The following is a 144,179-nucleotide window of genomic DNA, read 5'->3' on the forward strand; positions in this document are numbered from 1 at the left end:
ATAAATATATAATTTTTATAATTATAGTAAAAAAATAGGTTCAATGTGACGATAGATGTGTTGTTTTTTCAATTCTGAATCGGATATACTAAGATCCATAATAAATAGTTGAATTCGTAAATCTGATTCTACACATGTAATCAATTTCTATATTTATGTTTAATTATCACATTAGTAGAAAATCATTTTTCATAGAAATACGTTGTTAAAAAAGCATCAATAGTTTTAATGAGATTTTTTTTTATTTTTGGTTAGTCTTGTATCAAACTCCATATTTTCCATCGTGATACAAGTATTACATTGGTATTTTGATTTTTTAAATAAAATATTTTCAATTTATGTTTATGGACTTTTAGGAATTAGCGGACTATAAGTTTGGGAAATGCTGGTTTAAATGTATGCCATACATGTTTATACCATATCAAGTTGAAGTTCACATATAGGTACTACAGACACTAAATATCACACAGATATTATATGTAAATTATGTAATAGTACTAATATATTATAATTAACTTAAACTGTTTATGACATTTAAAACAAATTAATATTGTCGATTAGGTAGAGTCATAAAGTCATCTGTTAATGTCACGATTTAAAAATATTTTACATGTCATCTATTTTAGGTCTCTACTCTCTAGTTGTGCGAGTATTATAGTATTAGTACCTAATACAAACTATAGATTTTCGGATCCTTCGAAAATCTGTTATTAAATAGAGACACACACACACACATACATATTTATATATTAAGTCATGATCGCATTGAAAATAAATAAACTTATATATTTCCGTTCAATATAGATAATCACGGCAATGGTTTGTATATATTGTATTCTTAAAAATATGAGTTATATATTATATACGAGTATAATATGTATAATACACTCAATCTGATCAAACATAATTTTATCAAACAACTATTCAATGAACATGTGAAATGCAATCGTCATAGTACCTTGACCATACAAAACAAATATGTTCTTTTGCACAAGTAAATAACATGTTTATTGTAAGACAGTTTCCCAAAATAATCTAATGCTTGATACAATATGTGTAAATAATACTCGTATAATACACGATAAAACTAATTATTAGATATAATAATCCAAATAATATATTTTATTTAAAAAGACATCGACCCAGTCTTATCATTGATTTTTTTATAATAGAATTATAATAACAAAATCAATGATCCTACTAACGCATAATTATTTTATCATTTTTCAATTTTACGCTGTTATTTTTAGTATTAGGTGATTTTATTTATGATCAAACTTAAAGTTTAGATTATAATATTTTTATGTATAAATAAGATTATTTTACGATGTTCAAATTTTTAAGCAAATTATGAGTGTTTTAAAGTTGTGAATTCTTTATTCATTTTAAAATACTTACAATTTGCTTCAAAATTAAAATATAAAAAAAAACATACGCAGAGCTCTAGATAAATATCTAACCTTTAAATTTCATAATAGGTAAATTCTCTCATTTATAAAAAATAAAAGAGTGAAACGAATTTTTTTAAATGTAAATTTTGCTATGTTATTGCGTTAGTAAAACGTAGAAACACATGCAGGTACGACATTCTCATTCTCTTAAGTAGGTTCCAACATTTGTATGCTGTCTTACCCTTGGAGCACAGTTGGAGAACCATTGTATTCAACAAAAATGTATACATACGTTTATGTATATTAACCTGATTTGGACAGTAAAAAAGCATACTTTACTGTCCACAGGATGGAAAAACTTTATTTTCCAACGCTTCAACCAGCACCGAAAATTTAACTTTCCGTATAGGTATATGATAACAGAATGTACATAAAGATGGAGTAGAAAAAATATAATAAAATCAATATATTTCTGCGTTGCTTAGAATGTAATAATGAAATTATGTAACAATTTGTTTTTGTACTTTCCTACTATACAGCATCGATATTTGTGTGAATTATAAATTATAATTACTATAATAGGTATTATGGTTATAAGCAAAAAGATAAAAAGTGAACATTCTTTAATGCTTCGAATGTAGGTCGTTGTTTTGATTAGGTGGGTGTGTTCTTAAAACTCGGAAGCGATTATTATCGTATAATCTTGTATGATTCGTATTCTATAATATTATCATGAGTCATGATTGATGTTTTTTTTTTTGTTTTAGAAAATAATATAATATGAGTTTTTTCACTTATTAAAAGTACTGGCCGATTATTTTATCAAACAACACTTATTATTTCAGAAACCATTAATGGTTTTAAAAATATTCTTTTTACATAATTTTTAGTTGAAGTAAAACTACTTTTTTATTATTTTTATCATTATAATTCCTAAAAAAATTTATTTTTTTGAATGACAATATACAATTTTAAGCAGATTATTTTTCGGAATATTTCGATATATAAAAGTCGGAACTTAAACAATTAGCTTATGAATTATATTTATAAGTTAAAACTAGGTGTTTAAAACTTATTTGAGCGAAATAATAGACTTAATGTATTTTGCGAGGTAACCCCGTATCGCTCTTTTCCGCTAACCAAAACTTAAAATACTTATGAATTATAATTCATAAACTACTCATTCGAGTTTTGATTTTTATACATTGAAATACTATGAAATATATTCTGCTTTAGATTATTTAATTAAAACTGTATGCTGCCGTTCAAATAATAAAAAAACTTAAAAATTATAATGATAAATAATATTAAAAATATCCTTTTATTTTGACTGGAAATCATGAAAAAAATATTTTTAAAATCTACTAACATTTTTGATAATAATTTTTTGAGTGTTGTTTGATAAAAGAATCACTGTTTATAAATATAAATAAAGCTAATAATATTCAGTTGAAACTTATATCTAGCTTATAAGGTCCCAGATTATTTTAGTTATGGGGGTTATAAAAAAATTGAATAAAAGTAAACAGTAGTAATTTGAATAGGTATTTTAATGTGCTCGTAAAATTATGTCTATTATAGTGCTCATATTGACCATACGGTGAATAAATATTTAACATTTAATATTTAAAACAGTAAATATCTTTTGAAATTTTAAAATCGTTTACGGTTTTTTAAACGAACAAGCCACTTGAAAATGTATATATTGAAGAACTCTTATATTTAACCAGCCAACTAAGTGTTTATGGAGATAACGGTGTATGTAGTTATATATTTAATATTATTTTTGTACTCGACGATGAGAGTTCATTAACAGAAATCTAAAATAGAATGAAAATATATAACTATAGCACTGTGTGTATGATAAATAATTTTTACATATTTCAATAAGATTTTATAATAATAGTTAGACTATAGACGTGAATAGGTGATAGAAAGGTGTTGGGAGGAGTTTTGTTCCTCTTTTAAATTAAGTCTTCATCTAGTTTAGATACGATACATACATTTTTCTTCTACAATTTAGAGTGCAAATCGAATAGTTTTTATTTTCTTCTTTATCTCTTCTATACATCGAATGGTACATAATACAAAATTAAATATACATTCGATAATATTTTTAATACATTTGTAGAAAATGAACGCTGTTTAAAAAAATATATACAATAATATCATATTTGTATAGGTACTACTAAAATACTTAAGAGCAATCATTTTTTATTCTTTCAATTTCGATGAATATATTGGTAGCATAGTTCCCTTATTATTTGTGAAAGTGAAAAGTTCAAATCTCACAAAAATATTGAGCTTTTTGCGGGCATAGGCGCCAAGTTTTCAAAATGTTATGTTTGCTTGAGATTCTAAGAGTATTAAACACTAAATAAAGACTTTTAGGCAAAATTAAAAAATAAAAATTTTTTTTTCATAAAAGGATTTCAAGAACTCAAATGTACTTTTCCTCACTTTTGTTGCCTTAATAAATTTATTAGCAACATTGTATTCTGTAGTCTGTTGGTATATTTTTTTATACCACTTGTGCTAATAATGAGTTATCAAAACCACTAAAATATAATTTAATGTATATTATAATATAAAGCATAATATTACATATTGTTTAATTAATTTTCACACTCAATGGAATGAGGAGCTTGAGTACTACAGTACCTTAAAATTAGGTTAGGTTCGTATTCGTGGGTATGGATTTGATGAAAAAATACAAATAAAAGTAAACGAGAAATAACGCCCGGAAAACGCCCGGAAAACGCGCACATAGGCAACGAACGTACCATGATTGCTTATGTGAAGAGAGATTGTAAATTAATTTTTCTAAGGTTTAAGATACATTTTATGTGAATCAAAATTTTTTGGATGATCTAATAATTTCAGATAGTATGCAGTTATTATCACTGTAATATTAAACAAAACTTACATTCACAGTGCAAACAAATAATAATACATACACATAGAAATTTTGCCAACTAATAAGTAATTGGTAGTTACATCAACATCTTATAAAAATTCAATACTTAAAATTATTGATGTTAATAATATTATAAAATGTGTAATAATTACATCACCTAAATAACGTATATGTTACATCTGTTAAGATTTTAACATTCTGGAAACCCATTGTCATTTATATACTTGTCCTACTTACACGAGTTGTTGTTTATAATTTATAAAAATTATTCAAAATATAACGTTTCTTAGCGGCATTATCTTTTGATCTGAAATTAATTCACAGTAAATATATATTCTTATAAATATTTAAAACCATTTAATTTTCAATTTTTTTTAAAAACTCATTAAAGAAGTTTACCTGAACTTGTCTCCGACTGGACTCCGAGTTCTTCACTGAAGATTTACTACGAGACCAATCTACACAAAACAATAAAGCATTATCTATTCAATTGAAAGTATATTTATAATATTTGAAAATATTATCCTTCATCACAAACTAGTGTCCTTAGAAAAATCAAAAAATTTAATACTGAAAAATGTTCTTACCATTCAGTCTGATATTATAATATATTAATATAAAATATTTAATGACTAGTGTTACGGCGTAACTATATGCAATTAATCGAACATATACGTTGATAATATAGTAATAGGTAATCCGTTTTTTTAAAGAAAGGATTGTTTCAATCTGATATAATTAATACCAAATAATAAACAATATTACTATTTTCTTATTCAGTTTTATTTAATAACATTAATGATTTTTAAGGAGTCAATGAATGTGATAGTTTATTATTCTTGAAAATATCTACAATTAATCGCAATATAAGTACCACTTTTATCGCCACGCAGTGTCATAGTCCATAGACGCATTTCGGAAAGCTATATTGGAGTACCTAAATTTATAAAAGCAACATAAATATGCAGAGGCTTATCCCTGAACCCCCTTTTCACTTGTAATAATTTTTACAGTAACAACATAATACACAAACACTTAGTCTGGTACTCATCAATAAAGACAAAATACTTAATAAATCAATTACAATACTCGTATACTGTTCAACATTTATCAATGCAAATTATTTTCATTTATAATACATATTGCTTGAAAATTATAAGTGGTATATGGTATGATCCATTAAACATAAGTCATAAGACACTCATTAGTTTAGAAATCACAGACGATTTAAAAAAAAATATATTTCTATTACATTAATTTCAATCAATAAAAACTATTTTTGGTAAAAAAAATTATACGAGTATTCTTGACTACTTTTATAAGTAGTGGTTATTTTTGTTAGTTTTTACTCTTTTGAATTATAGCATGCATTTTTTTATTTTATGTTTGACTTATTTGTAGTATTTCAATCTATAAAAAATACATTTCAAATAAGTTGTCTATCATTAGTTTAAACTTAAAGGTATTAAAAGTTTAGATAAATGGAGTAGAAGATATTTTCGAAGAATCTCATCTCTGTACTACTCCATTCCACTTATCAAAACTTTAAAACATACTTATAAGTTACAGCCATAAACTAGGTACTTGTCCAAAATTTTATTTTTATGCATCATTGTAATCTTAAAAATATTATTCTTCAGGCTAAGTAATTAAAAATGTATGTAATCATTAAAAAAAAAAAACTAAAAGTATTATAGCAATAAAAATAATAAAAAATAAATACATTTTTAGAAAAATGTTGTTCTTAACGATTTAAGAAAAATATTTTAGATAACATAGATAGATTTTAAAATAATAAACACTTTAAATAAATCATTTGATATAGTTATAAAAATTACAAACTTTAAAATTGTTGGAAGTATACCTAACTATTATAATGGGCTTATATAAAAGCAAATTGTTACTTTTATTCCACTTGTTTACTTTCCTGGATTGGGTATTTATCTACAATGATTATTTATATCTCAATACTTATAACTAGGACTCAGATCTCTGTGCATTTTCGTATTTCTTAAGAAACTGCATATTTAAAAACTTATTTGATATAAATTTGTATTATATTACATAATATTATAACTGGAATTTAAAATGTATGTTTCATATTTTCGCATATTTACTAAATTTAAGTTATTTTGCAAGTTTTAAAATCCTATAGATATTAACTCATATTTTGTTTAAAATAAAATTATCAATTATAAAATTTAAATAATTTAAAAATAAAAAGAGTTCATACGCACTTGTTTGGTCGTCTATATCTTAAATCATACTATATAAATTTAATAATTTGATTTTTTATTTTGTGGGTATATAATGAATGTATTTAATATTAATTTAAATACACGTATTATGTATATAAGTCAGTTTTAATTTTTTTTACAGAGATTTTTAATTTTTCCCCTACAATTTTATAATGGCTGTTGATTTTAGTTGATGCACCAATATAAATAGTTTTACTATGCCAACTTAATTTTTACCTACACCACAATGGTAATATTATTAGTGTTCTATACTTCTATTGGTTCTTTTAAATAATAAATTTAAGAGAGAAATAGGCAATGTAATGAAAATAAGATCATTAAGATAATAAGATTATTATAATATTAATTAATCAATTTAATTATAATAAGATTAGGTTCAGGTTTCTCAAAATATTTTTTAATTACTTTTTTTTTAAATTATGTTAGAGTAAATTGAGTATAGCTATCGACTGGAACCAAAATTTAATTAAAACAACACAATATAAATCCAAATAATATATATTAAAAAAATAAGTACGTATAATATCTTCATAAAACATAATCGTGATCAGGAATATATTAAATTATCTTTTGTTTTTTATTTACATCACTGTCCACAGGTATCCAAACAGTATCGTTAATCGTTACCAGTAAAAATGTTGTCTATAACTTAAAATTAGTAATTTCTACATTTCACGTTGCAATTACTTTCAAGATAGCGCAATATTGAATTAATATTAATTTAGTATTTATTATAAGCAAATTATGTCAAATATTATTGTGTACAATTCTTGAAGTATAACATAATTCGGACGCGGCCAATAAAAACAGATGAGCTCCATGCATATAGACTATATACTCATATTAGGCATTAGAGTGTGGAAACCTTAAAGGAGGTTATATATTGCTTTAATATTTATAATTACGTGTTTCGATATGACTGTGATTTGTGAATATTTTTGTTTCAGGCATATAGAAGGATGATTACTCCAACGGTTTCATAATAGAGTAATAAAGTGAAAAAGTTCTGTTCTATATACAGCGTGTTCGGTGTGTGAAATATTGTGAAACCTATGCGATATTAGTTTTGAATTAATTATGAATATCTGTTTTAATGAAAAACAAATGTTGTTTCAAAATAAAATAAATATGGATATAGTGTTGGTCTTTAGTAGATAAAAACATATCACAAACCGGGTCTGGTCTTTTTTAATAATTATCACAGAAGTTGGTCCGCGGCTGTGTGAAAAAACAAATTTCACGTATACATATTGATAAATACTATATTGTGTCACGCCTATTAAATATTTTGGTTGTTTTCAGCTATAAACAGTTGCGATGTAGAGTGTTATGGTTATGCTACGCAGTATTTAATTTGCATACACTAATGAGCGAGAGATAGAGATAAATACGAGATAAAAGAAAAATAAACCTCAAACAATATACACCGCTGCAGATACTGCAGGGACGTTTGGCACACGTTTCGCTTCGTTCGACTCAATTCAAACATAGTGGAATGTTGTACATTTTCTGTGTTAAATTCGAATGCAATAAATAAATCTAAAAACCTGTAATATTGTTGAAATTTTTTCGATGTTTTTCGCAATAGTAATCACTCATCAACCATCACTATAGGCAATAGCGTGGAGTGATTAGCTCATAAACCTTGATGGGGAATGGGATTGACTCTACTACAGTATTAGTCAAAAATGTAACCCACGTGGGCTTTGAATCTATAATTTCTTATATGGCTGCATATATATTTTCTACTGTTGTGGAGATATTTAATAGTGTAAATCGTCTATTTTATACAATAGCCTATATAAGTGCAAAATTAATAGGTATGCGCTTTTTTATATTGGTTTTGTGATAATAAATTAACTTTAAATAAATTGTACCCATTGTATCATAAGTTTCAGTTTTCAATATGACGTTTATTATGATAAATTCTCAAATAAAATATAGTGAATTTTTCTATTTCGAAAACAACAGTGATCGAGTTTAGTTGAAATTTAGTTTTGCTGCATGTATTTTTTCGTAACAAATTACGATGACGGTTGATAATTCATGATAACTATAGCTGTATACTGTATAACTATAAAAACCTTATTATCCAATTTTATTATCCAAGTTGTTTTATTTTTAATTGAAGCATATTTGAAATTATTCGAGTAAAATGTTTTGAATCATTTATCTATCAGATATATCATATATCACCTAGTGTTAGTGCTACATGGTCGTGTGCGTATGCATCCGGTTTTCGGTAAAATTAAAATTATAAACATTCAAGAATTAATTATTAAAATTTAATTTATACTAACTTGGTTTTAAAATGAGAACAGCTTAAAAAATGTATTATAGCGCAATACTGCACGTTGATTTGTTCGATGGTCAATTATTATAGATCTATTATTTGAAATTCACATATACGGTTTGCGATGCTTGGTTATTAGAAAGAGTCTTATATAAATTTTTATCGATACACTAACTTTTTATTATGTATTCCCGATACATTTCACAATTATTTGTTTGTATATTTATTGCTCATATCCTCGATTTACACTCACTATTTTGCTAGTTGATCGCAAAGGAAATTTGTAATTTAATTTCTTGTTTGATTTGTTATGTCTTAACCTTTTATTTTTATTAAACTTGAAATTTTAAAGTTCTTCGAAATTATTATAGATAAGCTCCATTCAGTCCATTCTTTATTGATTATTCCAACTATCAATTTAATGATCCAATGAGACATCTTATATTAAGTAACAATGTAAACTCTTGTTTTGTATTTTTATAAGTTGTTGTAATTTCATTTTTTTTTGTATTCTTTGAAGTTGGAAATAATAAGTTTATAAATAACTAGAAGCGCGTATTCAAGAAAGGGAAGGTTCACAGGGTCTAAATATCTTCGAAATTTTTAAAAATTAAAAATAAAAGGTTTTGCATATCAATTATGTAAAAAATTATATTAAAAATTATTTAGACTCCCCCCTTAAAAAAAACCCTAATTACGTGTCTGAATACCTTCGTATATTTAAACTATATATATAATGAGTGTTAATCGTATAAATATAATAAATAAATAAACTTATACAAAAAAAAACATACAAGTTCATCGTGTATAATAATTTTAAATCAGACTACAGTGAGTAATTGCAAACAGAGATAATATATCTTGGCGTTGGCGATATACAATATAGTAAGACAAATAACTTAAAATACTCGAAATAATTTCATAATACCTATTCAAAATATTGACATAAAATTGAAGTAAATTTCATATTTTTAATATTGTAGGAAATTGGTATATTCAGCGACAAATATATAGTTCGTGATAATTATAAAAGAATAGCATATTTGATGTTTTCTCTACTCATTTAGATTAACTTTTTAAACAATTTATGTTTTACATTAATCAATATAATCAAAGTAATATAAGTTAATATAGCTAATATTTTCTGTTGTTATATAAAATAAGTGATAAATAAACCTATTTATAAAAATAATGTTGCATTTAATATTTTATTAAAATCATTATGTTTTATGTATAATCAAGAATTAAAACTTCATATGATAATTTTGGATTTTGAATAACCTATTCAAATAAGATGTTAGTATATTTTCCTAAATTCACAAATTAAATGTTGTTGGAAATTAAAACATTGAATAAGCGTGATAAAGACAATTTGGAAAACTGAGACTTCAAATTGTATACGACAAAAATTTATCTAAAGTTTCATATTGGTTTAAGTAATTTTTGAATAGGATTTTTTATTTTTTACTAACATTTCTGATACATTTTACAAACTATTTTTATTATTCTCGAAAATTAAAAATGTTCAGCGTTTTATAGTTAATTATATTTAAGCAAATTTTATTGAAAATGACAACAGATATCAACCAAGTTTCTGGAATGATCCACCTTCGAACTATCCAAGGATATGCACCTAACTAAATATAGTATATAGTTGAGAGATTACATGACTAATGTTCTAAGTCATACGTAAAATTGAGAAATTAATTATTGAAAGTGCTTGAAATACGGTTTCTGATCTATGAAAGTGCCATGTGAAATTTTTCAAGCATTTCTTCTATTCGAAAAAAAAAACATTCGCAGAAAAAAAATTAATTGTGAAACATTCCTCACTACATTCGAAATCTAAATTGTATGATAACACAATTAAAAACTGGTTTTTGAACATTCAATTATTTATTATTATATACATTTTATTAACAATAAATAGTTATCTATAATATTATAAGAAGAACGTAAAAAATAAATTAAAAAGGTTTTTTTATTATTCAAATTTAAAAGTTTATAAATAAGGTGGACTACATCGAACTGTCTCAAATATGCGATTATCCAATACTAAAAGATCTACGACAGATGTAGAAATAAAATAGTATTTTCAATAAAAATTGAAGAATACAACTTTTTTAATATTTATATAATATACTGTATTTCACATTGATTATACAGTGAACAAATTGCTGAGAAAAGTCAGTTATAAGATTTACAAAGTTTTTTTTTTCGTGTACTAAATTCATTAGTATTTAGGGAATTTATATGTGAAAAATTAAGTATATGAAAACTTACTTGAGGAAGAAAATATTTTTATTGGCCATTTATTTATCAACCCTGAGTTAAATTACATATTATTTCAATATTATATTGTATATTATTTTTAGTTATCGTCTTTATGGGAAAAATAATGGTGTAAAATCAGTCGCTAAAATCTTACTTATAGCAAATTAATATTAAACATCTGAATTCAATATTTTAAATTCTTTAATAGAAATAAAGATATTATACACCTGTAATACAACACATCTCGAATATATATGCACTCGTGTACATATACGTTATATCACATAACATAAACATAGTATTCTTTTAAACATGAGAATTCCATTATAACTACGCTATCATATAAAATCTTTTTTTTGTACAAGCACAGTATGCAAAAGTAAATGTATAAGTATGAAATATTATTATGATCCTCATTTTATTTTTTTCATTAATAAAAAATATTTAATTTTAATTTTATTTATTATAATAATATATTAAATTAAAGCAATACTAAAATGTACTTTTAAATATGAATTTATATAATCTTACAACCATAAAATATGCAATAATATGTAAAACAAAAAAAGATATAATTTGATTCAGTCTATGAAATAGACTAAAATTTCAAAAGTTTCATGTTAGAAATTGGAAATTAAAAGTTAAAATTCGTACTTATCAATCATTATATTATATAGTATCCAACAGGTATACTAACTTATACTCGTATTAATAAAATTAATTAATTATAACTCATTAATACTCGTTACTAGTTACGTGTGTAAATAAAAAAATAAAATAATTATTACGAATTATTATAAATTTATAATACTAGAATATTTACGGATATGTTTAAAACGCCAAGTCCGAAAATATTAATCTAAATACGTATCATGCTTAAGGTTTATAAATAATTTCATAATATTTTGCGTGAAATTTATTACGTCAACAGCTAGTCGTAAAATCTATGAACTTTTGTATAACCTTTAATGTCTATGTGTTGATTTTTATCCAAGAACTAGAACACAATTTTCAAAATAGATATCATTATAGTTAACTATTACGAATAGCGTTAAATGTTTAATATTAGAACTAAAATTTAAACGTTATGTATTATTTAGTTAGCTTTAAATAGCCTAAACATTTATGTTTTAAATTCAGGGCTTGCAAACGTCATAATAACGTTATGATTATAATGTTATATTTGACAAAAAACGATTGAAATTTGTAAACATAATTATAACTGAAAATGATAAACATAAATAATTAAATAACACAAAATAAAACATAATGGTTAACAAAATATATGATATATCATTAAACAAAACATAATGAAAAACGTTATATATATATAGTATATCATAAAAAAAAAATAATTAATTTCCAATTATTTAATAGTTATATAAATTAAAAAATATACTAAAAATTTTAATTCTGAATAACGATAAACTCAACATTTGTATAACGTTTTAATTGTAAATAATTTATTACAAATATTTTTTTCAAATGCAAGCCCTGGTTTTAATGTAATTTATTATAATATACTCTCGTATAGTCATTATAGCCGTATTATTTGGGACGTTTTTAAATGGAATCGTTAATTTATTCAGAAGTTAAGTGAAATGTTTGAAATTAAATTAAATAATATTTCGAAGTCAAATTATGAAGTTAAATTCTGGGATTAAAAAAAAAATGTACATAAATTGCTTAATGTGAATTAATACCTATAGATATAGCGAAAATTTAAAACCCCAAATTATAATTAAATATCTGTCACTTGAAATATTTGAATGTTCTAAGTTCTTAAGGTCTTATGTTAGTCTTTAATTATGGAATAGTGTTGACAATAATGATAAAAACATACAATTATTATTTTTTGGTTTTCACAATAATGCATCACATGACTGCCACAATTTCAAATAAATTATCGCTATCTATGATATTTGAGTTTAAACTTAATATAACTCTATTGTTTTATTTTTGTTTTTATAACACAAATCATTAAAACATACATACTTTTTAAACAGTATGATCATAAAACTAATATAGATCATAGAATAAACAAAACATTTGAATTAATTTTGGTCTTGAAATATCTACTGAAATTTAATGACAACGTGTACAAGGATATAAAAACAAATTAAAGGTGGCCAAAAGACCAAAGGAATCACTCACCTTTCAACTTTTGCCTGTATACATTTCTATGGATGTAAGGGATTAATTGCGTGATCACTTATTTCTTAAAATTATTTTAAGTGCTTGTTTATATGCTTTTTTTAGTAAGTAGATACACAAATTATAAATAATACATTTTATTATTATTATTTCTATAAATTACTTTAAATTTTAAACATCTAATGAAACCTAAATAATCAAAATACTTAAAGAATTATTATTCTTTAATTTCAATGTTATCTTTTGCTTGTTAATATTTTCAATTTCAACTATAATTTATTTCATATATATATATATATATAGTTTTATATACTTTAATGTCTAGTATAACTATAGTACTATTACATTGGTTATATCTTAGTATTTTATTTATTGAAAAAATCATATAATGTTTAATGATTCACGATTGTTATGATAGAAATCTACAGTAGGTAATGTTACAAAGTTTGCAGGACCACAATTAGAAAATTTACAGGTGTATTCAAAATACAGATCGGATGCACGTCACTAATATTATATTCAATTTTTTGAGGAATATATATATTTTTTTCATAGGCTATTTTTTCGGAAGGGGGCTTAGGTTAGTAGTTGGTTTTGAATCCTGTATCTCTAGGGGACATAAGTCGAATTTTCTGAGTGACGTATTTATTGATATGATAACCAATACAAACATTCACTTCACTCACATAGTCGTTTGTTTATTGATATTCACTGTACTCACATGGTCATTTGTTTATTGATATCCCACTATTCTACAATTACATAACTCATCATTTATTATTTATGGTAAATAATATTATTAAATAGTTAAATATGAAACGGTGCACACGAATCAAAATCGGAGCTTATACATATCCTCAATGCCCTATATACTCGATATTATTATAGTCAGTTGATGTATAGGTTTCTTTTTTATGTTTTTACTTCGACGTCTTAATCTCTAAATCCGCTTTATTCTATTTATTTTGTGCGGATCACTTAAATATAATTAATTTTTTTGCTAAGAATTGACGTGTATAATACTTATATATTTAGAAAATGAATAATTAACAATCTATTATGTGTTTAATCAACACGGTTTTTAATTAAAATAATTAGTTTATTAAGTTATTATAGTCATGTAAAATATAATCATACTGTAAACCATATATCAATTACTTTTTTGAGAGAAAAATTTGTTAAATTGTAAAATAAAACATAATGCTTGTACACATACATTATAATATGTTAAACATTTAAAAAATCGAATTAATTAGTTATTAAAATAGTGGAAAAATAATGACGAGGATAGCGTTTAACGGCTTAACTGCTGCAGGTGGCTACACAAATGAGAGTCCCTCTTGACATTTGTTTCTTTTATTATTATTATTTATTCAATCGTACATTGTAAAATGCAAATAACACATCACGTATATGATGAGTATATTATCATACTGATTTTTTTAATATGCTACAGAAATCGTAAAATATAATACACACACAAATATATATATATATATTATCATGTTCAAATCAGCCACTAAATAACATGTATACATACCGTATTACCGTCTGCAATAACCTGCAAGTGTATGATGTGTCAATAACTTATTTTTTGTAAATTTATTTCTAGGTTGACAAGCTTTATATTATGTTATAATATATAGTCGTATATTTCTGAATGGCGTTCATAACATCTGCATAAATATTTCCTTCTGTTATACTTAGATACTTTCAATACTTTGCACAGATTATCGTAGAATTATAGTCCTTTTATTAAATAAATTACACGAAAAATCTAGTTTGAAGCACACCGATAAATAAATTGAATTTACACTTGTTAGATTGAGGTCACGTCAACTTTTAAGGTTTTTACCGACTAAAATATGGTAAATTTATAGATTATGAGCAAATAAGTATAATTACTAAAGGTGCTTACCGACATAATATGTAGGTATCGTATTATTGTACTATTGTAAACGCAAATTATAATTATTCACGTAGAATATACTCGTAATTCTATAGTATGATTGAATGATTGATTACTTTATATGTTACTTTTGTATACTATAGTATCTATGGATTAGAAAACGCGTGGACTACAATACTCCAAGGAAATATTCCATTAGTCCATTAGACATTAGTCATCATTGCCATTATTTATCTTTGAATATTAAAAACTGTTCATGCTATTCATTCGTTTTAATTCTAACGATTTATGTCATTTAAATATCATTAAAAATATTTCTAAACGCACCTAGGTATATATATACCCATGATTATGGTTAACTTGGTCGTTATTTCTTTGGTTAAAATCCCATTTAATTTATAACTTCAAATGTCAACGTTGTGATGTTCATTTCGAAAGTACCAAGATATCAGTTACCAAGTATTGTATATTTGTATAAAAGAAGTTATTTCCCCATTTGAAAAAACTATTGTAAATTAAAGATCCTATTTAGGTCATAGTTTTTGAACATAATATTTAGATTGGCTCTTAAAGCTATGATCTACTAAAGAAGATTTTTAATCAAATATTATACTTTAAACTTTGTATGTTCGGTCTTAATCATATTACAAAAAAAGTATGTATCTACTACCTATCTATTTATTTATAATTTTTGTGAATACAAAAAATAAAATCATAGATTATAATATGTGGAGACGCAATATTTTTATTTAAAAAAACATTTTGCTGTATAAAGTATTTAATAATATAGATAATACTTTACCCAATATGTTTAAAAAATTGTGTGATAAAATGTGTTTACATACACATTTAATAACTAGGTATCAGGTATACACAGTATATGTATATAGTACACAGAAATAACGGATTACTAAAAAATAACATATATTTTTATATAATTCAAAATGTAAATTTTGTTAAATATATCGTGATTCATGAAACTGATTTGAAATATTATAATATATTATACATTTTTGATTTTACATAGTCGTGTTCAATAATGTGACTATATGTACGTCCTTTCTACTTACTATATATAATAGCCAAAAGGTATATTAATTTTTTTGATATATTTATTATCTTAACTCTTCATATTATGTAAGATTACCTAAAACTAAGGATAAATCACGACATCTTCTTGGCCGTTTGAGAACCTATTAATTAATTAATTTCTACCTTTTTCTTAGCAGATTGCTGGTAAGGCATTTTGTAGAAAAGTTTCGAAGCCATATAACATTACACACACTTCCACTCGCGAACATCGTATTTTCATATTTGTTTTGTGCGTCCATTGTGTCCTTCCCACCGAAATTTCACTTTGTATAAAAATATAATACCTAAATTATTAGTACCTATTGTATTGATTTTCGAGTATATGCTTGGTAATTTATTGTATTTATGGTATATTATACGTACGGCCAAACACCCATGTATGCGATAAAACCATTCGAATAATAAAATTTAGTTACACATGACTGCAGTCATGACAATTTAAATTGGTATATTTAAATAAACTTTTGTGTTGTTATATTATCGATATTTATACCTTTATAAGTGATAACTATATAGGTATTTGTTGTATACAACTTTAATGTGATTATTAATACTTACGATATAATTATATACAAAATTTAAATTTTGTTAAGTTTCGTGTTAAATTACACTGAAAATATTTCAAGATTATTCTAAATCATGAAGAGTAAATTAAATGTGATTTATAAAATTACAATTTTAAATCTTTATATTTTTATTATATGCGTCCTGCATGCAGGGCTAGATTTAAGGAAGAGCTGAGTGGGCTGTAATTTAGGGACCTTCACCGTTTTGTAAATATTTAACAGTGAATCTAGAAAAATATATTTAATTTAAATTTACACATATTAAATATGTGAATAATATGGAGCTTTATTTTTCTGTTTAAAATTAAATTTTTTTCAAAAAAAAAAAATAATATTTTTGTATTTTATTTATTATTGTACTAACGTATGTAATATGTGTTTAAACTTTAAATAAATGAGCGATGTTCTAGTAATTGTAGAATTTAAAGGTTTTTGTGTAGTCCACGATCACCGTACACGGCTGATCATAAAAATATTATTGTATTTGTTTCTAAATATATATGGGTACGCAGGCTCGAAATTTTACGTTAAAAACAACTATTGGTACTACGTATATCAACCATTTTTATTATATGTTTTCGGACGTAGTATAATAGAAAGCGGATGTTTAAATTTACAAAATTAAAAGTACACAAGATCTTTGCAGTATACTGATCTCACTGATCTCAGTAGTCTTTATAGAAACTACATGAAACTTTTAGCTAATAATATTATCGTTTTCTTTAAATTAAAATTTTAAGAATTGTTTAATAATCAAAAAATGTATTATCCTATATTTATCTATTTGGGACCCCTCAATATATGCTATCAAAGGGTTATTACTTAGCTAAATCTACCCCTGTCTGTATGCACAATAATTATAAATAAATTTCATCTGTTACTAAATTAAGTCTGTACATTTTAGATATAATATTCGCAAATAATTGTATTTATATATATATATAATGATACAAATATACGTACTACACTGATAGTGGTATAATATGTTATCCATCTTAGTAGTATACAAATTCAATGTAAAGAAAGAGAACAATATTTAAATTTCTGCTATTTAGTATTTATTATATAATATTAAATTCAATTGATGCTTAGTGCTTGATATAATGTTAAAAACAAGTCATCTGGACGTTTGCACCACGTAATGAATCCTAGCCGATCCCGTCGGAGGCATGCTTAATGTCAATATTATTATAATAATTGTAGTAATTTCGTAACAACATTGCAACGCAAAAGAAAAAATCAGCCTAATTATGAATAAATTTAAAACATAATAAATTAAAACGTTTGATTATATTGAGATTATGACTTAAGCTAGAGCATATTGTACAATTCATTTTTAATACTTAGGTGTTTATCAACATTTTTCCAAATTTTACTGACAATTACTTTAATTGTCCAACATGAATTTTTGGTTAGTTATATACTTATATAAGTATACCTATAATTGAACAACTAATATGCTTATAAAAACATAAATTATATTTTGACAATTTTGAAAAATTGCATGTAACTTGAGAAGTAAGCTCAGTAAATTTTACCGTTGATAAAATTACGAGTAAGTGACCTTCATTATTTTAAATGTTTTCACAAGCATAAAAACTAATAAGCAATAACTATTAGTCTTTATAACTATACAAACAGACATAATGTGATTATGTGCTTAGTCTATTTATATATTTTTAAAAGGTTAACACCATTGCTGGTTTAGTTCATGATTGGACCCCTGGCTAAGGGGTTAAATAATTGCTTTTATATATTTTTAGTTTTTATAGTTTCAGTATGAATTACTTCTGAGAAATCGTCAATTAAATTTCAAAACTTAGATAGGTATAAAAGGTAAAACTTTTATGAATTTCTAAATAAAAAAAAGTTTGCAATAATTTTGCAATTTTGACGTATTTTGTGATATTTCTAATTTCAAATACATATAAAAAAAAAAAAATTGTGTCTTTATATTTTTAATATTTTTATTAAGACATAAAAAAAACTTAAGTTAAATCTTGTATTGAAAGTTCTGTCAACTTTTAACTGAGCGAATAATATTTTTATTGATATTTATAAAAAAAAAGTAAAAAAAATTGAAAATTTGGCATGCCTATAAATGACTCAAAATTAATTAAAATATTTTTCAAAAATATAATGAAAACGATAATATAAACATTTAGTGAAAATTTCAAATTTATAGTTATTTGGTTTTAAATTACTTCAATAAAAAACAAGTCCTTTGGAAAAAATAGTTAACGTATTACATGAGTGAATATTCAATGTCGTACAAATTTGAACATCAAATAATCATAAAAACTAATTTGGTTTTCCGATTGGATTTTTTTTTATAGAAATTAGAAAACTCTTTATGTATACAGATCTTTATAATATATTTTTATATATACAAAAAGATAATATTAAATTTCGAGTTATAAATTAATATAATATGATATAAATATACGTATATTATTTTAATAATTAAATACTAATAATATAATAAATGCAATATTTTCAGAAAAAATGTTATCAACCTACTGTAATACTAAAAGTAAAATAAATGACTTAAATAGCTATATCAATAAATGTACTAAGTGATATAGACTGATAAATGTTTTCCGCTCAAAACTGTTTTTCACATACAATAATATATCATTAAATTCAAATTTAACATACCCATAATAATAAATTACTTGAAACCTAATATACAGCATAACAGTACTTATTTGCTTAGATTTTTTAAAATATTTATATTGTAACATATTTCAGGAGAGGAGGTTTAAAATAGCGACTAATAATTTTATCGTGTGATATTTCATTTTCATCTGATGAAAAATTAGCGGCAGTGTAACGATAACTATCAAAATGCATAATTTTTATTGATTTAGTAAATATAAGCAACTTTTTTTTTTATTAAACTATTTTTCTAATAATAGTAAAATATTTTTGTTCATTACAATATTTATTTAAGATTTGGTACAATAAAATACTTAACTTCAGAAATGGTCTAGAATTGTTTATTCAAGATTTCAAGGATACGTGGTGTTAAGTAGCTTAGTGACTAAAATCTGAATTATGTTTAATTAATTACAAACATCGTTAACATTACGTTTTACATTTTAAATTTAAAACTAAGCACTATTTAGATTTACTTTTTAAATGTGATATCTGATAATATTTCAATGGTCCCTTTATCATCCAACATTGTGGGACACCGCCCACCGACATGACAAAAACATCAAATTGCTTCTTTTTTTTTAATTTTTATCATTCTGATAATTTTAATTACTACAAACACTACAATCTACTAGTTATGGTTATTAAGTACAATATTAGTATACTACATTATATTACTATTTTTAAGCTGATTTTACTAATAGTGTGATGTATAATATAGATGAAGTAAATAGTTTTAAACTTATATACATACTATTATTACTTTTGTTCAATATGAATGACCATATTTCTTTGGTCATATCACATTACACCTGAATGAATGAAATATTACGAAATAAGAAACTGTTTTAAAATGTTTACATAATACACCTACGTAAATGTTGTATAATAGCTATTTAAAAATGTGTAATAAGTTCTACAATAATTAAGCAAATAATTTACGGTACATTACGATTTACAGTACAGTATTATTTAGTATTTAGTTCGATATATCACGAATAGTTAATAGTTATTTTCGATAAATATGTCATATTATGTTAAAAACGATAATAGAAGGTAATTTAACTACCTATAGTCGTTAAAAAATATTGTATAACATATTATCATTATTAAAATTACAAAAAAATAGTTTAATTTAAAAAAAAATATATGGTATTATTATAAAAACACATGCAAATAAGTACAAGAATTCTGGTTAACCAAATACATAAATAGTTATTAAATTATTTCAACATCAATAATAAATAATATGCAAAATACAGTAAATATGGATATTTAAATAACACAAATTCGATAGGTGTAGTTAAGTGGTACATTATATTAGTAGTTTCATTATATTATGAAGTAGGTTGCACTTAGTTAATGTTTACTTCACTAAAAAAGATTTTGTAAAGCACTATACATTTCACTTATAGAAAGTTGGAACAAAGTACTATTAATTATCCAAAAAATGTGTTAAGATTTTAAACAAAGTTCTTACGAAAAATTTAAGAAATATTTTCGATAACTGTTATACTCGTACTTACTTAAAATAATATGTAAATGCAAAATACCAGTAATGGTCATAGTTCGTGATAAATATTTTAATGAGATGCGTGAAATTAGAAACAGTACAAAAAACATATTAATTAATGCCTATAATAATGATTAAAAAATGCAATTGTGTGTTTTTTGTTCTATAAATATTTGTTTTTAAAGAAGAAAAAAATATTATTAAATTAGTATCAGTAATCAGTATTATAATTTATAAACATCCATTGATGTGGTCTTCACTGTTTTTAGCTCCTCTCTGGTACCTATTGAAATTAAACCCAAAAACCTAAAAATCTGTAAATCACTAGTTTCAATATTTCAGGGAGGTAGACTAGATTTTAAAATATCGAGAACAGTTTCAATATTTAGTACAATGTAGTCATAGTGTTTCAAAAACTATTCAATTAGTTTTTTTAGCCTGATATACGAAAAAGATCAAATTTATATATATTAAAAGCGTTGGATCCTACAACCATCCTTCGATCAGCAAAATCTTTTATATATTTCATAATAGTTCCAGGTTTATTCGTATTTTTTAAAATAAAAAACTTTTGAATATTTTAAATAAACAAAATATAATAATTGGTAAAAATAATTTTAAAATTTTGAAATTTTCGTCTGCAGTGTGTCATCTAAATATTATTACTTCATTAAACATTTAAAATCTATACAGAATATTTGGATATTTATAGAGTTGTAGTTAAGGGACAGCGTAGCTGCAACAAAGTCGACAGTGCATTACCTGCACGACCGCACGGAAATATGTATACATATATTGATACAACAGAGACTAACATTTGTATTGCAAAAATCATTTATTTCACTAAAATACTGCAGCAGATTGCAGCAAGCATTATTGAACGGACAAAATTTTAAAGAAAAACGAAACAAAACTTTAAATTCATAATAACTAGAAAACTAAAAATTCTACATATTTTCAAATGACATGCAAGGAATTATCATAATTTCTAGTTAAATTAATTGATTTATTTACAAATATTATAATAATTATTATCAATAGAAACATCAACAAATTTTTCAAAACTAAAAAAAGGTTGTGAATTGTTCTGCTCAATGAATCACTTTGTACATACTTACAGTAAATCAAGAAAAGTAATCCCTATTAAAATTATTCACATTACGCAAAAAATCTTGCACACATCTACACGACGTGTTTGACATAACCGTTTCGGATTACAATACCATTATTATAATAATACAATCCCTGTAGACTGTAATAGAATAGTAGGTAGGTATCGGCCCTTATAATAATAATAATAATATATAAAGTGTATATGGCATATGTGTGCATGTGTACAGAGAACTGTAGTGGATTCGTATTTTGTTTTTTTCCAATTACCGTGTAGATGGGTGGGTCCCTTAGTAGATCATATTTAGTTTCGTGTAAACAACTAAAATCTACTAATTGCCTATAAAACTATGTGTCAGTTTAATAATTCCTCGTTAAAAATATTTTCTAGTATTGAACAAAAAGTATAACATTTTGCTGTGATGCTCCCGGTGCTAGTACGTTTAAATAATCAGAACAACAAAAATATTTAAAATATTTTTCACAAAAGTTATTCATACTACATGTATACCACACACAATTAATTTAATTCTAGAGAAGATTTGAGAACTGCATCTTGACACAAATAGATTAATTAACATGGTAATAAATTTAAGGTATTTAAAATATAAATATCTACATATTTAAAAAAAAAAAACTCTCATAATAGCACCATCGAGAATAAATAAATACAGAAAATAAATGCCGAATATAACTTACCTTCTGAACTTATTATTACAAAGTAAGAAACATGGTTAAATGCTGTACTTTTCTATGCAAATAATTTTGAAAAATTTAAAAATAAGATTAAAAGTTTAAAGAATGATTCTATTAGGTAGAAAAGTTAAAATAGCTTGTACAAAATAATGCAGTCAAATATGATTTAGCATTCATAAAATTACACTTATCCTAGTTATTCATTAATCTTATAAACTTGAAAGAATCGAATAGTGAAATTCTTAAAAGTATGACTATCTTTAAAAAAATTGAAGATATTTTAACAAATATTCCAGATTCAAATGAAAAAACTATAGATATAAAACTATTAAATCTTACTATGAAGTCATGTCAAATAAAGCAAAATATTTTGAGTAATAAAAGATTTAGTTTAAATGAACATAATTTAGAAATGTATTTAATTATCAATTTTCATTCAAAAAGTGATATTTATCTAATTTTTTTATTATTTATATATTATTTTTTACTGCAATTTATTATGTGATTTGTACGTATATTTTTTTGGTGCAATTATACAAGTTTGATATACAATTGTTATGTGTTTTCAATACAATTAAATCCGGTTTCTAGTTATAACTTATAACAATTGCATTATATTTTTTTATTTTTAAGTGATTTAAAGAAAAAAAACTCAAAGTATTAATTAATGCATTAAAATAATTTTGAAAAGCTCAATCCACAACCGTGCTAAATTTCCAGTTTCTAAACTTATTAACAAATAACGAACCAATAAACTATAATTTAATTTAAAAACCCTTATATTTGGAACCCATTTTTTAATATTGGCTAGTTAAGAATCTACATAAAATACTCATATTTTTATATTTTTAATTCTGGCTGATATGAATTTACTTTTAATGATTCACGTTATAGAATTATTTATTAGTATATACTAAAATATTTATATTTATGATGGTATATGTATATTATATTTACTGGTAAGTGGTAGTTAATAGACACAACGAAGATATAAGGTGTTAAAAATTTAAGTTTAAATATCTAAAATGATAAATAATCAACAAATTTTCTAAAAATTAAAAGATTTTACACCGCACCCGTGTTTTTTATGGTATTACAATAATTGGTATCTATATGAATTATAATATACAATATATTCAGTATATATGACATAAATAATGGTATAACTATTGGAAGGTTTAAGGGTTATAAATAATTTGTTATACTGTAAAAATTGTTTTTTTTTAAATTTATATCTAATAAAATAATTTTGTATAATATTAAGTTGACAAGTTTGAAATGCTGCAGTGAGTTATGACCACGGGACACGGAGGTATAGATATTATAGAAGTGTAGATACTAGATAGTATCACAAATATATATATATATAAATACAATTATATTATATATCTGTAAATATAATACTATATGGCATGAATTAAGATATATCTTAATTCATGAAATATACCATAGACCGTGGTTATAACTATGATAGCTAATCAACTAATAATTGATAACAAATTTAAAATTAATTCCTTTTTTTCTTGTAACGCACAAGTGATATTTTATTCCAGACGCACTCAGTTAATTAAAAAAATTGTCAAAGACTAGTTCGTTCTGAAAACTCCGAAAATTTAAATCACAAACCTAAAGTCACGCGGTTTTATAGCATACGTCGCCAAGACGGTATGACGTTATGTCGTTTATTAACTTAAAATATCCGTGGTGCACGAGTCTAAATTAAATAGTATACTAGTAGGATTTTTTGGGACAACCCATTCGTCTATATAATTGTTATTGCAGTCAACGAATAACGGTTCACATTTTCCTTCAGATTTATTTATATATATATTTAATTGTACAATATCTTAAATGGTATAACGGCTGCTACATATAAAATGATACAGAGATGGGCTTCACTACAGTTATAATTTAATCAAAATAATATAATATTATAAGATACAATTATAAACCTAATATTATAATAAGTGCGATGTTTTTGGTAAACATTACTTCAACCTATTACGCCAGTGTGACCCATAGAAAAAAATAAATTACTATTATAAGTAATTAAGTTATCTATGAATCTATGATGTATCCAGGATAACTCAGGATTTTTCAATGAAGGAGAGCTTAATTTATGAAAATTAAGTAGGTGTAGAATAACATAACAATTATTATAAATTATGAAAAGGCATAATTTTTTATTTAATGCAATAAATTATGTGTAGGTAAATGGTAATTACTTTTTTATAATATATAGATAGGTATGTGATAGATACTTTGAATTATATCATTAATTTGTATTTATTATAAAGGTACAATATAATTTTATAATTTTTTGTACAATTATTCAATTGCATCTTCTTAAGTACTCTTATGAAAAATAATTTAGTTTTGATTAATTTTATTTACATACACAAATAATAATAATTACATATACCTACCTAATTAATATGTATTTTTTGACAATAAATATATAATATATATATATATATATATATCCATTTAATATTAAGATAAGTATGTTGTAGTCTTTGATTTTATCCTGACAAGTTTATTTTTGCCTGGATTCAACAGTACTGGGCCGTCAATATTACGTGTAGTGAATGTAATATTATTAATAAAATGTTACCAATTTAAAAAAAAAAAAAATGCCTATATCGTTTGCTGGCTTAACCTCCCAAAACCTCCCCGATTACGTGACTGACTACATAAATTGTGACCATGGTATAAAATGAATTATATGGCACTCGGCCGCACATACTAGCCCGTCCGTGATTTGTGTGCCTTAAACCGTCTCAATATCTTCAGCGAATTCAACATGTTAGACCTCAACCGGAAACCTTTGGTTATATCATATACTTATTGTGTGACGTGTGTGCGTGTGTGTATTTATAAGTCGTACACAATTATTATTATTTATATTCCCTTCTCTTCGCCGCTCATCACACCATCACACGGTCACCATCGGTCTGCACTCAGCAGGTGGGGCGGATGTCTGTAGCAATGGTACGCACTGTCGCATCGCGTAATATAATAGTAATAATAATAAATAATAACATAATGGTCCCGATCGAATGTTGTATACTCGTCACGTCTTGGGCAGCAAACATTGGTTAGGCGGTAATTGGAAGAAAGAACGAAAAAATAAAAGCAAAAAGCAAGAAGAAACCTATGCCAGCAGCCAATTGCTTTACAAACTCGTTTCGCGTGGACAATGCGGACTGGACTGCACGCGGAATTACCAGTAGTCGTCGTCGTCGTCAACTGCGTGTGACCGTGCGGGTGAGTGGGTGACGACGAACTGTAACAACAATAACACAATAATACAACAAATACTTTTAATATTGCTTATAGCACACACCTGAAAAAATATAACTGCCTACGCGGGTTTATAATACTTTATAATAAAATGTGTTTACACATTTTTGGCGCGGCGTTGCTACGGTCTTAGGTAAAATTTTAAAAAAATCATGTCCCCCACCTTACCGATACGATTACAGTGATTAATACTGGGGACTATAGTTGTATCAAATTTATATTTAATGAACAGTGTACCAAAATATCGATTTTTCTTACATTAATGACCGTCAGTTCCTGATAGTTTTACCTCAAAGTATGGTCATTCAAGTGTCATACGTTATCATATTATATACCTACAAATATTAAACTATGGGCATTAAAATATTAATTGATAATTAAAATTTCGGATCATTTCAAACACAATTTTTGTAAACTCTTAACCTTACCGTGTTTTATACACGGTCACGAGACGAAAACAATGCGCCACCAGTCACCACCAGTACCTATATCGCCCCTAGTAAATAGGTGTACCTATACAACTCTCGAATATTTGAATAATCAGTTCTCACAATCCATCGTATTCTATTATTAATAATAATATTACAATTTACAACAACAGGCTGGTTGGCAGAGCGACAACGACGGCGTCATGACCAGCAGCTGTGTAGCCCCGATGCCGATTTTATTATTATTTCGGTTCGAGATCGAGAGAGTATAATAATAATAATAATAATAATATAATGTGTAGAGTCGTCCGTCGTACGTAGAAGGTAGTCGTCGTGCGGGAGAAGGTACAGTGGTGGTGGTGGCGGTGACGGTGGTGCGGTGGCGGCAGCGTCGGTGTTGCCGTGGAGGAGAGAGACATCGTCCTCGGCCGGCGACCAGACGGCAGACAGTGCAACAGCAGCAGTCGCGTACGTCGTACTGCAGCCGTCCAGTTACTCTGGTACCGTTCTTGTGCAATGTGTAGTCGCCACGCGTCGTCGTCGTAGTAGTCGTCGTCCGGTCGTCGCCATCCACCACCTCTTCGCCCACCGTCATCTCTCTCGTTTTTCTGGCCAACAGTGCGCCCGCGAAACGGACCACTTTAAACATCAAACCGTGAGTATACGATACGACCGATACGTGTAATATTAAATAATATAATGTTATGACATCTGCCGGCTAAACACACGCCAATTCCCTCACATTTCCTAGATTATTTTATGTTCTCTTCTCCGTTGTGTTCTGAATAAGGAAAACCGTAGCTACATCCGATGAATAAAATGCCAATAATATACGGCGTATATCAATTGGGTCTCAGATCATATGAATCATTTGCATTCTCGTTTTAACACACCTCCTAGAACTGTCTATAGAAAAGCATTATCTATAGTGACTTTTGCTCGAGTTTTTCTTAAATGTTTAGTATAATTTTTGTGAACTTTTGCAATCGTTCATCGTCTACAGGTTAAATACCTACTTATTCATTATTTTTAATTTGTTATCATAACACGTTGAACACAAATATCTTGCACGGTACATACCCATAATATTAATATTGAATATTTTTTTGCGAATTTGGTGCGCAACAAATAATCAACATGCACACTATCTTGAGTCAGGTCACACATTTACGATTTTTTTAAATCAATTTTGATTTCATGTGATTTTAAATAATGTGTAATTTTTGCTAAGCTTGCGAGTTTGTGACGGTTTGTATACGTAAAATGTTGTTCTTGCGTACTCGCATTAAATTATGCATACGAGAAAAAACAAGCGAAATATATTGTATAAATGTGAACTCGGATGAAAACAACTATAATAATATTATGTACTTTATAAAATTGAAAACTTTTATGGATAAAGGCTAATCTAGGAATAAAAAGAAGATTGTAAAATAGTACATATAATATTCTGTAGTAATTGCAAAAATTTATAAATTAAAATAAGTATAAAATATCGTATGTGGTAAGTTCTAGATATTAACTGTTCGAACTCGTAGACTTGCTACACGATTTCCGTATAAATGAACTATTATAATATTTAGTAGACGAAAGAAGTAGTATTTAGGTTAGGATGCTTCAGTATCAAAACTTAAAGACTTATCAATTATGTCAACTCCATTTTGTCCACAGGAGTTGGAAATATTGAAATCCAAATATCTGTGACATAATGTTATGATATATTATTATATACATACTCGTGTACCATACATCCATATCTCACGGATCACATGTGATTATTGTTAATATAATAATCGACGCGTTTTTTAAAGATATTAAATTATCTATACAGTATACGGTTTACTTACTATTCCATTATTATCAAAATGATCATGTGATCCGTGTTCTGAATTTTTTTGTTATTCACTAAATTTAATAATATTGTCTTAGTTATAAATTTATTATTAATAGCTGCATTTAATAACTATCTTATAACAACTCGGTGAAGTATCAAGTTAATTATTTTTATCTATTTTTATATGATTTTGAATTAACGCGAAAAATGATGACAGTATAAATGCGCTATTCCACTTTGGCCATATTCGCATAAATATTGTGTGTTATTTTATTTATAGAGCGAAGAAATTATAATGATGTACCATTTCGGTTATGCACCTAGGTGGTAGCCGGCAGCTGGTAATCGATTTGTGAATTATTACAAAATATTCAAAGATTCGCGTTATTATGGATTTGATTTTTAAAACAATATTTATGCGGTCATATAGATTTAATTTGAAATACCTGTCGCATGTAGAATATTTTTTCTTAATAAATATGATTTGATAAATTATTGTATTTTATAAGACAAGTATAATATTATATATAAAGTGTAAATGAGTTTAATTAATAACTGCTGTTAATTATACACAATTTACAGCATAACATTCAACATTTATTATGCAAAGAAGTACTTACAACTTAAAGTCAAACTATAAAATGTATGTCGTTAAGAGTAAACTACAGTTGTTGTCGTATTTAATATTTGAATGAACTTTCATGTTAATTTTTGTAATCTACTTGTTAATGGGCTGTAATTATTGTTACATTTTTTTTTATTTTAAAACAATTATTTTATTTATAAATCTACTTAAAATGTTTAGAATTATAAATAATAAATCGTTAAATGCTCGTCTTGATTATACCTGTCAGACTAAAGTGTATACATATTTAAAATATACTCGTGTATTATGTAATACACATTTGTTTGATTATAGGTAGGTACATTTTTATGCATAATTTATCATAACTGTTCGTTTTTCTAATCGAGCTCAAATCGATTAATAATTTCATTATAGAAACAATTAGTGTTTTGTAATAATTTTATTTCTGTTTCAAAGCCTTAAAGTTTTATAACCTTTAAGACAACATTCATTGCAATAATTTAAAAAAATATGACAATGTTATTATATATGATATTATAATGTATTAAGAATCAAATTTAATTTAAAGGTAGTTTGCATTTTAACTTTTAAATGTCTTGTTATATGTATAAATACGTGAATTCGTGCTCAGATTGCCAGGTATTCTTCTATAAGTCCTACCATTATACATAACTTACAATTAAGATATTCTGTAGATACCTATAACTAGTTATCTATATCATACGTATACTGAAAAGTTCATATTAATATGGACTTTATTATTTATATAGAAATAGAATGTAGAACTTTTCATATGAGAGTATAAATGTAAATAAAATATTTACTTTATGATTTATTAAGTTAGTATTTACCTATGTTTTGTTGTATTAGTTAGTGTTCAAACGCAATTTTGATTTATTTTTATGAAACATAAAACTTCTTGATATGTACGATTTTAGATGTTTATACCTATATATAGAATCAAAAAAGTTTATAAAATTCAATTATTTTTATTAGACTATATATTTATTATTTTACTTTTTAGAGTAAACAAAGTTTTTCAATATATTACGTCTATCAATTAAAAAAATTATGTTAATATACTTAAAAATGACGAAATTAATTTTTCAAATTAAACATCAACTGTTTTTCAACTTTGCAAAATAGATGATCTAGGTACAATGTCGAAAAAATTGATCGTTTAAACTTTAATGAATCGTTTTTGTGATTTATCAAACGTATATTTATTTTATTTTTATTTATTATATTTATTAAAAAAAGACGGGCTGTGCTCATTATTAATCTATACCAAAACTCATTTTTTAGTTATTGGTACCTACAAAACATAAGGACGAGTAATTTAAAAAAAAAACTACATTTTTAATTTAAATTAACTTTTATAAGTCAACATTATTTAAACCATTTAAAAATAAATAATTAATTTGCCCAGATTTATAAATATAATATTTTTTTCCAAATCTATATTTTCAATGTGCTTACTGCTCTACATTATAACAATCTCACTTTAATCGATTTAAAGTTTAATTTAAAATAATCAGTATTCTACTTAAATTTCTCCAATTTGTGATTGTTAAATAGCCAATTAAGTATATAAGCTCAATTTCTCCAATAGTTATGTGAAATATATCTGGTAACCCAAGGCCGTAGATGGAACAAATTTTTTAGTGGGGGGAGGGGGGTTAAATTCAATTATATTTTCAAAAAACAACTAACATTTATTTTAAACAAAACAAAAAATGTTAACAATATAATCGATAATCAAACATAGTCATCATATTATTTGGTACCCACATGGCCACATGGTAAATTATTATAATTAAGTTACTTACATAAATTAAATTTATTAACTATAAAATATTTCGGGTGGGGGGGGGTGAACCTGTACCCCACCTCATATACGGCCTTGTGGTTACCTAATAAAATATCCACAAGCTTTATATACTAATTATCCCAAAAATTGTAAAAACATCGGTTGTATCTTGAACAATAATTATGTTACTGAAAACATTCAATAAAGTAATTTTGGATTATTTATTATTACAACTCCATATTCTTTATAACTTGTCCTGTGATTTATTATTTTTAATTTAAATAAACATAATTTTATAATATTTTATTGACGTTCATTAACAAATATCACGGTTTCTGAAACAGGTCATTATACAATATAATATTCTTTTATATAAATTTGTGAAATTTTTGTTAAAAATGATTAAAATTAGTCAAAACATGAGATCGAACTTAGTAAATTAATTCATTTAATATCAATGTGGTTTCTTACAACGTGAATCATAGTAATACATACTTAACTAATATGCGAGTATTTTAGTATTTCTACAAACATTTATTTATTCGTTGATCATCCAGAGTTTAAGTATTACAATAATTTCAAATTATATTATTGCTCAATGCTCATGTTCTATTTATTTAGAACATTTAATTTACATGTATCATATTTTATAAATCATATCATTAGACATCAAATTTAATTTTACAAAAGACTCGTATAACCTCAAATAACCTCAATTTACGCACATAATATAAAATTCATAAACATTTTATAACGAAAAAGTATATAGTTAAGATTCATGACTGTAACAAAAATCATTTATTTTTTTATTTTACTTAACATTTGTTCCAAATTGTCCATATATGACATACAAATAGTAACTAGTCACATCAATAGTAACAAAAAAAGTTGAATAACTTGAAATACATTTGAGAATTATTATCTGATATAGTCACCTATATAATGATGTTCATAACCCACGAGACCTATAAAAAACTACGGGACATCACTTTCATTATACGTCTTATCTGACCACAACTCGTTTGTTGAATGAAGCCGTAATAAATTTATGATGATTCTAATGACCTAAACTATTGTAAAAAACCAAAAAAAATGGGTTAGTCGTATATCATTTAATATAATATATTAAATACTAATTTTTATTAATATGTTTCAATATCATTATTTTGATTAAAAATAGGTAAAGCTAAAAATAAATTTGTATAATTTTTAACCTGAAATATAAAAATATATTTAAATAGATAATACGACCAATTTGGTTATTAAATACTGTTTTAAATATATATTTAATTGCAAAAAAATAGAGGTAAAAATAGGTATAGTACAAAATTTAATCCATAAAAATTAAAAATACAAGCTAGTGACAGTTTCTATTGAATAAAAAAGACGTTGAAAATTTTCTAAAATGTAAAAACTTCATATTTCATAAATTTGCTTACAAAGTATTGATAATACTTGGTTATTGTTCTAAAATAGAATCTAAAAAAATAGATGCATTATTAATTTTAAAATTTGTATGTGTTTTTATATAAGTAATAGCTAGGTAGCTAGGTACCAGTTATAGGTTTAATGTATGGTACACAATATGCAAATATGATTCATATAATATAGGAATATAAACAAGTAATGCTAGTGCATATTAAAAATAAAAGTGTAGTACAAGCTTGTTTGAAGAGAACATCTATCATTAATAGAACTTAATGACGTAAAAAATTTGGATTTAATCAGCAATAGTATGTAATAGATCATTATGACAAATTAAAAAATAAAATAAAATGTCTAGAGGTCTAGACACTGTTACACATTCATTATAAAAACGCATTGAAATGAATATAATGAAAGGTATGTGGATACTAAACGAATACCCTTCCTTAAAACATGATAGAATTAATAAGCCCCGCAGTAAATGTAATTGTTGTAATTAAATTGGCTGATATCGATTAGAAATATTGGCTTTCAGTTTTTACCTTTATAATTTTATAGTTGGCTTATAAAAATAAAAAGTATTTATTATTAATAATTATAAATACTTTATATATATAATAATTAACTATAAACGAAAAATTCAAAAAATCTATATATTTAAAATACAACCATACAAAATAAATTACAATGATCCAAAGAAACTTTTATAAAATTATTTTAAACATTATTATTTACAACTGCAATATGTATTTTAAATTATTTTTAATAATTTACTTATCACAATCATCAAACTTTCATGTTCTTATTGTATTGTCATGAATTTACCTCGAAGTAAATATCTAAAAATTTAATAACCTCTGCACTTAATGGCTGTTAGATTTTCTTTTAATTTTCCGAGGTTATAAATTAAATGCATGGTTTTAATCTTAATATACGATTGTAAGGAAATACTATATTGCGCATATAATTAATAATAATATATTTATTAATAGTAATGTCAATAATTACTTTAACAATTAAAACCATAATGTATAAATTAGTAATTTTTTTACATTTCAACAAATCGAACAATCGAAAGTTGGTATCAACAAAGTAATCCGCATTTGTGTTACAGAGGTATAATATGTATAGATTTAAATTTTTAAATATTTTCCACGATTTTGTTTATTTATTTGAATATCATAAGTCTATAAAACGCCTTAAAATGTGTTGTATGTCCTCCTAAATAAATCGTATATAAAATTGTGTTAACGATACCTATTGCCTATTAATCCATATCGGTTTATGACCAATATATAGTTATCATATGTTACCGCAAAAAATATTCTTCATATCGACTTAATACCGAATTTTTTAGTAGTATTTGATAAAATTATATAAATTTTGGAATTTTTAAATATACTTGGATATCATATTTTCAATTTTTTGTACAATTTAAAAAGTGTCAATGGAAATAAACTTGAGTTTTCCAAATTAGAAGCCCCGTTTTATATTGCAAATTATTTAGTGGGCAATTATTCAGAAAATCTGAATCTCAATCAAAATTTAAACGAGTAATTTTTTGAATTATTTAAAAATAACTAATATCTGTCAACATTTATAATTAGTAAAAAGTGTCCAAGTATATTAAATACTTAATCCAACATTACATACATCTTTATTTTTGTAAAGCTGTTTTTAAGGATTATATAATTCAGAATAATATTTTTGTTCAAATTTTGATTTAGACACATCAACATTTAAAAAAAAAATTATATTTATTAAATTATTTACAGTGAAAAAAAGAAGTGCATACTTGAAAAATAGAAATCTGTATATCATCACAGAATATTCTTTAAGTAGTAGAAAATACTTCAAGAATTTAAAAATAATGATCATTATGTTTATTTAACAATTACATAAATCAGAATTTGAATAAAGTCATTATGAAAGAAAAATAAGGTGTAACACGGGGTGGCATGCTTGAAGAATCACGCTATAAATGTTATATATTACCTACCTAAATCATGTATTTGAAATTATAACATACTAAAAAGCCAATAAACCTATATATTATTGTAGACTGTGCAATAGATAACGTGTAGATAAAATAATATAATACCATGGTATCGTCACGATGTCAAGCGCAGATCGATCAAATAGGAAGCATAATATAGTAGTATAGAAAATAGCATTAGACAGAAGAGAATCCGTTTATTAGTTATTATATTACCTATTTAGATCTATTATATACGATTGACGGTGACGGTGGCATATACGCGCACGGGTCAAGTGAGAGGGACTTCTATTACAATTACTACCTATATGTATATTGTATATATATATTATTATACGTGTACGATGTAACTTCAGCTAACAGTGATCGAACATTCTTGGCGTAAGTACCATTGCTGTATTTAGCGTTGTCCGTCGATAATATATTTTAACAACGATTGTGGTACTTGTGATTTCTGTACCAACTATGAATATCAGTTTACACGCTCCTATGTAAGTTTAAAGTTCGGAGTTTCATGTTGAAAAAATATCGAAATATGATGCTTTAATATTGTGATCTAAAAGTAACTTACAAATATTCTCTTGAAAGTGAGAAATATAATTAATATTTTTCAAAATATGTAATTTTAAAAATCAGAATTGCGCTGTTAGTGATTAATAGGGGTTTTTTTATTTTAAAAAAGTCCCCTTTACTTATGATATTTTATTTATAATTTCATTTTTATTTCGGCCATCTTCCGTTATTTTATTTCATAATAATTAATTATTGATGCACTTGTTCTATGCTTGCGTTATCTATTTTTATAGTAAGCTGATTAGGATTTGTCTTTGCTGCATAGCGTAACCTTCGTCTTTTTTTATTTAATCGTATTCCTTATTTTCCCATAATATTTTATTTACATTAGATAAGATGTTTTGCAGGTCATCCTATGTTTTTGCACAAAAAAAAATGTTATCAAAAAATCTGAATACGTTAATTGTTTCTTCAATTATTCTAATTCCATGCTTTATTTTTATTTTTAATTCTTTCATACATCTTTGATATATAAAATTAAAAAGCATAAGTAATAAATTTAGCTCTCTCTCACTCTCTCCTTTAATGTTTGCTTTTTTTTCCTTTCAATTTATGGGTACATGTAAAGTTTATTTTTATCTATAAATTTTAGATACATCTTCTGTCATAATATTTAATTTCAATTATTTGTAGAATATTGAATAATTTACTCCACTTTTCTACAATAATAGTTATAATAATTTTTATTAATATTATTTTCTAACTTAAATATCGCTAATTTAATAACGATTAATGACGGTAAGTGTAAACTTTAAAAAATATATTTATAAACTATAAAGTAAATATTTATTTAAATAAAGATATGTTATAGTTGAGTTGTGCTAAAATTTAAAAGCTACTTATTGAAACTTAAAGCAATTCGTGTTTAATTTCTTATTTTAGTCTATTACTTATAATATCTAATCCAAATCGATTATCGTGTTATATCATTATATCGTCATATAGTTCATAATTCGTGTCACAATAAATATAAATAAAATATAAAATAATTAATTTTATTTTTTATTAAATATTAAATATTAATTCCAAGTATAGGTACTATAAGTACTTGTAAAACTATTCTTTATTTAATTTATTATTATCTTCCTATAAACCTTGAAGTATAACTTTATATTTTAAATCATTGGATACTATAAAATTCCCATATTTCTACTTTTCTCGCAATACATGTTTACATAAAATGTATAAATACGTGTTAAATCGATGTGCTTTTTTCGAGTCCCGAAAGTTTGAAGATTTATTCGAATATTCGTGCAACGTTTGTTCGTTTTTTGTCGTATGCAAACATCTGTAAATTATTTTCAAATATATTACCATAAAGAACGACTAATATCATGATGAAATTATTACTCTAAGCATTTACACATCCAGTAAGCTAGAATACATTTTACAGAATTATAATGATTACAATAAAAGTAGAATCTAGGTTTGGTGGGTACATACTATATACTTAAGGGCAATCGCTTTTCATCTTATATAGTTTACACTCTACAGCGATCGGACCTACAAATAAGCACATTAATACCCAATGATGTTGGTAATAAATAATAACTGATAAATAATTGTAAATCATGATTTATTATTTTAATGATACAATTATTTAGACTTTGTATAATAATAATTTTCTGCATAATTTTTTGTATTTTACTTACCGACTTAGCTGTTATTTAGTACTTTTAATGTGGCTTGACACAAAATTGTGCAGGATTTATAGTATCGTATATATTTATTTTAAACTAACACTGATGAGACATAATAATATTATTGTAATATAATACCCAAAATCGCATTTATTATACTATACTAGTATTTGGAAAAATGATTTAAATCGATGTATTGTTATGTGATTATATATTTCTATATTTTCATTTATACATACAAGTGTATTGTTTACTTCCGTAGTTCCGTATTCACGTTATATTACGTTTACCTATATTCATTTATATTCTGCAATTGTGCAAAAGTATAAAGAAAACTGTATACTTGTTGATTTTTTTTTTTACTACGATGCACGTAAAAAGAAAAAATGCAACACTACGCTAATGACGTATATATATATATATATATTATATATAGTTGACATTAAATTCTTTGAGCACGTCTCAGGTACTGTTGCACGTGTTTTTTGTATACTACCTATATCTATATAATATTCTATAAAGTCTCCGTCAATTCTGCTTATACGGTCTCTTAATGCCAACTGGACCGAGAAAAACGATATGATCACACTCAACGATATAATAATAATAATAAAAATAATAGGAATATTATTTTTCAGATATCTATCTATAAGTAGGAAGTAATAATAGGACATATATCTCCTAAACCAGAATCTTATCTTGCTGGTAAATTTTCAAATTTAGGAAAAAACAGTTTAATTTTAATACTACAATATTACGTATAATAAAACATAACTACTCATAATCTATTTGTATTTAATACTGTATACGGTTTTTCAGGTTATACTAAAAAAATTATATATTTGATAGTTTATGTAAAATTAAAATCAAAAATAGCCATACATATAATTTATTATTACATATTTCTAACAATTAGGTACTTATTTTTATATTTTAACCCCCTCTCCCAACCCTAAAATCTGGTTGGCTACTTTTGGTGATTTTTACCATTATGTCCTATATATCAAAGATTCTAAACCTATTTTACCTCTTTTCAAATTTGTAATGATTTCATGCAACGCACTTATGTGTGTTTTCTTATCATAGGTACTGTGTACAAAGGAAATTATTTTATTTTATACTCATATTCATTTGTATAACTCATTTTTTATGAATATTTTTTTACAAAAACAGAAAATATTTAATTATATTAAGCGATATTTTATTTGTGTATACAACTATTTGTAAAACATTATTTAAAATATATCACGTTTTTCAAGTTGAAAAACACCTAAATTACAGGATTTAATTGATAAAATAAGCTATTAATTAATATAATATAATAATTTTAGATTTTACGTAGATGGCTTTCGTTATAATACTTATCAGATAGTCGGGTAACACGCCCTCTTAAGTATATTTATTCAATGCATGTCTGGGCTTTTTTGGTGTTGTCATCACCACCATAGTCTTTCACCTCATTTTTCGTTGAGGGTATGTAATGACCGTGATGGGTATAAAACTATAAAGTATAAACTATATAATATGCATTATTATTACTCGTAGGTGTCAATATAGGACGACGATAAAATATTATTAACACGTATTAAAACACCCTAACCTAAACCGAATTGGTTTAGGAGATAATGAAATACGTATATATTATTATCATCTTTCGACCTTATGACGCCATTCATTCGGCTGACAAAAATGTGCTAAACATTATGAAACACTAGGGAGGAGGGTTTGGATACCGTACCATGAAGTTCTTATGTAGTAGGTAGTAATATAATACACACATGTACTGAGACAACAAACGTGCACGTGTTTGGAACTATAGCAAATAACTAAACGAATTATTACGCACCATCGATATACTTTATTAGGTACGAGAAAAATAATATTATTTTATATTATAATGTACTCTGCGTTTGTTAATACGTATAATATAATCCGATAAACGATAAAACTGTCTGAGAAAAAAATTATTTAAAATAATATTATTTTACTAAAGTCTGTCACAAATATGTCTTTTTTATTCTTATAACATATAGATAATTGTAAAAAAAATGTTCTGAACTTATATATATATATATATAAATTTCTATAACAAAACTAATTTTTTACATCAGTATTACGTATAACGCAAATTTTCGTTCATACCAAAAATGTTAATCTAGAACCATATTATATCCACTATCATACTATAAGAAAGGTTAATTTTTATACAAAGTCCTGGCACTAATAGTAATTAGCTCAGATAAACTTTAAAGTTTATGGAATATGCTCGACTTATAATTATTCAGCAATGTTCTTTTATTCCACTTATTCACACTTTTTCCTAATATCTTCGACCCGACGTTAGTCAACGTATGTGTATAATGTACTCGAATTTGTACACTTCAAAAAATGTTGCTATATTACCCATATAATATGATAAATTCAATCTAGTGAAAATCATCATTATAATATTTCGTACCGTTTAGTGTAAATAACTACACTATCCCGTGTAAAATATGTATACTTATAAATATCATATCAATAAACATAGGTTAAATAATATATCAATTATACTCGGGTAACTGTTAAGTCGTATTCAAAACGTGTTCATCTATAGCGTATAAAATAATATTACATTATATATTATAAAAATAATCGTCATACTATTTTAAACGTAAAAACTGTTCTTATTCTATCTAGGTTATAATATAATGTATGCCATTGTCTTGTGTACGAAAATTAAAATACGACGAAACCGTTAAGATGTATACAATACCTACGTATTGGTTACCTTGCCCACTAAGTTATATTATTATAGAGACGCCGTTATTATGAATATGCATGTATCGTTATTTCGTTAAATACCATTTGTTTTTTTACAATAATAACAATTTAACAGTTCAAGTTTAATGTTGTTGTATAAGTACCTGTTATTAAATATTAAATTATATTGTACACTAAATTATACTGTATGTTAATATTGTTAAAAATTGTATTCCACGTACAATCAACAAATTATTTTCAATTGATTATTCTGTGAGGATATGACAGGAGTTAATTTTTTGAGTTCTGATGTTCAAAAAATCTTCGGTAGTATGTGAAATCCTTGCAAACTCTTTTTAATTTTTGTAGACGAATGGAAGGGAAAAAGCCTACTAACGAAGACTTACAAAGTATAATAACTTGCGTAGGATTATGATTGCCGAAGTATAGCTCAGTGTATAAAACTTATCGACGAATCAAGTCCAATTTTTTTACACACTAAAATACAAACAAATAATTTATTTTGAATATTAATCTGATAAGATATTTATGCATTTTTCAAAATTATTTATTCTAGTCATCCAATTATATTTTTTTTTATAAATATCCAAGTATAAATGTATAATACAAAATAAAGAAATATTACGATAACACATTTCTTTTAAATACAAAATTGAATACTATTATAATTGTAAATATGAGTATGTTTTAAGTTTTTAAAAAGATTTTGATAATAAAATATTATTAAAATAATTTTTGGGATCAACAACTAATTAGTAGGATTTCTAGTCCCTAATTTTTTATGTGCTCTGAAACTTAATTAATAAAATAAAGTATGGTCATATAATCCAGTGGTCTTCAATCGGTGGGTCGCGACAAATCTTTTTTTTAAATAAAAATTAGATTTCTAAAATTATGTTATATAATTTCATTCAAGTATAAATACACAACGATTAAAATATTTCCAATAATAATCAAATTTTATATGTGTCATTTGTTATTTATATTTTAAAGTGGCTATTAAATAAATATGTATTTTTAGTACCTCTTTAATAAATTTATAGGTCCTAACCTAATTAAACTTCATTTACCTTTTTTAATCAATTATAATATCTATTTTTAATCTATTAAATAGTTTATAGTATATAAAAATATAATTTAAGTATTGAACATTTATTCATTTAGTATTGAATGTATATATTATTATTAGTTTATTTTTTTCCGTAAACTTAGGAACAAAATATCAAGTGAAATTTTGTTTTCAAAAATGTACGTGTACGCATACATCGTGCACTTTAAAATATGCTGAACGGTAGTATTGACTATAATACTAAAAATATAAATAGTTACTATGCTCGACGACTCGACGTAGTTGTTAATTTCCTGCATGTCAACTATTGTGCTATGTAATACGTATACATATATCCAGGATAAGGTCAAGAATACGAGTACTTAGTTTTTGCTTTTATGTTAATTTTGAAGTCTTACCTGTTATTAATAAATGCATATATTATAACAGATAGACATAAAATATTTTTCAATCGATTAAAATGTTTAAACGTAAAAAAACTGAAAAAAGTGTTTAACATAAATATCAACTAATTATAATTAAATATGAACCGTTATTAATATATCTAATAGAGTAATAGATATAATTTCTCGTTTTTAACCTTAATTAGAAAAATAAATAATACACGACAGTTGAAAAAACTTCAACAAATGATCTAAAATGAAAAACGATTTTTATTTATTTCTATGTAAACCTAGGTATAATGAATGGTATACATATTATGACAAACAAATACATTTGTATACAATTGTCAATAAAAACAATTGGTATGCATTTAAAATAAGGATAAGTTATAGATAGAGGCTTTAATCGGTTTGTGCAAATATAAGCATAGCATATTCACTACCTACTATCATACCAGATATTTGGTGGTATAAAATTATTGTTCTTGCATCACCATAAAATCTAACAACATTTTCTACTCATGAGAAATTAAATTTAGTCTATAGAACATTTTTATAACATGGATGTAATGTAATTTATTCACCGTTATGAAAATTTTAAGAACAGCCAAGTCCTTTACACCATCGCATATTATGTACCTAAAACATCTTTGAATCAGCAGGAATATTTGGTTATTCCTTTTATATTAATTGCGGAAGTTCTATTACTATGTACAAATCCATGATGATTGTATAATTTAAAAAAATGAAATACTTATGTTTTGTAATTAATAAATGTATATACTTGCACATATAATACAGGTACTATAATATTAATTATATTATTGATTTAAGCCACGTGTTTTTATCATATCGGTTGTTGGATCACGTAATTTTGTCTCGATTCTGTTTCATCTCGTACAACTTCAGCGCATACGTGAGAATGAAAATTATCTCGAATACATCCGATACAATATAATATTATAGGAAAACAATAATACAACCGTACGTATAATTTAATACATTATTATACATCATTAATACATCAATACTTACGAGACGTATTTACTCGTCACGGAAGGCAACATGGGTACGATTGCGAAGGCATCTTTTCACTTATAAGTCAGAAACCTATATATAATATTATTATGATATATTTTTACATTTGCCGTGTACACGCTCGAGTTTTTATATGAAATAATATAAAACTATATGAACATTGGTAAATATTTTCCTTTATAATACACGCACACACACACCCAACGCATTCCTTGAACCTCCTTATTCAGATCGAACGACATTTCCAATGTTGTATGCAATAGAGACAGATAAATGCCAATAAATAAAGAATATTTTTGTCTAAAACGACGATCAACGGAGCACTCGCTCGGTGTGACCTCGGTTCGACGAATTATCCAGTCGGATCGAACAGATGTTTGTTGACAATCGTTCGCGTAAACTGAACCACCATCACTCATCGCGTCGCGCTATGATAATTTAATAATTATTGTTACTTCAGAAAAAAAAAAAAAGTTGCGTTTTATTATAAAATAATAATGATATTTTGGACTTCGACGTTTGATGAACCACGCACGCTCGCGATCTTTCCGATCTATCGAGAGAAGTGCGACGCCACCATTGAGCTATTGCATGTCATTATTATATTGTATTAAAATATATTATTTATAACCTTCGCGCGATGTTAATCATATATTTTCCATGACGTACCTTCTTAGTACTTACGCATGACGTGTACACAGATGCATGTATGTATCTATAATTATTATTTATTATACGTTATTTTTGTGGTTTAAAATCGAACAAAATAACGTCCATGGCCGATGGGAAACGATTATGCGCAGCAATATTTTATTTACCAATATCCTCATAGCCCGTGTAACTATTACACTTGAATATTTTATTATTTCATTTATCAATATATCATAAAGTCTAACAGTAAAAATATAATATTTACTACAGAGTGATTATTTTGTATGGCAGGGGTGTGTCCAGAGTTATATTTCAAGGGGGCTGGTAAAAATAATGAATAATATATATGTAATATACCGCATATACGTCATCGTATCCAGATATCCAGATATTCTGAAATTGTTAATAGAAACAAAATAACAAAATGTTTAAAATAATTCAAGAAAATGAATTAATTAAAAAATATAAATACCTACTTATACAGGGTGATTTAACAAATTCAATAATCAATTTTTGAACATTTTGATTTTTACTATAGCTACCAAGTAATAATAAAGAAAAATTAATTATCTATTTAAAAATCTATTTACTCAATATTTTAATCTATAATCAAGTATAAAATCAGTTTTTATTTTTGGCACTTTAGAATTAGGTACCTATCTATTACAATTATATATACGATTTTGTTGTTCGCTAGTCAATGCTCTGCTCACATTTATAAAAGTATAGCGGGCCCCTGACGTTCTCAAAATTTTTTAATGGAGGTGGATAGAAAATTTAATTGAATAGTTTTTACTGCATGGTCGTTGCCCCTTATCACCACTACACTATTATCCAACAAAATAATAATAATATAGAATATCTACTAAATATTAAAAATAGTATTTTTACCATGCCTTGTATTAATAAAAATTATAATACATATATAAAAGCACATTTATTTTAACTCTTGGACAAGTAATGAATGAAAATCGTGCGATTTGTAAGCATACAATTTCAATATTACCTTTCATCGTTTTTTCAGGACTTAGAACAAGCTACCAATCAAAATATATCTATTACCTATTAAGAAATTGTGCCGAGTTGTTAGATTTATTTAACAATATTATTGTATGATATAATCCTTTTAGGTAAATAATGAATAAAAAAAATTTTTAATTTTAAAAAATAATTTGAGTTTTGTGACTTTAATTTTTGAGAAACAGCTTGAATAAATATATATGTATAATGTATATTTAGTATATATATTGTTGCTTCACTACTCAAAAAATGGTTGATATTAAATAGGTACAAACGATAAAAATAAAAATCTACCTACTATATTGACTTTTCTTTCAAAATAAGTATTCTAAATAATAATCTGTGGAATTTCATCAGTCACTAATATATGTAACCAAATTTTCTTGATTTTCAAGAAATATCATTAAAAATTTCTTCTGGATTAATAACCACTTCTCCGTGGATGATTGCCAACAATTTTAATCCGTATCTAGACTAATCTTAAAAATTACTAAAATCATCAAAAATAAAAAAAATCACATTAATAAATGGTCTTTTAGTATAGTCTGCTACTCTATACTTGTTAATATTTGCTTAATGATCGACATAGTTAGCAATTGTGACCTATTAAACAAGTATATTGTACACAACTTGTTATTTCGCGTGCTTGTGTATAATAAATAACCTTTATGGATTTTTGTGTAATTTTCTAGAACATGAAGAAACATATTATAGTGGACAACAGGCACTGATGTCTGACAGGATGAAGATTATTAGATTTAGATATTAAGAAAACGAATTATTGCATTATTATGAGTGTAGTGCCTACGAATATTTATAGCGTGTAGAAATCAACTCAACAGATCGGAACGACAATTGATATATACGAATATGTAATCTGCAAATAATGAAGGACGAGTAAAAGTGCATCCTTTGGAACAAAATAACGCATTTAGTTTTAATAAATGGAATATTTAATTACTAGGTACTTCTGAAATCATTAATAAAAGAAAAACGTTAAAAAAAAATAATACAATTGTATTTATAATGAGTGCCTACCTGCTACGCCCTATGTTTGGCTGTTGGACGTTTTAAATTATTATTATGTATTTATTTTTTTTTTTTTTATTTTTTTAATTTTTTAATATTTAACACGGTATTGAAAGCTGGTAAAAATTCAATAATAACATGATTTTTTTAAAATTATAAGTGTGAGTTATTTAACAATAAATACAAAAGTATTGAATAGTTCTTTGTTATTTAGTTGTAATTTACTTTTAGTTTACCTGGATATATTTACTAGCTAGGTATAATGCGTTATTATTTAATTGTTGTGTGTTTACTGGTTTTTTCACAAGCATCGCGGTATATTAAATATTATACCTACCAATATTATTCTACAAGCCACAACTATAATATGGGTATTTACACTGAAAAGTGAAAATATCGCCTATTTCATTATTTATTTACAGCCTGTATAGATGATACAAACTTTTCTTAGCTTAAACCACATATATTATGATTACTTTTCGATCTATGTATTGTGTCGTATTTCTGATAACTGCGGGCACCTACAGATAGATACAGAAGTCAGAAATCTTATTATTATATTATCCATGGGGTCTTTAATGCATTGAATAAATCTTGATTTGTATTATTTATAATGATATACCTTTAATCCAATGGTCTAGATAATGAACCGGACAACTACATGGTTATAATTATTGTATCGTTACTATAATGCTAAACCATTACATTTCTTATGCTTGATTAAAAAATTATTTAAATATTTAAAATCGTAAAAATTATAACAGAACTATATTTAAATAAAATTTGTATAAAAAGAAAAAAAAGTAAATTAAAAACGTTGGCTGTAGTAATTAGGTATCGAATTGAACCTGTATATTCACTATATAGTATATATTATACACTATATATTTATATAACTATACTGTTCATTATATTGAGTATGAAAGTGCATAAAAAATATTGTATAATGTTGATTTATTGTTTAATTATGATGCCGATCAAAATCTTCACCGGTAAAACGATGATGATCGACACTTCGAAAAAAAATGTAGGTGCCTACTCCACTGGCTGCACACCATATGAAAATTCTGCATATGTACCGACCTAAAATTGTATATGACGAAATATGGATGTATTACTATACTTATCATATTTCTAAGTTCTCATTACATCGTGTAATTATATAAGTACATACTATTATGTTTCTTATTTTCTTCCGAATATCTTGCCAAAACTAAAAATTATGTTCACATTTAATTGCATGCATAGTACCTACCTAAATTAATGAAATCATTTATATTTTTCAGGTATGATTTGGTCATTCTAACGTTATCTTATGCGTACAGAAAACACAACAATCCGAAGCCATGATCAATTCTACTATTATAACGTGTGCCAAGAAATCTACTTCTAATAGAGAAATCCATCATTATAATGTTGAAATAACGCATAAGCGGTAGCAAAAAATACAGTTTTAGGTACTTATAATAATATAATAATTAATCAGTATAAACAACTAGAGACTATACCATAATGATGTATTTAATTTACAAAATGAATCATAAAAATATATTATCAGACCTGCATTATCCAATTATACTTATATTAAAATTATAAGGTAGGTGTTTTTCATTTACATATATACCTACATTTATATTATTTCCAAAGTATACGAAGTTAATTGTGAAAAAAGTTTAAAATTCAATTTACAATATTATGTTAATTTTAAATATTATATTGTCTAATATATTTTTATAAACCTTCTATCAAAAATATTACATACAATTTTAGAAAATAATAATATTTTTAAATAATTATCGACATTTTTCAACATATAAAAATGTGCTTTAGGGACGAAAATAACCTCTTAGGTTTTATTATTATCACGTAAAATTGAGTTAATATGTAAAATGTAAATAGTTTACTAAATTTTGACCTTACAAAAACAATGTATTATTAATGTATGTGTGTTATGGTCAACTACGTTATTTAAATAAAAGCGTCATCGACTAAGAAAAGCTAATTACCTATACTAGAAAATGTTTTTAAAATTAAATATCAAACTGCAAATTACTTTTTTGACTATGATCAAAAACGCCACTCTCCTAAATTGATGATAGACAATACTAAAAAATATAATATTGTAACTTTTTAATTATTTTTACACGCATAGTGTAGTAACACTATAATAACTACATAACTAATAATAGTAATTACATTATTTTAGTTGAATAAAAATTTAATTTTATTATTTATTGTCAAACCAAAATAACCAATACCTATTATATAATCTATTTGTTTACTTTATATAAGTTTCGATTGCAGTAATGAATTTTTACTTTTCATTTAAGAAAATTCAGTATAAAAAATGATAAATTTAAAGTCATTGATTAAATTAATTGTATTATGTAACATAGACATAAAATATAGTACATCCGGAGGTACTGCTTAGAAAAATAATTATGTATTATATTGGCATATTGTTATGCTGTGCACTTCAACAAGTTCCATACTACAAAAGTTATTACAGTTTACGATTACTACCTACTTACACTTTATTATATTGAGTGAATACATTATACCCCTCAGCAGTAGAAATAAACGTAGTTTCAAATTTGAATCACAAAAATAATGCATTATGAGTTATGACTTAAGATAAAATCTAACAATGTATTACATTCGATTCTTTTTTATTTTTATAATATAAAATTCAAAAATAAATTGATATTTTATTTTTATTTAGTACAATTGATTTATTGGTCTTTAACATTATATAATAGTCGGATAATTAGTATTTTTCTTTCATTATTTCTCTGTGTTTTGAGAAATTAGTAATTACAACATTTCAGGCATCAATTTTTTTTTCTTATTGAAACCTACATTTGACAATATCTAATATATATTATTCATAATCAAACTTTATTTTAGTTACACTACTACAAGGGGATCTATTTAAGAATCTAGTGGTATATATTCAATATTTTAAAGTTTTAACTTTATTAAAATTATTTTTTCTATATAATTTGGCGTCATTCAAAATAACATTTTTTTAAAATAAAGTCTGTATTATTATCATTCATCAAGATTTTTACTTATTTGAACGATAACAAATGTTTTTAATATTATACCCTGAAGTAGAATATTTTTCAAAATATTTTGATCCATAAAAATTGAATTTTGTATGAGTATTCAATTCTTTATCACTTACAATTTGTTAACTTTCAATTAACGGATTAGAGTGGCGAAGGAGTACCATGCAAAATGTTGATTTACTACTCCGTTCATCTAAACTTCAAACACTTATAAATATTTAACTACTTGTTAACAATTCGATATTGATATATTAAAATATTTTATTTCGGAATATGTTATTAAAAAGATATTGTCATTAAAAAAAAAAGTAAAAACTTAAAAAAATTATAACGATAAAATTTAAAATATTTTTATTTTTTTTTTTTAAAACGTTTTTTAATGACATCAAATTATGTAAAAAAAATAATCTGTTTACTTACCGTAATATTATTATTAATTGTTAATTATGCTATCTAAAAATTTTAATATTCTAATTAAAATATTTTATCTTTCCTTGAAAATTATTTTAAGTAAATGGTTTTTTTAAATATCATTTTAAAAAAAAATCAAACTTCTTTAAAAAATATTTTTAAGCTAACATCATGTCAAATATACCTCGTACAAATCAATTAAATTTATTGAATATCACCATTCCTCCTTAAGCTGACTCGTCAAAGTCCATAATGAGTAATGACTATATATTTTATTATTTAACTTAATTTATCTATATATTATACGCCAGTCACATTAATACAGAAAACAATCAAAAATAATAAAAAGGTATAAAAATAAAATATAGATTTCATAATATTATCAAAAAATATCGTCCGTACTATTTTTGTGTTTTAATTACTAGGATTAGATCAATTTTTATTTGACATTATTAACAACAGTTTATTACTGATGTTACAGGAATGGCTGCATTTATCGGAATCGGCGTGCTGAGGCATATGTTATACCGTCTGATTTTTTGGGCGGCTATATTGTTATGCCTTACACAATTGTTGATAACGTTATTGAGATCAGACCGACCAATGGCAATGAAATCAAGCAACATCAATACCAGGATGATCCTACAGAATATGATTGATTTTCATATCGCACGGACCTCAACACCACCATACGAGAGTCTATTAACCGTTGAGCCGTGGGTGGATAAGCTATCGGTGCAATCAGAACAGCTGATTATGGACCAAGTACAAAAACGGTTGCCTAATCTACCGGTATCGTATTGGAACCAGAATAAAAACAAAGCAATGTACTACAAAAACGAGAGTTGCGCCAAGTTTCCGAGCATATACGAATTAGAATTTAACAACGTGTACTGGCAGTCGCTGCAGACGTCCAACGGGTCGTTTCACCTGTACAGTGCTTACTACGACGTACGGAAGCTGAGTAGGATCGGACCGGCGGTCCGGATACTGGGCATGATCAATCGTATCGAACCGACGGTCAAGACTCACTGTCAGTTTTGGTTCGACGACTACAGGCAGCCGGTTATCGTAAAAATCATGGAATACAAATACATTTGGTACAAAAAGTGGGGAAACTACAAACAGGGCATATTCCAGCCATACCTTATCGCATGCCAGATACCTAAATCCCACCACCACGCCGTACCCGCGTCAGTGTCACTGGTGGAGAACGTATGTGACAAGGCCACTAATAATTTACGTGTGGTGTACAACCGGCCAGCCACGAAAAAGGGCTTCGCGGTTTGCGTCAAAGGACTGGACTTTTTGTACGAAGACTTATCAGTGCGGCTGGTTGAGTGGATCGAGCTGTTGCACATCCTGGGTGCAGATAAGATATTCTTTTATCAGCTTCAAGTGCACCCGAACATTAGTAAGGTACTCGACCACTACGAGTCCATAGGCCGCGTGCACGTGACACCGTTGACACTGCCCGGCGGCCAGCCAAACGTTCCTGGATTCCAGCACTTGTACCTAACAAAAAAAGTAAATCACAAGCGGCAAAACGAACTGATTCCATATAACGATTGCCTATACCGAAACCTCTACTCGTACGACTATATAGCACTACTGGATATTGACGAGGTGATAATGCCGATACGGACTAGGACTTGGAAGGAGCTCATGGACACAGTGATGGTGAAGGCTCTGGCTGCAAGGAATGAAACCCGCGCTTCGTACAACGTCCGGAACGTTTATTTCCTGGACGATCTGATCCACACACACGGTTGGTTCAAGACCATGCCTAAGTACATGCACATGTTACAACACGTATACCGAAGCAAAAACTACACGAAACCAAATCAGTATGTGAAATGTTTTCACAACCCAGAAAGAGCGTTGACGCTGCATAACCATTTCCCGCTGGCGTGCCTAAGCCAGGGTTGCACCTCGTATGCCATGGATACAGCAGACGCACATCTGCAACATTACCGTGCTGACTGCGTTAAGACATTGAAGAAAACGTGTACGGAGTTTAGACAAAACAGCGTGATTGACACGACTATCTGGAGGTACAAAAAAGATCTCATATCCAGAGTGTCGAACACGTTGTCATCACTGGGTTTTTTCCCCGCCATATGACAAAAACCCAATAGAAAAAAAGGAAAAAAAATCTAACATTTCTATAAATAGATGATAATCATTAAACTATTTTTGTATAAAATAGATATGTGAAAAATCGTTCCTGCACGTGCGACGAAATTTCATAATATTGTATAGATTATTACGCGCGCGTTTTACCTGTAGATATCTTAAGTTATTATTATTATTGAAATAGAACGTACCGTTTATATATTTCCAAGTAGATAACAATCAAAATGTGAATATTCATTCATCGATGACCAAATTAATTTACATACGTTGTAAAAAGACTGGACTCTATCATGCGAGTAGTCTCGCGAAATTCCGAATTGTATACGACTTACGACTTTACGAGACTATATTTTTGAATTGTTTGAAGGAAAAAATCTATACTTTTATATTTTTATCTCGTTTTATTTTTCCATAGTGAACGTTGATTGTATCAGTCATTTTCGAATATTAGAATTTATAAGTTTCATACGCCAAAAGAGCGTCGACCAGAATTTGAGATTCCAAAATAACTTATGGTTACAAAACATTAATTTTTATAAGCAGGTACCTAACTTCGCACTTTTTTGAAATTTTATATTTCTTCAGATCATATAATATAGAGTACACCGTTTTCGAGATCCCTACTATTCATGTATCTTTAAAGTATTTTTATGTTTATACCAACTATTAGTAGGTAGGTAACTACTTTTTACAGTTTAGTACAATTATACACAAGACATTTTATTAATACTTGCCAAACATTTTATTATTAATTTTTTTTAAATGTATTTTTTTACTTTATTAAAATTAGTACTCAATTATATAAATATTTCTGTAATTATTTGATGTCTTATACATTATTTATTTATATTGTATTTTGTGAGCAGTATTGTATTAAATTATAATATAATTATATATTATGTATTGTACTGTTGTATCAACATATTTATTAATCGTATATATATTATAATATATAATTATTATGCCTTGTATCTACCTACATTTTATTGGAATATTATTAGGTTTACAACTATTACGAAAGTAAGAAATCCAACGAAACTTACGAAATAGATACAATCGATCCATTCGCACAAGTATTATACGAACACAAACTATACTAAGTATCTAAGTACGTAATTTTGTCACAATAATTTTGTTTATTGTATTTATTTTGAGCGAATTAAGAAGTCCGTTAAAAAATTATTAAGTTTACCTATAATATTATTCTTAAGTGTTAAGTCCAAAGGAAATAAAAATTATAGACTGATAAATATTACATAAAATTTACTAGGTATAACAAGGAACAAATTCACAAAAATATTACTTTTCAACAAGATATCTCTACGTGCCCCTAGCATAACTCACTCAAGACAATATATAACTTTTTATTTACTATGCCGTAATATTTCCTTGCATAGTTTTTGAAATTATGTTCACCTCCTATAAAATTTGATTAATAATTGGTAGGCACTTAGTAACATTTAATATAAACGTAATGTATAAAAATAAACGCAAACGAAAAGAAACAATATAATGTGTACCTCATTCACACTATTTTTGATAGAGTAGTAATCTACTTATACTTAAGTACATACTAATTTTACATGATACACTCATGCTACTATAATAATATAATACTTAACTATGTTGTCGTGCATATACCTACATTACACATATTAATATTATATATATAATTATAGAATATAGGTACTTTTTGTTTGTTTTTTTTTTTGATAAAAATGTATTCTATTAATTGATTTATTTGATAATTAATGATGTACATATATTTAATATAAATTTAATTGCCTTTATTATATTGTTTTTGTTGATTAAAATTACTTGTAAATGTTGAAAAAAAACATATATTTACAATTTTATTTTTCAGTAATAATTTTTGTTTAAAAAGTGTCAGTTTCAATAGAAAATCATTATAGTTTTATATAATTTTATAAAAGAATAATTACCAACCTATAATTAAAAGGCTAATGTTTATACAATTCCATGCATATTTTTTCTTTAATGGTTAAAGTTGAAGAATCATTTAATAATTTAACTTATAAGTTATAACCTTTAAAATACAAAGAAAAACATTTTATGTCACATATTTATTTATTTATTGATACATAAACACCATACGGATTGAACTATTTTCAAAATACTTTTAACTAATTAAAATTTGTAGGCGAAAACTAAGGCTATATAAATTCAAATATAAATAGTAAATAATTTAAATAATAGTAATATTCAATAACAGACATTTTTATAATAATAACAATTAATAACAATAAGAAAAAATAAATTAAGAAATGATACAGCTTTATCATTCTACTAAGGATAATTTTTAAATAATGTATAGGACAAATAAGAATCGAAAAAGAATAGTAATGATAAAAAGTTCCAAAGAGGCAAAAAAACAAGAAGGTATAATATTATACTTCATGAAAACTATACTAGAATTATTAATTTACATAAAGATTTGTGTTTACTATCAACCTTTCAATCAAAATTTATTCATCAAAGAATAATAAAATCGAAAACACAGAGAACAGAAGTATAGTCTTGTGATACGTGAAGGGCATTCAATTTTTTAAACAAATGTATAAAATATAATATAATATTAAATTATGTATGTTCATTTATTGGTTTATATTAAATGGATGTGTTAAATTTTAATTCGATAGTACACGAAAAAAATTTCGAGCGAAGGACCATAGTCATTTTCCTCCACTGTTCATTTTTTCTTCAATAAAGAATTTAAAAAAAAATAAATACACTTTTTAGTATTATTCTACTAATAAAAAAAATAAATAAATAATTATTACCTATGAATTATTGATAATTATTTTACTTTGGTAATTTCTAAAAAATTGTTTTGTTTAATAGTGTATCCGTGTCCAGAATGGAATTGGCAATCGTTAAAAAGCATACCTACGTATAGTGTGATCTTAGTTTTACTTTTCCTTTATAATTCAATACACAACAATGGTGTCGGCTAATTATTTGAAAGAAAATGAACATAATTTTAGTCCAAAAAAGTATCTGAAGAAAAATGGACTTGCCCAGGCGGAAACGGTATATTAGCCTCTACTACTAAGAATAATTTATAATTTATATAAGCTGGAAGGAGCGGTGGATGGTTATGACGGGGTACATTTATTATGTTCGGGACGCAATTCGTGTGTAGCCATCTGGTCACATTGAATCTTTTGACAATTTAACTAATTTTAATAATTCATTTTTGAATTAGGCACGATAATAAAACAAAATTGATTTTTCAAATACTAGTTTTTCACTCCTTTTTTTATTTTTTTTTTCGATTATTTTTATCAATAAAATAAACATAATTTCAACATTTAAACATAAATGCATAAATTATAAGAATCGATAAAATTATGAGTTGATACTATGTGATATGGTCGTATGGATATTAAAACATTTATACTAACTACAAACTTATTTGTTAACTAGGTATGCGAAATGTGCCATAAATCGATCAATAGTACCTACATCTACCTTATAAGTAGTAAAAATATAAATTAATCGGCTTATTATTATGATCATTTCATGGTTTAATATAATTGCGAATTTGTAATTGGCAGGAAACCATGGAATTTTAATATGTAGGTATAATGGTAACTTTTGAACATTGAAGAATGTGTATTAGGAGAAAATAATAATTCTTTTGAATAAGTAATGATTACAAATACTGATTAAATTATTAAAAGTGCAACACAGATGGAAAAGGATAACGTAAATTGCAATTTTTGTAGATACCAGATTGCGTAGACTATAAAATACTCTTTTATCTAGTTGTATGTAACGTAAATTATTAAAATTAATTTTTAGAAGTGAGCAAATTACAATCCGATGAACAGCCATTGAAGCCAAGCCATTGAGACGACACTAAAATAACATAATAATTACACGATTTATAAATATTTAAGTTTTATATTAACACTTTTAACATGTTTTCAATTTAACTGTTAAATTAATGAGAAAAAAATATGAGTTATAGCTTATCCTAAATTACATAAATGTTTTATGTTTGAATTTTGAACTATTAATTTAATATTTATTTTATTTATATAAATATTTCTTTTAGCCTGAAGCACATTTAATAAGTAAAGTATTTTTACCTCCGAGGCTTTACCAAAGTTCATTGTTTTTATAATTGTAATCAATACATAATTTTTTATTATAAATTATAAATTGTAAATGAACATTCAAATTTTATCGGAGTATTCACATTATTTTTTGTATAAAAATATCAATAATATGTAATATTATTGTAAATAATGAAAAGGGATCATGGTGGATTATATCGCCTTCACATTCCTCCCCGTTGAATTACCCGTGTGCTTTCATAATATCACTATCAATCGTCGTGTGCAAAACACATAAATATACATAAAAGAGTGTGTTATAAATCGCAAAGCTGCGTACACGCTTGCAACATTTGCGCGTAACGTAACGCCGTAATGTACGTTGTCGCGTAACAGCCATAGATGTGTGGACGTAAAGGCGTAACACCGTCGCGTAGCAAGAGTTGATATGCGACGAAGTTCCATCGCGTTCCAACGAGTTGTCGGAAAATTCGAATCGCCTCAAAAGACTGTTGCTTGGTGGGGTAACGAATAGTGCGTCTACGCGTAACGTTACGCGCTAATGATACAAGACAAGTGTGTACGTAGCTTAAATGTGTATATTATGCGTAGATGTTCGGTACCTGTTCAATAATATCGACCAGCGTCAAAGTCTCGGTGTAACTAATACTTATGATAACATCATGTGTGTATTATTATAAGTTAAATTGTTATTCTTAGTTTGATTAACGACCATCTTCCCGGAAATAGTTTGAATATATGAGCGTGTGTTACGTAAAGTGCATTATAGTCAATAGTGTTCACAACATTATAATGGACATTTTGATCAGAAATATTATCAAATAAATCAAATACCTATTATAATATTTCAATAAAATTGTATCCATTTACGAGATTGCGTGTCTTTCACTCATAAGTAAGGCTTCAAAATCTACCTATAATAACTACCAATCTTATTTTTAAATAATTGTCGAGCTATCATAGTCACTGACTAAATTTTAAAATAATTATGTTTTTCAATTTTTTTCACATCCTATATAAATACTTGAATAGATTTAAAAAATTTATATTTACGTTTAATAATACATAGACAGAAAATATTATACTTAAAAATCATTAAATCATACAAAATTGAAATTGAAGTTTAATGAATTATTTATAGTACAGAACGCGTAATGAAATAATAAATTTAAAACAATTACGTGCAGCATTAGGCATTATTGTATAATAATGTGAACTATATTCGCCACAAAATATATACCTTTAAATTGTTTTGAAATCTCCCATGAAACTATAAGAATAAAATAGTACCTTTGTGTTTTGAAAAATAATTTTATAATACCTAGATACATTGTTTTTATTTACATAATACATGAATAATACATATCCATAATAGACGGAATCAATTTATAATAATAAAATATGTATAAAAAAAAAGTGAAATAAAATCAATTTATATTTACAAATGAAAACGATACCATATCTGAAAGTTTAGTTCTAATATATTTCTGCAAGAAATGGCGTATCTATGAATATCTAGGGGACAATTAATATTATATTTTCTAATTAAAACAATCGATCAATCAAAAGAATCATTTAAGTATTATAATATGTATAAAAAAACCATTAATAATATATTTATAAGTTATGATTATAAAATAAAATAATTTATATACTACAAGTGCTAAATAGAAGGGGATTATATGCCCTAAATACCCTTGTATTCACTACGATATACAAAAAATATTTTAAAATTACCTTTATCGATTTTATACATAAATAATTATTTTAAGGTGTGTTTAAAAATATAGCTGAAATATTTTCTTCGTCATATAAAATAATTAAGTAGGTAGGTTTTGGTTATTCTAGACATGATTAAGCCTGATATCCACATATATACAGATTTCAAGTAAGATTATGAAATAGATTAATAATATTAATTAATATTTCAATAAAATGTATTATACACATTATGTATGAACAATGAATAATGTCTTAATATCTATTCTATTTGATAGATTAATAAATATGAGAAATGTCTGATTACAACATATATATTTAGGGTTTGAATAATGACGTCATAAATAATAATTTTAACAAGGCTACTGGACAAATTAACGAAATTGTTTAACTACTTTAACTCATTAATTTAAGTTAATATATTTTTTATAACTTCGTTAAATTAAAAATTAATCAAGAAAATGTATATACCTAGATACCTACTTACAAAATAGATGAATTTCGATATATTTTCAAGTTCATAGTTATGTTCCCATGCAAGAGACACATAAATCATTATTCCAAATTTTCAAAAACTATAAATATTTTTGAAAATATTTCTTTTTACATTATTTTAAATCGTTAAAAAATTAGATTTTTCTAAAAAAATTTTGTACCAGTAGCGAATGAGTGTTTAAAGTTTTTAAAAGCACAGTAGGAGATAGAACAACTTACAACTAGTGTACGCCACTAAATGTTAGTTCACTACTCCGCTTGTCTAAACATTAAATACGTATCAGTTATCAGTAATAAACTACAATAATTATTCGAAATTTTATTTTTGTAGCTTTATTTTACATAGATAAATCAAAAAGCTTAAAAAATTAATACAAGTTTCCTAATAAGTTAATTTTAGTAAAATATAAATTAACATTGAATGTAAATCCACAATATTTTATTATGAACAATTAAAATTAAAATGTTGATAAAACAATATTTGACTAATAGTAGATTCGCAATTTTATATGGCTAATCATAGACACGGCAATAAATTAATAATGCAATCACATTAATATATTGTGTAAAATTTGTTCATCAGTTGAGCTAAGCAATATTTTTAATTTTAAAACAACAAATATCTAATTTTTATTTAAAACACATAAAACTATAAATGCCCATATAAAATATAATTGTATACGATAGGTTAATCAATTATTTTATTTTATAACTATTTCGATATTTCAGTTACTTAACAAGGTGTTTGTATTAATTCGTTCTAAATTGTCCACTTTTGGTATGGTAATTGTTCTGAAAGTTATGATAAGCTATTGTGCTAATAATAATGTATAAAAATAAAAATCACTTGTGATGAACAAATTATGTAACTATTGACAACATTTTCAAAAACAATTCTATCGGTGTTAACATCCCAAATGCAACGAGTTTGCAAGTTCAATAACTTCGAATGAAATTCAGTAATAAACTTTGAGCCATATATTTATATCTGCCATCTTCGCGAATTGATCTACAAACGTTTTTCACGCCTTCGTTGATTGCAACAAAAATTTCGTTACATGTGATTTTCGGGTCCAGATCTGCCCATGTTTTTCCTTGCAATGTGTTATATTAGATATCATGTATAACTTTTTTTTATCAACGACAAGTTAATTGTTTCGTTAAATCTCGGCTTTAATCGAAATCCCATCAACGATTGTAACGACTCTTCCGTATAATGATTACTGCTAGTCAACAAATTATCATCGTGTGTTATTTCTTGGTCTTTAAGCATTATATAAGATCACTTTCTTTTTATTGTTTAAAATACCTACACAAATCATAAAAATATTGATTGAAAATGCAAGTGTTGTCTTACTGCAGTCGCACAAGTAGGTCGCCAAAAATAAATTTACTATTTAGAGCTAATCGCCTAAAAAATAACAAAATTGCAGGACTTAATCACTTTGTAAGTTAAACCATATTGATTAAATAACACTATGCTATCTGCCTATCTATAATTAGCAAAAATTTGGATGCATTCACATTTTAAAAACGGATTTTGAACCATAAACGCATTATAATTAGAACTATTTACAACTTGAATTTTATTATTTTAATGTCCTAATAACTATGATAGAATGCTAAAAAATAGGAAAAATGCATTTTAACTACAATAATGTCTTCAAAAAAGATCAAATTTTTTTACATTTTTTTAATTTTATTAATATCCAAAAATCTAAAAAAATGTTAATGGATACATTTGCAATAGCTTTTGCCATAGTTATAATATAAAGCGATTTTTAAGTATTTATTTTTTTCAACTGAAATTGGCAAATATATTTTGTTTTGAATGTTTTAACCTTTAGGTAATAATAAAATTTAGTATTTTTAAAATATTTTAAACCATTTTTATCAAGTTAATGTCTCGTTAACAGGATGTCAGCAGTCAGCGTAACATTAATTATTTTCTCTCTTAGATGTAAGCTTTATATAAATATAATGCATTCACATAAAATCGTTTTTTTATAATTTCTAAATGGTCGTAAAGTAAAATCATCCATTAAAATTATTATAGAAGATAATATTTTTGAGAACTTTATATATTGGCCTTATATTTTATTACTATTTAACTTAATATTCGACTTAAAAAAAAAAAATGTTGTTAATTTAAATGGATATTACATTGTTTGAGACAATATTTAAACTAATAAATATGCCATTAATTTTATTCTCTATAATTTTTGTAACGAGTGATTTTACTTTAAGACTACTCAAAAATATAAAAACAAAATTTAAAATCCGCCAATCCAAATCTAATAGTTTTATATTATTTATGTCAGGTAGGTAATTTAATCTTTTGCATAAAAACATACTTGTTTAATATATATTTTTTTTCCAACATACAAAGTGTTTACTTATCAGCTAAACATTATACAAAATAAATTTAAAATAATCTAAATACCTTAAGATGTATAGATGTATATCTGAAGTTAATTTGTTTTGTTTTGAAGTACAACTATTTTTTATTACGAGTACACTAGTTCAACTAGTTTTGTTTAAAATACACTTACTATTAAATCACGAAGGTAACAAAATTTCTTTTAAACCACAATTAACTAAAATTGTTCTCAATATTTTTTTATGGCTACGGTCTATATACCTACATTGTTCTAAATATAATACGTGCATATTTAATCTGAGGGCCAAATCAAAAAATGTTGACACCCGGCCATGATAGTAAAATACGCTCATTTTCGCTGAAATAACTTAGATTTACGTGTATCTACCTACTCAACTTAATGTTTCATTACTTATAAAATATTAAATTAATACGTTAAAAAAAGAGATTACTTCACCCGCAATTTGATTTCATATTTTCATATCTACTAAGTAGTTAGTACTGAGTATCTATTTACAGTACCACCGATCACCTAATTTATTTATACAAGATATCATGATAGAGTTTATAGTTGGAAGAGCCCACCTTAGGTTAGGTACTGGAATCAAGCTATGGATCCAGAATTTAACAAATAAAGATAAATAAATATGACATAGGTAGGTATCTAAGTAATTCTAAAAGCTTTGAGAATATTTTTTTGATTAAGCATTTCAAGTTAAATATATAAAGCTTTAAAGATAATTACATCGATGTGTAAGCATTAGATACATACGACCAAAATAATTAAAAAAATATTTCTTCCCGTTTGACTTTCCCGTAATGATTTTCCCGTTTCTGCATTCATTTTTCATTTTTTTTTTCATTTTTCATTTATTCATTTTACGGACAAAAGTCCAATTCACAATATATTTGTATAGATAACAATAATATAATAAAAGATAAAAAGATTAATATATAGAATAATAGTAATTCTAATTTACTATTTACGTATATAAGTTAATAATACCTATTATATATGTTTCCTAAAACAGACCTAAATTGTATAAAAATTACACTAAAAAAAAACTAATTCAGAATGTATTTATCTTATCCATATAAATGACCAATATGTATAAATAATATTACAAGACTTAATAATAATTCCTACAATAATTATTGAGTAAAATACCTATTAAATATTTCAAATGCATTTTTTTAAACAATGCTTTAATAATATTATATGTTTAGGTCTTCTGACTTCGAATAGTAAATAATAAATGTAAATATGCATTTCACTTATATTTATTTATATTAACCAACGAGCATAAGCTCTTTATCAAAATATTACATAGTTATTGACACATTAAAACTAATAGACATAGTAATAATAATACAAATAAAATTAACATAAAGACTAGGAAAAAAAAATTATATAAAAACAAAATATCGAATAATTAAGCTCTATGTTGTAAAAATAACATAATTTTACCTTTAAAGACTTAGCGAGATAGAATAAAATATATCTAAGACTATAGAGATTTTATTGGCGTTTAAAAAAGCTCTTAAAAAAAAAAATTAATTATTGCCATAATTTATATTAAATTTAAGTATACACAACAAATCAGAATTATGTGTATTATTAAAAGGGATACTAAATCCAATTAAATTTAAAAAAGGTGGGCTGTTGATAATATTATTTAAAATATCACAAATATACATAATCTATATCTATTATCACGCCTGATGGTAAGAGAATCGACTCATAGACTATAGTCTTGAACCAAAAAGAATCTCTAAAATTAGCACAATTGATAACATAAGGAATTGTTTTTGAATTTATAAAGAATGTTACTAAGATTGTTTAAGTAAGTTGAGTAATTACTAGACCATATCAAAGAGTTAAAATCTAGATTAGATCTTATTAAAAAATTATATGTCTTTACTCTTTAGTATTTCTATAAATTAACTCCCACTCCCACATCCTATACGCTTTATTCATGAATAATAGTGATATTAAAAATCCGGATTTTTGGATATCCAAATAAATTTTAAAATATGTGACAGTTAATGCAATAGGTAGTAGTTAATATTATATTTCATATCATAAAATATAAATCATGTATTTTTAATAAGTAACTCATAAGCAACAAGTTTAGAATATTCGGATTCGGACATTCGGATTATCTGAATAGTATTGGAATCCTGATATTAGTGTTAGTGTTACCACTAATGATTAATTATGAAAGGTAAATCAGATTAAAAACAATTACCTAAATGTGTGATAGAATAACATCTTTTAAGAGGATAGTTATCAACTTAATTAGAAAATAAAGAACTTTTATTGCATAAAAAAGTTATAATTTTATATTTATCATAGATAGTTCATGTACAGTTTCTTTTACTCCTTGATACAATCTTATTTAAAGCACTAATATTATGAGCTATTATTTACTACATAATTATAATATACACATCTTGAATTTTTTTTTTTTTTTTACTGGATATTATCTGCAATTACCATAGTCTTTGATATTACTGTTTCATAATACAATGTTTGTTTTTTTTAACCTATCTGTTCACTATTTATATGTTACAGTAAATGATGTTAAATGGAAATTAACATTATTCACCAGTTATTAACGTTATTTATCAAATACACAGGTAATTATCGTTATAAACCGGATAATCTCGTTAATGACCAAATACACAGGTAATTGATGTTATAAATCAGATATGCGCATGAATCTCAAATACTACAATTTGAAAAATTATGTAGGTACCCAGGTATTTTTAAAAATAGAAAAATGCATTATTAATTTTTATTTATTTTTACAAGTTGTACTCCCATGACATTTAATATAACATAATTTTTCAGCCTCAAGGTAGGCACAATGCTTATTATTATTACTACTAGTCTTGTAATGACAACGCTGCTACCTTTGAGGGCCCGTAACCGAATTATTACTAGCTACTTCCCTCAGTGTTGACTGTCTACCATCTGCTAATTTTATCACATTGTCCATGTCTAATAGATTTTATTTGCAAACAGCTATTTCTTAGCATGTGAAATAGTATTTAAGAAAACTATATTCCGTACCTATAAAATAATAAAACAAATTTTAATTTTAATAATATATTTTTTTATTAAGAATTAACTTACAGAGTTTGTATAAGTCATGTTCAACTTGGGTGACAACTGCTAGTATATTTTGCATAGAATCACGAGCTCTATCAACGTTCGGTATAAATTCACATCTAGTTATGCTTATTTCTAGCTGAGGAAACTTTTCTTCAGAAAGTTTCATCATTTCCTCTCCTTGTTTTTCTAAATTTTTTTTTTGAATTTTTATATGCAATACAAATATTTTCTGGACAATCATCAAAAAAATATTTAAAATAATTTTTAAATATTTATATTTTAATTTTATTTGTGTTAAATTAAAATTTCGGAAATTTATCGTTAAATAATTAAAAAATATTTAAGTACCAAATTCCAAATTTTTTTCTGTGATTTAATTTCCGATTTTATCTTCTTTGGTGATTGGTTCTTTGGTTATTTTTTTAAATCTTCCGCAATGACCTCTTTTATTTTATAATTAAATTAAAATTTCCTTTATCATACGGTTATTAATGTTATTCACTAGAAAATAACGATAATTTCCACATTTGTAGGTAAATAACGTTAATAAGCGGCGAATAACGTTAATTTCCGATATAACATCATTTACCGTAACATAAATAATTATAATAATTTAGTTTTTATTGGAAATTTCATACCATAATTAACGCTTGGCTACAGCCTAAAAATATAAACTATAATTGCAGTGATCATTGATAAATATTAACCAATATTTTATAAATAGCTAAAATTCATACATGTATAAATATATATATTTAAAGAAGAAGTTTAAAGTTTAAAAATTACTTAAGACTTGAAAAGCATATAACCATCAGAAAATTACCTAAATATTTTGATTTTTATGATAATTAATGATTATTTTGTTCTATGATGAAACTACTAAAGACTGAGTATTATGTAAATATATATATATATATATATATCAAATAACAAAAGATGGAATTAATAGTAAAATTATTATAAAATAAGATCCTGTAATAACTTACTAAATTATTTATAAAATTTCTAAAAATATAGTAAACATCAGTTAACCATTATAATGTTATGTCTATAAAGTAGCTTAGTAAACAATAGATATAGTAACAAAGAGTTGAAATAGTGTAATAAATTCTTCATTGTTAAGTGATAGGTAGCTGCATTAAAAATATATTGTTAGAAAAAATCAATGTGTACATAAATAACGACAATTCCAAACAATAATATTGGTAACTAAATATTAAATATAAAATTTCTTAAAAATTATGATACATTACTCAAAATAAGATAAGTTTTTAAAAAACATATTTATTATTAATACTTTAAAATGCTAAAGAATAAATAATTCTTTGACGTTTCATTTAATCACAATATAAAACCCTGGAAATTTAAAAGTAACACAATTAATATGTTTTTGAAAATTAAATTAATATCATGCGAATACAAAAATAAGTACATACAAAAATGAATTTGTTTTATTCTATATATATAAAAAAAATTAATGTAAATGATAATTAATAACTAATAATAAAGATAAAAATAAAAATAAAATACTGCCATATTTAAGGTTACACTTTTATAATGTATACTTTTACATAGTAACAGAAAATATTATTAAGTACAAAATTGATCTTTTTTTTTCAAGCAGTCAAAAATAAATATAGATTTACCATGTTATCACTAATTCAGTCATTGAAAATAATTGACATATTAAAAAAAAAATCACAAATTTTAGTTACAGATGATATTGTTTTGAATTAAAATATGATTATCCTTTTAAATTGTATTAATAAATATATAATACAAACTTTGCCATGAGGCTAAAACAAACATTAACAAATTCAAGGATCTTCAAAATACAAAAATTTAATTGTAGGCAAGTGCTTTGTAAATCATTAAAATTAACAAAAAAAAAAAAAAACATGCAAATAGTTTACAAAAAAAGTTTAATCGCATGCTTAATAAAAAAGAAATAATAATAATAAAATGATACTTAAGTATTTTACATATGAAAAAAATAATGTATTATAAAACAGAATGTAAAAAAAAAAAATTAGTTTTTTATTCTCACAAAAATATGTATTTTTTAATTTAAGAATTAAATATTCAAAATATATTTGTTCAGTGATTCATTACTTAAATTTTATAATTATTTGGCACAACAAATGAGAACTGCTAAGATCTTTATAATTTTATCAGTCATATGAAAAAAAAATGATAATAATTATCAATTAAATCATTAATAATAATAATAATTTTGGCAACTTGTTACAAATTCTAAAAAAGACCACAATCTTTGAGATTATTCTTGATGATCACATCAGTTACAGCATCAAAAACAAATTGTATGTTATTTGTGTCAGTAGCACAAGTGAAATGTGTGTAAATTTCTTTTTGGTCTTTTCTTTTATTTAAACTTTCAAATTTCATTTGTATATAAGCAGCTGCTTCTTCATAATTATTAGAACCTAAAATTAAATTTAAAATTAATAAACAGGAATTTGTGTTATTTTATCATATATTTATAGATATTTAAAAGCAAATATTACCCGTGTATTCTGGAAAACAAGAATTTAGTGGACTTCTTCGGATTTTTTCTTCAAATAAATCTTTTTTATTCAAGAATAATATTATTGATGTATCAACAAACCATTTGCTGTTACAAATTGAATCAAATAATTTCATAGACTCTATCATTCTATTCATTTCTTCATCTTCTGCTAATACTAAATCATAACCTAGTAATAAAAACAGTATTTAGTTATAACTGATATTAAGAACTAAAGTGTAAAAATATGATTGTGTTACCTGATAAAGCTACACAAAATATAATAGCCGTAACACCTTCAAAACAATGAATCCATTTTTTTCTCTCTGATCTTTGTCCACCTACATCAAACATTCTACAACAAACATTTACATATTTTATTGAAATATTTAGATAATATTAAAGAAATTAACAATATTGATAATATGATTAAAACAGAGGAAGTTATTGATACTATTAAGATTAAAAAACTACATCAACAAAGTAATTAAAAAAATACAAGTTAATAATATTTTTATTTTTTATGTAAGCATGTATATAAAATACAATGTTTTTTTTTTTTAATTTTAACTAATTTAATATATAAGCTAAGAAAATAATTATTTAAATTTTATACTAAGATAAAAATATAAAATTTTACTTTAGGTTAATAAAACGAATACTACATGCTTAATGCATATTACATGAGTATAAAATGTATATAAACGTTTTATGATAATAGCAGGAAAATTATTTTATATTATATTATAAAATAATGGTAATCATTAAATTGTTTGTTGATAACTGTTAACATGAATATAAAAACATTAAAAATATTCAAGCTTTATATTTCAAATATACGTTTAAAGTTATAAATTTTTGAAGATGCAAAAAAAGTAATTTAATTTATTCCAATAAATAAAAACTTATATTCAATAAATCTCGAGTACAAAAAAAATAAAAAAATATGTAAACCTAAAATGATGAACTTTATATCTACTAATTTTAGACATTACTTACTTGAAATTCAATCCCTTAAATGAAAAATTTGTTTCAATGATGCCGGTAGTCTTCACTCTTGTCCGTAACACATCTTGTTGTGTAGGTACATAATTAGGTAAAGATATTCTATCCAGTGCATTTAAATAATAAGCAGCAGAATCGTTGAGTTGATATTCTCTAGAGCGCAAAAAACATTCTTGTACACTAGGATCTGCCCATAATTTTTTCATAAGTTTAACTAAATCTGGAGTCAATTCACCTTCTCCAGTAACACCAGCTAAAGAAAAAAAATGACGGGCATTTTCCTAAATAAAAATGAATTCACATTTTTTAATTGATATCAAAAGTGACCGTAATTATAATATTAATAGGCTACTATAACATTTATTTACCGTTCTGCTAGGATCTGAAAAATCAATTCTTAAAATTCCCATTGCTCGTATAATTGCAATCAAACTTTGAATTGTATTACTAAATACCACAGGTCTATACCGTTCACATTCTTCTTTAGAATAACCTGTCTCATGAATGATTTTCATTTGTTTTACAATAGTACTTTTCCCAGATTCACCAGCACCTTTAATATAAAAAGTAAACATATTATTAGTATGTAAATATTATTTTATTTTTAATTTAGAAAAGCCACTATTTTATTTACCATTTTTATTTTATATACATGGAAAATAATATAATGTGTAATTTAAAATACTATGTGACTCTAGCTTAAAATTAGATAACATAGGTTTAATGATTAATATCATTAACTGTATTTTTTACAAGAAATAATATATTCAATGATCACAATACCTTTATTTAAAGAAGTTTATTGAATAAGTTTTATTAAATGCAAGATGGACTCACAACTGTTAAGAACAAATTATTCAAAATTAGGTAAATTTAAATATAGGTACAAAAAAATAGAAAGAATAATTTATATTTACCTATAATTTTATACAATAGTATACAAATTTTAAACATACCAAGTATATTTTAAATGTATTATCAATATATATAGTACTTAGGTAATTGAAAATTAAACATATACAAAGAAGAAAAATAAATACTAGAAATAACATAGATATTTACTATATTAAGAAATTAAATGAGAATTGTGAATAAAAATTGTGACATAAATAAAACAACTTGAAATATTAATTATTTACAAATTGTATTTCTTCTTCTCAATCTATAGATAAAACCAAAAATATACTTTTTAGAAACTATTTTTTTAAAGTTAATTACCTAATAATTATTTACATTAATTACATATCAACTACCAAACTAAAAAATAGCAATTTTTAATAATAATACAAAATTGTAGTTTAGTATAAAATTCATACCTATGATTTGGAAATTGTATGTTACCTAAGTTTTTTATATATTTTTCTTAAAAAAGTTGAATTTAATCTACAAATATTTTTTTATAAGTGATTGAAGTTTTGACAAACTAGAGTATTTATGCATGAATTAACAATTTATCATCAAATAATTTTGGTTTTTTTTTTTTTGTTGCAACTCAAAATTTATTAATTTTAGGAACTTAGTACATGGACTTATTATTTAAATTAGTGATATGAGTTTCGTAAATGTAACAATTTTATACAATAAAATATTTTTATCACTCTAAAAGTTAAGTGATCACTAAATTTGAATGTTTTAATATTTTTACCAATAGATTAGGATTGTTTAGATACTACTAATATACCTATGAAAATTTTTATGAAATAATAGTGATTAAGGATTATGATTATTGAATAATATTGACCAAATATTAAAATTCTTGCATGATTTTATAGTAACTATTGTTTTATTTCATTTTTTTCTTATCTTCTTTTCATATTGTGACAATAATTGTTACAGAATTGAATGGCTATAAATATTATACACTATAATTTGATATTTAATAGAAATTTATTAAATAACCATAATTTTGATGGTAAAATTATTCAGAAAAATTACCAACATTTTTTTTATGTAAAATTTATTATTAATAAAATATTATTATTGTAAAATTATTATTTTCTATACTTAAAAGTTTTCAAAATATTTAGACAAATTTTAAGGTACAAAGGTAAAATATTTGAGAATTATTCAAAAATCTTGAAAATTTAATAAAATATACCACATAAACTATTTTTATTGCAATTTTAAACTATTAAAAATACACGAAAAATAACTTTATGAGTATTTGAAATTCAAAATATTTTCAAAATCACAAATTATTAAAACAATGTTCAGTTTTTACAGTAAGGCTTGAACATTGAATACATACAAGATTTATCATAAACAGTATTTACTGAAACTTAAAATTCTAAGTTATATAACTACAGTCTTTTTTTTGTAGACATTTTAAATTCAAATTTAGATGTAAAGTATTAATACTTAAACAAATAATAACAATATTAAGTTATTTTGTTATAATTCAAAAATATTATTCGTAGAAACTTAAAACTTTTACATTTATTATTATAATTGATAAATGTAAGTAATTAAATTTTCAAAATATTTAAATTAGTTTTGAGCTATTGCTTATTTATACATATTGTATAATTAGGTATATTAACACAAAAGTTAACAATGATACATGATATATTTACCCGAAAAGTATATAAATATAATAAAAACCTAACCTATTTTATTATTAATATTAAAATTAATTACCAACTTATAATAATATAAATAATTTTTTTTATACAGTAGAACCTCTCTAATCCGTCACCTACAGAACATTTTTTTATTTACATATTACATACAAGATTATATCAGAAATTTATTATATTTTACATTACTTAGAAAAAAAAGTCAGTTATAGATTTTTGTTTAGCAAATGACATTCTAGATTTAACTGCAATATTCCAAAATATGCACACCGATAGAAACGATACGAGAGAGGTCGGAGTACTAAAGCAGACAAGCGATAAGGGAAATATTAAACTAGCAATTAATTTTATATAATATCTTCTATAAAGTAGAAAATCCAAATTATATTTTTAAATTACATAGTATTCATATCAATTATACTATGGTCGGATCAACCGGAGCGGCGGACCAATCGAGGGTGGATGAGAGAGATTTTACTGTATTTTAATACAGTAGGTTGAACTTGAACTAATTTTTAGCAAAATTATAACAGGTACCTATAAAATTATTAATTACTGTATCTGATATTATCCCTAATATAAGCTCAATATCATGTAACATTATTATTAACTTATGAGTAATTTATAACAATATATTTTAATCACTGTCAGAATAATATATGAGGAACATTAAATTAAATTGGTACCTAAGCATATCAAATTATAAAATAAATATATGTCGACATAAATAAAAAAAAACTTAAAGAGTAGAATATTTAAAGTATCTATAAATAGACAGCTCAAAAAAAAAATTATAATACTTTGAAAATTATTATATAGGTGTAAATTTTAAGTCTATTAACATTGTCAAAAATTGGTAAGTGTTAATTAAGATGTAGTTAAATATAAATTCGTAGCAGGAAATTTAACTGGTGTTACTGCAATTTAATTAATTACATAAATAATACACAAAATATAGGTACTTAAATTTAACTAAGCATTTTTGACCATAAAAATTGTGAAAATTATGACATTCCCTAATAATAATTATTAAAAATTATTATTCGTGGGTTTAATGTAATAAACAATTAAAATGAAAATTTATTTTTAATGTTTGACTTATGTATCAAGTCTTAGACATGCTAAAAAAATAGAAGAATCAGTATTTTAATGATATGTTTAGATTTTTTTAAATATTAAATGAGATAATTTTGCTAAACCTACACTTATAATCAACGCGGCATGATGATACAAAAATAACTTATAAAAGATTTTAAATACTTGAGAAAAATGTTGGTTCCATTAACATAATCAATGCAATGCATACAACTAACAACATACATGTACAACAAAAATTAGAATATATATTTTAAAAATAAGAAAATCTTTGGATGAAGTTACTTTTGCACATACAAGATAGAAAATTACATAAAACCTAACCAATGTTGCCACACATCTATTTCAATTTTTTATAACTCATTGAACAATGAGTAGAAATGTTATTTAATTTTTATTATTGTTGAATATTAACTTATTTTTTGTATTTGTGTTTGTGCTTCTTTAAGATAATTGAATACCTCCATCTTTATTTTGATAATATGTTACAAGTAAAATACCTACAAGTATTTTATTCTATTTAGTTAATTAAAATATCTCGAAACTTGAAAACAGTTATTACCTAGGTAATTAGGATTAGCTACACATTTGAATTAACATAATACAAAAATACTTATCGATACTCTATAACAGACATGCCCAACCTTTTTTAACTGGCGGGCCACATTCAAAATGTATATTTGTACTGCGGGCCGTATACGCTTCATGGGTTTTTTTTTTTTGTTAATTTCGGTAAAATATAAACTAGTCATAGGTATATCTATTGTACATTTTATCAGATATAATATTATCTTTGTTCATTTATCGAATTTATGACTCAAATTGTATGTGTTTAAAGTTCTCAATATTTCCACGCTATAGTTGTTAGTTTGTTTTCGTCATTAAAAATTATTTTATATTCTTAAAAACTTAATAAAATACATTTTTTTGTAAATAATAATTTTTTTTTTTACACCTATACAAATTTCTAATTTTTATAAAATAATTACAGGTTGGTTGGAACACTTTCGCGGGCCGGATTCAGCCCGCGGGCCCCGGGTTGGGCATACCTGCTCTATAATAATATGTTCACATTACCTATAAATTATATTTTTAAAAATACAAACCTTTAAATTTGATTAACATAAAACATTTTATTTTTCAGAGAACCCTCTCCCAAGAATAACGATGCAAATCTACCACTGTGTTTACATATGATTAAGTAACTATATTAAGGAAATAAATTGATACAACTAAAAATAAATAAATCATTATAGAATAAAACTAAAGGTTAATTTACTATACATCTACACGAAACTATCATCATATGCCATTATGTCAACTGCAATATTTACACGAAACAAAATATAAACAGAAAACGACCGATTTTAACTCACCTAACAGTAATAGCTTTACTTCTCTAGCTGCTTTTTCGCCGTCGGCTCGGAGTGTCTTGTCGATCTTTTTAGATCGCTCCACCGCCTCTTTCTCACCCGAACTTATCGTGCATCCCATGGTAAATGAAAAAACGAACGTCGCAAAAAACAATTTTAAAAAACCGTACTCAACCAAACCAGATAAAACGTGCTTCGTACGAGCGCGGTAACGGGTGCACAGGATGTAAAATGACTTGAACTATCGAAGCTAGAAAAAATGTCGACCGCAAAACCGTAGATACGAAGTACATACAAAAACCAAACACGAACAAAACGAGGACGGCGTGTGAAAAAAAAAACAAAATATACAATCCACCGACAACGATATTACAGACTCAGTGATAACTGATTACGGTTTGTAACAGTCGCCGAGAATCGTGATGTAAACAGTCGTTATCGTGATACGTTTTCGACCGATGCGTCACCGTTACGACTACGCGAATGACGCCATTATCCATTCCATTTGTTATTTTTTTTGGTTTAAATAATAATTAATAATTGTTATATTATCCTTTGTAGTCTTAGTACTATGGTATCACTGTGAACTGCGTGAGCATTTCACGTCATTGTATTATAATATTTCCCTTCGATCATTAGCCAAAGCAATACGGGTTGTTGTACGTCCGATTGGGGGCCTCCGAGCCACAAAAATCTCTTTACACTATTTTTCTGTATAAATATCTCTATTCGCCAGCATGGGCCATGAAGACGTGGGTATCGTTAATATTTTTGTCGCATGTGATATTTTCCTAGTATTCTAATACTCTATGGTCTATACTTCGAAATGTATTACAATGTCTAATTCGTAGAGATTTGCTCATCAGTCACCATTAGGTTTTTGGCCTTTGCTCTCGGACAACACAATACACACAGTCAGACCGATATAATAGATTCCAGCGGTGCCCAAACTGTGAGGCGTGAACCAAAAAGGTTTGTGTACTGCTGGATTCTGGAATATACCAAATATCCTAATAAACAATTGTGTTTCAGGAAATCTGGCAACGTCGTCTAAGCGGTTGGACTGGTTTGCTTTTTCCCCTCCACCAACCAATGCTTTTAGGCACCGAAACCGTAATGCTACATCGCCTACATCTACATGCCTACTTATTAGTTATTAATGAATAATTCGCGCTGCCTTCGTGCCGCGGTGGTAAACGGTTATCTACGATAGTTTTAAAAAAAGACTCTGATTTTTCAAATGTTCATTATTATTTATCAGTTATTACTCATTAGTCATTAATCCTTATTACTAATTAGTAATCACCTAACACTTAAACAGCGTTTAGTCATTGCCAATTACTATATTCCTATCCTCTAGTAGCATTGGGATTGTTAATTATATAGTCGTTAATCGTTAGATCTTAGTTCGCCTATGATCTCTGTCCTATAGCCTTTGGTTTAGCTTCTTGAAGTCTGGAGGTAACTCAAATTTTGTATTGAAAATTACGTTATTGACCAATCACGTACGATTTCGAATTTTTTTTCGCTGTCATTGTAATATAATATCACGAGTTTTTTGTTGACTGTAGTTCGTTCACACAATGACGAACACGTCCTTACCAATAAAATAATCGTCTTGGTTTAAAACTTCGACAAGAGTCGACTCTTTGTTAACAGACGCCCATGCTTTTTTTTTTTTTTACCTATAATTGTTTTTTTTCATTTATTACTTCTGCACAGAAACTTAATTTTTATTCTACTACTGGAATTTAGTGAAGGTAAAGTATGCGAATTAATTACGTTTATACTGTTTAAAAATGTAATCATAAATATTTGAACGTGTGATGTCGGTACCTACTGATTTGTAGTGTAACTGTGAGCATGCCTGGCATTATTTTGTTTAATTACTTAAAATACCCATGTAATAATTATAATCGGGTATTCCTTTGATACACAGAGTGCAACAAAAGTCGGTTCTTTAATTTACACAACAAATATTTTATTAATATTTATTAATTACAAAGAATCACTTGTTTATACTTGAACTGATGACCATCTTTTTCGATGCAACTGCAACGATGAGAACCCACAGAACAGTATAATTATAAGCAGTTTTTTGATAACAAGACAAGCGAGAACCAACTTATGCTGTTATTGTGTTGGAACAACTTTGGGCCATGAATATTTTGGTAGTTAAGTTTTTTAACAAATTTAAAAAGCTAACCAAATTCAATAGCAGTGTCAGTGTTTCATAGTTGATAAACCTCAGATATTAGCATTAATATTAGAATATAGTATATTTTAATATATTCTAAAATCAATGATATTAGTATATAATTTTATATACAAAAAAGTAAAAGTTTACAAAATCGAATCAATCAATATTAAATATGACTTAATTTGTCTCTATGATTAAAAAACTAATGAAGGTTTTACACTTACTAAAATTTTATGAAATTAACGCATAATATAGCAACTGACCATAAGGACTAGATTTGAATTAGTGTAATAGGTATCAGTGTTTTTAGAATTGCTAGTTTAAATAATTGTATCCTCTCATACAACCATAAATTATTATTATTAACAGTTTCTTAACTTTTGAAGTTTCTCGTTTTAAGTAATAACTTATGAAAGTAAAAGTATTTCACAAAAATGGTTCTAGACTCACAAAACAATTAAACGCCAGGTCTCACATAATATCTGTATATTTTATTTATTTATTTTACTGTATAATACAAATTATTATAAGTTTACCGTCAATAATTATAATTCAAATAAAAACATATTATTACCGAAAAAAAATGTGTTGTTGATAAATGTTAGTCATATTGATGAGTAATCTTGCAACTCTTTCAATATTTGTACCTTCATTTTGATAAGTATACTGTATTACAATGCCATTAAGGTGATTTTGGTTCATTGTTAGCCTTAGACATGTTTTTGATCTTAATGCAGATAGAGATCTTTCTACTGTGTAAGAGAAGACTGAAATTATTTTTAAAATAATTTTTTCAAGTTTATTATATTCCATGTATTTAATGATGACGATGTAATATTTTTTTATTAAATATTTTTCTCTTACTGATGAAATTGAAAACACTTTAGTACCTTAAAAGATTTTACTATTTAGGTATTTTTTTTATTTTTGCTCTCAATTGATTTGGTGTTTTCAGTTCTAGATTTTCATGAAAAGTCTTCCCGTATGTCATCAAATCCAGTTAATTTTTTGTTACTGAATCAATATGATGATATTTTTAATTTTTATGTATGATTGAAAACTCAATGATATTAACTCTTTGAAGTTCTGCATTAAGAATTTCAACTCCCTTAAAAATAATAATTTTAACTTTAATAAAATAAAAATTCAAAATCAAGTAATTGATTACAAAAACCACTGAGTTTTGCTCCTTCATCAGATTTTTCTTTTGAAATATTTTCTAAAAATTCTGTTAAAACTTTATAATTGTAGTACATGTTAAAGATTTGACATGAATACACCATCAAAATTGGATAGAATAGTCATAAAGTTTAAATATTTAAATTGTGTTCTATAGAGTTTATAGAGTATTACATACAAATACCATATAAGAGATTTTAATCATTGATACAACATTTCTTGATTTAAAAAGTATCATTACTATGAAATAATAAATATTAATTTAAATAATATTTGTACAATATATAAACTAACTTGAAAAAAGCAAATGCTATTGCTTACATAAACTATTTTATTTCTTAATTTTATAAGCTTATTATTATTTAAAATTATTCTACATATAGTTTGCCCTAGAAATAAAATAGAGAAATATTAAATATCAATGTTTTACTAATATCAGTGAATAAAAAGCTTGAACAACTTATTAATCGGTAACAAAAAAAAATAGTGCAACATTAATATTAATCCCAACATTTCTGAAAAGTATATTTAGAAGGTTATAATTACTTTTTGTAGAACATTTTAAAGATACATTCAAAATAAAATTTCCATGGAAATCATTCATTTGCATTCTTTTAGTAATCTACTACACTCCACATCATTTTTTTACCAGGCTCATTTTTTATTTCTAATAATTACGAAGAAACTATACAAATATATTTTTTTTTCGACAATGATAAATGAGTATAACAAATTTTCAGTATAACACTTATTTTTCTTTTTACAGACAAATATGGCTCCTAAGAAATCTGCATTTTTTATTTTCTTAGCTTCTTATAGAGATGATGAAATTAAAAATGGAAGAAAACCTTCCAACTTTCAACAATTAAGAACTGAATTAACACCTATATGGAATGTAAGTAATCTTTAAATTGAAACATCTACTTACAAATATTTTATTTAAAAAAAAAAAATTTATATATTGTATACCTACACCAATCTTATGGCAATAACATCAAATTGCTTTAGCTATAAATTAAAGTTAATATTGATAATTATTGTTTTATAGAATATGACTGTTATGGAAAAAAATAAATTCAAAGATCTTGCTAAAAAATATAATTCAAATTTTAATAAAGAACAGCCATTGCTACAGATTAGTGATCAACACAAAAACAGCTATGATTTTTGGAACATGGAGAAATATATAACTGAAATGTTTGAATGTATACCTAACAATCAGGGTAAGAACTATTTTATTGAATTGGGGCTGAGTTTTAAAAATTATAATTAAATAATAACAGTATTATTGCTAATTTAGAAAATACAATTTATTTGTCAAATTTCATTGGATGGAATCTAATTTTTTTGACAAGCTAATTAAACTATACAGTAATTAAATACACAAGCGTGATGTGAGTCTTTAGTTTATCTAATAGTTGCATAATAAATTATGTACAATGTAAATATATATATATTATACTTATATAAATAATATGTAATACTGTAATAGTAACAGTTTAATTCTGACTTTATGACAGATCATTTAAAATTGTTGTCAATAGACTACTTGGGTGTATAAATAAGTAGATATAAGGAACATTTCATTTTTTCCCAACATTTTTTTTGGATTAGGATCATGTCTATTTTCTTTCAAATATTAATATTTAAGTAATAAAACTATTTATTTTATGTATAAAATTATAAAATATTTAATATTAAAGGGATTTGATACTGATCATTTTTGGAAAGTTCATGTAGTAAATTTTTTATGTGTAAGTGTTTAATTTATGTCAATGTGTGCATAGTGAGTAATTATTAGTGTGCATGACTGTAAAATAAATATTGGAACATTCCCTCTTGGCCTATATTACTAAATATATTTTATGATTTGTTTTTTGATATTGAAATCAAAATAAATTATTATTATAGTATAATATATATTTACTAAGTTCTTTTAATTATTGGGAAATAAAAAAAAAAAAAAATTATGCAAAACTGAAATTATTATGCAAAACTAGTTTTTGACCAAACAATTGATTTAATAATAATATTAGAATTTTCATAAATATTAGTATTTTTTATCCTGGTTATTTTAAAAGTACCTAATAAAATATTTTAGTTTAGACTTCTGTTTGATTTACTTACATATTATAGACATAAAATAAACAGATTGGTTATCATTGGTGTTTCATTAGTACTTAACAAAATTTAAAGTGATCAGACTCGGGACTTATTATTAATTGTACCTGTTCTATACATTTAATATTTATAGATAAAATACTTAATGAAACATTAGATGAATACTTTTTTTTATTGATTTAAGAGTTCATCAAAGTTTAATAAACTAATAATTGACCATTAAATCATGTTTAAGGTACTTTTAATCTTAAATTTATTCATTTAGTATAACTTTTGTACACTAAGTATAAAAACTATTTATTTGTTGTAAATGTCATATAAAATAGAATAATTATGTTATGTTATTACATTTTTTTAATACTATAAACAATATTAATTAAATTTGTATAAATATAAATATACAATGAAAATTAATACATATTCTAGACAAAATGTACATTTAGTTTATTTTTATAAATTGAAATAATTTTGATTTTCAGAATTATTAAATAAAAAGTTTATTTTATTGCACATAAATTGTCATTCTCATGATGGAGAACAGTATTATTTTCCTGCTGAAATAGCAGCACTAGAATTCAATTTAAAAAATGGTATTTTTCGCACGTATCACCAAATGATTGGCATTTGTAAGTATTTAAAATTTTATAGTAGTGTTAAAATAGGTCCCCTAGCACAGGGTAATGTTAAATAATAAAAATTATTGATAATTAAATATTTCACTAGTGGTATGTGTAAAGATTTTCATCATGTTTATTAAAAGTAAATATTATCTTATTTTATTTTATTGTATTATACATGTAATTTGTCTCATGGCTATATTTACTCAATAATATGGCACTTATAAAACTAAACAATTAGACTTACATAAAAATATTTCCAAATTATTATAAAAAATCTTTGGTCTTTTAAAAAAAATACTATTTTGTATTGCTTTATTAAATAACTTAAAACAAACAAATAACAATTTGTATTACATTTTTTTTGTTATGATAAAAAACCAAAAATTTTATTTATAAGCAATTTTAAAATAATTGATATTGTAAAAGTTAACAATGATTTTAATTTTTTAGTTTTATTTAAATTATTTTACTGGGCATTCCTTGTAATAATATAAAGATTTATTTTTTATCTTTGTTTATTTTTGAGTAGCATGATGCCAATTTTAACCACTTCATAGTTGTATAAATTGTCAATTCTAATCATGTAAAATTTTTTATTATTGAAAATAATAACTGCTAACATGCTTTTTTTGTTAAGTTCATTGTATGCTTGCTAAAGTTATTTATTTATCTTTCAACTAGTTGTTAGTGTCAAAAATTAGGTCATTTAATTTAAGTTGGATGGTTTGAAAAAAAAATGATTGAAAATTCTCCATCAGGGATATTTTGCGATCATATTAGACATATTTTCATAGTATAACTTAAATCAATCATTTTTCTCCGAGACACATGTATTTTGTTTTTATTCTGTGATTAAATTTATACACAACGGAAATCAAATTTTTTTTCAACATAAATGTAAACATACTTATAATTTTTGTACTAGAGGGTCTATACATTAATAAGTAAATAACACAGAAAGTAAAATGCTTTTAAAAAAAAAAAAAAACTAATTTAATTTATGGTTATAGCTAAAATTTCCCCAAAAGGTTTAGCTGGAGGTATGAGAGTATATGCTGACCATTTTCATCAAATTAATAGTTGGAATGATCATCCGGATGATTATCAGAATATATTATTAGAATTTTCAACATTTTTAAAGGTAAATGTAATAGTTATAAAGTTATTTTTCAACTTTTAATTAAATTATTACTTTAGGATGAACAAATCAATGATACAGATTTAAAAGAAGGCACTTTAAACTTACCATATTTATTTACTATACAATCAGAAGTTGGTACAACTAACATGATGAAAGTTAAAAGTAGCTTGGAAAGATTATATTCCATAGCTTTCCCTGAAGGTAAATTAATTTAATATAAATTTATTATTATCATCTTATCACAGAATACTACACCATCTATGCATGGTTCAATTTGACTGCATTTAATACAATTCTTAACAATGTAAAAAAAAATTTTTTTGATAAAGTTGTTATACATTTTAAGTTAATATATTTTATCTTATGTATTGTATCTAAATTAAGGAATATTTAAACAAAATTAACTTATATAACCTACTTTTATAGTGTAATATCCTCTTAATTAATAATCCAAGTATTTTTACAAGAATTTAAAAACTATTCCAAATAATAATAATAAAAATGAATTTAATTTATATTATATACATATTTATAATTTGTAATTGTTACAGTTTAGTCTCATTATTTGTTTAAAATGTTTATTTGTCATTCATAACTACAATATTCTATTATTGAAAAACATTTTGTCTATATAGAGGTTTAATATAGCTTTAATTTAAAAATATTTTACCACTTAACCACAGATATTAAACAACAGCCTGTACCATAATTGTGCGTAGACTTCTGAGTCAGATGAACCAAAATTCAATCCGTAACCCCTGTCCTGTCACACAAGAAAAAAATTATAGAAATTTTCAATACAAACTTCGAAATAATCCTTTTGTTGGTGACTGAAAAATGTAAACAATCATTTTTCATTATTTCACACATAAAATCCTTCGATATTGATTTAAAATTTTAACCAAATATAATCTAATAAAATAATTCAAAAATATTCAAAATACCTACACATAATATTAAGAATTGTCAATTAACATAAATATTTATTTATTATTATAAACTATTCATTATGTAATTTGTATGTATATACATAACATTTACATACAATTATTAAGCTATCAAATAAAAAAATGTAATGTTATAATTTTATTATACCATTTATACTTATCTTTAATCGTGTAAATATCTATTATTTTAATTTATTTTGTTATCAATTTTCTACGGCTATAATGTCTTATTACTTTCTTAGATACCAAATACCCACCCACGTATATAAATAAAAAAGGCTCAAGTGGGGCTAAAGCCCAATAATCCCTACTTGTGCGCACGCCTATGGTCTGTACATTAATGTAGTTTTGATAAAATTAATAAATAATTATTAATTATTAATGTTTTTAATTAAGTGTATTATACACAAATAATTAAAAAAACTACATTTTATGTAGTCATACAATTTATAATTATTGCATTTGAATTTATTTGCTTTTATATATTTGTTTTAATATTTATTATATTTATAGTCAAAGCTGAACATTGTAAGTCTATGTTCAAAATAGGAAGTATTGAGCAATTATTGTTAGAAATCAAAAAAAAAATGAACCTTCAATTGGACCAACAAAATTCAAGATTAGGATTGTCAGTTACTAACATTTTAGAATCTGATTTATACGGGAAAGGTCTTGGTTGTCTAGTAAGTGTTATATCGAGTATTTATTATAAATTGTCCTACTAAAATGTGTTGTATAATAAATTATATCTTCTAGAAAAGTTAAATATGTATGTCTGCTTTTGATTTAAACTTATTTTGATTCATAATTAGTTTTAACTAATTACTATTTAAGCAGTTTACTTAACAAATAATTACTTAATTTTTAAATAATATACATCTTATATTGTATAAAATATAAAAATATAGTATTTTAAAACAATATCTTTTAAATATTTAAAACATGATTCCCATTCAAATAAAATCCATGTTTATGTTTTGGTTAACACACATACAATTATGTATTATACAAGTACTATTTAATCTAATTTGTCATTAAATTCATATTTAACACACTCATTTCAATAATCTACTCAATAAGAAGATATACTCAAAATCTTGTACACAGTAGATCAGATTATCCAGTTTATTTTATAAATGTGTATTTTATTTAGTACCACGAATTAAGAGAAATTTCATTCAAATGTTCCAAAGCTCGCATTGTTCAATGGATGTCAAATATTTGCATTCACATAAATACATATTTTAATTTGAACCTTGTACCTGGCAGACACATGGCAGCTCAATTAGATGATGGTTCAAAATTGGTAATTCTTACTTATCATTTATTACTTCATTAATATATATTTCTATAAAACAGTGATTTATTGTTCTTTATATTTTGTATTATTTGTTTAAGATGATTGAAAATGCACATTTGCCTCTCACAGCAGCAGATCTGAAATTAACTAGAAATACTTCCTATGATGATTGATCGCCCAACTCTAGTATATCATCTACTCTTACACAAACACAAGTAATATAATAAATTAATTTCATTATTATATACAATAAAAACTTTTAATGTTGAATTTGAAACGAAAATTATATTTTTATTGTTTTCAAGAATTGAGGAAAAAAATATGGGTTCTGTTGCCATTTAGTATTCATACAATTTTCTATTCGATTGTATATATCATATATTGGATGATTATTTTAATGAATTAATACTTTTTTTAATGAATTGTTAATAAAAAAATGTAATAGATAAAATATTACAATTTTTTCGAAGTTTTTGTTATTTATACAATATTCAAACTCGATACCAACTATTGATTTTTAAATGACAGCACCTATTGACAATTTTTAAGACCAGAAACTAATATCTATTGTTTGTTATGAATATTGGTGTTAATACTTTTTATTTCCAATAATCTGTTTACAAAGTTTTTAAATTTTACTATAAACAATGTTTTTAGTAATTCAGCTACAGTTGATCATTTACTGTGCCCACAATCTTAGATTATTAGATCTGCTAACTAGTAAATGGAAGGAGTTATTATTAATCGGAACCTGCTACAATGTTGCACTGGTGCTACCATCTAGAGTTTATATTACTAATACTTTTTCAATTTTGTCACTACTACTGACTAATTTAAAATTATTTTTTAACTCCCTTGCATTATTATTAATTTACTTGTCACTTGATTAAAAAAAAAATGTTTAAAGTTAATTTCAATAATCTGATAATAATAACAATTAATTAATAATATGAATAATTTTTAAAAATAATGTTCTCATTTCCAAGTTTAAACATTTAAAATGTCCATGCTTGAAATTTTAAGATTACATACTAACAAACAGCATAAAATATTAATATAAGGATGTACCAATAGACCATAAATTATGATGAAAAAAATAATAACGTTTTTTAAATCTTTATACATGTAAACCTAAAAAAAAGTTATTGACACTACTAATTTTATCAAAACTCGGATTTTAAAACACAATAATAAAATTAACAAAAAAAAAAACATAAAATTATTTGAAAAAATCATGATAAAAAATTAACTTAAACTGAGTATAAAATTAAATATAAAAGTTTGAAAGTTAATTTAACCATCAGTATTTAAAAACACAATCACTAATATTTTAATTAAACGTATTAATAATAAATTTATAATGGTTAATATAAAAGTACAACATATATTGAATAAATTATGGATTATAGCCTTAAGTATTGTAGTATAAAAATTATTACTTCTAATTTTATATAATAGTCTATACAATAAATTACTATAGATCAAATTATTATTACTTTTTATTATTTTGGGTCTATTAATTTCAAACAACCTATATTGAAGTTCTTAATTTGTCAATATAGCTGATGTCCATGCTATAAATAGACAAATAATGTAATTTTATGAAAAGTTATTTAATGCTTTGTTAACATACATACACATCACTAAAATTATGAAAAATATATGTATATTTTTTAATCTGGTTAGTTACATTATTAATTGCCGATTGATTTTATGTAATTTAAATATTAAATTTTTTTTTTTTAATTTTCAGGATTCTCTTTCAAAAGATAAAGAAGAGGATCTAGTTTGAAGAATGGTCATGCAATTAAACTATTAATTCAACTATTATGTAATTTTGTTTAAAATTTTTAAATGTAATTTATTTAGTTGTAGTCTTAAGTATTTCCTGTGTAATAGTAAAAACATTTCTGATTTAATGATAATTATCTTGCACATAAGATATCAATTTAATTTTTTTTTTTATATTAGGTATGAAAATAAATTATTGTTTTGATAATTTCCAATAATGGCATAAGTTTTGTATTTTTCTAGATTTAATTATTATATTCTTTATCTAGTAATTTAAATATTTAATAAGGATGCAATAATTGTATTATACTATATAATACTATGTTAATATTACAAGAGTATAATGTTACATTGTTTGGTAATAATTAAGTATAGTCGAGTCTCGATAACTCGAATGTCAAGACAGAGATAAAAATTAATTCGACTTATGTATTTTTCAAGTTAGACATTATTTTTTATTTAATTTACTTTTATTAGAAATATTTTTATATGTACATTTAGTAACTACAATTACAATTAAAAATTAAATTTTAAAACTCATTTCCTATATATGTATTTATTAATTAAAAATGTATTAAAAGATTATATTTTAAAATACAAAATATGTATAATTCTTATAATTTAGAAAAATAACTTGAAATAATTTGACGAAATAATAGAGTTTGACGTTTGGGTTGTTTTAAAACAGTCAGAATAGTTAAAAGTGTAATCAGTGGAATATTAAATTGCTTGGCAATATCGTATTTCAGTTTTCCACTTTTAGTCACCTCACTTATTATGTTCACTTTTTTAACAACTGTTAATGAAACCAATTTACGTTTAAGAGACATAAACACAAATTGTACACGCTACATAACAAAGATATGCGGCAATTTTCGATTATTTTACAGCACAATAATACTTAGTGATAGTTTCATTTGTACATTTATGATTGTAAACCAGGTATTTTATTGATAAAATGTAAGAAATAATTTTAAATTATCTATGCTCAATAATTTTTATATTTGACTTATCGTGACAAATATTGCATTGAGTGTATAGAAATTTCATAGAGACAACAAAAAAAAATTCAAGTTATCGAGGTTTGATTTATAGAGACTTGACTATATAATATACATTATGCCACGGGGCTCAGATTTAAAGAGTAGTCAAAGATCCATATTATTTTGAAAAAACAATTAGAGCTACAAGTTGAGAATAATTTGTGGTCATTTAATGCTAATGAACAAAATAAAAAGTGCTGTTGTCAATAAAATTTAATTTTTGCTGCATAAGTATTATTATTTTCAACACATTTTCAATGATAGTTCAAGATTTACATGTTATGTAATTGTATTTATTTCCTTATTACTATTATAAATTAAAAAATATGTAATATTTATTTCATGATACAAGAAAATGATAGTTTAATTTATTTTATTTTTTAAAAACGTCATAAAACTTGCATATTTAAATGATATTTTCTGTAATAAGTCGAGAGTGGCAAAATGTTTGAACCAAAGAAATTCCTGATTATAAGAGAAAATTACACATACCCAAACCTATTAAAAAAAAAATAAAATTTAAATGTCAATGTGCGTATAAATAGAAAAAAGTAGCAATAGGTATACAACTAAATATTTTTTAAAAAAATTGAGGTATCATAGATATGTTTTTTTGGTACAAACCGTAAATCATATGAATTCTTGGTCAAGAGTAAATCAATGTTTATATTATCGTAAAAATGTATAGGTATCCAATCAATATAATAATACATTTCAATAAATAGTATTATGCGTAATCGGTTATAGTTAGAAATAAAAGTCAATCCTAAAAACATGTTTAAAAAAAAACATTCATGTCTAGAATTACAAAAATTAAAAAAAATGCAAAAAAATTATTATTTAGCTTTAATACCTATACTAATTATATTTTAAAACTAGATAATTTTTTACAAAACTTATTTTACTATAAATTTATTATATTAAAGTATTAAACCAAAGACAACATTTACTATGTTGTGTTTTTATTTTTCTATTACAATAAAGAATAATTTATATTCAAACAGTATTAAGTATGTTGGTTCAAAATTCAATTTAATCAGTTTTAAATAGTTTATTTAATGTTTAATGTTGCTTTTTTCATATCAAAAAAATTTAAAATCCTACAATGGAAAATATTACTTTGCTTATTGTGTTTAAATTTGGTTTTTAACTATAACAGACAACAGTAAACTGTAAGTTTTAAGTAAGATGTATACAGGAACAGTAGCTTAAATGTTGTGGGTATAGGAATCCACGTTCCCCTGTGGTTATTATTTTGCATTCAACAATCTAGTGTATAATTTTTAGTTAGCATTTGACACTGAAATTTTTGGTATGTCATATAAAAAAACACACTTTAATTATAAGATTTACATAACAAAATTAATATACATATACATAATATTAAAATTTCTGTGAGTAGAGAAACTATTACATAATATTCAACATGAACTTTAAAATGAATTTTCTACTTATTTGAAATTAACTCACACACTTCGAAAATGCCAAATATTGTATTTCTTAAAAACGATCAGTATCAATCCTCTTAATATTTGGAGTATTATAAACACATACAATATACATATCAATATATTTATTTACAGGTACAATTAAACTAATCAATGTCTAACAATTTACATACCTACTCATAACTTATACAAACAATTAAAATATCGTAAAAAATCCAACATTATAATACACAGAAAATATTTCAAAACCTAAATTTGATAATTTAAAAGAGAAATCATTCCAACACTAAAGCTAACAAGTAGCAACAAGGTGTTGGTTCTAACTTCTGTTAAACTTAAATGTTTAGTATTTAGTACATGCCACATAGGTAAAAAAAAGAAAACGAATACTGCGTTATCACCATATAAAACATATTTATAGTATTAACAAAAAATAGGAATAAATAAAATCTAACTAAAAAATTTTGATTTTTTTAAACTTAAATATTCCGACTAGCGAAAGCAAAAAATATTTTTGTGTAATCTAAAAATTGTTACATAATTTAATATACTTCTCAGTTCTCAGGAAACATTATAAATTTACAATATATAATTAAAGTCAGAGTAACTCGTCAAGTTTTCTGTAGTAGAAGGTAGCTAGAGGGGCGCACAAAATATATAGAAAAAAAGAGTACAAAAAATAAAGCTTAGTGAACAGTAAACACCATAATCTGAAATACAACTCTACGCACGCAAATATATAAAGGTGTAAATATAAGTATATATGACACGCGCAATTCAATAATTGTACCTACATACCTAATATCTCCTATATATAATCTTACATGGCTTTGCAGTAAATTCATCAAGCATGCTCTCGTCCCATTTTTCTTTTTATAATGAATTTATTCAAATTTTGAATTTAGTAATTTTTAGGTATACTTAATGACCATATTTTACAATATTTAGATTTTTGTAAAATTTAAAGAGATTTCTGTGGGTACAATAATATCTACTTATTTTTTTCAAATTAAAATCATTCATTTATCTTATAAATTATTGTGCTAATGGGGTTTTGGAAAATTTCAATATAGCTTAAATCGAAATTGAAATTCGAACGAGTAATTTTTGAGTTATCAATGTATAACTTTGTTTTGTTTTATTAAGTTAGAATGATTAATAGATTCATGATAATATAGGTTTGGTGGGTATAGGGACTATGATTATTTGAAAATTATAGTAACTTATATTAATCTAATATTTTAATGTCTGAGCATAGTTAATACTAAATTAAATATTTCATATTATACTTTATATTTTTTTTAAACATTTTTATTATTTTTAGCAGTTAGTACCTTTATACATTTTTATAGTTCTAAAATTTTTTTTTTTTTGTATTTTGATTTAGTTATATCAACATTTTCAAAAATAAATGATTTGAATTTACAGAAAAAAAAATTTGTTTCGTATCTTTAAAAATGATATTTGAACAAAATGTTAATAATTAAAAATATGATGATTTGAATGCATACACCATATAATTAAAAGAAAAATTAGGATAAATGTGTTTGATAAATCACTCTGTATAGTGTATAAAGGTAACATGCTAACACTGTTATAGTAGTATAGGTAGTGCTATTATATAAATTATTAAATAATCATAAATTATTTGTACAGCAGTTGTACACTTATGTCTTATACATTTAATATAATATAAATAAAAATCAATAACATCATATATTATGTATATTGTATAGACATAGATAATATGTTCAACAAGTAAAATGCTTAGTTACCTGTATACATTAGGGAGGAGCTGACTTGCGAGAGTAAAACGGACAGACGCAATAATATTGATTTATTGTAATGCGTTTTCGCGGAAATATATAGATTTACCTAGACAGGCTACACTACTCTTAACAGCTAAAACTACGTATATACAGTAAAGCCTCGATAGTCCGGACCCCTGATAATTCTGTGAACTCGTTAATCCGGACGGCATAAGTTCATTTTGTTCAGAATAATTAAAAGCATTATTCAGAAAAAAAATTACTGGCTATACTATAATTAATTTCTATTATTATACATATTTTTTTTTTTGTAATTGATTACGTAAAAATTATTTATTATTTTTGTAATTTAAAGGGTAAATATCAAAATTTGTTTCGGCAAATTTAAAATATGCAGATTATTTATTATTATAAAAATACTGAAAACGCGTTAAAAACGTAAATAGATACCAAATTACAACAAACAATAAATCAAAATTGTACAATATTATAAAAAATAAGAAAAAATAAATAGATTTCCTAAAATTCTACAGTTGTATAGTAAATACATTACAGCGCATTTATGCCGATAGGGGAAAATATATATCAGGGCAAGTGATGCTGTAGCATTCCACTTATCCCAGCATCACAGTCAGTCCGCATCTGTATAAATTTTACGCATCCTTATTAACCATTGGCGTTGTCTAACGTAAAAAAAAGCTACATGGATAATAGGTTTCACCTAAAATTTACCGTATTTACCGGTTATTGTTTGCGTGGGTATCGTTTGTTTACCAGAATCAAATTATACGATTTGCACAGCAATCGTAGTTTTAGTTAAATCACTAAAAATGATTCTAAGTGTTACTGCTGGTTGACTTCTCTCCTTACGTCTCTATGTCCTTATAGCTGTATATTATATTAGTATAATTTATTATTATTTTTCTCTTTTTGCACATTGTAAATACCTTTACAGATTGTATATATTCAAATAAATGAAAAAAAAATAATGATAAAGCGTGATCTCTACTAGTATTCTCGCAAAACATCGCAGTCATCTTATTTTTACTAACTTAATCAATTTTATGGGGTGATGTTAATGGTTTACGCGGTAATGCCTTCCAAATTTTATCTATTTCATCAGCGTTATAAATATAATTTCTTGTGTATCCTTCTCGATATATATGTTTCTTTAAATTTTTCTTCAGATGTAAAACTAAATAATGACATTTTTCTTACGACATTAAGTAATCCCAATCCATGTTGCGATTTAAAGCTTTTTAATCAGCCAAAACTAGCTTTGAAATCAAATTTATCACCAATTTTAATATTAAATATTAATACTTGTTTACACAATATAGACCCTGATATGGGATTACCTAAATTTCTTTTACATACAAACCACAATTAAAGTGCTTCATCCAACTTAACATTTATCGGCTTATCGCACATTTTATTACATTTCAATTTTTTGCCATCGATCGCATCCATTTTTAATGCATATGACAAATAGTTTCATTTTTATGTTTTAGCTAAAGAAGATACGCTTTCTCCATTATCTATTTTTTCTATTTCGATTTTTGATTCGATATTTAACACATTACGTTGTCTTTTGGAACCCATTTTATTTCATAAGTGTGTATTCCTTACAAAAAAAAAAAAAAGTGTGTATTCCATCGTGTTTACAAACTAGAATTAAAACCTTTTAAATGTAAGACTACAATAAATATTATTATTTTCATAAAAGTGAACCGTTTACTTAGCAGCAGATAATCAAATAATAAAATTATGAATTTCATACCTACTACCAACACGATAACACGAAATAACGAACGATAAATAAAATGTGTACGAAAATTTCGTAGTGCGGATAATCGGCCATTCATCGGTACTTAAACGTCTACGTGATAATATTAATTATATCATAATATTATAATAATATTGTGCATTACCTATGAAGTACGAACGCACGCGGTCCGTAAAGTGCAGTACGCGCAACCGATACGACGGAGGGTGCTGTGCGCGCTAATATACCTACCGAGAATCAACAAATATAATATTATTTCCCAGATAAGTCCGCCCGCCGCCACCGACGCCGGTGACGATAAAGGTACCGAGAGAAAACACACGACGTATTGATTTTATTATTTCGCGAAGCCGACGCGTCGCCGCCGCGCGTTCTCCGGCGAGATTGCCCGTGTCCCTCCTGCCCGCCCGCGCTCCATCCGAGGCCCACGTACCCGTCCCCGCGGTACGCCGCCTCCGCGGGTGGTTACGCGGGAAATGAGTGGAAAAAAAAGACGGGCGAGCCGGCGGCGGCGGCGGCAGCGGCGGTAGCGACAGACGCGCCAGCAGCAACGTCGTAGTGTTGCCCAGGACACCGACGGACCCGAAACCGGAGCGTTAACTCTCTGCCACGTCCTCTTACTGTCTGTCTCTCCCAATCCCTGTACTTCACATCGACAATAAAATATAATTTAATACAATAACATTAAATTACCTAATTATTAACTGTAATATACACTGTTATCATTATTATAATATATTGTTGAATTGTACTGGATTTGCGAAATAACAGTGAAACGGACAAAACCGATCCCGCCATGGACATGAATCAAATTTTGAAAGACCTTCCCAAGGTACGTACATCACACCTGCAGTATACTTACGCGAAAACGACACGACACCGGCAGATGTATTATTTAAATATAATATTAATAATATTATAATAAGTAATAACTGTTGCGCGTATCGTATAATATACGTATTATCATGATTATTAGCTATAGCTTAAGTACTAGTATACCTACCATCTACTTGTTACCTGCACGGAATTAATATTACGTAGATAGTGCGCGTACATCTTGTATTTTTTGCGCGAAATACAACATAAATAATTGGCGGTTTTCTCGTTATTTGTAATTAAATAATAATTGCTGATTGTATCGTAGTATATAATATTACTATTCAGGCGTAGAAAATATTATTAATAATACTAGGTTCAATCATTTGATTGGGCATATCACATAGGTAAATGTATATTTCATAAGTACTTAATTATTGCAAGACAATATGGTTTGCAGGACTCATGCAACGCCGTATCTATGTAAATGTATCATAAAAATTACATAGTGATCTATGTTGTAACACTATATAATGTATTATGCATGTTGCGATTTAAAAATGTTACAATTAAGCAAATATTGCTATTTATGCAGTTATAAACTGCAGTGAGCGATTGTAACTATACATACCATAAATAAATTATAACAAAGTAAGGTAGTTGATGTAAATAATCCTAATCGACCATTTAATATATTAATCAAATCAAGGCTGTTTATCATTACTTTCTCTACGCAGCAGTGACATTTTATAAAATTACAGCAATAACGCAAAAAAAAATTATTGATAAAAGATCATAACAAATCAAATAAAAATAAAAAGTTCGTTATTTATTTTTGTCCTTCATTACTATATTTTTCATGCACTAGAGTTTTTTAAGACATTTATAGATGATATTATAGTAATTTAAATATACACTAATAATAAAAATAATAAGATATATTATTATATAGTATAATTGTTATAATATTACAAATTATTTATTTATTTAGTATTCACTTATATATATATATAGTAGTGACTAGTGATAAGAAAATCTGAAGTTGCAATGAGTATTTTTAAGTCTGCCTACCTGTAACGTACTAGTTCACCATAGAAAATATCCATATTATTTTTCAAAAACGATATCAATATTTTTCAAACGTTTATAATTATTTGTTTTATTATTTTTTGTGATCTTACAATTATTATGCCTAACCTAATTCATTCAAATTCCCCATTAAGTAAATTAATTAGAAAAAATATGGAAGGCTTGAGGAAAAACTTACCAATATTAAGTAAGCAGATACTTAATTTATAATTAGTATTTAGTGTATGCATTTTTGAAAATATAGTTTATAATAATCATAAAAATTTAAAAATCCATTTAAATGTTGTAATTCTTATAGGTAAGTTGTAAAGCATTATAAACACGGTTTCATAGAGTATAAAGTAAATTATACTTCAAATCGAAGGCTGCAATAACTGTAAATAATTGTGAATTTTCGTCTTTTGTATATACTGATTAAAGTAAAATATTATTTGCTTATATTTTGATGTTGTATAGTTAGCTCAACGCCATTTTTTATCAATATTATAGGTCATAGGAGACTCTCCCAAAGAAGTTTATTCAACTATTTGCGCATATAATAATTTTAATGTATCAGTTATAATTAAGCATCTTGTCACTTGACTACCGCGATGGAAGTTATAACTTATAGGTTTATATAAGTTCTATTTATTGTTGAATGATCGTCGTAACTTTAAAATTCTGTTATATATAGTAATTTTATTATTTTACATTTCAATATGACTATTGATGAATAATATTACTTTATACGGAATACTTACATATTGGTATTGGCCAGTTTGATCATTATTATCTCTACAATTAGTATATCATATAATATATATAAATATTGTATTATACACAATAGTATTTATACTTATTATACTGCTACAGTTAATAATAAATAATATATTACCATCAAGCACAATAGTCCATATTCATTATTCACTTGACTTCCAATACGACTATCTTTCTTTACTTATTTTGATCAGCTGTGTTTCTCTGGTTCCGTATATCATCCGCTGGAGATCTTTCTTTATACCATCTGCAATCGATACCTTGAATTTCCTGTATTCTGTATTCTAGTCCTTCTATTTTTTTCTTCTTTAATACATTTCACGTATGAGCAATAAACTAGGGGTCAAACTGCTGCTCGCGTCATTGACTCACGCGATTCACATAAGTATTATTGTAAGATACAAAAACATTTTTTTTTCACTATATATGAATTTATGTATTTGGAGAAGAATAATATTTTATTAAATTAAAATTTATAGAAAAAATTTACAAAAAAAATATAGTGTTTTCGGTATAATATTTAAATTTTAAATACGCATTTTTTTTTTATTTTTATTATTAATTATATCTTATTTGTTGCGTGCGCATTTTTTTTTTTTTTTTGGTAAGTTTTTTGAAGTCATGATTATACGTCATTATAGCAGTCCTCAACAATGCTGTTAAATTATGATCAGATCAATGATTAATTGTTGACGTATCCATGTGTATTTATGAAGATTAAATTAAGATAAAATTTAATCTAACATTATTGTACGTTATTATATTATTTCGCATTCTACACATTTCATTAAATTTGATATCTTATTTACGATAATTATATATTAATATGACCTTTTTTTTTCATTTCGGCTCTTCCATATTTATTAATATATTAAGCGGTTCGCAAGTCTCTTCTCGCAAGCACCCCTGGTACATGCTATATAGTATGAACCGTGTTAGAACCGATACAGATACACTTTGGTACCTATTTACGTAAATAAACTTTTCAATTTAAATACAAATCACGAAGTGCAAAATTTAATGTTTTAGAAATTATGTACTTGTCCTGTCTATCCAGCTTAATCTAAATGTAGTCAAGGGAAATCAATGATTACTTATAGTTTTAGTGAAACGATTACCTTAATAATATTGTTCTTTTTAAAAACACATGTATTGCAAAACAAACATTGCAACTATCCTATTATATAAAAGAAAACTTAAACAGTTAAGTTCCTAATTAGGTATCTATTTAGATTTATACTTAGCGATTAAAATGAAACATTAGTTATTGATATAAAAGAATTTTTTTATATTTATAAATTTTTAAAATGTATTTTAAATATTTACTTCTAAATGTTGGTGTATTTTAATCATAATAATATATTAAGTATACCTATTTTTTTTCCTGAGATGTTGCTTTTCATACTAATAATTAATTTTTAAAATAATATACATTTTTCAAATTAAAACTCTATTTTTTTAAATTCATTTACGAGTAACAAATTAAATATTTTCAAAATCCAATTACATACTGAATTTTTGTACTACAATTTTTTATTGTAAGACTAATATTTAAACAGTATTAGTTATTATTATAATACTATTGCATTAGGAAAAATATTAATTTAATTTTAACTATTCTAGGAAGTAAGAACTGTAATTCTTCAGCATTTACTTATTATATGTACTAGATAGTTTCTGTGTTAAATTTGAAAGAAATATAAGTGTTTTCTTTAATTTTAAAGAATTTAAAAAGTATTAATACCATAGGCGTAGCTAGAATTTTAATCAAAGGGGGCAGTGATAACCTTTTTTTTTTTTTGCTTCGATTTTATAATAAAACTTACACTTTAGTATAAGAAATAGAATTTAGTTTAAAACGCATTGGGAGGAGGGGGGCACTTATCCTTACTACGCCCATTATTATTTTAATTAAACTATCTCAATAATGTTATGTTTCTTTTATGACTATATTGTATAATATTGTTATTAAACTTAAATTAAAAATCGTGAATTCTTTTAAATTGTTAATTTATATTTATAATGTTAAATTAATGTAACATTTATATAATTCTCGAAAAGCACAATCTTATAGCTTTTGAGATTATCCAACTATCAACATAATTTATTTTATATTTTATTACTTTATAACGTTGTTAGAAAAAATGAACATTACTATTATAAATTATTACTTGAAACTAAATTAAAATTGATTAATATGCTATTTACGTAATAGTTTCCGAATATTTGTGTGTATTCAAAAAGCAAAAAGACATATTTTTTTTAATTTTCTGTTTATACTTAGTTTATTGGATTATCTGCGTCGACAATGAGTAGATAGGTAGTTGGCTAGTTTGCAGGTCACTATTTTTAATCAAATGCAAATAAGTAAAAATTGGACAGTATAAATAATATTATTAGGTATAGTTTTTATTTTGTGTTATAATTAACTGAGTTACTTAGACTTCTAGTTTAACTTTAAATAATATATAATTTTCAGATTGTTCAATTTAATGGTAGACATAATCTATTGATCTCATAGCATTCATAGATTTTATAATGCATATCAACTGTAAGTGATAATTGGTTAATGGGTAGATAAATATTATCTTATAAATATCAAAAAGGTATATTATAAAATAATGTTGAAATATATGCAAAACTATAAAAATAATTATTTAATTTTTTGTAAATATCGAAGATTAATTATGTTTGATGCTTAGAAATGACATAATTTAAATTATCAAAAATCAAGTTGTTTATCAAAGTATACTTACCCATTTAAATTTTATCATTTAAAGTAGGCACACCTAGAAAATAATAATTATAAATAAGTACTTACAATATTTTGAAAAAACGAATAATCTAAAAATCACAATTACCTTTAAAATACCACCTCAATAGCCAACAATTTTTTTATTTTACTAAAGTTTAGATTAGGTATATATATATATATATATATATAGTTATAAGTTAATAGTTATTATTGAGTATTGACCAACCATAGTCTAAAATAGACTTTGATTTGTAGTTATGAACTATGTTTTAGTTTTTTTTAAGGAAATTTATCGAACTCATAGGATTTTATTAACCAAAATTATATATCTATTTTAATTGCTTTATGTTTATTTAAAATGTGTATACGGGAATAGGTATTGTATCTTTGATTTTCTGAACCTTAATTATATTGTGTTAATTTTTATGTTGAGTCTATAGGTATAGGTACGCGCGTAAAAATAAAAAATATAGCTGTAATAAACAATTTACTCTGAAGTACTAACCAATTTACATAATATGTTTATTAAATATTTTTTAAATAAAATCAAGAAATTTTAATTATTAATTTTAATATTTTTTCCTCAGGAAATGCGAGCTATGCATATAAAAGGAGAAAGAGCAAAACGCGAATTGGCTGAATTGGAAAATAAGGAAAAGTATGCTGTTAGGAAGTTGATGGAGGCAACATTACAAAAGAAAAAGGAAAATGAGGGTAACATTTTTAAGCACTGATACTCTGTTTTTTGATAAAATAATTTTAAGTATTACCTACGGGCATGGACAAATTGCGTTTAAAATAAAGTTTTGTCAAGGAACAATGTACCAATTGCGTTTGTATTTAAATTTTGAATAATTGACTATACTTATTTATTTATTTATTTTGTATTATGTATTTATACTCACAAAATAATCGATGCGTGTATTCATTTATTATATAATTATAAATAAATAATAAGTTTTCATTAAGTATTTTAAAATGTTTTGAATGCAATTGGTCTATCGACCCTAAACTGTAAAGAGCGCAATTGGTAAACTCCCTTACCTACAGTCAGCTATTTATCAGCTTATTTTTAAACAATTAAAATGATTTACTGATCTATATATCTATCCATATATGTATATAATGCTAATATGTTTCAATATTCAATAATTACCTAAGAAATAAATTAAAATTTGTTGTAAAATCTCACTATTATCGTCTGTTTATGACTAAATTATAATGAATTTGACGCTATTTAGCTATTATATATTTGGACTTGCTCCAAAATGATGAAATCTTTTAGAATCATAAACAATTTTATAGGTATTCAATAATTAAATATTAGTTTAAACTCTTTAAAAACTATACAATATGAATTTAATAATCATTCAAAATTGTAAACAATGTTCAATTATGAATATGATTAATATTGATTTTAAGCTTCAAAAATTAAAAAATAATAGATTTATGCTTAGTTTTTATAGTCAACGTTTACAAGATATAATTAAAAACCTGAAAAAGGTTTACTTTTTTGTTTGCTAAACTCCCTCCATTTTTTTAAAATTAGAAATATAACTAAGAAAATATATACTTAGATGTATATGGTGTAAACAAGCATGGGCATCCACACACATTTTTCTAGGGGGGGGGGGGCAAAATTAATTTAAAAAATAAATAAAGATTTTTTTATACATTTTATTTATAATACATTATCATGTTTTGTCATTATTACAATTAGGAAATAAATTTAAAGTTCTAGGGGGGCAAGTGCTTCCCTTAAGGACACCCATGTTAACAGGTATACTTTCTTGTATGAAAAATTTAAAAATTTATCATATAGCCTAGATACCGATAACGTTTTCATACATTTTTTTTCAGGTAAACTGTATTCTTAAATCTATATTTAATTAATTAAAATAAATGCTTAAAATAAGGATATTGAATTTTTATTTTTTGTCCAGTTCACAAAACCTTTTTATTTTTTTAATATGGCTCAAGAGTCTAAAAAGTTTCTAACCACTGTATTCATGTACTAATAAGTATTAGTTTAATATTATAATATTGTATATATTTTTATGATTGAGAATTATTTATTAATAGTTTATAAATGTTTATTATTAAGCGATGTTAAAAGCGGCTCAAGAAAGCTTGGATTGTTTGATACAAAAACTTAATGAGCGTAAGGCTAAAAGTGAAATTTTGATGAAGAAAATCAATCAAAAACGCAGAAACTCACTCATGGTAGATATGCAGGATAGAGAAGCAGCTCAGTAAGTAAATAATTAGTGATTAAATATGTGTCTAAATGTATTATTATTTATTTATTACACTATAACAACAACTATCGTTAATATAGGAATATTACCTATGTGATTTCAACTATTATATTAACTCTTAAACTAAAATACAAATTATATGTGTAGAGAAATATAGATGAGTTAAAATTTTATTTTTATTTTCAAATAAAAATTATTTTTTTCAGAAACCATGCCGAGATCACTAAACGAATGATGGAAAAGATACAAGAGCAAACTGAAATCGTGGAAGTAAATACTACTTTATTTATTGTTGAATATTCTATATTTATAAACCTACATTTGAATAGTTGAATAGATTAAATTGTTCATTTCATGTTACAGAAGCAAACGATTATACTGAAACGTTCACATGGATCCAAAGAATCATCCAAATACTATCGTTCTAAGATCAACAATTTGAAAGCAGAGATTGCCGATAAACAAAATGAACTGGATTATGTGTTGAATGTATACACCGGCTTAGGCAAAGCGTAAGGAACAATATTATTCATTTGAAAATTAAAATCATTTAGTTATTTTAAATGCGTATATAAATACTAATTTTAAAATGAAATTGCAATATTCGATATAAATTAGAGTTGTTAGATGTATAGAATACAATTAATCTGAAATTTGACTATCTATTCACTAAAATAGGTTTAATTTAATCTTATCATTTGATGTTTAAGAATATGATTATATTCTTGTCATTACTAACTCGAAAGTTACCAAATTGAATACATAGTTAGAATATATTTCACACATAAGAAAATTAAATTTTTTTTTTATTATTTTATTTAACGGTAACTTTAAAATGAAAAAATATCATTTGATCTGTCTTTTTAAATAAATAAAACGATTAGCTACAAGTTATTTTGCCTAATCTGACATATTTTATTAAATATTAAAACTGAGTTTTTTATGTTTTTTATTATACCATACCTACAAGTTACAACCTACCTGTATTTCCGTAAAATTGTAATAAATATTAATAATTTTCATCATTGTGTTTAGATAGTAAGTATCAATCTACTTTATACTTAAATAGTTACCTATACTATTGAATTACAAAGACATTTTAAACAAAAATATAAATATTTAGGTAAATAAATATTTTAATTTAAACATACTCTCAAATTATTTTACACATCTTAGCTACTGTTTCACACGACCTCTCATAGATATACCTACTGTACAATTATTTCCATAACAATTTAAAGTAAGTAGGTACTTCAATGTTCTCAAATTCGTAGTATAAAAATTAAACTTTTATAATTTAATAATATGAGTGAAACAATTGAAATTTATTAGATGCCATGTATGAATACATAATACAATACGTATATGTGTCATGCACTCATGCAACATCGTAGTCATCCTATACACTCTTAAAATTCGTAGCGTTCATTCAAATAGTAGCTGATCTTAATACATACTCTAAATTATATTTAATAATTGTATTATTTGATATTCTAATTTTAGTAAGTTGTTTTATTCTTTTATATAATGTATTAAATGAGATGAATATAAATATGTATATTAGTTGTCAAGAGATGCATCAAAAGAACGTCAAGAAATCATCGGAATGCAAGGAAATGGATGAAAACGCTGCTGCAGTACAGTCTAGCGTCGATTCATTGAATGGTGACATAAAGAAATTGACTTCTGAATAAGAAACAACCTTTTTTTAAAAAATTTTCATGTTCTATTTTAATTTTAATACAAACTTGTACGGTAGTTCCACTATTTTATTTTACATTATTTTTTAGGTACGATTTTAAAATCGTGTTTGAAAGTGTGCTCGTGTGTTCTATAATCAAGTAGGTATCCCTTCATAAATACTACCTACATAATACTTTTTCTATACTTTCTTCCAATGGTGGATTTTAATCAAATTCCGGAACTACCTACCTATATACCTATTAAATATTATACTGTGTTACTTAAGTATAAAAATAAACTGTCATTCATTTATTTGCTGTTTGTAACATGTTAATAACTTCCTTTAAAATCCTGAATTAAGACCTAAGGTTTGGTTATATATAAATTTATTTTTAACTATTAATAAAGCAATAATATGCAGGTACCTACCTATAAATCGTTAGTGTTATAGAGTAGTTTAAAAAATACTATCTATAATTTATCAACAAATATTTAAGTATAGACCATTTTAAATACTATCTATTAAAGTTTTATACAACATAGTTTACTTTTCTTTAAAATCTTTAAATACTATTTTTATTTTGAATTTAAAGTAGGTATTTGTAATTAATGTAAAATAAACATTAGGTATTTAGGTACTTAGCGATCACAGAAAAATCTTATCTTTTTACAAGCTGCTATATTGATAAGTAGGTATCTACTAGTTTTGAAATTTAACAAACATGATGTAATTTATAACAGTGATACCTAAATAATAACTTAAATGAGTTAAATGTATTTTAAATTATAAATATTTTATTAATGAAATGTGTTTTTATTGTTTTTAATAATTATTTTTTACATAGTAAAAAAATGTCATTTTTACACCAAAATATAATAACAGTTCTATTTCTAGTTGCCACTAGTTAAGAAATATTACTAGGTAGGAATCTAATAAAGTATAACAACAAACAATAGCGGTTTCCATAAAGTACTTAATTAATAATTAATTTAATTTTCAAATCCCTAAAACAAAACTTTTCTGATAGGTATTTAAAATTAGAAAATAAATGATGAAAAAAATTGTAACTGAGTTAATATAATTTAATACACTGTAAATTTTTAAATCATACCGACTCACGTAATAATTTATCTTATAGGTGATAAGTCTATGGCGGTGAAAACTCTTAAAGAGTATTAGGGCCGTATGAAGAAGAAGAAGATAGGTGATAAGTCTATCTTTTATAATTTATTGCTCTCATCATAGTCAGATGACTAATTATAAAAACAAAATTTACTTATTATTACTATGTATTTATAAACATTTTTGTATCTTGGTATTATTGTATTTATTCTTGTGGTTAACGAACACAATATTCATATTAGCCATCTCTGTTTTATAATAACAAAGAGCTAAGCTAGCTGTATCTACTCGCTCAATAACTAATAAGCGTTCTAATCTATTATATTATGCCATATTGATGGCTTCAATGTAGATATTTAGATACTTAAAATGCCTTTTTAATTTTTAATTAATTTATAATAATTATCAAGTAGGATATATTTCATTAAATTTTAATTTATAAGCACAAACATAAGGCAATTAAAAAAAATTATGCAAATATTATTATAACTAGGGCTGTAAATTTAATGCATTAAAAATAAACTTAAAATTTTGAAAAATATTAAAATCATTTTCATAAAATATTAATACCCTGAAAAGTGCACTTATAAACATATAAAAAATATATTAACATATATGCACTTATATGTATTTTAATATAATATCAATAAATTAAGTAGAAAATGAACTGTAGTTTGTAAGTATATACCTATTTAAGAATCATAATATTTGACAATCATAAAAATCTATCAAGTGTAAAATATTTTAAATTAACGATATAATTAATTAAGTAAGTACAACGTTCATACAGGATGTGTTAAATATTTTTAAGACAGAAATTAAAGAATAATTCATAAAATGCATTTAAATATAAGGTTTAATTAACGAAATATGGGAATAGTTAATAATATTAAATTGCCTAGTAAATCAGAAATAATGAAAAATATAAAAAATTTCAAAACTAAATTTATTTGTTTAATAATGGATTGTTAATTTAAACTTTGTTTTAAGGACGTTATATTTTATAGTAAACTGAAGATAGTGCATTTTTCTATAAATTAATAGATAGCTAAACAAAAACTAATCATTAAATAAAACATCAATGTAAGCATCTAATGTACCTACTTATACGTATAAATATATTATTATTATAGTAATTGATTTTACTTTTATCACACAACGTATTTAATAGATATCTATGTACATTGTACGTATGTATAATGATAGGTTTTACGTGTTATTTTAGTTTACTATTCAATGCGCGGAACGCCTTCAGAGCTTGGAAACATTTCTTCTGCACGGTAAATGAGCGGAACGAATTGTTTTGGTCCGTAGTACCTGCTCACCGTATAGTATTCCTGAAACGGTGGTCGAACTAACCGTGGCATGCCAAATACTATTACAGTATTCTGTTTAAGTGTTTTAGCGTCCAAAAATTTGTTCGTCCATTTCGCAACATCGCTCTGCGAATAGTTCAGTTCACGCGGCGCTGATTGATCGGTACGCATCACCGTCACTGCGGATTGAGTTCCACTGGTAGTGTTTGTTACGTGCGTCATCGACTTATGCAATTAGATCCATAATAAAAAATTGTTATGTTTTATGGTTGTCATGGCGCTTTTGTAAATTGTAGATAAACTATTCCATTGTATTTGTAATACTATACTACTATCTATTATAGTCTCATAAGTTGACTGACAAGTGCATCTATACACAATAATAATATGCATACAATTTGTATTGGACAGTGTCGCAGAGTAATAGGTACGGCTCTCAAAACGTTAACTGGTGTTCCATACCATTCTTTATCCTTTATTTTCATAAAGATTTATTAATAAAAAATGTCTTCAATTTCAAAATCTCGACTAAAACCACTTTTATGCCAAATTAAACTTAAGTACTAATCTATTCATTAAAAACAAAACTATACTTTCACATTCCAGAAAACTCATAAGCTCAAACATAATTGGAATCGTGATTTACTATTTTAGTGAAAAAAGATAATATTAAGTAATGTTTATAGGTTTAACTGATGAGTGACTTCCTAAAAGAATATTTTAACGTTGTTTATTTATATATATATATTTAAATTACTGAATATGTTAATCAATATAGGTAGGTACTGATTGTTTTATATTAGAATAAAAATATAAAACAAAACAGGTACACAATTGATTTAATTAGAGTAATATGCAAAAATACCTAAGCATTATATTACATAGATATAGACAGAGAAAAAAAATTAAATACATTATATGATTCAAAGTATAGATACTATAGATGGTTATAGAGATACATGAATACGTTTTATTTTTAATTTGCATTTTTCAATTAATAAAATTTATTTTTGTCGATTTATTAACAAAATGTGTTCATATTCATTCAATCTAAAATAAGTAAAATAACTTGAATTTAATAATATATGAATAATATATAACATACATTTTTGAATTTGAGTTATTATGAAACAAATTTGTATAGACATCATATTTTTGAAATGCAGCTTCTTAAGAAATATAATATAAATGTATAAAATCCTAAGTTCTGGTCATGTTATTCATTAAATTTTAAAATGTAATGAATAATGAATTTCTGTTTTAAAATTATATATTATTATCATATATGTATAAAATATTGGCATGGAGAAAATAATCAAATTGAGTTTATTATTTTCTATACATGTACTTTTTGGTACCATTAGATATCTTGTCTGAAAATTATTTTTAATGAATCAGTAATTTATTTACAAGTTATACTATATAAATATAAAATTATAAGCATTAATATAAGTTGACCATTGTCTAATGATGTCATTAATCAATAAGATAAAAATTAATAAAATAAAACTAATTACTTATAAATAATAAAGGTGAAAAAAGTTTAATGCTAGTTCTAAGATGAAAAAACCGTGCTAATAATAGTTTTTCAATAGTCCCCTATTAACTTAATGAAATGTTAGTAGAAAATTTTATCTATCATATTATACAACAAACAAATGAGTACAACACTTTTATTTTATATAAACAACATACAACAAATATTATAGACTAATTTTTGAATTTTTAAAATTAATTAAATAACACTAAAATCATTATTAATAAACATTTAATTGTAAAGAGGAAGTAAGGCATGTAAGTGTGTTTTTATTTCACAAACATATAACATAGACAAATTTGAAATTTTCAGAATCAATTTTGTGTTATTAGTCTTAATATTTAAATGAAATGATCTTTTAACTAATTTAGGGAAAAACTTCATCTGTATTTGTATGTACAAATTGTACATTTTTAAATGATTTATGAGTATGTAAAATATTGCTATTTAAAAATGCTCATAAATTACTAAATAATTAAAATATCATAAAACATATTTAATCCTCTTATCTTTAGGTTTAGTAATAGTATAATTCGCTTTAGTATTAAAGTTAACAAAATAAAATTAGTTCTACTAAACGCAATTTTGCTGATGTACATTTTTAAGATAGAGAAAACAAAAGTGGTTTAATGTTTTCTCAATCATAGTATACAAAAGTGTACTAATAAAAACTTTAAAAATACTATTTGACTAAATAATTATTTTAGTTAACTATTTTATGCCATAATAGTTTCATAGGTAATAAATTATTTCGTTCTTGTAGTTGTTTATCAAATACATTGAAATCTGCTTTTCGAAGTTTTTCTAAATACAAATGAAGAGGAACAAATGGTAAACATATTGATTTGATACGTTTATTTCCTTCCTTTTCTAATTTTTTGGCCTAAAAATTCATTTTTAACACATAAATTATAATAATATGTTGACTGTTATCAAAATGAATTTTCAAGTTACCTTCATTAGATGACTATTAGCTCTTGAAGCCAATTCATAAATTGCATCACGCACTTTCTGTTCACTTGAATTTCTTATAATATTTTCATAAGATACTTTATATTTTAACAGGATATCTTGAGGTATTGATATACGTCCAGATTTTGAATTATAAGGAATACCTCTAATAATGTTCACAATTCCTTGACATTTACCTAGATGACTTACAGTATGGTCAACTGTCATATCTTTAATCTCTGTAAAAATATCCAAAAATATTTCTAAATAAATATTTATTTATTACGATTATTAAAATGTATATACTAATATATGTTTAGTCATATTAAAATATAAACATAATACATAGAAAATTGCAAATTATATAATCTTAAGGTTAACATTTTTAAATCCAATTTCATATTTTTGTAATTAATCACAAAATATTTCATAAAAATTTGATTACAATTTATAATACATAAATAGATATCTTAAGTTATAATATTATCTATTAATATAGTTGAAGATATGAAAAGTGGTCTCTGACCGTCAGAACCGAGTGACCGTTTTGCCACAGGGGTCCATAACATAACTAAATTAACTGATATATTTTTATTAAGTAGTATATGATATAGGTTGAGAACCCATGATTATCGGATAGGGAAATGGTGGCGGATTGCGGTACACAGGGGTCAGTTTTTGTGTCGTTGAATATAGTGACCAAGTATTAAGAACTTAGAAACATAGTAATATTTTAACAAATCTAATTATTGAAATACATTAATTCTGTATAGTTATATTAACGAAAAATAACATACCCACTTAAATAGCGGTTTAAACATTTTAAGTAAAGGTTCTTAGTTGGCTATCATTAAAATATGATAAAATGATAATGACATTATAAGTTATTAACCATCAATTATATAACATTAATTTAATTGATATAATTTTCTATTTTTATGTTAGAATATCTTTTATTTTCATATGGTCATTTATGATATAAAAATCTAAATTTGATTGTATTACTGTATTGTAAATAAAATTATTATTATTAATTTGTTTAAATACCTTTAAATTTTTTGTCTAATTTTATTTATACTGGTTGTTACAGAAATAAATAATTTTTTTTTAAATAGTAACTAATAATTCTTATTATGGAAAGTCGAAAAATAAAGTAATCATATTTATTACATACAAACAAAATATAACAAACAAATTACTAAAAAAATACTTACCCATTGCTTCTAGAAACAAATAATAAATTGGCGAAACAGAGTTTTCAGCATAAGTTTCCAAATCTTCAATGGTTTTTAGAGATGAATTTAACATATAATTTTCTCGAGATGAGATTAAACGTTTCAAATATATTATACTTAATTTTTGTGTTTTTATTGCCTGCAACAGTTAATTTAAATTGTTATTTTAGTTTTATAAATAAATAGCTTATTCAATACTTACTGTATAAAGTTCAATAAGCACAGGATGTTTTGGGATTTTATTTTTATATATTTCAATTAAAGATGTCTCCCAAAATTTAAACCGCATTTCTCCAATTTTCATATCACTTATTTGATCTTGAAGAGTTGCTATTTCAATATTAAATGCTCTGACAGCAAACCCAGTTCTTCTTATATTTTTGTGTAATAATAAGGTACATAAATAATTTTCAAAATCATGTTTTCTGCGAACAGTTAAATTTTACCTAATATAATGTACTTATGTTAGTTATTTTTACCAATATTTCACATATTTATAGGAAAACCACTCTTTAGATTTATCATTTGATAGTCAAGTGTTCAAATTAAGTAAGCATAACCTATTACAAAATGTAGTAAGTGATAACTTGTTGTCTCATAATAGGTTTTTATTAGTTATAACTAGGGCCCGGATTTCAATGCAAAATGTATATTGTTTTGGTTGATCTTATACAATGCGTTCCAAGTACATAATCCATTTCATAAAATAAGGGATTCATAGTTACACATTTTATATTACATTTTTTTGCATATTTCGGCGTTTTTTCATTTTTAGCATTATTGGGTCATTTTGTCGGTTTTTAATGCATATATGTTCAATATACTATACAAATTTAGCCAATTCAAAATATTACCTGAAAATAAATTATTCAATTCAGTTTTTATCTTAATTTATTATTGACTGTGGAGCATCATCCATGTCCCGTATTCAGTCAAATTACAAATAAAAAGTACAATAGGCTTACCTAGAATTTAATTTTTAATACATATATACGTATTTTAGTATGTTTAGAATGAATAATATTTCTCCAGAATGGCTAAAATATATGCGAGTCAACATCAATCAAATTTTCTGTTTTTTTTTTTTAATAAAATAATAAAAAATAATTAAATCTTATTTATAAATTATAAATTGTATAAAAAATTATATGTCATTTTTGTGGAAAAATGCATTTTTTAAGGACATTTTTGGCTATTTTTTAGAGCATATTTATATGGTTTAAGGTGCATTTAAATTCGGGCCTTAGTTATAACATAGTGAAGCTTATAATAATTAATTAATATTTGAACTATTGAACTCATCTATAGAATACCAACACTTTTGTAAATTGTTTAATATGTTATGTTTTCATAGTTAGAGTAGTTTAGTTATAAAATAATAAATGTAAAGAATAGTTTTGACATAGAAGTACAGTTTGTATGCATTTGACAGAGATAGTAATTGTTTAACTAACATTCTCTCAAGACAGGTTATCAATATTTTTTTAATAATTATTTAATAACTTATAGATAAAATTTCATTTATTAGTTTTTAAATAAAACTATACGTCTTCAGCGGCTGAGTATGTAGAAGTTCTTGGGACTAACAAATATTTATATTTTATACCATAACAACTTTTATTTATCGCCAAATATAATGATTACAGTTTTAACATCAGTAATCATTAATAATGAATATAATTATGATCAAAAACATAATCAATTCAATTTAGTAATTTTTAGTTTTTTTTTTACTTATTCAATTTTTTATAAATTTTTATTTTAGCTATTAAATTTTATCATATCTGAAACTTAAATAGGATATCAACAAATCATTTAACATAGCCTACAATTACAGTATACAATTTCTCTAACATGATTGTTATAGCGTCTATGAGATATATTTCTTGCTTAGATTTTTATCAACATTTAATTAGAATTAACAAAGAACTTTACACAATACAGTATATAGGACATTTTCATAATCTCCAATGCCTAAGTATTTACATAACATGTTTTTAAACTATTTTATACTATTTTGTTAATAAATAATTATGTAACCTATCATTATTTAGGGTTGTTAGTAATGAAATTTTGTTTAAAATTAAATTATAAATATCTACATAAAATTATTTATTTCATAATTATAGAACTTTAATAGAGCAGTAAAAATTTTCAAAAAGATCCAGAAGACAAATTAAAAAATTTAAATAAATATACCTCAGAACAGATATTTTCACATTATTTCAGTAAAATTCAAGAAAATAAAAAAAAAAACAGTTTAATAACAAAGAGAAATTTGATTTTACTCAATTTCTGTATATACGTTTTCATATGATATTTATTAAATAATAATAATTAAAAGACAATATTTCCAAACATACAAAGAAAACTTGTCATGTCTAACATAACTATGATTTGAAGTAAAATATAAAATCGAAATTATAACTACTTTTATGATAATAATACAAATTAAATATATTATCAAACTTTGGTATTCACTTGAGAAAATAAAAAGTGTGATGTAGTTATCTAAAATAATGAAGTTCCTTCACAAAAATAATGAGCATACCAGTGAGTAAGATATTAAACATAATAACAGATTTTTATAAAATACTGAATCCATAATTTTAATATCATGGTTATAACTTAAAATAAAATATTATTGAAACAATATTAAAGTTTAGTCTTAGGCTGTTATTGATTAATTTACGCTAGGCTTTAGAAATAAATTGAATGTCTTCTATTTAATAACTTTAAAGTACCATCAATATAACTGTATTGTTACTAATTAATACATAATGAACCACTGTTATTCAAATAAAATTCTATACATCGAATCAATATATTAGTATGTTCATGTAATTTTTTTTACAAAAATTATATTTTTATTTTATTGTGCACAAATATTTACCTAACTAATTCCAAACAATATTTTGCTGTTGAATTTTTTCGTACACAACTTATCGTTTGTACAAAGCGGCAAAACAATCCTCTAATACAGTTTTTTACTATCATTCTGTTATTAAATGAATATAAGTAATCATTGAATACGTGTTATAAATCAATATATAAAAATTTAAATGTTTATTTCAATGCAGATATGTCATTAGAAAAAAAAATAAAATGACAAAAACTTAATGAAAGTCATATCAGTTGAATATTTGTTATCACTAGATAAAATAAGTGATATCAGCACGTGCCCATCAACAAACCTACAGTGTAGACATCCCGAATGCCTATGTTAAAATACATATTTTATAAACTAAAAATTAATAAAAATAAAAATTTTCTTTTGTATAAAATATGTTTTTCATTAAAATAGCGTTTGAATAAATAACTTTTTATTATGCAATTATTTTTGGATTTTTATGCACAAAATTTGAACAATGATCCAGATGTTTAGTGGGAGAAAAATTGTATAGAGGGAATTTTCCAGTTAATCTTTTGTCGTTGGTCAATCATCTTCCCATTGTACATTCGACGGAGGACGAGAGGTGCTCTGACTTGTGAACAAAATTTTTTTTCTTCATACGCGAGTTATTTGAGTTTATCGATTATTTATAGTTTCTAGTTTCCCGTGTTATTTGTGAATGATCGATCACATTACTACATTAGTAAATAGTAATCTTATCATGTTGTGTTAGTTATTCAATCGCATTTGTGATGTTGCCCGAAAATGGTTTGTATAGACGAAGTAGTTGCTTACTTCAAAACACTTAAAAGCTACGAACGGCTTTGGATGATGTGTAGACTCCAAAGCCACTGTCTTCCAATTGAATTGAGGTACCTCGGCACTTGTTTAGATAACTTGTCTAAAAGAGATATTCACATATTGAAAAAATTGGAACTTGAAGCCAACGATCCAGCCAACGTTAGTGAAGTAGCTTGCAAGTGTATTTGCGATAAAACTGTTAGGGCAGCGGTTATCAAGTATTTATCTGTATTAAACACTAATAGTACAAAGTGTTCGGAGCTAATTTATAAAGCGCTAACAGACGACAAAGGTTTAGAACGCATATTTAAGTGTCCAAAAGCATTTTTTAACGATAAAAACGCATTTGAAGAGCTTATGGTATTGTACACATTAGCTGTAAATCATCCAGCATTTATATTTGAGCAAAAAACTCAACTAGACAGCATATTCAACTGTATTAAGAAAGAAAAAGAGAGGCAACTGTCCAAAAAGAAAGGAGGTGATATAGACAAAGAATCTGACGTTTTAGAGGTAAGCACATTACTTTATTAATGTGTTTAAATTAATTATTATTAATATACAAATATACATAAAATATTCAATTAGACAAATAGAATTTTGTTAGCTTATTCTTTTGTTAGGCTTAAAATTTTTAAATAGTAAATGGTAAGCGGTTAACTTTTACTGTAGTATATAATTGTTAAATAATTATTAAGATAAAAAGCAATAAAAGTTTTACACATTCAAGTTGATGGCTGTAATATACTTGTACCTACATATTTTCAGTATAGCCTATGTTGAAAAAAAAATGAGCATTTACCTAACATTAAAGATAATATATTACCTTATATTACAATGGTACTTATGTATCGTGCAGTCTATTAGTTTTAGTATTATTACTCAGTATAATATTATGAAATGAATATATAAATGGTTTTTATTTTTAGTATTAATAATTTTCTTTGCTTAATATGTTTATTAATTATGTACATTTTATGTAATAGGTAATTAAGAATGAAATAGTACTAAGAAAATTAACTTTAATTTCCAGGTTATCACATAACTAATAGCAAGAAAATAACAATTTTATTTTTAAATTAATAATCTGTATTATAAGTATAAAAATGTAGTTCTTATTAGTTGTTTTGGTTGTTTTCCTCATCAAAAAATATTGTATTATTAATTTAATATCAATTAAATTATTATAGATATTTATTATATTATTAATACTTAACTAAAAATATAAAAAAAATACTATCCTAGTGATCTAGGATTACCTTTATATTTTTATATTTAAGCATAATATACTTAAAATGATAAAAATTTATTTATTCCTATAAATTCAATAAAAATGTCAAAAACTAACTTAAACTCAAAAATAATAAAAATAAAATTATATAATTGACTATTTAAATATAAAGTTATTAATTAATGATCATAAAAAGATTAATGTTCTACCTATGTTAAGTGAACATAATTTAATAAAAATATTTTTATTTTTTTTTAATGAAATAATATACCATTTAAGTTCCTTTGTTAATAATTTTATATTTTTCAAATTGTTAAAATATATTTAAGTATGACTTATTTTATACAAATTATTTATATATTATTTTTTTCTTCTAGCATATATCAAGTAGGTTTTTATTTGAAAAAGATATTAATTCTAATATTAATTATTTAGTTATTTAATTAATTATTTAAATATTTAACTCAATAATAAAAAAAAGAACTTTAAAATCATATATATTAGATAACAAATTTTGTTAAACCAAAAACTGTCATTAGATTTTTAATGAGCTATAAGAGGTGAAGTGTTTAATCTACATTTTAAAGTGTTGAATGGTGAGTATTAATAGGTAAAATATAATATAACAGATCTAAATTGATTTATAATTATTTCAAATAACTTTACTATTTTTATGAACTTAATGTTACAATTTCAACTAGCTATGAAAGTTATCTAAATATAAACACTTACCTTCTATTTTTGAGAAAAATCATAGCTTAAAAAATTTGTTATTAACATTCTTCATTTTTTTGTTTTAAGTTTTTGATACCAATATATGAAATTAAGTTAATTAAAAACAAAAATAATCACATTATAAGAGTGTACTATTTTCATTACATATTTTTATAAATATCAATCTTTTTTACTTGAATGAATCCATTTTTTCAAAACACTATAAGTACTTTTTTTTAATTGTTTTATGATTGTGTCTTATTCTATGTTGAATTTTACAGTTTTATTTTAAGTTTTAAATTATAGTTGTTACTACTTCTATATGTATATGTTTAATTTAAATGTAGTAATCATATTACATTGTATTGTTAGCAGCAAAATTGAATTATTTCTAATATAAATGATTAGCTATTAATTAAAATTTAAAATGATTATCTTCATTTCCAAAGATCACAATTACTAGGTATAAAATGTATTTTAATTTCAAATTGGTAGTTAAATATTTTTTTTTTCATATAAAAAATTTATACTTAAATTAGTTTTTTTAATAGCCTGTCTATTCAAAGTATAAAACCTAATTGTGTACCAATTGGCCATTTCAGATTAAAAAATGTGTATGTTTCAGTATTTTTGGTTAAAAAAAAACATTTCCTGAATCTCAAGGTAATATTGCTTATTTAAGTCATTAGGTATTTAATAGTTAAAATAATTAAATGCCTTGATAGGTACTTTAACTTCTTATTTTACATAATTTATTATTATTGTTATTAATTATTGAAAAACAATATATCACATTTATTTTTATAATTTAAATTTGTTTTTAATTAAAGATTGATTTTATTTATTTATTAAGTCTAAAATAGTATCAAGCATTTTTTTATTTAAATATATAAATATACAATTTAGGTAGGTGATATTAGTTTTTAAATTGTTAAAAGCTAGCATATGTATTATTATTTTAATTCAATAGGTACAATTAAATTTCATAGCTATTATGTGTTTAATCTGTTAAATAATAAGTAAATAAATAATTTATCATGTTGTTTATTAATATGACTAATCTGCTATTTTTTAACAATTCAATTAAGTACACTTTATAGTTAGTATCTATAATTTTTATATAAATAATAGATGTAATTTTTTGTAGGTAAATATCTTAACCTAAATTGCAACTTAGAAAGTGTTTAATGAGATAATTTGAATACAAAGTTAATGGTTCTAATGTTGTGAGCAAATTATAAACTAACATTTTATTTTAAATAAAAATGTTTGAAATAAATTATTGAATCATGACTTAGAGATGATATAAGTTAATATTTTACATAGTACATAGAATTTTATTTACTAATCTATCTTTAATTTATATAAGTACAGTAAGATTAAATTATCTTAATTTTAAGTAATATCAATTTTTCAACTTTTAAATAATTTATTTTCAGAATAATAATTTATTTAATTATTGTAAAGAAACAGTAGTTATAAAAATATAAGTATATTTTCACCAACTATAAAAATGTATATGCTAGTGGCAAAGTAGTGAATATAGACACTCTGTAAATTCCCTAGGAATTCTACAGAATTCCTTGAACTATTTGGCAATGTAATAAATTTAAATGGTAATTTATATTATGCCTAGGTATTCTATACAATTCCTAGGATTTTTATAAAACGTCTATACTTTGTTAGGTAATGTGTTAATTTATTTATTGTTTATTATTTATTTATTGCAGTTTATAGTTGATGCATGACATTTAAAACTACATATAATATTATTTTTTACACATAAGCATTTTTTTTTGACATTTTCAATTTATCATTCGATAAATTAACAATATTTTTTGACTTTTCTTTATAGTTCAACATAAAAACGTTAAGACATTTTAATGTATCTTAATACGACAAACATTTACAAAAGTGAAAAGAAATAATATTTTTAAAGACGTATATTGAATTTTCCTGTATACACAAATAACATGATAATATGATTAGCTAATAATAATGATAATACATCGCACACGTATTGTATGCGATATCATAATCGTCAAGATAAACATTAAAAACATTAATCGTTGATTACAGAGGTACACTAGGTACAAATCTTAAGTTTTATATTAATTATATATACTTTTCCTGCTTGAGGTTAGGTGATTTATAGAATACCTAGTCATTGTATTACATTCTATACTTTTCCTGCTCATTTTTGGTGTTCTAACCTAACCTAGGATTTATATATAGTACTGAATTCAACACATTGCTGGTAACATATACATTTAACATTAGTAACTCATTTCAAACTTCAAGTATTCACAATTTTTTCAATTTTATCTAAAATTTTATTTAATTCAAAAATGTGATAAAGAATATAATTTTAGGATTTAAAACCATGAAAACTATGAAATTATATATAGTATAGAAATTATTTTAAGTTAACATTACATCGTTTAATTATTATTATATTGCTGAAATTTTTGTATAGGTATATTAAAAATAACTGTAATTTAATCTTCATCTTAATGTTTTTTTTATTATTTCTTTTATTAAATTAAATAAATAATAAAATGATTAATTTTGATTTAATATCTTTATTCTTTATATTATTTATAATTTGATAATAAATTTTACTAAAAGTGAGCACTGGGATAAACTGTTATTGTTTACTTTTGTTTTAGAATATCAACACCATGATTCCACCACCCAACTATATGTATCAGCAAACTCAAGGAGGATCAAATTATCCTTTGAATAGAAATGGCTATTTATATCCACGTCATTGTAAATTAAACTTTAATATAATATTTAAAATAAAAAAAATATATAGAAGTTGAACATATTTACTTTTCAGATTATCCGTTTCCTCCTGTGAATGTTCCACCAATGCAAGTTTGTTACGACTATCCTCCACCAACAGCAGTTTCAGGAATTAGAGGACCCCATCAAGCTAATTTTTCAAAATCTCCTAGTCCAGTTTCATGGCCTCCACGCACATTCCAAATAAATCCACGTAATCAACCTCCTAACATAAACTCAAAGCAAAGACATTCTACTCCACCAAGATATCGTAATCCTTCAGATCCTAGTTATCCATTTTCACAATCTTGGAATAATTGGAACATGTATCAAATGTCACCACATAATATGTATGCCAATTATAATTATGCACCAGGGATGGTAAGTTATATTATAAATTAAATTGATAAACAAAAACTTAACCTTTGTTTTACAATTGAAACATTAGAAATAAAACAATCAAACATTTTTCCATATACTTATAAAACTGAATATTATAGGATGACTAAAACTCAAGAACCTAAATACATCTGGAATTAAGTGTTATGTGAAATCTACTTTATTTATTTATCATAATATGTAAAGATATTTTAATAAGACAATTTCAAACCAATTTTCTTTATTATACCTAATACTAATATATTATAGTTAAAATTGTTTTGTTTCCATATATTTATTTTAATATTTAGTGATAGGTAACTATTAATAATATGGTCATTTGAAAAAAACTAATACATTTTTTTAAGTGTTTTAAGTATATTTTGAACTATTAATTAGCATTGTTTAATTAACCCTTAACTTTGAAATGAAGGTATTAAACATTAGTTAATTTACTGTTTGTTTTTAATTACAAAACCTAATTTTTTCGAATAAGTTAAAACAAGTTACTTTTATTAAAAAGATACCATAGACATATATTATAATAAAGTTTATTTAAACTATATTTAATTTAATTGTTTTAAATTTAACATTAATAGATAGATGTTTCAGCTAATATAAATTTTTATTCCATCGAGTATTATTTTATCAAAATTTGAAGTATTAGTTGAACAACATGCAATAAATGTTACATGTATATTTTTTATCATGTTGAGTGTTGCTTTTGACGAAACATAATTGTTGGCTGTAGTGGATGCTAATGCATCATAGACAAATTATTTTATTTTTAAATCCCTGCAAATATATATCGTTTATCAAAATCATTTTTTTTTTTTGTGCTGCCTCTACTTAGGTGAGAGATAAAGATTATTATATTCATCTTTGCTTAGAATTTAATCTGTAACTAGTCACATCAGATCTCTAAGACCCGACATCTATTATCATACATGATATTTTTAGATTTAGTTAATTCTATATTAACTGAACTTCCTGTAATCTCTTTTTATTTCTTTATCTATATTGTGAAGTGTTAAATTTACCACAATTTGATTTTTATATCAGTTAAATCTTTAATTTGACCTGAGATGACCGTTCATGCACTTTAGATATAAAAGTAATCGTAATACAGAAAAATAAAATAAAATATATAAGTTTTACAAAAATTTATGTTTTTTTTTATAATTTTACATTTTTACTTGATTTTAAGAAAATAAAAAAAAAAACAGAAAGCTTTTTTTAATGTAAACTTATTATTTTATAACGATTATTCTTATACATTAAAATTATTTCATTATTTTTTTCAATATACAACAAGTGAAGTAAGGAATTTATAATATAAAGTTATTTTTTATTAATAAATTAGTCTGAAATTCGACAAACATTATAATCAGTTAAGAAATATAAAGAAATTCAAACTACAGATCAATATGACCTGACGTGATTGTCTGATAGTCTGTGTAATTTTTCAGATGACTAGTTAATATTTATTTTTATTATATTTATACTCAATTTTTGTTTTAAAGACAAGACAAACAATTTGTATGGCTTATATCATTATTATTTTATTATTGTAAACAGTCTAAGTGGAGGTGCACAGATTATTTGTTAGTACTTGTTAGCCAATGAAATATTAATATTATTTTCTTGAACTGTCACATGTTAACTAAAACGTTACACCCAATTTAACATTTGCTGCAGTAACATAATAACGTGTTAATAAAAATAATATTGACTGTTAAAATATATATTATTTATTGAATATAATTTTACAATTTTCTGTAGGAATGAAATATAAATTTAAGTCTATTGATTATTATTTTTTTACTAATAAGTACAATTGGTATTATTATTAAAGATCATTTTTTTTTTTTTTTTTAATGTATCAAAAAATATTTTAATTGTTTTAATTTTATTCTGTAGTATTCAAAATTAGGTATTCTTCCTCAGTTAGTTATTAGATACATATATATGTTAAATGTAATACTTAATGTTTTCTTTCATTTTTAAATAAATTGTACTTATTTAGTTCTTTTAAATCAAATTTAATTCTATTATTTAAAATGAATAAAAAAAAGTAATTAAGTTAGTAATTAACTAATTATTTAAATTAGGTCCCTTCTTTCTATCCTGAAAATCCCATGGGTCGTAATTACCAAGGACATGGAACCAAAACTAAACACTTAACTGGTAACCGACATCAAGATCAATGTAAAAGTCAAATTACGCCGCCAGTGCCTGTGGTATAATAATTAAATAACTGTTAAAATTAATATTTATATTAATTTATATATTTTTATTTACAGTCTTCTTCTCCGAATATGGTTGATACTGTAGTGAAGAATAAGCCTCTTTTAACAAATGCTACAGTAAGTTCTACAAATGAAGACGAACCTATTCTTGAAACACATAATCAGATGCCATCGTCATCAAAATCTTCAGAAGATTGCAGTCAAAGTAGCTCTTATAAATCTATTAATTCATCTATTTCGGATACTATGTCAGGAGCTTCTCCTCAGCATGCAGTTCAGGGTAACTCGAATAATGCAAGTCCGAAGTTAGTTCAATCTGAAAACCAATGTCAAAATAATGGTATTGGAAAAGTATGTAACTCAAAGGTTACTTTTGAAAATAAGATAAAAACAGACAATGGCGGGCAAACAATTTCTACAATTCAGCCAATACTACCAAAAACATACTCACTGCCTATAAATTCCCAACAACTTAGTACTACAGATAAAAATCAGCAAACTACTGCTACGTTAGGGCTTCCTAAAAATGAATCTATAAAAAATATTGATCTCTCTACGCTTTCATCTGTGTTGGATGATGGAAAAAATAAAGAGGAAAAGTCTATTGTTGTTTCAAATGAATTAATTGAAGATAAGCCCAAATCTAAGTCTGAACATAGACCACAAAATACTAGTAATTTATATTATAATTGAGTTAATTTTTTATCATTTTATTTATTTTTCATTTTTTTAGTAATTCCAGTGCAACATGAAACTAACACAACAAAAGTATATGAAGTTAAAGAATCAACAGTTGGTGCTACTGCAAAACCTATGAATACTTCAATAACTACTAGTTCATATAATGCACAAACCAGTAAATATTATAAAGGTCGTCCAATACAGTCTCAGTCAAGGACTCCACGCGATGGAAACATAAATAGTACTTATAATAGGTAAAATTCAATTTTAATAAACATCCTTATTTCATTATACGAAAAATTAAGATTAATTAAATAAATTTTAATAGATAATTTACACTTTAAAATTTAATACTTTTATTTTCATCAATTAATTTGGTCAAATAAGTACTTAAAATTGTCTAAACTATTATTACAAAACAATTGAAATCTAATTAATTGATTTGAAGTTAAAAAATATTTTATATTTTTTCTTGTCTTTAATAAAATGTATTTATACTTTAATTTTTTATTGTTATTTGAACAGTTTTATTCTTGAAACCATTTTAAAATGTATGTCTTAATGTTCATTTATTAAACTGTATTTCTACTTCAAATCATTAAATCCATTTAATTTCAATTATTTTTATTATTTAAAAATTAATTATTGTGGTTATCATTAGGTTGAAACAATTGATAACAATTAACTTTTATTCATAAAATAATAAGTGAATGGGTAGTTGGAAACATGTTTTCTTTTTTTAAATTAAATTAATGTTCTCTGTATATCTCAAAAATAAATAGATAACTATATATATATTTTAGAAAATCTATGGCAGGAGGACTTACAGTATCATCCTTCAATGAATCTGGAAGAGAAAATATTCATAAAACTCATCTTAAAGTACCTAACAATGGCCAACAATACTATACTATGGCATATGATAACGGAGCAAGTGCTCGAGGTTACAATACTCAAGCATATTATGTTCATCAACCTCAAACTTCTCAACCGATGTCAGGTTTTTCTCCTATGCCACGACAATATATACCACAACAACATGTTGTTCAATCGCCCGAGTATCAGCAAGTTTATCAACAACCTACTGAATTTGTTTATTATCCATCTTCTTCACAAACATTTTATACAACTACACCTGTCTTAATGCAACCACAAGTGTTGGCATATCATCCACCAAAAGTATCATGCTATAATTGTGGAGGACAGAATCACACAGGAGCTGAATGTACTGAATTGACAATGGAAGAAATAACAAGTAAAGGTAAATTAAATAAAAAATCAGATTAATTTTATAAAGATGCAAATAATGACATTTTTAACTGCATTTATATGTCTTTAGAACATTTTAAATGTAATGTATTTTTTTAGATATTTAATTAACATTAATCTCTTCTTAGGTAGATTAGTTGTAACAAGTATATATTTGTTTTACAAATAGTTTTGAAAATATTATTAAATTTATTTGTATTATTTTCAAATATTAATTAAATATTAATAATACTGTTAGATATAATGCAAAATATTGAATATTCATAAATGTGATTTTGGTTTTTACACAAGATTTCTCTGTAAGTACCATTAATCTATAAGAAAATAAAAATATGTTGTAATTAATTAATTCAGTATTTACTTAGAATTCCAATAATATTTATGATTAATAGTGTTCATTGTTATACTATAACAATAAATTGTGTACTTCCTTTTGACAATTCACTTATATATTATTGTATTAGGAATGCAAGCCAATGAATACTCTGTATTTACATAGTTTATATTGAATTTATTTACTTAAATTAATTTTTTAGGTTTATATGAACATCATTATGGACCTTCAATGCCAGATGGCAGACCCCGGAATTGACAGTTATACTGGAGCAATTGATATTAATAATCACAGCACACAGGATGACTTGAGGTAAAATCTATTAGTTCTGACAAATTTTTAATTTTTATATTAATAAATAAAATGTATTTATTTCAGACTTCAAGGATGGTGAAACTACCAACACCCTCTCCTATAGTATTAATTTTAATTTAATTTAAATGATGATTCCTCGATTCGTTACCTGTTGTTTCCAAATAAATAAGACTGGGTAATGTTTTTCTTCCATATTAGTATTTTTTAAACCAATAACACTAGCAGTATATTGAAAAAATTTAATATTAAATTTAATCAAATCCTTTAAATTTATAACGACTTTGTCGTTTCCCTTTTTTTAAATTATTTTCACCAGTCATACTAAAAAATCCATTCTTAATATTATTTCTAACTTATTGAATCGTAGATCCTATAAGTGTTTCACATTTTCCCCCTACCCTTAAATTATATCTTATCACAAATTAAATGTTTTCAACAAAACAGTTGTGATGAAGATTTTAAACATTTAATTTAATAATTTATACTATGTGTAACATTCCCTTTTTAATTTGACATCACTTGTGTATCTGGTACCATTTTAAATATTTTTATCTAAACTTACAGATTATAATAATATTATGTAGTTTAGAAAATGGAAAACATCATTATGTATTATTATCATGTTTTTATATTATAATTATTAATAAATATATGAAAGAAAAAACAATTTGTCTAAAGTGTTTAGTATCCTAACATTTTTGTTTACCAATTATATTTATGTATTATTTTTTTTTTTTTATTTAATCAATATAACATTTTAATGTATTTAATTTATTAATTTTGGTAGTATAGTTTGGACTGAATCTTATTATTTTCTGTCGGGATTTAAGTGACTTATTAGACCTGATTTATGCCAAAGTTACATTATAATTCAAGGAATCTTTGTTCTGGGTTTCATCAAAAATCAGTAAAACTTATAACTTTATCAAGTTAATAAGGTATTTTTTTGTTTATATAATTTTCAAATAATTCCATACCTTAAAATGGGTCCTTAAATAAATCGTAATTTATGTGATAATGTTTGAAACTAAGACATTTTATGTATACATTTAATTAATAATAATTAAATAATTTGAGAAAATAATTCTCTTGAATGTTATGAACATTTAAAAGATAGGTTTGAAATAAAGATTACTTCTAGTCATCAAGGAATTAAATACGACAAATCATTTTAATTAATTACAATGTATATTGATTAAAATTGAGCTGTTCACTTACTCGTTATGTAAATACTGGTGAATTTAATCATTTGCAATATAACAAAAGATCATTATAGTGGACCATAATAATGGTTTAATTTACTGTTTCAATAGTAAATTGCTAACTATTTTCATATAAGTAAATATTAAACATTGTATGTATTTACCTACTTTTATCATGGTTTGATTTATAATATTTATTTTACTATAATATCTATTTGTATAAAACGGTTAATTTTATCAAATAATTTCAGTTTGTATCAATACAAATACAACAATGTATGTATAATTCAAATGTATTTAAAAAAAAATATTTATGTTAAGTTTTAGTTTTAAGTTTTTTGAGTTTACCCGATAATATTTATATTGTATTTCCAATTATATAAATAAAAAAAAAAAATTGTTATTAGATACTCATAAAATAATATGTACATAATTGCACTTTTTTCTTATTATATTATTATATATAATTTTTAATCTAATTTAAGTATAGAAATATTAAGAAGTTAGATTTAAGAAATTTAGTTTAGGATGGATTTTATATTAAACCTTAAAATACATTCCCTTTCCAACTTATATTTTCGATACATTAATTATATTAAGATATTTATACAGCCCAATTTTATATCATTGACTTAATAAAATTTCAGAGTATTGATTTTTTTTACAGGTATATTTAAGTTGTAAAGTTTTAAATTAAAAAAGTATATAAAATTTGTATCTAAGAATGTAAAAAAAGAATGAATGGTTTTATTGAATATTCCAAAATACCTAATTATTGTCTTACTATAAAAAATTTGTCAGTATTTACATATATTATATATTATTATTATTATTATTATTATTATTATTATTCATTATATTAAATTTTTATTATTAATAAAAACGAACTACTTTCAATTGTGTTATAATTATTTAAAGTCAAATTAATTTTTATTTTTAAAATTGAGTCTTAATAATATTAATTAAATAAAACAATGTTATTATGATTTTAAATATACATCACATATTAATTAACTTTATTTTTTATTAGTTGTGTAAAAATTAACATAAAATATGTATACATTTAAGTATTGGATATGTAATTCTATAATGTAACATAAGGTGTTATTTAAAGTATTTAAATACTTTATAAATACTTTATCTATTTCATCGGTTTTAACTTGGGGTTTATTTAGAGAGAATTCGGGATTACATAATAGGGAGTATAGTAGTATTGACGAATTATATCTTTATAGTGATATACCATCACTGTACTTATCTGGAGCTAATTTTTAATAATTTAGTTACTTTTAATATGAATAAGTTTTTCAATTAAAATGTAAAGGAGAAATGACTCTGATAATAAAAAATAATAATAATAATAATAAAAGGGGGTATTAAGTATAAAATATGAGAATTGCTGATTTGTATAGTGTAGACTATTTTTGCAATCTTAAATTGTGAAATGAAATATTAATGATCATTATGAACAAGTTTAAGTAGATAAAATTTCTTGAAATACAAATAACAAACATATTTATTAAAAAACAAATTTTTAGTCGGTTGTAAGTCTTGCAAAAAATATTTAATTTAGTAAACTTATTAAAATAATAATATAATATAAGCCAAGTAACCCATGAAAATGATAACACAAATTTTATAAAAAATTTTAAGTATTTACTGTTATTTATTTATTTATTTTTTTTTTTTTTTGAAATACAATAAATTACATAAATTATTTATGAGAAGTATTTATTTTACATGTAGATATTCTGTATCATAAAATTTGAACTTCAAATGTTCATAAAAAATTGATTTGGCTTCTGATAGAATTTTTTTTTTTATCTATGTTATAAAACTGTTAAAGAAATAAAGAATCTTGTAATAAAATTTCAAACCTTAATTGTAGAATACAATTTTTTATGAATTCTTAACTATATAATAATTTGCATAGATTTTTATGAATCTTGTCAAAATTCAAACTAAACTAAATTTTGGATATTTTTTGTTTGAGAAATTATGAGGAGCATTATATTAAGCTGTTAAATATTTTTTTCCAGTAAATATTTTCAATCCACATTAATAGAAAAAAAAACTAAAAGATTCTTATGCCTATTAATAGCTTTGAAGTATTCGAAATATATTATCATATATAGAAAATGATAATTTAAACATTTAATAAAAATGTCAAGTATTGAAAGTAAGGTAATTCCTTTTCGAGCTACATCAAAAAGTACTAGACATTTTTTACTTTTGACCCCAAAATACTAACTAGATCAAATTTGTTACTGGAAACTAGCAAGTAAAAATTTCCCAGAACATTTTTATTCATATCGGGAAAAACAAACATAAAATTAAGAAAAACGTGAATTTTTGCTCTATATCAGTTTTTGACTAGATTAATTTCTTGATTCTGTTACAATTCTAAAACTAATAATCGAAGAACTATTAAAAAACCAATGTTATAATTTACAAAATATTTTGACTTTTTGAGCTATCTATATACAACTGAAATTTTCTATTTTTTTTAACTTTTTTTTTTTATAAATAACAAAAAAAAAAATTATTAAAGGCTAATAATGGTTGAAAATTTTAACAAGGTTCATAATAAGTGGTTCATATCACAACTAAAAAATATTAAACATTTATAGTTACCTACTTTATTTTTTATAAGAATTTAAAGTTAAAATTTTTATAAAATTCATCAAAATCTCGAAAATTACTAATTATTTTGTTGTTTGAAATTTATAGAAATTTTTTTGTTTACATTTAAAATTTGAAAATTTATTACAAGGTTATTTATATGTTTTAAAACCTAGCAACTTTCTACAGGAAGGTCAAATTAATTTTTTATAATTGAATTTTAATTGTTTATAATAGATATTCACCTGTATGGCGTATACTGTATAGGAACTATTTCTCGTCAAATAATTATTGTTACTTTTGGAAATTAAAAAATTAATAACCTTAGAAAATTAATATTTACACCAAATGTTTACATTAGTATATTCTATACATTGCAAAATGTTCAAAATATTTTGACTCTAATTGAGGTATCTATAGGTATGAACTATAAGTAATTTTCAATATTTTATTCCATAAATATCGATAAAATGTTATTCGCTTGGTAAAAATTCTTGAAAGTTTGAAATAAGATTCTACATAAGTTCTTATATCTATAAAAAAATTATAAAAATACATCGCACAATTGTTTTTATATTAATTTGAAGTTAAATGTTTACAAAACCAAAAACTTTTATGTATATTACATTATTACCTATATTATTATTATGAATTTTACTATATGTAATGCAATTTTTAAATTTATTTTTACATAAATATTACCTATTACGAACTTATTTTTAATGTCTTGCTGTATTTACAGAAAGACTTTATTAAACTTCGAGTTATACAACTTGATATAATCATATAGTATAAATATTATTTATTATTATGATAATTAAATAGGTACCTAGGTATTAATAATTTAATAAATACAATATTTTTAGAAAAAATATATGAAACATACTTTGTGACATATGCTGTCAGATTGTTTCCCTTCAAAATCATTTTTTACATACAATGGTCAATGATTTATGATCCATCATTGAATTATAATTTAACTCGCCCATGGCCAATTCGACACTTAATGTACAAAAGAACGATATTCACTAGCCAATTTTTTTTAAAATTATGATTGTTAATAAATTGGTAATATAAATATATTTGTAGTGCATTTTCCGAGATTTTAAATTAATTTTTTATTTTGTTACGTAAGTATTAAATTCGCAGTCCTATCATCATTATATTTAAATCGATAAAATGGTAAACATTAGAATTTACATTTCATTGTATCAACCAATACTATATACATTTATATACATACTATAAAATGAAGTCGCGTTTTTGGCTGAATGGATTTTGATATGGTTATCACTGTTCACGGGCGTCTTCAGGGAGTAAGACACTTGCCCTCTCCCTAGAATTTTAAATTTGTTACCTAATTATAATAATTTAATGGTAATAACGATGAAACATAATAAAATGTATAATAATAATACATTAATACTTAATAGTACTAATTATCAAACATAATAATGTACTATACCTAAATAAAATGTATAAAAAATCTTCATTTATTTTTTAAATTAATTTCCCCCCCTCCAGAAAAATTTTGGGGACGCCCATGTCACTTTTGGATAGGCAATTAACTAAGGAAATTTTTTTGTGTTTAAATTATTTATATAACTTGATTAATAATATTTCTATGATATAATTAGATTTGTGTCTCAGAGACGTAGAAAACATTACTATTTAAATGAATAATGATCATTAAATTACCATCGCGTATTGAAAACTCGGCTGTAGCCTATAAGCACAAATTATGACCCAAACGCAACCCAAAAGCGCAAAAGTAAATATTATATACTCGTAAGTGTAAAAAAAAACCTTTTTAACAAACCTTAAGCGCAAATAAATTTTACAAAAATAAAGTGTGTTTTATAACTATTATAGATTTATGTGTATACTGTATATATTGACATATTGTATTGTTATATTAAATGCAAAATACGATAATACGAAACTTCAACGGAATTCGATTACTGTTGATGTGTTTTTGAATTATAAATATTATATATTTAATTAAGTTGAATAATTTATAATCTTAAAATGAAACTTATAGTGTAACGGGTATAATATTTATTTTTGCACTTTTAGTCTATTGAAAAAAATTGATGATTCGCGCTTTTTGATTTCATTGGATAACTAGTGTAGTGGCACTCTATTCTAATTTGTTCAAGAGAGTATCGAGTTCGAACCACACGGTATCAGGGTCTATTTTTTACATTTTTTTTCCTGTTGTTTCTTTATTATTTATTAACATATATTATATTTAAGGATAAAAATTAAAATTTAAAGGATATTTGACTTGCAATTCTTTTTACGGGCGACGCCGTGTACTGTGTAGGTACAGCTAGCATTTATATAAAACTAATTTATTTCTTACCATTATTGTTGGCCGAATGAGCTAATATTAACAATATACATCATCATTTATCTGTTTTAATAATAATAATAAATAATATTGTTCTCTACAGTCAGTACATTTGGTAAGTATGTCAAATGCGGGGCCTGAGTTCACAATAATTATTAGAAATCAAGTGAAAATAAATACAATTTTTTATTTTGTGTCAAAACTACTTTCTCTCAACGATAATTTATTTTTTCGACAAGCGTATTGTGTGACCCACATAGTAATTTATTCAACTATGGTCTATACAATATTTCTTCTGATCTAGTGGTTTATTCCGTTTGACATGTACACGAACAGATGGATTGGTAGTCGAAAGTACGTGTACACGGTACATGCCGTACATAATATATAAACGACATTACTACCACGACTAGGTCAAAAGGAGTCAAAAGGAGTAGGAGGTGCATTTCGGCCGATGCGACATTTCGGAGTTGTACACAAGTACCAACAGTACAGTACTGCGTCCTGTTATTCCACCGTCATGAACATAGACACCACAATATGTCGTCGTGGCGAATTTCTGGCGGGAGTATTGGCTTTGTGTTTGTTTCGCTCACCGAGCCATGAAGCATCCACGTCATTTTCTCAATGTCGTATTTAGCGTTTAGTCACCGACTCACTGTTAATTAAATAATTATCAAATAAAATGGTAAATGCAATGACGCCAAGAAAGAGGAACAACGAGTTATACGGCGATTTTACATTTCATATTGTGTGCTTTCAGATGTACAATAAAATAACCAATATTAATCAAGGTATGTTTAAAGATCATTATTATTTAGATTAGGTACCTATTTATTTTTTTCGTGTAGCTTATGAATTTATAATATCCTAATTCATTAACAAGTTGAATGCCACATATCCGCAGGCGACCTAACTGATGTCTTTTAATGCAAAGCTATTTGGGTTGCCGGAGACCTAAATCCATATTTAACATTAATATTACATGTATGTACATGTTTCTGTAAGGCTTGGAGATAACAATATTTAGATTGAACCATAGTGTAAGCCATAGACATGAAGAATTCAATCATTTAAAAAAATACAAAAAATAATCAAATCCTTTAACTTTAACAGAATTCTTTATTATACAAATAATTGATGACCACGAGAAATTCACACTTCTTGTTTAAGACTAGAGATTAAGATGGTCTATACTATATAAAATAGTCCTTAAGACTAAAAGATGATTCATGTATTAATGTGTAAAATAAATATTATTATCTTAAAACAAAAAAAAATTAAAAATCGTATTTAAATCTAGCATGAGACATTGGGCAACCAAGTAACTCATACAAAATATTACAATATTGGTAGACCTCTTGCTAGCTGGTAATCTAAGACTTTTTTTTATGTTATTATTTATGAATAACTGATTCTAAAAATATTAATTTTATTATAATTGAGCAACAGGAGTTATTTTTGTAAATATATAAATATTTACAACAAACAATGTAAAAATGGTATGGCCTGTCACATGTTGATATGATTTGGGTAGCCGGTGGATATGTGGCAGTCAATGTGTGAAACAAATTAGTCCATTCCAAGAGGTACAAAGTATCAATTCTCTTCTTTTTTTTATTGTGTTTTATCTTACTAGTTTCTAATTTGAAAATAATTAAAATTAACTTCCAATAAAAATTAAGAATGTGAAAGTTGGTAATTATTTGTTTTTTTATTTATTCTTTATAAAGATATAATTGGTGTTCTTGTGGAGAGGTAGCGCAAATAGGAAAAATATTTTTTTTAATGTGTTCAATGCCAATAATGTATTAGTTTTATGACTATAATAACTACTTAAAAATTCTGCTGCGATAAAATATGATAAAGACGTGTTGTCGTTAGGCATGTGGGTAACAATTTAGTGTTTAATTATTATATTTTTTTTTTTTTTAAATGTTAACACCTAAATTTATTGATCAAGATATTATTTTATTTTACATATTAAAACATTATCAATTGAATAATAGTATAATAGTTTTTGGTATTTTTACAACAAAATATATTACTATAATAATATAAATATCTACTTAGAACATAATAAAAATAAAATTACAGCCAATTTCTTTCAATTTAAAAAATTACTTTTTATTTTAACATATAAATAACTAATAAGTAATAATATAAAATAGTAAGTAATAACTGCAATCTTAAAATATATTTTAGCCGTTGTTTAAAAATTAATAATACAATGATTTTACTCTTTTAAAATGTAAAATGCAGTCTTATTGTTTCTAATTTAAGTTTTTATCCTAAATGTTTTCTATAACGAAAAATTTTAATCACTTAGTTTTTTTTTTTACTATTTATGTGGTAAATATGATATAAATATAGTTATAAAATACTTAAAACTTTTTAAGTTATTTTCCAATGAAATGTTAGAATGTTCTCTATGAAGGACATTGGGCTATTACGCAATCATAATTTTAATAAATCAAAGATTTTGGATATTATATAATGTGTAAATAATTATAAAATAATAGTGTAATCACAATTTTTAATTTAATATAATAAATATTTTCCACTTAAAAATATTATTTTAAATTAGAAAAAAAAATATATATGTTTAAAATCAAAATAACAACAAAATTAAAATAAAATACTTTAGGTGATTGACAACATACCTAACTTTTAACTTTATTGATCATATTTTTCAAACATAATTATCACAATTAATGTAAGAAACTTTTGACTAGTTCATGTATGATTATAAAAATAGTAATTACTATTATTATTTTCTTCTTGAAAATAATATTTTATAAATTATTAAAAAAAAAAATGCCTATGCCCTATATACATTTATATAAAACTAAAGTAATTTTAAAATAAATATAATAAATAACATGGTAATATGTTTTTATTTTCTATGTTTTTCATGATAACATTCTCGCCCTGGAACAAAACATAAATGTATATTACATTTGTCACGATAAACATTTGTCTTGAATTTGCAAGGGTTATTTTTGCATCTACTATTGTTTGGAGTGTAGTCAAATGTAAGCATATGATCAAATCCATCTTTTATGATTTCTTCATATGGAATTGAATCTACAGAGCTTGGTTTAGTTCTAGCTGGTTTTACTTCAGGTTCAGGCGTTGTAGATGTTGATATACTAGGCCGGTCTTTTTTCTTTAGAGGAGTTATGAATGCTTTAGTTCATTCTAATGAAATTAGGGTGTTTGCTAACCATTCTTTGAATGTTAGTAGGTCCATTGTATGTCGTTTTAAAATATTATAGTGTTGAGTATGTTTCTTATACTCTAACTAACTGTTTACAGTAGCCATATCAAACGCAATTAGCAATTAACCTTAGTGTCCATTTCTGGGACTTGATAAAAGTTCTATAAAAGCTATCAAGTTGGTTATGGACATTTATTCCTCTCATTGACTTATATAATCTAATAGTCTTTCAACATACACAAGGTGTTTATTATGTCAGTACTGCTCCACCTTGGCCAAATAGATGTTGAAGTATAGGGTCTAATTCAGTATTAATACCTTGAAACATGATTAAATCATACACAATTCCACTTAAACCATACATAAGAAAAATTTTAATGTCCCAAGGATGAGGCTTACCTTGCAAGTACTGTTTTGACGCAAGTTTACTTCTGAAAGGAACCATTTGTTCATAAATGAAAATATATCAATATCATCCTCATTATCAACTGTACCATAAATACTTTTAACAATATTATTTGCAATTGCAATGTCGTCGTTTTCATCATCTTCATCAGACAATTCTAATTCTGAATTCATACCATCCATCATATCAAGCAACTGCTCATTGGTCAATTTGCAACTCATCTTTGACTAATTAATATTTATATAAATAAAATATGTATAATATAATAATTATTCAAACAAAACAAATAACTAGCTAACTAAAAACCTTAACAAGTAACAACAAGTAACGACATAAATAAATAATAACAAATTAGGTTTCTATTTCGTATCATAAATTTTTTGATAAAATAATGAAATGATAATATTTTATTATCATAATTTTACTCCGTAAGTGCCTAATGTCTTTTTTGAGGGACATTCATAACAGCTTAGCTGTCTAATCATAAAACACAGTATATGCATTTTACAAAATTGTTCAGGAGAAGCAGATTATCGAAGTTGCTTTCCATTTCGTATAGATGACGTTTATTTGTAAGCAATTATTATTTTAAGGTACCAAAGAGGTATTGAATATTTATATATCTATAATTTTCCTTAGGACATTAAAGTACTTGTGTAATGTGCAAAAATGTATTTTATAATTTTGTTGGCTTCGTGGCAAAACTTCTTAAGTCACTTTTTGCAAATTTTTCAGGAGAAGTGAAAAATTGTGGTAGGCCTAAATATTTCAAAACGCCATTTTGTTTATGTTGATTTGTTATATTATAAATAATTTTTTTTTTAATTTTTCAGCTTTTAGAGGTGGCCCAGATAGAATCTTTTTTGAACCTCAAGTTAATCCTTATCTACTAGAAATAAAAATCTGATGAACTTAAATTCTTTTGTCGACTGATGTAAGACTCGTAGTAATCACTGCAAGACACTGCGATCAGTACCACGATTATTATTTAGACGACGTAGTCTTGAGACATATTGAGGAAGGTAGGTATTAGAAATAAATGAACACTTCACTTTATAGTTTACTAATGAAAATGAATATTTTATTTGTACAACTTTAAAATATTTAAAAGCATAATTATTCGATATTCTAATTTTACGTTCTGTTAGTGTCTACTATGCACATAATGAAAAGAACTTGTTGTTTTCACCTTTGATCTAAGTTTTTCTTATTCACCATATATGACTATTAATATCTACATTAGTTGTCAGCATAAATTATACTCCATGTATAATTTATTATATTATATTATGTTATAAATAAATAACTTGAATAATTACATGGGATTTGAGTTTACTACAGACTTTAAAGGTATCTTATCAAGTGTGAAGTTTTTAAAAAATTAATAAAACAGTTACAATAATAGAATTGCATATATTCTTATATATTTACATTGTTGCGTCCCGATGTCAACGTCGATTTATGTATCAACGTAGAAACGAAATACTAGTGTTTGAGTTAAATAATTAACTTCTTTATTTTAATATATATAATTCGTTCAAAAATATAATTTCATAAGCATAAGATGTATGAGCGGTGTTACGACCAAACTCTGAAATACTGATAGACGAGACCGTGAGTGGTGTTACGACCTGCCTCTGAGTGTCTGGAATATCTCTAACTGTTTTTCTGCCCAGCTCTTGTCGCGGTCTCCCTTATAAGTTAACTGACAAGAGTGGTGACTGGGGAGGTGGCGACTTCCAACGACCTAAAGAAGCTCTTTAAATTATACTTATTATTCAGTTCGGCTCCTTTCCTGCGATTTCATCTATTCCAAGAAGTCCAGGACGTGTGATCAAGTCTTAATTGTTTTATTAAATAACACGTAACACGATGTTCAGGTGTTCACCATATCCGCCCGGTACTACATTGTTTGAATACATTAACTTAATCGGTATACACGTCCTCTTCGTATAATATGTGTTGAAATATTATAATATAACACGGTACGTAACACCTCCCTTCCAAAAAAAAGATTTATGTTTTGTAAGAAACAAATCTTAAAAGTATTGCATATTATCTTAATATTAAGTATTAGTGATTACATTTTTTTTCTTTTTGTTACATTTTTCCTTAATTTTAATATTAGTGTTTTAGATTCTGAATACATAGTTCACAGTACAATAATTTTGCTTATCGTTAGCAATTACATATTGAAACATTTTCCTATAAAAATTTACACGATTTCATTTAATCGTGTTTACATTTATTTTATACATAAATTTAAAACATACCTTTTTTTTTTATAATTTCTATTCATAGAAAAATACAAAATTTCAGTTAACAATTACATGTTTTTAACTAAACCTGTGTAGTGATCTCTCACTACAAAGCACTCAAATAAAATGACGTAGTCACGCTGTTCGGTGTTCGCCGGTTGTCTGTAGTGACCGGAAGGAGTCAAATAGTAATAACACTTAGTAGTAATAAAAATAATATGTTTATTTTAACTTATTAAATAAATTTGTGGACAAAGTTGAATCTCTGCCCGAGATGTTAGTTTTTAATTGAAAGTAAAAATAGTTCGAACTTAGAGGCTCGTAGTAAGTAACGACGAGTATAAGCCCGGACTGCAACTAAAGTAATATCTAATTAAGTGCGGAACTCTATCTGTATATATACCCTGATTTCGACCTAGGGCACTTGTTTTACAAGGCGTTAAGAATACGTGTCCCAACTTATAACAAGTGTCCTCGATACGTGTTAATAAATTCTAATGATGTATTAAAAAGTTAATTCTTAGAACAGTAGAAAAGATGTGTGCAATATCCTGTTGTTGGTCATAACGTGATAAAACTATAGTAGTATGTACGTAGGTTTACTACACACCTCCCCTATAAAAGGAAAGCCCCGAAAAGTTAGAAATCCATTTTAAGTTTAGGATACATTGGTGGATTACTATTTTCTTCGCTTGAATTTTCTATAACTGTTGTTATTGGCTGCAAAGAACATTCTTCTTCTTTTTGTTTGTTTGCGTTTTGTATCGCCCGTTTTTTAAGTGTTATATTAACTTTTATTGTAAAAATTATCACACTTCCAAGTAATAATAATGCTGTTATAACAGTTAACGAGTATAACAAGTAATCACTTTGTGTTTGTCTTTGTTTTATTTGTTGTATTTTCCTGTCCCCTTCAGTTTTTTGTGTTAATTCGCTAAGTGGTTTAGCTATGTTATTTAAGTTTTCCATCTGGTTTTCCAGTATGTGTTTTTGTTGGTTGATGTCCTCAAATTGGTTGTTTAGAATCGTATTGACGTTTTTTATTTTTGAATCTGGAATGAAGTCTAGGTATTCTTCTTGAATATTTACTTCTCCTGGTATCAAAATATCCCGAGTGGCGTATGCTTTACATGTTTCATTAAGTATAAAAAGTCCTACTCCCTCTAGTAGATGGTTTGTGGATTGCTTATCGTTATCACACGTAATAAAAACTGTTTCGCCTGGTTAGTTTAAACCTATACAATAAAAAAAATATACTGTTATTATAATCTACTCTGTATATGTAGATTATAAAAAAATAATGGTTTATTAAATCGGAATTTTGTTCTAATTTACTAATATAAGAAAATAGACACCTCGTCAGAATTACGTCACAACAAAGGTCGTGCGCGTGTGTAATATTATGTTCTTTTTTACATATTGCTGTGTGTGTTTCTACTAGATTTAATTGGTGACCTGTTTTATTTATCTTTCCTACGTAATAAGAGCAGATTTCTCGTTTGGTTTTAAAATTTATTAGTTTTAGTTAAAATTCGTTGTCATTTTTGTAATCGCAGCAAGTCATATTTCCTACTTCATGTGAATTTATTTTTAGTTGTTCTAGTATTTCGTTATCCGTGTGCCCATTTCATAAGATAATTAATTTCCTTTCTCTTTTATTTGTTTTATGAATATAGTCGTGTATAGTTGATGCTTTTAATGTGTTTATATCTGCGTTTACGCTGTCATGCCATTGTGCTAATACGGCATATAAATATTCGGTTTTTTCTTTTTTTCCAAAAAATGCATACCATTTGGAGAACAGCTCGAGCTCTCTCTGGTTCTATTAATGGTCTGATATGTTGTTTGTTTAGTAGTAACGGTGGTCCTGCCAGTTTTTTAATTTGGTATTGGTTATCTGTTATAGCACGAGATATTAATACTAATTGGTTTTTCCCTAAGTTTGTGAACTCAAAGTCCACAAAAATGGTTCTTTCTGATCTATAAATATATAAAAAATAAAATTGTTTTTTTTTTTTTTTTTTTAACATAATCATTTTATAATAATAATAATTATTACAAATAGTAATTATAACTATGTTAGTCGGAAAATTTCTTTACGTTATTAATATGCGTGCGATAGTCTTAACGTCCTTTTTTAATGGTTATGTTTTCGTTATTATGTATTATAATGACCTCGTATGGACCTATCCAATTTTGTGCTAATGTGTTTTTCTTGTTCTGATCTTTGAGTAGTATTTTGTCCCCGATATGTAATGTAATTGGATTTTCGGTTTTGTCATAATATTCTTTGTTGTTTTCTTTTTTCTTTATAAGGTTATCCCTAGAAATTTTGTGCGTTTCTTGCATAATTTTCTTTAAATCGAATACATAATTATCATAATTGTATTGAGGTTCTGGTTCTTTTGTTAGTGTTGATGGAATGTTTGGTTTTCTCCCGAATAGTAATTCATATGGCGTAAAGTCAGTAGAAGTGTGAACAGTCGTGTTGTAACAAAAAGTTGAGTAGCATAGTAATTTATCCCAGTTATTGTCTTTATCGACAAAACTACGGAGATAATTTTTTAAAGTTTTGTATGACCGCTCCAAAAATCCGTTAGTCTGTGGATGCCATGGTGTAGTTTTGGATTTTTCGATATCTAATAATTTGCACATAGCTTTAAATACGTCGGATAAAAAGTTGGTTCCACAGTCCGTTAAAATAGACGTGGGTATGCCAAAAATGCAAACACAACATTCAACGAATGCACATGCTACAGTAGTTGCGTCTGTTGATGCTAGTGCTACTGCTAATGCATATCGCGTAAGTTCGTCTTGCATAGTTAGTATGTGAGTATTCCCTAACTCGGTTATTGGTAAGGGACCCACTATATCCAAACAAATTCTTTCAAAAGCTTTCGTAACAGTGATTGTTATTAACATTGGTTGTTTTGTTTTTTTATGTGTTTTATTTTTCCCCCTCAAGTTTTATACTGGCTTCCAGTTGCTCCAGTAATGGTAGTAACAACTCTGGCTCGTTTCTTCCAACATTCTTCCAATATTCTTCCAACATTTCGCATTATCTGTTTGACCTCCCTTTGTTTTAGCATTTTCAGTTTGTTATCGGTTGTTAAGATGATAGGTTTTCCTTCTAACTTTATTGGTCTATATTTGTTTAGACTGTTCGATATTGCCCCTGATACTAGTAGCAGATTCTTACTTTCTATCATAGTGAACTCGAAATCCACTATGATAAATTTGATCTTGTCACTGTAAAATATAATTGATCTGTTACTATATATATCTTAATTGAGTATAACTTCAATTATTATTATGATTTTTTTTTTTTTACTCGGCGGCTGCTGCTGCCTGTTAATTTATTCATTAATATTGCTAGTTGGGAACAAGTGGGTTCGCGTATATCGCGCACTAATGCTATTAATTCTAATGTTTTCGTTATTATTTCTTTCACTCTACGTAATTCAAGCGGCGTATATGGGTTAACTAAATGTTCGTTAGCTATGATGTCAAATGATGTACTAAACATGTTGGCTTGTCGCCTCTTTAACGCGTCTATGTACGTGATCGTCGTGTATAAGTGAATATCATACCATCATTAAGTATAGTAATTGTCTTGGTATATTTTGTTCTTGTACTGGCATGATTGTAAGTTAATTTTTATGCTTCCGTTTAAATGTAAATTAAGATTATAATAATTTTCTTGCTCTCGTGTGTTATCTGCAACATGATAAGATATGAGAATCTATTAATTTATTTTTCTATGGACTTACTGTTAAACTTTATAGCACAACAACGATTTTTTGAGCATTGCGTTGAGTACCAGGTAATTTTATAGTAGCAACAAAATCAGTTTTTTCGAACTTCATTATCATTCACAAAACTGTAGACTTGTTGGGTGTTTCTTTCGATAATCTACATTTTGGCAACATATTGAAATGTGTTTGAAGAGTGACTAGTTAAATATAAAAGAGAGTCGTGGGACTTCGTGAATTTAATTACTGTAGCCAAGAGTTGATAGAGAAAAAGAGAAAAAGGATCTTTTTTTTTTCCAGTTTTGAACCGACGGCGCCGCGGGAACTGCTTTCGCATTGCCTCCGCGACGCCGCCATCGTTTCTCAACAGAAATGAATAATACAATTAATAATAATAATAACAAAAGTCCCTTTGGGATGCACATGCGTTATAAATTTACAATCAAATCCCATAAAGTACATAGAATTAGAATAGTTTAAGACGTAATAAAATGATAGGTTGAGGCGTTAATACTTCGTCTCTTGACGGGCCGACCGTAGTCCGCCGCCCTGGCTGTCCCGTTCTGATTTTCCAGTTCTTGAGCCGGCCGGAGCCCGCCGCCCTCGAGTCTCGTTCTGGCCTTGCCGTGATCGTCGTCCCCGCCCGTGGTGCCATACAAAAGGGATAGAACAGGTGTCGGTGGCACCTCCGACGTTTTCACCGGTTAGTGAAAAGAAAAAGGATCTAAAATATATATAAATAACCATGACTCAATGACAGTTATTAATTAATAATTACTTATAACAATACTTATAAATATTTAACTTAAAAGTTTTACTACAGAAGGTAGCTGTATTGTAGTTTTTTGGATTTCGATAGATGGTGGTGTGTTTATGTCAAATGTGTTCAACAAATTGTCACTCTTATTAAGTGTGTTAAAGCAAAAAGCCTTACAATTATAATTCATAGTGTGTGAATATGTTTGGTCGCAGTTAGATGTGTAGTGGTGTCATGTTATTTAATTATTACAGTATTGTATAGTTATTGAGGAAGCTTATAATTGAAAAAAATTTAAGTTCAAAAATATTTTTAATTGTTTTTAATTCATAAAATTATCCCAAGTGTTTTATTTAAATTGAATTATTCAATTAGTAATTTTAAATTATTAGTTGTATATGCTTTTATTTAAGGATGCTGTAGTGTTTTTTTTTTTTTTTTAATTTCTTTTTTATATTTTTAATAAAATATGTAATGTGTGATAAAGTTTTAAAGGAAACAGATTTTAACTTAGCGACTATATTATACATTATTTATATCAACTTCAGCTTCAAATTTTAATTGCTAGTTTTGATTTATGTATACATTTCTAACAGTTTATTAATTGATAGATGATTTGAATCAACAATTAATTATATATAGGTGTTTTATTCATTTAACATTTCAATGGCCAAAACGGAAATATTTGTCATTAAGCATGATTAATGTATTGTATAATAAATTACAACTACATAATATATGTGAGTAGTTGAACTGCAGGTGTCTGTTGAACCCTGAGTTCTTGAAAATACTTAAATTGTATATGGATGAGCCTCTGGCACGGTCTTGCAACCTGTAAGCTCATAAATATTCCATATGATTTAGAAATTGAAAAGTATTATTATGTATGTGACTTACAAGCACATAAAAAGTATCCGTTGTGGTAATAATTAATAAGAACATCGTTGAAAATTATGAAAAAACATCTATATATATATATTTAAATAGTATCATCTGTTCTATTATTTTTTAATTTAAATTTTTTAACCATAAATTGCTACATTTTTACTATTCAATGTAACAAATGTTGCATAAGTAATGGATAACTGGTGGATAATGTATATGAATATTATTTAATATTTATGCAATTGAAAATAACCATTTACTATTTTTCACAAGAATAGTTGTTATGAAGTCTAGATTTTAAATGTTTTATAGAAGTTGAGTCTTTAATAAATTGATTATAATTAACTGCTGTTTCTATAAAAAGTTTTATCATACCTACTTATTTTGTTTTGATGATTAATTCCATAATAATGTAGTATATATTGGTTTACATAATGAAAATATATTTTATACCTATATATATAATTAATAAGCTGAAAAATCAATTTTACTACCTATATAAATAAAAATATGGCATTTAATATTTTAAATTTTTAAATATCCTTTGTGAGAATATACATTTTCAATTAATAATAAATTAACAAATTTATTTTTAGATTTAATAGTTGAAGTTATTATACATGAAAAGTCCGTAGTCAGTTGAAATTTGAACACTAATTTGGCATCTTTATATTTAAAGTTTATTGAGTGTTATATGTGTTGCGTGCGTACTTCTAGCAATTGAGTTGAATGTAAGTTTTGAATGATAGTTAAACAATTATAACAGTGAACAATGTGATTTATTAAGTGAGAAATAAAGTACTTGTTAATGTATAAAATAGTGGCCGAGTGGCGTGATGGTGTTCAGGTCTTAACAGCTAAGGTACATCTCCTGTTGCTGCTCTCTAGGCTCCCTTATAAATGACGTCGGTTTCTTGTTATAGAAGGCTGTGGCCTAACAGATGTCCTTTATTTTCTTCTTTTAAAAATGGACACTTCACTTTCATAATCCAAGGACTGCAAAATCTTCTCTTTTATTCTATTGACTTTCACTCCTTTCTTGAGGAATTAGCATGTGCTCCAAGCTTTAAGTTCATTGAATGTAGTCATCATTTATACTTGAAATTTATTTTTTGTCATTCCAAGCCTTGGATTTGAAATGATTCTTTAAGTCAATTTTAATTGAACATGGTTTGTTTATTTGATTTAATCCAAGTATCACGAGTGTATGTAAAAGCGTGAGACACGAAAGTGCTGTGGACTCAATGACTTTGGTACATCTCAAAGTGCTGTGTTACAAACTTTATTATATGTCATGTCTTCGTTTTTCTTCTTTTAGGTCTGAAGTCCATAATTTGATCACGGCCTTTTTTTTGTCCTTTGAAAGTTATTGTTATCCTTAGTGTTAGTATTATTGATCATTTTAATGTTTGTACTGTTGCGTGCGTACTTTCAACAAATATTTAATAATTTGAATGATAAAATAATACAAATATATCTTTTTATTTAGTTTTAACAAGTATAAGTTTTGAAGAGTAAGATAGTGGTTAAGTGGTTGAAGGTGCTTAGGTCTTAACGGCTATGGTACATTTGATATTACTGTTCTTTGGGCTCCTTTATAAATGGAATCTGTTTCTTGTTATAACAGCCCACAGCCTTGCATTTTAAAGCTATCCTTGGAGTTGCTCTGATATTCGTTACTATAGAATAACAACCTCCAGGATGCATTTTATTCTTAATTGTCGACACGTGCCAGTGCAATCTCATGTTGCATATGAGTGACATCGATAATGCAGTTGCACCCAAATTATTGACATGTACATTGAGTACTCGTATATTGTTATAGAATGCTCCGATATTTCGTACCTAGCCCACGATAATTCATTATTTACTCCTTCAAACATTATAGGTCTTTTTAATTTATTTTTGCAACATATTTGTTTATGTTTGATTAAACCTGATTCACCCCAAAGTTTACTTCTACACGGTTTATTCCCGAGAAAGATAATGTTGCGTGCCAATATCAGATCCAAGGTGTTATTTAAATGAAATTTATAACTCTTAAGAACAATAATGTGTTTATTACGTATAAATGAAGTACATGTAACTGATACAAAAAGTGGCTGAGTGTTGTGAAGGTGCTCAGGTCTTCGTGGCTCTGATACATCTGCCTCTGTTGGTCTCTGGACTCCCTTATATACAAAGAAGTCTCTTGTTGTTGTAGTCAACAACCTTCTAATTCATATTAATTTTAAATTAACATTGCCTATGATATTTATTAATCCCCTTTTTTGTCTTTGATTCTAGAAAATTAAAATATACTTGGTTAAAACGAGATTTATTTATAAATTTTTTTCTTTGTACTTTTCCTGACTCTAATTTTTTCACATCTGATGGAAAATGCCGAGCTGATAGTCGAAATGGTTGATCTTTAGTATAGGGTTGTTACGTACGCACTTCCAGCAACCAAGTTTAGGTGTTTTAAATAAATAGATACAACAGTTCAAACTTTATCAATATGTATATTTTTACTAAAACTGAAGTACATGTATAATTTGTACTATAGCAGCTGAGTGATTGAAGGTGCTTGAGTCTTAATGGCTATGGTAAATCTGATATTGCTGATCTCTGGGCTCCTTTATATATGAAAAAGCTTCTTGTTATTGTAGTCCATGGCTTTGTATTTCGTGTACATCCTTGGAGTTGTTTTGATACTTGTTTTTGGTAAAAATAATCTCCAGGATGCAATTTGATCCTAATTGCCAACATGTGCCAATGCAATGTTTTGTTGCATACGGGTGGCCTCAATAATGCATTTCACTCGACCTCGGCACGCGCAATGCACTATTATGATGTTTGCGTTGAGTGTCTGTGTATTATGAGTTTTATTTTGGTCGAGAATCAATAATGAATGTAGCTCTTCTTCGTTTTTTTTGTTGTTCTTCTTTTTGGTGCATGCTGTGCATTATATAATGCGTAATTCTACTAAAAATTCCAGCTACTGTAGTCCGCTAAACGAAAAATGGCGGGTGACCGCAACGATCCAAGCGGATTATTTGTTGTAGTGGTTATTAAACAATTTGCCGCGCTTTTCAAATACGTACGCCTTATAAGCATGCCTATAAGCAATAAGTATTCGTCTTTTTTCCCCGCTTTTTTTATGCATAAAACGTAAAATCGATTTTTTTGATAAAGGATGTATTATTTATAATACATACTAATTTTTAAAATAAAAATGATATTACATTTTTAAATATTTAATTATTATTATTTATTATAGTATTCGACAAATGTTTATAATAATAAAAGTAAAAATACAAATTATAATTGAGGCGTTTTGAGGCAAAGTCAGCAATCTCCAAGCGCAGTGATTTTCGGTAAATTAGGAAAAACTGTTTTTGCCGTTATTTCTTATATTTTTTTTTCATTGATTGATAAATGAGTTTGATGATATTCGCCGTTATCATTTTATTTGTTAAATGTCGATAATATTAAATAATAAAGGGAAAAAATGGACATTGTCAAATTTGCTGCGGAACCACGGAGATTGACGCTTTTGCCACAGAAACGCACTGAGATTCCTTAATTTGCCACAGAAACGGGGAAAATGTATTATGTGTGATAGAAAAGTCATGTTGATATTATAAAAAGTAGAATATTAAAAATAGTAACAAAATAAATCTGTTGCTAGAAAACAAAAACAACTGTTAAACTATAAAATAATTCAGTACTCTCTTCTTAAATACAAAACAAAAAATATATCAACACTTTTAAAATGATCATACAACTTTTGATTTTTATAAAAATATAATAATATTAAAAATAGTAACAAAATAAACGTGTTAATAGAAAACAAAAACTAACGTTAAACTATAAACTCGTTACACTCTTCTACATATTCGCAGTTAGAGTTACATTCATTGCTTTCATCATGGGTTGATACCTGACGATCGAAAAAATAGATATAATATTGCAAATTCTCTGCAGATTTTTCCCAATCGAGACCAAAGTGCTTTGCTAGTAGTTTCTTCACATCCGTAGCTTTTTCAAAATATAACTTTTTTTTATTAATATTTTGTATTAAAATTCATTTTAACAATTATGGTTAAATTATTACTAAAATTTACAGTATCAATTTTATACTATAAATATATAATTATTTTTTATTTTAAAAATGTATAAAATATAAATACAAAAGAATTATACAAACACACAAATTGGTAGTCCTATTCAGCATTTTCTTCATCGTCACTGTCATCCCAATCGCTGTCATCTGGTAACAATGTTAAAATGATTGGTATTAGAATACAGCATCTCTCATGATTTCTTTTTCATTATCCTTGTCTTGAAGTTCTTCTGCATGTCTCGCACACTTTTCCCAATCATGTTGGGTGACCGAATCTAATGCTTCGTGAGTTAATCGTTCGATATCGCACATTTTAAAAGTTTTATTGTTTTTTGCAACTTGGCCTTTCACTTGCGCCCATATCAGCTCAATTGGATTGTATTGGCAATGATATGGAGGAAGTCGAATTACTTCATGGTCCATTTCTAATGCCAATTGATCCAATTCATACTTTTTTTCATTTGGTATTAAAGCTTTAACTCTCATTTTAAGTTCTGCTAGCGTCTCTAATGGTGAAAATTTGATATTTTTTTTAGTCAACCACTCCTGTACATCTGCTTTTTTTGTATTGCTCTTTGGATAGTTATCTATAAGGGTTGAATGATATGATGCATTGTCCATTATGATGACGGACGGTTCTTCAAGATTGTTCAACATTTGGGTGAACCAAGATTTAAACAATTCCGAATTCATTTGGCTGTGATAATCCGTAGAATTGCCAGTATTGCTCCGGAAAACCAATTTTGAATTTGGAATGAACCCGTATTTAGCACACCCTGCATGAACAACGATAAGACGCCCACCTTTTCCAGTCGGGATTTTTGGACCCACCATGTTTGTATTATGTTGAGAAGCGACACTCCGCGAATGATTTTGATTCACCCATGTTTCGTCAAGATATACAATCGGACAAAAATCTTTATTTTTGCGCATTGTACAAATTTCTCTTAAAAATTTACAATTTTTCATTTTTTCTCCTAATATCTCATATTTCGCGTTATATTCTTTTAGTGAGAAATAAGTAATGAGCTTATACTCTGCTCCTATTATTCTAACTGGACCTAAGTTCTCATAATGCAAACCCTTGTCTTGTTCATACGGTGTATATGTATAATAGTCTGACGAGTTTATATCATTAGCCTTGCTTATTCCAACCATCAACACCAATCTAAAAGTAAAAAAAATTACTTTTCTAAAAGTAAAATATTATTCCTATGGTAATTTCTCTATTAATGTCTCATAAGTAATTTTTTCTAGAAGTTTATCGAATAAACATTTTGTTAATATTACGTCCGCACAAGAATCATGAGCATGAGTTATTTTATGATCTATATCACAAGCCAACTCATGACTTTCGAATAAGTTTAATAATCTACCATTTTTTTTATAGCTACCTAATTCAATTTCTTCAATAGTAATTTTGTTAATTTGTAATTGCAAGAAAAATTGCCTATTATTACTACTATCATAAGCTCTTATATTTAAAATTGGATAATGTAAATCTAAACGGTTTAAAAAAAACATATCCATATCACCATTCCATAAAACAAATGCTGATTTTTGTTCACCCCGATTAATGTAATTTAATATTGTTTTTCTAATTTAAAATTTTTTATAGTAGAACAACTACTTTCGTTAATCTGTGATAAACATATATTTGCTTTGGTGGACGGCCAACCAAAAAATTTCTTAACATTCTTAACCTGGCGGTTAAAAAAAAATAATAATTATTCCCGTTGTTCGAAAAGCAGTGACCCATCTCATAATTGTTTTCCGATCGGGAACCGCACTGTGACGGCCAATGTTAAAATTATTCCGGAATGCACGCTGTACTTTCACTACCGATTCGTTGTTTTTGACAAATGAGTCGTACTCGAACACACGGTGAACGACACTCCACTGCTCCATTGTGGAAACTAAATGGCATTATCTAACGGATCGAATGAAACCTTTCCGACTTACTCACATTCAGCCTACGTCGAGAAAAACCCATCTATTTTTAGCCCTATTATTATTAATATAATGGATAATATAGCTAAATCTATTGTTGCATATAATAAATTCGAATGAATGAATTTATGTTTTTTTAACCTTTTTTGAATTGCTTCTCTAGTTTTTTTAACACATTTATCATCACACACACCAAATAACGTATACATAACATTGCCTATGATATTTATTAATCCCCTTTTTTGTCTTTGATTCTAGAAAATTAAAATATACTTGGTTAAAACGAGATTTATTTGAACGCTTATCATATTTACTTAATATAGAATATTTAAAACAGTAATTATCCTTATTTTTAACATTAACAATCGCTTTTTTTTCTTTTATAAATAACGGTAAATCAATATATGAACTCCCTTTTAGAGGGTTTACTAAATTAATTCTTAACTGTAACCCATCTATTGATACAAGAGACCAACCTGAACCTTTTGCAATAAATTCTGATTCCTCAGTTAATATTTTATTGAACATACTATTTAGTAAACTAATAAAATCAGATGAATTGCATGCTAAAATATTTGATGATTTAAAAGCTATATCTTGAATATCATGGGTTACCGGACGTTCATAAACAGCATCAACATGTAAATTAAATTTGATTGCTGTTTTTTGTGATGACTTTTTTAACTTTAAAATAAGCTTATCTATAATATAACTAAAAAAAAATTTATAATCCACATATTTTTGACTGTTCTTTATAATGAACGTTTTTGAACATTTTTTAAACCTTTCGATTTCGATCAGTCCGCTTTCACTCGTATTCATACGTTAGTATTTTGTGATTATTGATCTTTTCATACTTAAACTAAAAAAAATAAATAAAAACACTTTTTTCTTTTTAAATGTATATAAATATATAGTTTATTATATAAATTATTAAAAAACATTATTTTTAAAAGAATAATTCAAATAATAATATAATCATTTTTTTTAACATTAATATATACAATCAAAATGTAGATCAAGATTAAATAATTCTGATAATGGTTTTAGATTATTACGTAATAAAATACAGGTATCACTGTAATGAGAATAACGTTCCCTCAGACTATGAATACTGTAAAGATCAAAAAGAATTTGATGACATGGGGGTTAAATCTGGGGAAAAGACTACAAGTGTTGGCTGTCAAGTAGAAGAAATATGAAACATATCGGGCGAAATGGAAGCATTTCGGTAGTAAACTAGCGAAAATGGTTGATTCTCACGGGCTATTAATAAGTCTTTAAATTTCGTGTACCCATTGTCCTTGAATAGAGTCTAAATAATTATTTTATTTTATTTGATTTTGTTTTAATTTATATTTTATATTATATTATTACTTTTATATTTTACATCGTAATTTTCAGACAAAAATAATAAATATAATAATAATAAAATAATAATAAATAATATGTAATAAAATAAAAAAATACTATTCTAAAGAATATTAAACTTTCTCACAACTAATTTTCAGTAATCCACACTTTACAAAATAACTTCATTACTCTGGTGGTACATTTTTTTTTTAAAACTATGTTAGTAACACATGCATATTATTTTTCTCTTATTTTATTCTACATTATACGTATATTGATTGTAAATACACGTGTTGCGTCCTTTATGTCAACGTCGATTCATATATCAACGTAGAAATAGAAATACTAATGTTTGCAAGTTAAAAGATTAAGTCTTTATTTAATACAGTTAACTCGTACAAGAATACAATTTTATAAGCACAAGATTGAGTGAGTGGTGTTACGACCGCCTTCTGAGCGTCTCGAATAATAAATCTCAATATAATAATCCCAAAAAAATTCTCAATATAATAATCCCAAAATAAATCTCAATATAATTCACAAAATAATTTCATAATCTCAATATAATCTTCATATAATATAATCTCAAAAAACTCTCAATATAAACACAAAATACTCTTTTTCTTCAATAAATTCTCAATACAATAATTTCAAAAATTCTCAATATAACTCTTTTATTTAACTCCCAAAATAATATAAAATAATAAAAAAATAATAAAATAATAAAACAAAAAATGGAAAAAAGACCTTCCTAATTACGATGGACAAAATGACCAAAGGAGACGGTTATATAATTTATGCTTACAAAATTTCTGTATTCATTCCGTAGCTTGATTTTCTCGCCGTTGTTTTGAACTGCAACAATGTGTTCGATTTCCCCAGAGTTGTTGAAAAGACGTCTCGATCCAACGATGGTTCACGTGAGTGAAGTTGCCTCTGTTGATAGAAGTTGACGGTACCAAAATATGTTAAGAAATATTTTAAGTTGTCTTCTTCTTGGAAATCAATCCTACCGACTGCGCCAATTTTTCTGTTGCGTCCCTTATGTCAACGTCGATTCATATATCAATGTAGAACTATAAATACTAATGTTTGCAAGTTAAAAGATTAAGTCTTTGTTTAATACAATTAACTCGTACAAGAATACAATTTTATAAGCACAAGATGGAGTGAGTGGTGTTACGACCTGCCTCTGAGCGTCTCGAATATCTGCTCAGCTCTTGTCTCGGTCTCCCTTATAAATGGTTAACTGACAAAAGTGGTGACTGGGGAGGTGGCGACTTCCAATGACCCAAAGGAGCTCTCTAAATTATATTTATTATTCAGTTAGGTATCTTTCCTGCGATTTCATCTGTTCCAAGAAATCCAAGACGTGTGATCAAGTCTTAATTGTTATATTAAATAGTACAATGTTAACACTATCGTTTACTTATCTATTCTGAGAAGTCCAGGGCGTGTGATCAAGTCTTAATTGTTTTATTAAATAACACGATATGCAGGTGTTCACCCTAACCGTTCGGTACTATACTGTTAGAATATATTATCCCATCAGGGAAGTGGCCAGATCGGATGCAGACGTTGAAAACTTGCAGGAAGAGGTCGGGAAACCTTGTTGGGCCAGTCTAATTATCTCGTTCGGGATCCCGTCGGGACCCGGCGCTTTCCCCGGCGGAAGTCTGTCTACTGCGGCCTTGAGTTCGACGGTGGTGAACGGTGGGATAACAGGATCCGGCAGGGATATGATCTCGTTTGAGGCTGCTGTGTCGTAGGGGATCGTCGACCAGTCCACCGGCGGGAGAGCTGGGAAAAGCCCACGCGCTATTGCCAGTGCGGTGTGATCGTCGAGTTTCTGAGAGCGTCGGTTCAGCTTTTTGGTCACCAGCCTGTATGGCACGCCCCACGGGTCGTTTTCGACGTCCCGACACAACTGGCTCCAGCTGGCTTCCTGTGCCTTTCTGAAGGCTAGCCTCAACTTCTTTCTGACTTCGTTATAGGTAGTGAATGCGGCTGCGCGCCCATCTCTTTCCGCCCTACGGCCGGCTCGCTGGTATTGCCTCCGGGCTGCGATTGACGCTCTCCTAAGGTCGGCTATGTCGCTGCTCCACCAATGAACGGATTTCCTACCCTTGAACGAGGTCCTGCGGGGCATCGCAGCGTCGCAGGAGTCAGCGAGGAACTGGTGGAGGTGATCTGCGAGTTCGTCTGCGGATGCGTGTGGGGATTGAAGAGTTGAGGCTCTGTCGACGTTACTCCAGTGTTCTGCTAGGGATGCGGGTGAAATCTTTGATGGCTACGTTCTGTGTTTTAATCATCTCCTTGAGTTCCGACATCGCTCCAAGAAGCTCGGGTTCTTGGCGTCTAGTTTCGCACGGTATGGATACGTCATTGCTCTGCTTCTTGATTTCAGTGACAATA

At 25.3% G+C, this 144,179-nt stretch overlaps 7 protein-coding genes across 9 annotated transcripts; 4 read left to right on the forward strand and 3 right to left on the reverse strand.

Annotated features, from left to right (window-relative positions):
* The first annotated feature begins 27,019 nt into the window (after positions 1–27,019).
* LOC112600280 lies at positions 27,020–50,735 on the forward strand. The gene is made up of 3 exons (XM_025347466.1): positions 27,020–27,217; positions 45,666–45,836; positions 48,343–50,735. Exon 3 carries the CDS (start codon positions 48,345–48,347, stop codon positions 49,983–49,985), a length of 1,641 nt encoding a protein of 546 aa, XP_025203251.1. The 5' UTR covers positions 27,020–27,217; positions 45,666–45,836; positions 48,343–48,344; the 3' UTR covers positions 49,986–50,735.
* A 13,178-nt stretch (positions 50,736–63,913) lies between these two features.
* Positions 63,914–70,796, reverse strand: LOC112600227 (guanine nucleotide-binding protein G(i) subunit alpha). The gene is made up of 6 exons (XM_025347404.1): positions 70,389–70,796; positions 65,710–65,894; positions 65,336–65,622; positions 64,597–64,691; positions 64,338–64,526; positions 63,914–64,256 (listed from the first exon to the last, which is right to left on the reverse strand). Exons 1-6 carry the CDS (start codon positions 70,504–70,506, stop codon positions 64,066–64,068), a joined length of 1,065 nt encoding a protein of 354 aa, XP_025203189.1. The 5' UTR covers positions 70,507–70,796; the 3' UTR covers positions 63,914–64,065.
* Positions 70,797–70,880: 84 nt separating this feature from the next.
* LOC112600226 (protein maelstrom homolog) lies at positions 70,881–81,858 on the forward strand. 3 transcript variants are annotated; one of them, XM_025347401.1, is made up of 12 exons: positions 70,881–71,141; positions 71,237–71,357; positions 71,418–72,556; positions 74,531–74,659; positions 74,813–74,987; positions 76,365–76,511; positions 77,516–77,646; positions 77,703–77,847; positions 79,107–79,276; positions 79,747–79,899; positions 79,992–80,108; positions 81,647–81,858. In XM_025347401.1, the coding sequence occupies exons 3-11, from the start codon at positions 72,545–72,547 to the stop codon at positions 80,064–80,066; spliced, it is 1,137 nt and encodes a 378-aa protein (XP_025203186.1). In that variant the 5' UTR covers positions 70,881–71,141; positions 71,237–71,357; positions 71,418–72,544; the 3' UTR covers positions 80,067–80,108; positions 81,647–81,858. The 3 variants fall into 3 exon arrangements, with proteins under 3 accessions (XP_025203186.1, XP_025203185.1, XP_025203187.1); XM_025347400.1 differs by having other exon boundaries at positions 70,881–71,357; XM_025347402.1 differs by having other exon boundaries at positions 70,886–71,357; positions 71,418–72,145.
* A 6,668-nt stretch (positions 81,859–88,526) lies between these two features.
* On the forward strand, positions 88,527–97,405 carry LOC112600233 (putative leucine-rich repeat-containing protein DDB_G0290503). Its single transcript, XM_025347414.1, has 6 exons — positions 88,527–88,562; positions 93,734–93,860; positions 95,251–95,398; positions 95,611–95,674; positions 95,768–95,916; positions 96,969–97,405. Exons 1-6 carry the CDS (start codon positions 88,527–88,529, stop codon positions 97,096–97,098), a joined length of 654 nt encoding a protein of 217 aa, XP_025203199.1. The 3' UTR covers positions 97,099–97,405.
* A 4,191-nt stretch (positions 97,406–101,596) lies between these two features.
* LOC112600266 (NADH dehydrogenase (ubiquinone) complex I, assembly factor 6) lies at positions 101,597–106,325 on the reverse strand. The gene is made up of 5 exons (XM_025347451.1): positions 106,143–106,325; positions 103,452–103,674; positions 103,229–103,388; positions 102,018–102,253; positions 101,597–101,946 (listed from the first exon to the last, which is right to left on the reverse strand). Exons 1-5 carry the CDS (start codon positions 106,244–106,246, stop codon positions 101,767–101,769), a joined length of 903 nt encoding a protein of 300 aa, XP_025203236.1. The 5' UTR covers positions 106,247–106,325; the 3' UTR covers positions 101,597–101,766.
* Positions 106,326–106,599: 274 nt separating this feature from the next.
* On the forward strand, positions 106,600–117,324 carry LOC112600270. Its single transcript, XM_025347455.1, has 9 exons — positions 106,600–107,456; positions 111,558–111,660; positions 111,731–112,056; positions 114,165–114,293; positions 114,357–114,975; positions 115,036–115,237; positions 115,787–116,244; positions 116,789–116,898; positions 116,965–117,324. Exons 1-8 carry the CDS (start codon positions 106,908–106,910, stop codon positions 116,842–116,844), a joined length of 2,442 nt encoding a protein of 813 aa, XP_025203240.1. The 5' UTR covers positions 106,600–106,907; the 3' UTR covers positions 116,845–116,898; positions 116,965–117,324.
* A 21,311-nt stretch (positions 117,325–138,635) lies between these two features.
* Positions 138,636–139,619, reverse strand: LOC112600257. Its single transcript, XM_025347443.1, has one exon. It carries the CDS (start codon positions 139,617–139,619, stop codon positions 138,636–138,638), a length of 984 nt encoding a protein of 327 aa, XP_025203228.1.
* Between the last annotated feature and the right edge of the window lie 4,560 nt (positions 139,620–144,179).

This window comes from Melanaphis sacchari, unplaced genomic scaffold, assembly GCF_002803265.2.
Source record: "Melanaphis sacchari strain LSU unplaced genomic scaffold, SCAv2.0 Contig62_pilon_pilon, whole genome shotgun sequence".
NCBI classification, from domain to species: Eukaryota; Metazoa; Arthropoda; class Insecta; order Hemiptera; family Aphididae; genus Melanaphis; species Melanaphis sacchari.

Coding starts and splice junctions, on each gene's coding strand:
- LOC112600280 (XM_025347466.1), top strand. CDS start 48,345: ATGGCTGCATTTATCGGAATCGGCGTGCTGAGGCATATGTTATACCGT.
- LOC112600227 (XM_025347404.1), bottom strand. CDS start 70,506: ATGGGATGCACGATAAGTTCGGGTGAGAAAGAGGCGGTGGAGCGATCT. Junction 65,623..65,709: donor TTTCAGATCCTAGCAGAACG/GTAAATAAATGT, acceptor ATTTTTATTTAG/GAAAATGCCCGTCATTTTTT. Junction 64,692..65,335: donor TTTAAGGGATTGAATTTCAA/GTAAGTAATGTC, acceptor TGTTTGTTGTAG/AATGTTTGATGTAGGTGGAC.
- LOC112600226 (XM_025347400.1), top strand. Junction 74,660..74,812: donor AATTAACACCTATATGGAAT/GTAAGTAATCTT, acceptor ATTGTTTTATAG/AATATGACTGTTATGGAAAA. Junction 76,512..77,515: donor TCACCAAATGATTGGCATTT/GTAAGTATTTAA, acceptor TTATGGTTATAG/CTAAAATTTCCCCAAAAGGT.
- LOC112600233 (XM_025347414.1), top strand. CDS start 88,527: ATGGACATGAATCAAATTTTGAAAGACCTTCCCAAG. Junction 93,861..95,250: donor AAAGAAAAAGGAAAATGAGG/GTAACATTTTTA, acceptor TTTATTATTAAG/CGATGTTAAAAGCGGCTCAA. Junction 95,675..95,767: donor AGCAAACTGAAATCGTGGAA/GTAAATACTACT, acceptor TTCATGTTACAG/AAGCAAACGATTATACTGAA.
- LOC112600266 (XM_025347451.1), bottom strand. CDS start 106,246: ATGATAGTAAAAAACTGTATTAGAGGATTGTTTTGCCGCTTTGTACAA. Junction 103,675..106,142: donor TATTGTTTGGAATTAGTTAG/GTAAATATTTGT, acceptor AACTGTTCGCAG/AAAACATGATTTTGAAAATT. Junction 102,254..103,228: donor TTTGTTTCTAGAAGCAATGG/GTAAGTATTTTT, acceptor ATATTTTTACAG/AGATTAAAGATATGACAGTT.
- LOC112600270 (XM_025347455.1), top strand. CDS start 106,908: ATGGTTTGTATAGACGAAGTAGTTGCTTACTTCAAAACACTTAAAAGC. Junction 111,661..111,730: donor CTATTTATATCCACGTCATT/GTAAATTAAACT, acceptor TTTACTTTTCAG/ATTATCCGTTTCCTCCTGTG. Junction 114,294..114,356: donor TTACGCCGCCAGTGCCTGTG/GTATAATAATTA, acceptor TTTTATTTACAG/TCTTCTTCTCCGAATATGGT.
- LOC112600257 (XM_025347443.1), bottom strand. CDS start 139,619: ATGGTTGGAATAAGCAAGGCTAATGATATAAACTCGTCAGACTATTAT.